The sequence below is a fragment of the Lactuca serriola genome, chromosome 9 (genome assembly GCF_051521515.1).
Source record: "Lactuca serriola cultivar US96UC23 chromosome 9, Lser_US96UC23_V15, whole genome shotgun sequence".
Taxonomy (NCBI): domain Eukaryota; kingdom Viridiplantae; phylum Streptophyta; class Magnoliopsida; order Asterales; family Asteraceae; genus Lactuca; species Lactuca serriola.
In genome coordinates, this window is record NC_136416.1 from 35,350,036 (window position 1) to 35,494,214 (window position 144,179).

Genomic DNA, 144,179 nt, shown 5'->3' on the forward strand with positions numbered 1-144,179 from the left:
CTTTGGTGGTCACTCTAGCCAACTACCAAAGGTGTGTTGGGACTTGGTATGTACGCAGCGCGCCCTCCAGACTAGCCTATATATAGGAGGTTTTCCCTCTTTATTTCTTTCACCATTCTCTCTTGAGAATTTCTCTTTCACCCTCGAGCATTTGGTCCCTCGTGATTCGACTTCTCATTTTGTAGTTTTAGTAATATCAATAGTGAAATGTTGGAGGTTTCGAAAAGATAAAAAGTAAGAGACGAAGTTTTGCTCGCGGATATTTGGAGTATGCCAATTAGGTAAGTTACACTTTCACTTAAGTATAAATGATATGAAGAATATTTGTTGTTGTTATTATGAACATGTGTATTAGATTAATCATTAATCCTAGTTATTATACCGATTGATCTACTTATGGGCGCGATGTATGGGATAGACATGTTGGCAAAGGTTGTTGGATTTCAGAAAAGCTATATGCTAAAATGATCTTGCCTTCCGACCGTCCTGACTGACTAATCCTTATTTGATAGTCATTCAGTGTTATTGGAATTAGTGAAGGATCTAGCTTTTGTTATTTGATTTATATATATATATATATATATATATATATATATATATTAGTTATAATATTATATGTTAATACGTGACTGACGAGCCTGTTCGTCGGTTGGATAGTTGTTAGTCGTCTAAGAAATTGTCTAGCTGAGTTATCTCACTATATTGTATGTTATAATATATATATATCCTATGCATGTTAGGATTTATATATGTTGTAGTATTATGTTAAGCAAGTAGAATAACTTAGTAGATTGTATTCTATCATTAAAGTGTTCGTTTCTTTATTATATCATGTTGTAAGTTGAGGGTGGACCAACTTTGTACTGAAGACCAAGATATTCGAGGCAGACCAAATTTACACTGAAGCCCAAAAAGGCATACCAACTTTATGATGAAGGCCAAATGGGCAGACCAGCCTTAGGTTGAATGCCATTATTTGCATATATGGACTATAATAATCTTATATATAATTGGTTGATTGTTTATATTGTTTGGTTATATGTATATATGAGGAGTTGACGACGAAACAATGATATGATGTAAGTCTAGAGACTTGTGTTGATGACGGAACAACGATATGTCGTGAGTCCAGATACACATGTTATTGGTAGGACGACAAAAGGTCGTGAACCACTGTGTGTATGCATCGTATATGTATTGTGATATATGGTATCTTGAGAACACCACTAAGCTTTGACTTACAGTTGTTGATTAACTGTTTTGCAAATAATTTTCGTATTGTAGGCAGGGCAAGACTTGACTGTACACGTGCATCGGTATCATGTTAAAGATTTCCACATGTTCTATTTATACTATGATTTCAATAGCTTAACTATCTCTATGTTATTTTTCTCGTTTCGAGTGTCATTTTGTTATTTTGTTGTTCCGACCACCCTTGCGTTGTTGTTTTGGTCAGATTATAATCATGTTATTTGTTTCGTTCAGACTATCAATGTGTTATTTTTTCGTTTCGACTATCTCTATGTTTTTTTTCGACTATATATGTGTTATTTTTTCATTTGGACTATCCTAGTGCTATTTTTTTTCATTCAGATTATCCATATGCTATTTTTATTTCTTTCAGACTATCTAGTGTTATTATTTTGTTGTGATTTTAATAACCGTTAAATAAAACTCACACACAAACATACATATAGTTGTTGGTAATTTAAAAAAATAATAATAATAACACATGGTTAGTCCGAACGAAAAAATAACATATGGTTAGTCCGAATGAAAAAATCAACACAATGATAGTCATGAAAAATAACACATGGATAGACGGAACGATAAAATAAAACAAAGATGGTATGAAAAACTATATATAAAAAATGTTTTCAAAATCACAAATAATTAAAAACAAAATGACATAATTAATTAACATTATAATAACAATAATAATAATACTAATAATATTAAAGAAAAACGACACAAGAAACAAAATTAAAAAATAAGAAAAAGACCAAAAAATTCAAATCAAAATAGATAATTTAAGTCAAATTAGGAGAGGTTTAAGGGTGAATTTGATTTACGTAGGCAAAGCAACACCCTTTATAAAACCTTTATAAAATATGAGACCGAAAGAATTATATAATTGTTATATTATGTACTATGGATGAACTCTTAATGATAGTAATAATTGATGAACTTTTTCTCAAATAATGGTGATTTAAATAGAAATAAGAAACAAATCCGTATTTTGTTATCTATTTGTATGCAAGCATCTAATGGGAGTTGTGTGGTCATTATGCATTATGAAGAGATTGTCGAAACCCTGAATTTTTTTTTTCAAAAATATTTATTTTTTAAACCTAAACTAAAGAAAACACTTGTCAATACACAATAGGGATTATTTTTGCAGTTTGATCTGGACATTTTAAAATATTTATTAAATTAATTGTCAAAATATATTTAAAAGCATACTAAATAAATAATAACTTGTCACTTAAATAAGCATTATCGATGATTAACTTACAATTCTATTCTAATAAATGAAAATATTTTTTACAACATGTCATACTCTCATTCAATTTGTCAAATGTTATTTTGTAGTTATTTTGAATTTAATTTATTTTTCACATGCCATTTTATGATTTTTCTATTTTAATAAATTCCATATAATATTTTAATATAATAATTACAATAAATATAATAATAAATAAATATCAATTTTATTAATGCATTTACCTTTTTATTTCAAAATTTCCAAATTAAAGCTCATTAGTTTATTTTCTTTATTTATTTAAATTTAAAAGATAAAAAAGTCAATTTTAATAATTCATTATTTTTATTATTTTTTTATAAATCCAAAGTTCTTAAATATTTAGACCTTTATATTTAATTTTTTTAGTTAACTCATGTAATACATGGGTTTTAGTGTTTTACACCTAACATACTAGATATATAATCAACTTTTTAATTAAATACATTAATAAGAAATACTAAAACACAAATCGTAAAGAAGAACATATTTTGGACACAATTTTATTTTAGATAACTAAATTTAAAACAATCACTAAAAGACTTGGACTTAATTTTTTATCATTTAAAATAAAGGTAAATGTATATTGTATTGTCAAAGTTATTAGTAAATTGATTCGATATGTTGATGTGACTGTGACCCCACAGACTAAGTGTGGACACACGTTATTAACGTTATTGTGTCTCAATGCATTTGTGTGTTGCTTGCTATCATGAATGTTACATTTTCTATTATACATGTTGCAACATTCTTAAGGACCACAAAATACAAAATTGACTTATTTTTAACAAATAACATATTCATTTAAATAGAAAAAACTGAGGAAATATGAAAGCTTGGTCTAAAATGTCTCATTTTACCAAATGTAAACGAAGACAATGGTTTGTTTTCAACAAATAAAATCCTATATGTAGCTTGCCATGCACAAATTTGTATAATAAATGTTACAAAATTTAATTTTAGCGATTTGGTTAATTCACAAGAATGAAAAATACAAAATCAATATTATAAAAACTTACTCTAAAAAAGACTCTCATGGCTTCCACCCAAACCATGAGGTTAGACCCTTAGGCGGCCTTTGGGACAACTTCCCGTCCCCATGCTCCAATTTAGGGCTTTGTTGGATATTCTTCTGTTGTTGCTCCTGGATCTGCAAATCGTCTAGTATTTCAGTTATTTGTTTTTTAATGTTGTACATGACAAGACATGATGCATTATAAAGATATTGATGTCAATGAACAATATTTCACAATAATTGCAATTTTTGCTGGTTAGATCCCTACATATTTATCTCTTTTCAACTAGTTAGTAGTTACTTTCTATTATTTTACATTTATTAATATTGTTTTTACTATTCAAGAAATTATTTCTATGTGTTATTATTAGTCCCTATTTTTCTTACCTGAATTTTATCATATACTATTTTTGTATTTTTTTTACTAATTATCTATACTAGCCTTTAGTCATTGCTCTATACTTATCATTTAATATTTACTAGTTAATATCTAGTATTCATAATTACTAGGTGGATGAGTTTTGGTAAGGTACTTTTAGTTTCAAATATCATGCATCTTTGTATACATGGTAGGTTGAGGCCTTGTTAGTTGGAGGACGAGTGAGTTACAGGTTTGGAGAATACAAGATTAACAAAATGTACCCTAAGTATAAGATCTTTGAGTGTGAATTAGTTGGAACCAACAATGGTTTGAATAAAATGGTCGAAAGAGCAATGACTAAAGGCTAGTCTAATAGGTCGAAAGAGCAATGAACCAACAATTATTTGAATAAAAGAAAGTAGACATCATTTATATTCAGTAGACTAGGTAAAATGGTCGAAAGTTAGCGAGTCTAATAGGTATAAATCATGGTATGCAGGCCCAAGGAATTAAAGAAATGGTGTGTGTGGGCCTTACGGTTATCAAAGCTCAAAGATAATGTAGTAGAAGTTAGAAGATGTCATGATCATAGTGTTCAAATATTTTTTATTTATTTACTAATTAATTATTTCTATAAAATATTTAATGACATTTCATTTATAAAATATAAGATTATATAATATCTTTATTCTTTTTTATAACTATGACCTATTAATTTTTTCGTATTATTTTTCCGAACAATGTATGGTAAGATATTTCTTTTTAAACATTCTAATTATTTGAAATATGATGTATGCTTCAAAAATGACTAATAATTAAATGAGATGTGTATTAAAACATGGGAAACGTAAGGTATATTAAGGATGTTAGTGGTGGAGTTGTGAAAGATGTGGAAATTAAAAGATGTGGTAGTTACTTACAATGATGGGCTCTATATGAAAGATTAAAAGTGAGAAATTGAAGAGGGCTCTATGGAGAGGATAAAGAGGACACCCGATATTATTCAATTAAAATAGTGAGGCCTAATCTCTTCACATCTTGATATGATCAGAAATAATTCATAAGCAGTAGATCTTGAATTAGCTTTGAGTTATACCTGTCTCTCTGGTGTTGATGGCATGACTGCGGATCTATAATCGTATTCTTCTTCCTCATCATCTAAGTGATCACTTACATCAGAAAATGATGATGACGACGAACTTGATTCACTGCTACTTTTCCCTTGATAACCTGGATTCAAAATAAAAGATGTTACACACGTACATTATCAATTTCAGAAAAACTATAAACTCTACTTTTTCATTACCTTTCTCACCCACATCGCTTGTTTTAACCTCGTCATTGTGTACGTACCCCCCTAAAGTTGAAGAACCCACATCAGAACTCTCATGGCGATGGCTGGATTGGTTGTTTGGTTGGAAGGATGAAGAATCCGATTCAAAATTACTTTTTTCTTTTCGTGTCTCACCCCCATTAATACTTGCTTTAAACTCATAAACTCTGCCATCTCTTGTAACATGATGGACCTTCACCATGTCGTCATCATCAGAAGATCGGCTTCTTTGACTGACATTCTCACTTGCCCCAAAAGTATAATAACCCTCGTTTTGCCTGGATCCCCCTCCCTCATGGTTTGGTTGGAAGGATAAAGCATCTGATTGAAAAGTGGGCCCACTTGAGTCGTACGGAAGATCATAAGGGTTTGTTCTTGGCATCATATCCGAGGGAGTGGACTCAACAACAGTTTCATTGAAATCATAAGGAACATCCATTGAATTCCTTCTTGTAGATGCATTGGAGTTCCTTCTTGTTGATGCAATGGGAGTGGAACTATAGGAAATATCAAGATTTATGTTTACCAAATTCTCTTCGGCTTGAATCCTCATGTTTCTTAGTGCTTTTTGCCTAGCGACAAGATTCTCCATGTGCTGGTTTCTCTCTATTTCTGATTTTCCCAAATTTCTTAGATTCTTTTGGTCATCTTCTGTCCATGTACGTGCTTCTTCTTCATCATCATCATCATCATGATCATCTGATTCAACAGAATGATTGGAAGCAGCATATGCGTTAACATTCGACATTTGAGCATGGTGAGGAGCTTCTGCTTCATTTCTATGAACATGCAATGTCTGAGCATGATGATGAAGAACTTCTGGTTCGTTTCTATGAACATGCGACATGTGAGCATGGTGAGGAACTTCTGATTCGCTTCTGTGAGCATGCAATGTCTGAGCATGATGATGAGGAACTTCTGGTTCGCTTCTATGAACATGCAACATGTGATTATTTTGAGGAACTTCTGGTTGCTGAAGATCATGAACCATTGGAAAGGCACCAACCATGGAAGCAGTTGGGAATGAAGTTTCAGCATGCTGAGATCCTGTCTCCCATCGTTTATGATCCTCAGTATTGTTGGCATGTGGAGGCTGAAACTGAGCACAACGATTCACAAACATAGTTTTCTCTCCACCCAAATCGATCTTTTGATTGTGATTGCACACTTCATTCTTTGCTTCTTCTTTTAACTTCTTATAAGCCATTAATACACTGTTATCAATTGAGTTTCTTCGTTTAATAATTTGTACCCTAGGATGATCATCATTAAGATTCACATTACTAACATCAGAATTTTTCTTCCCAATAGCATTTTCTCGCGCTTCACTTCTTGCACCTTTCCCATCAATTCCAGTATCTTCGATAGCCCTAACTCGCAGATTGTGGATCTGATGATGATGATGATGTTGTTGTTTTCCTTCTTTTCGGATTTTGGATGCATTTTGATGACCAAAAAGTAACAGAGTTCCAAGCAGAACAGCAGTGGATACGAGAATAGGAGAAGCATACACCAAAAGAGAAAACAGCAGAGGGAATGATCGATAAAACCAAATCGTAAAAAGAATCAAAACAGCCACCACGGGATGCTTCGAAGCTGATCTATAACAAGCTCTGATTGCAATGATAGCGTACTTTTTGTCCAATTCAACCCCCATTATAACGAGCTGTCCTCCAAAATCGTCCTCGTTTTCCTAATTTTGACCTTAATCATGAGCTGTTTCAGATATCCGTATATCAGATCATTTGAAAAAGGGAAAAGATAGTACCTTTCAGATTTTCTGAAGCCAAGGAAAAGGGAGAATGGAAAGGTGGCGATATATTCTCTGAAATGATTCACTCTGTTTTTTCCTTTTCGTGAAATTCACAGGCATGCATATGCTGCATATCAACGTTTGCAAAGTGAAATTGAAAGAACATCAGGGTGGTGTGAGCCGGTGGCCGGTGGCGGGAACCATTCACGTAATAAAAATTGGCGCCATTCGCAAGTAGTTCCTGATCTATAATGCTGGTAGCTGCTGTGTAAGAATTTGAAATACAGTAAAAATCCAGATACACAGCAGCAATATGAGATTCATAATGAGAGGGTTACAATAAGAAATCCAAATGCAAACAGAAACCAAAATAATCCAAGTCACAATATCAGATTAAAACAAAGTCGATTAACGCAACAGAAATAAGAATAATGGAAGTCACAGCATCAGATTTTTTTTAAACGAACTTAACAGCCAAAGAATGTAGCAGAAATCAGAATAATATAATCCAAGTCACAAAATCATAATAAAAAACAAAATTGAATTTAACAGCTAAAGAAATCAAAATTTGTAGCGAAGTATATGAATTTTTTTTTCTTGAAATTTGTATCTGGTTCAGAACAAAAAGTCGAATTTAACAGTCTAATTGTCTAAAATATCGAATTTCGTATTACAGGGTACAAAAATCGACATTTGCATCAGATTAAAAAAATTGAATTTAACAATAAAGAAGGTTTAAACATACACAGATTCATAAATCAATTGCGTGCTTTGCGTCTTTGAATTCTCAGATTCTCGAACTGATTTCAGAAAGATATATAAATCAGAGGGGTATTTTAGAATCAGAAATAAGAATTGACTGAGGGATATTTCGTTGGATCAGAAATCAGAGGGAAAATCGATCAGGTCTCAACTCTCAATCGGTGCAAGGGTCAAGGGCTCAAGGCGACAAGGTCTCAACAACTAACTCAAGGGCAAAATCAACCAGAGGGGAAAAAGAAATCGTGGGAATTGAGATCAGAAAGCAGAAAAGAAAAAGAAGAATGCAAATCGCATATTTTTTTCTCAACAACTCTCAACCTGAGCGCCAGTATCGGATCTAATAATTTTGTTGTCTTCTCATAAAATCCCGCCAGGATATCATATATCCCAATAGGTTGTTGTGTGTTTCAAAATTCAAACCATAAAATATGAATGGTTTTATATAAAGGAAAAAGAAAAATTGTTGTGAATCCCTTCTACAAAAGGTTAATTGTTTTTTGATTTTTTCGATTTTATTAAAACATTATAATGATTTTTATGAATTATTATTATTACTAGTTGTGAAACCCGTATATTATATGGGTTGAGAAAAACAAAATGTTAAATAGAAACGATTAAATGAGAAATTTATTTGAATTTGAAATTTGAAATAAATAAAAATTATGAGAAAAAAAACATGCAAAAAATAAAATAAATTAAAATTATTGTTTAGTTATTAGACCCGTATACTAAACAGGTTAATTATAACAAAATGTTAAACATAAAGGTTTAAATTGTAAATTTATTTGAAATTGAAATTGAAATTTAAAATTTAAAATTTGAAATTAATATCATTATGGTAGGTTTAATTTATGGAAACTAATTAATAATATATTAGAAATGGAAAATTAAATAAATGATAAGTGGAAAATAAATATATCTCTAAATTATGATAAAATGACATGTGGCAAATTGAATGAGAGAATGACATGTGACAAAATCATTCTTATTTATTATGGTAGATTATACATAGTATTAATTCTCAATGACCTTCTAAATAGTATATTTTATAAATAGTATATTTTCTATTATTTAAAGTTTTATCACAAAAGTTTCAAAAGACTTTTCCATTTTTGGTTTTTTCTTAACTTTTTACCACATTAGTTTGTGGAGTCGATACTTTTGGTTCCCCAGCTTTGATATTCTCTACTGTTGGCCACAAAAGTTTAAAGAGTTGCCACTTTTAGTCACTAACATTTACCAAATCTGACACCTCAAGTTTTTGTCATATTAGTTTGTGGAATAAACTAAATTTTAATTAAACTACTTATTTTTCAAAAAAAAAACTTAAAAGAGTTTTTTTGATAACTTTATGACTTTATTATAGATAATTAACAAATATAGATTAAATTTTATGCATTACTGTATAAAAAATGAAAAGAAAATGATAAGAATTATCGTATATATTTGATAAAAAAACCAACAAATCTTGATTGTAAAGTTATACTTAAACATTGTAATTAGGGATAAAAGAATTTAACACATAACATGAATAAAAATAAACTTTGATTTTAAATGAAAATTTTCAAAGTTTTTATTTTACTTTTTCAATTAAATCAATTAAAAATTGACCATAAATATTTTTCCCAAGAAACATGTTGCATTAAATAATGTTTAATCAAATTTGGCACAAAAAAATATAAGACGATATTATAATTTTTTTTTTCATATCTGTATAAACATAAACAAACATCTCCACCAATTATTATTGTAATTAAATATTTATTTATAAATTTGTCACAAATATCATGATTGTGTTATCGAACTTTTTTTTCTTTGAGTATTATAACTTTTTTTTCAATTTATTTATCATAGATAAAGTTGAAATAAATCAAAATTTAAAAAAAAATAACAACAACATAAGTATGTGTTTTTAGGTTAAAAAATGTCTAAAGAGGTTTGAAAACTCTGGTTCACACCTGCGCCAGGAAGAGGACAAGCGGACCTTTTTAGGTATGCACTCTTCAAAAAAACAAACAATCTGCAAAGTGTAATGTCTGCGCGTAGTCTGCACGGCGCTGACAAAAGAGACTAAGAAGATCAACAAATAAAATACAAACAACACCTAACTAGAACTAAAATAAAAAGCTTCTTTAGGATGTTCGAGCTTAAAGCTTTTAATTCATACAAAGTAGTTTTTTAAGTTTAAAGAGATTTTAACTTTTAGTTTTTATATCTTATGTTATTTTACATCTCTCAAAAGATTACAACTATTTCTTCCGAACTATTTTACGCATAAAAATTCTAACTCCTAATTACCGACTAGTTTTACCAACTATACATATAATACAACTTTACAATTATCTTTATAATAAAGAGTCTCAAACCCATCATAAGTTTGTAGGTTTAAACTTATATGATGTTTTTAACATGGTTGCCTTTTGTAAAAGAAATAAGAAAAATATAAATAAATTTTACGCCACAAAAAAAACGAATGTGTAAAAAAGTTTAATTTATAAAAATAATGGCAAAAAAGGTCCATATTCTTGTTAAAATTATATGGTTTTTGTCCAAAAATGTTTGAGGTTGCTACAGTGGGTCAATTTTGGATACTTTGTTTTGTTTTGGTCCCTACCGTTATATTTTTGTGGTTTTAGTCCGTACCCTGAATAAATGACTAGTATGCCCTTAACTGGTTTTTTTTTTTTAATTTCTTTTAATCAATACCTTATTATTTTATTTAAGAAAACCAAAAAAACCCACCCCGCCCCTCTTAAGTCAACACCCTACTCCCACACCCATGCAAATCACCCGTCTCTCTCTCTCTCTCTCTCTCTCTCTCTCTCTCTTTCTATATATATATATATATATATATATATATATCATGTCGGTAACGACCCACAACCTCCACTATCATGTCACTATCGTCGACTTTCAACCCACTGCCTCCACCACATGTGTCAGTTTCTTCGCCACCATCACCGTCTCTTCATCCTATTCTTTTTAATTTAAGATTTTGGACACCACCACCATTGGACTGTTTCCCTCCTTGTTAAAAATAAGACCGGACTCTAGCTCTGACCACCCCCTCTTACTTTATCTCTCTTTGTCACCATCTATACCCATACACACAATTTCTTTCCCATTTCCCCATTTACATTTACAAATCTTAAGAACCACAAAACCACCAATGAAGCTAAGGTTCCCTTATATCATTATCGCCACTACTAAATCAATTTACACTCCATCATCGACGCTAGTATCCGATCTAGGGGGAGTCGATCTACTATCCATCATCAACAAGAACAATGGTTTGTAGTGATAATGTTGGCGATATTTAGGCTTTCACAATGGGCGGTTTGGGTGGTCCGACGAAAAAAGGAGCTCCTCCGGCTACAACGAGCTCCAAAAACCTAACTCCAATGACAAAACTTGCATTTTGGTGTATGGTAGAAGATCTAATATAGTTGTAACACTCGTTTTGGGTATGTTTCTTTTGAGAATATATCATTTTAGACTCTCAGAATGTGAGATTTTGGTGACTACAGCATGGTGGTGGAGGATCACTACGACGTGGTTACAATAAAAAGGAACACTAATTTTAAATTAACCATGACATGGCAAGGCCATGGCCACAACGTGGTAGCGGCTGGAGTTCAAAACCCTAATTCTCGGGCCTAGAGCCCTATTTAAGGGATGTGATTGCTAGGGTTTGTCCACCCTCAGCCTCCATCACTCCCCTAAGACCAAAAACAACCCTAGCATCCTTGTGTCCATGTTGAAGCTTGTTGTGGTGTTTTTGGATTTGAAGAAGAAAGAAAGGTGCTCTAAGTGAAAGGATTCAACAAACAAATCTCTTCACTACCTTCTTGTGAGTATTTTTGTAAGTCTACAAGCTCTTACCTTTTTGTCCAACCTTTCTAGATCTAGGTCTTAAATCATATTTCTTCATGTTTGTGTTGGTTTGTGTGGATGGGTCCAATAAAGTTGACAAATTTTATGGATCCTTGAGATCCTAATGTGGCTAGAATGGGTTAGTGGAGGCTGGGGGAAGTTAAAAGGAGAGCAAGGAAATCATGGGGGCTTGGGATTAGGCATTTGGTTAGAGGTGACGATAAAGACTCACAAGGAACAGGGAGGAGAAAACATCATCAGATGTCATCAATTACAGCTTCACTAAAGAAATAGTTGATTGAGGGTTCATGAAGAAGAAGATGGAAAACAATGGTGGTGAGACAGATGCAAGATGAGGAAGGTGAGAATCAATATTTAGGTGCTGTTTGGTTTGCAAAATGTTTCTGAATGGATTGCAATTGGAATTAGAAAATGAATCTGGAGTTTAAATCCAATTTCATATCTTGTTTGGTTGGCAAGAAATGGAATTGAAGTCCATGTAAAATAACAGAATTACCCTTTTGTGTTTTGCTTAATTTTACCTTGTGTTCTAACATATATATATATATATATATATATATATATATATATATATATATATATATATAAAGATATATTATATATAAACTATAAAAACAGTAAAATTTCAACGGTGTGGGAGCGGTGGTAACGGGGACAGTTGTAGGTGGCAGCGGCAACGATGGCTGTGGTGGAAGTGTCGGTGTTGGTGGTGGCTGTGGCATTGTTAGTGGTGGTGGCAGCATTGGTAATAGTGGTGGTTGATAGCAAAGGTGGTAGTGGTGGTGGTGGTGACGGCGGTGGTGTTGGTGGGTGGTCTGTGGCGCCGGTGGTGGTGGTGGGTAGTGGTAATGGTTGTGAGTTTTCTGATAAGTTATAATGACATTTTTCCAATATATTACCATCTCCAATAAATCAATCTAAAAGATTTAATGTAGTTCAATTACAATCCAAATCAACCCATCCATTTAACATCCAAACAGTTGATAAAACACTTCACTTAATGCACACAATATATAAATCTTATAAACCATAAACAATTCCCCTGCGATTGACAACACAATACAAGCACAAAACCATTGCCAAAAGCACTGAAAAATAAGTGTCATCAAAAAACGGTAGAAACTTATACAATCTAAAACAATTCAAAAATGAAATCCATAAAAACTTAATCAATTCTGCAGCAACATGCAGAATTAGGCATCATCATAAGTTTGTATATGGGAAGAAAAAGGATCAAATTCTGTTGTGAATCGATCCATAAATGATAATAATTTTCAGAATGCAGTAGAATTTGAGAAAAGTTGCATCAAATTATCCAAAGTTTCAGGATAGAACTTCCTTGCAAATAGGAAGCAAGGCCGCTGCATTCCGTTCCATATGCATGGTGTTTTTAACACGGTCTTCTGCAAAATGCAAGAAATAGCAACATACTTTTTTTTATTTGTTTGACCCAAAAAAAAAGTCAATATGAAAAAGTAATAAAGTCTTACTTACCTTTTCATCACTTGTGAAATGTAGACTTACTTCATAACCCTGCAGTAACAAAATAGTGTTGTTAATTGGTGGCTATACTACTCATGAGAACCCTAAGATGTGTTTGAAAGTGTAATGGAATCTATCAAAGGAATGGAATCTGTCAAAGGAATTGGAATACGAAGGAATCACAATCTTTTATGAGAAAATGAAAATGAAGGAGATTTACTGTAATGTTTCTAAGAAGCTTGGAAGTAATATCTGGAGGTTTATATGATCTTGGATGCCATTTTCTTTCAGACCAATCTACATATGTTACAGACCAATTTGCAATCCCATTAGGATCAACCATCTGAAAAAAAAAATAATGGAGAATCATGTTAGCCACCAAAAATAATAATAATAATAAATCAGAAGAGTTGTAAGTACTAACATGGAGAAGTGTTGGAAAGTAATGTTCATCAGCATAGCAATTCTTCCCCTCCATACCTGGCTGTTAAAATCAAAACAGACACTAAACTGAAAAGCAAAACTAAGGGACTTTAACAGTAAAAAACATTTCTGAGGGGCTAAAATGCATATTTTAGATAGTTGGGTTTTTTTACAACTTTAACCCTTCACACATCAGACTTAGCATTTGACATCTTGTGGCAAGCCAGCATATTGTAAGAACAGAAAACTAAAGTTGAGGGACTTTAACAGTGAAAAACAAATTGTGAGGGACTAAAGTGTACATCTCACATAATTGGATGGTTTTTCACAACAAGAACCCCGATAGTCAAATACCTAAAATACACCTTAAAAAGACAAGTGAGCAAACTTGTGGACCAAAACCATCATCATAATTCATAAATATCATGTTCTGAATATTGATGGGAAAATATAAAATTTTGATAAAAAGGAAGTGTTTATGATATGTGACATGCCAATATAGAATGTGTGAGATATATTTATATATTACTTTGTAATTTATATTGCATATTTCTATTTTTCTAGCTGTTTATTCATAAAAAAAAATGTAATTTAATGTACTTACTCTGCAGTAAAGCCGAAATTTCTTGTAATAAAGACTATCTGCCATAATTAACAAAGCATGCCTTCGGGTCATAGTGAACCACTGCAGATGTAAATTAAACAAAAAAAAATCATTTTTTTTCAGTTATAACTCACACAACATTACAACACAATCACAAGAAAGATAATGTATGAGAACAAAGAATGGAAGTACAAAAGTAAGATGGTTGTAATGACTGCAAAAAATACTTAAGGGGCTAAATTGGTAAAATACTAAGATAGTGAAACTACAAGTGCATAATTACTTTTCTTTTAAATCAAAAAAGGGTTTTGAAAGATACCTGTGAACCCTTACGAAAATCCTTATATTCAACTTCAGGTAACATATGCTCTGAATATCTACCACCTCCATGTGGACCTGGATCATCATAACTACAAACAGCAGCAAAAAGATAAATACAGGAAGAGAGAGAGTTAGAAGCATAAAGTGCATATTAAAGTTTTCCACAAAAGAAATAAAACAGGAAAAGAAAATATATAACATGTCTTTTACAAAAGTATGATTCATCTCACCAGTCAATGAAGCTAACATTTGTGAAGATTAGGTAGTTGTACACAAAATCAAAGTGATGCAAAGGTACACAGCTGCAACAAAACATAATAAAAATGTGTCTTACGTGTTATATCTCACCAAAAGTGAAATACATCAAATTATGTATTTTTACCTGTCAGATAACAAAACAAATTGTTGATTATCTGGATCTTGAAGTGCATTCATTAATAATCTCCTCTCTGCATCAACCATGGATATTTTACCCCAATCAACCTACCAATCACAAAACAAGATCATTTTATATAAGCTCAAAATCATAACTTTTTTCTTATTTGTGTAAATATTTAAAAAAAAAAAAAAAAAAAAGTGTAAGGAGTAGATAGAGACCTTGTCACTTCGTATATTCCGACCAATGAAATGTGGACTAGTATGAGCCGGTTGTTCTCTTGAGGCATGCACATAAACAGTGAATCTACCATCATGCCCCTGCAAATATTTAAAGAAAAAGTCTTTATGAAATAAAGTTGTTTTTTTTATTGAAAATTCACAGAAGCAAAGATGAAGCTCACTTGAAAAAACTTGTCCCAAAGCATTTCAAAGGGTAATCGACCAGGGGTCAAGAACATGAAAGCAACTTTAGGGTTGTTGGAGTTAACAGGAGTTGACTTCAAGATTTCTGTGATCACTACATGGGCTGCATTCTCTTCATCGGTTAATTCTCTAGAAGGAACTGCTGGAGTGTTTTCAGGCTCTGAACAACTACTGGAGAAAAAGATATAGCAGGCTGCAGAGTTTCTAGGTGGGTATAGATAGACTCCAATTAAAGAAATGCTTACTAAACAAACTAATATAATAACCCAATTTGGCCCTTTAAGATGTGGTCTTTGTCGAATACCAGACATCATTAGAAAGTCTTTTATGCCTACACGCCATGCTCTACCAGTCTTCATTTAGGCATCAAAAGTATGGTGATACTATAATGTTTCTGATTCTAATTACAACTTGTGATTGTGAAACCAAAGCATTAAACAGGAAAGATGTTTTTCTTCTAATCATCAACTTTATCCCCATCATGCTCACATCTGAAAGACACAAAGAAAGTATCTCGTCTGGTTAAAACTGTGGCATAGCTCAAACACATGTCAAGCCATGTCGTATGAAACAAGACAACTCAATTTCCAATTCACGTCAGAAAGGGACTTGCGTACTCAAATTAGCATTGGAAAAGTTGTAAATCGGTTGGATTTTGGTAATGTTTCAAGGTGATTTGCACCGATGCATTCCAATTATCCTGCTAAAAAGTTTTTTTCTTTGTTTTTTGAAAGAAAATCTGATCATGTAGGTTTTCTCTAACACAAGGAAAGCACCCCCTTTCATGTCTGAAAGTAATGTAGGAAGGCGATTAGTGTATGAAACAGAGTGATTACGCAACAAGCTTGTAGAAGACGCATTACAAGTGTGTTAGATGTCCCAAGTAACTCTTTTGACAGTCGATTGTTCCCCCTTTTGAGAGAAAGGGTGAATTACCCACTTTGTCTACTAAAAGAACGAAAAGGAAGAGAGATAGCAACAATCTAACTCATCGAAAAAGTGAAAGAGAATATAGAAATCAAAGGGAAGCTACAGAGGACTATAAATTGTCATAGGATCCTCCTACAGCTGAATCGTGGTGGTCAAATCAACAAAAGTGAGGCTTGAATCAAGAGATCTAACAGTAAATAAAGATCAGCATTTCGGATAAATTCAAATATCATCTGATCTATTTCACATCGGGTAATTTGAGATAACAATACTAGTGAGAAGAGTGTGAATGAACATACATTTTCAATGGTGACCGATAGACGGCGGCGGCGACTGTGAATGCGGTGGTCAATGATAGAGTCTCCCTCGTCGACGGAAGCTGCCGAAATCGGCGGCACCGATGCTGTCAAAGTCGAGAGATCAAATGGAATGAGAGTGGGAAATGAGAAATCAGTGATCCCTCTCCTCTCTTCACTGGTAATTTGTGGCGTGGCGTTCTATGACAAATAAAAACCTTAACGTTACTTTACGAAGCAGCCGGAGGACGAAATTGCCTATGTCTCGGATTGCCAACTTTATCCCAGTATTGCTCTAAATTATCATTTCTGCCACATCATTATGAAAAATACACCAAACTAACCCTTAACAGTTTAACCGTTAGATAGTCGGTTTAAAACTTTAAATGCATATTTAGGTACCAGGAATTAGATTCAGATGGGAACAAGAAATATTGTGTCAACGTATAAATGATTTTGAAGCGTCGGATTTCAACGACAATTGTTGTCCATAAATAAATCTCTTACTTTTTTTTTATACAATATTTGTCAATTCTCATATATAAAATTGAAAATTTGATTCGTGATACGACTCACACAACACGAACACGACATGGGTTTTCCATGTATGAGTTTTATAAATTTGTGTTTTGTGTTGATACAAAATTTGAATTTGTGTTTAATGATTTACATATGTCACACACGAATTTACTTGCTTTAACATGTATAACACACTAATTAAATTTGTGTGATACATGATACACAAACATGTATGAACACATAGTTATATAGTTTAGGGATTAAAGTTTCCTGAAAGTTTAAGGACCAACTTGCATGTTTTTCTATCTTAAAAATGGCATTACAAACATGTAAATATATGTTTTCATATAACATTGGTTAAAACGTGTATATTCATGTTGTATCACGTTTCATACGAATTAATTATGTATCGTGTTCGTATTTGATACACGATACGCGTTTTAAAATTCATATCATGTTCATATTTTACAAATTTATGTCATTGTAAATTCATGTCTGACTAATCGAGGTGATTTTACTATCTGCCAAAGATGGGTCCTTTGACCCACCTAGATTTTTAAGTTTTATTATAAATTAGATACCAAAAATATTATAACCTACCTTACAAAATATATATGACCTAACTTATAGTGCTTGACAAAAAAATGAAGGAAAAAATGTATAATTATAGACAATAGAATTACTTTGTTACATGAAAGAGTCTTACTTTGACTCCAATAAAAAAGTGATTGTGGGTTTTTTTCATTATAAATAGATGTTTCATCTTGTATACTTCCATACTAAGAAGATTGTTTAGGCATGGTTCAAACCACATTTACTCCAAATTTAAATCGGTTGTAGTAAAAAAAAAAGAATAACCGGTTTGGACTTGGTTTTCTCACCACCGGTTTTTATATATGTTGAATCGGTTATCTTTTGGTTGAACCCAATTTCCTCTTGAACCAACTCGATTAAACCTGGTTAGTGAACCACGTGATTTTCTATTCTAAACTCATCACTGCTGACTCATATACATGATACGAAGACATGGATTGTGAGGTCTAATCATATAATCCTAATTGTAGGTATCAGGTTAATGTCTAATTTTAAGAAATTTATACACTAATATATTTTTTGATAGGATTTATGCAATCATGGTTTAATTTGTTATGATGATTCCATACATGACAATACCAAACATATTATGGGTTTGGAATAAGAAAAAAATGAAGATCCCAAAAGTAAAAAAAAAAAAAAATAATGACAAAAATCTATTAATTTATAAAAACAATATTACTTCAATGCATAAAAATCACAAAAATATCCCTTATGTTTTCTATACTAAAAATAGTCAAATCATTCAATATTTATTATAACATTGATGACCTTAATTAATTATTTAATAACTTCAAATTTGAAAATTTTCTTTCTACGAACACCACAATGATATGTATAATAAGATTATATATGCAAGAAAAATATTTGGATAGCAATCTGAAATTTTAACAACACACATATTATTATTATGCAAAGTCATTTGCAATAATTTTAATTCAGAAATAAATCATTTGAATCCAAATATGACATGTTAGTCACTAGAAAAGTTAACATTCCATTTTCACAAGCAAAGTTTTTATTTTAAAATAAGGTAAAACATAATTTACATAAAACCTAAGTTATGAAGAATTCATTTGTTCCAAAATATAGTTGTTTGAAAATCAAAGTAATATAAATAAGAGAAAATGACAAAAATAGCCAATTATACTAATAACATTACAAAAATAGCCAAAAAAATCGAAATTGCAAAAATAGCCCTCAATTTCGCAGATGGAATTGCCCCATCTGCGGAATGACCATTCCATCTGCGAATGTACAAGTTGCTAAAGCACAGTTGTGCTTTAGCAGCTTGTACATTTGCAGGTGGTTTTTTTTCTGTATATATATTGAAAATGTAGGGTAAAATCGCAGATGGAATAGCCCCATCTGCGATTTACTCTCATTCCATCTGCAAAATTGTGATTTTTTTTTAGTTTGACTATGAAATCAATTGGTTTGACTACGAAATCATGTTGCTATATAAAAAGTTTTGTAGACACGCACATAAGGTGTCAATACTTATGTTGATCGATTTTTTTCGTGCTACAATGCAACAATGGTGGTTTCAAAGACGTAACTTTGCAGGTATTAATTTCATAGTAAAAAAAAAAAATCACAATTTCGCAGATGGAAGATGGAATGAGAGTAAATCGCAGATGGTTATTCCATTTGCGATTTTATCCTACATTTTCAATATATATACAGAAAAAAAAAACACCTGCGAATGTACAAGCTGCTAAAGCACAACTGTGCTTTAGCTGCTTGTAGCAGCTTGTACATTCGCAGATGGGGCAATTTCATCTGCGAAATTGAGGGTTATTTTTGCAATTTCGATTTTTTTAGCTATTTTTGTAATGTAATTAGTATAATGTGCTATTTTTGTCATTTTCTCTATAAATAATGCGAAATCTCCATTGATATTGATGAGTGTGTACATTTATGTCTTCGTCTTCCCACGATCACCAATGGTACTTGAAAAACATTTAACTTATAACTATAATCCAAAGCTTAGTGAGTTCCCTTAAAATATCATATACCACAATACACATAAAATATATGCATATATGAGCCTTCAGTCTGTCTAACCCGCCTCGCAAGGCCTACATCATGCATGGACTGCTCTCATGAGCCTACAGTCTGACTGGACCGCCTTGCAAGGCCTATTGTACACCTGGATTGATCTCTCTTAGCATACAGTTGATCTACACTTGGCCTATAGCACACCGCTAGCCCGCCCAGGTATCTTGGCCTATAACACAAAGTAGTATCACCTCAACCCACAACCTAATATGTCAACATATTGATAGGTGCATTTTATGCACCTATTTTGCATGTCTATTTCCGTCCTTTCATAGCATTCTACTTCATAATTCTTGCATTTAGTTAATTATTTGGGCAATTGCATATTTCATTAAGAATGCCTGATACTTCACCAGTTTTGATTTATTTTGCAGGCATTATAGAGCATGGAACGTGGAGTTTGGATGCATGGATGCATGGAACTTGGATGCTTGGAGCTTTGGAGCATGAAGAGAAGATGAACCGGTCATTTCATGGCAGAAAACATGAAGACATAACCCAAGTCATGGTTGCATTGTCATCATAGCAAAGGACTACGTTTGAAATACGGTTCTTGTCACACTAACACGGGTCGTGTTTGTCTTTTATCATCTCATATTTGAGCAACATGACTCGTGGTGAAGCTAGATTAAAGATGGAGCCAACATTGAAGACTTATTTGATTTTTAACAAAAATCTTGGGCCATGCCAAAAACACATGGTCAAAACAAATTGTCATGCCAAAAACACATGGGCAAAATGCATGGCCATGCTAAAAACGCATGGCCTTATGACATGCATGTGAACATTAATTAAAAGAGGAGAAGACCTCATTTTTGAGGCAAAGACGGTTTTTGGAGCAGTTTTTGGCGATCTTGGGTGATTTTGGGAGAATTCTTGGAGTTTTTTAGATGACATAATCATTGCAAACACTTTGATTTGTTCTTAGCCTTGTGTGGCTAAAAAACACTAGTTTCTAGTTCTTGTTCAAAACATGTTGATTGTTTGACTTGAAGCATATGATTTGATGTTTGATTTGTGATTCTATTCTAGTGATTATGTTTTTGTTTAAACTAGAACCCTTAAATTTAATTTATGTTTGATTGGACACTTTCATGAATTGAATTTCTGTGCAGTTAATTAACTTTTAGGGCACCTAATCGTTCTATTAAGTTAATGATTGGTAACATGCAATAAGTTTTCTTATTGTAAAACATATATCACATGTTTTCTCACTTCCGAGCGTATGAGAATAAATGAACATTGTTGGGAAGCTTGTACAAAACTTAATGCAGTTTTTCACTACAATCTAAGAGCGTGTTTAGGTTGAATTAATAAAGCTAGGTCTAGTCAAAGAGCATGTTTTGGTTAGATAATTTGGCAAGCGAGAGGTGTTAGAGCGTGTTAATATCTTTCAGTACCAACTTAGAATAGCAATCTTGAATTACATCAAGTCATGATCAAGTTGAACAACAACATTGAGAACAAGAATTGGAAACACTTTTACAACTTGTTCACAAATCTATTTCATTTTGTGCATGTTTTTAAAGTAGATTGTTATTTTATTATTTCACTTTTGCAAACAAATCCCCCTTATTGTGATCAAAGTACCTTGCATAAAGAGGTATATGCTTTTGTCTCGTGTCTCTGTGGTTCGACCCTGCTTGCCTTGTACTACTTTTTAGTGCATTAAAGCAGTGTATTTGGAGTCTATTGTACCCTTTTATTTGTTGGGTTTAACACGCCTAACAAATTGGCACTGTTTCCAGGGACATGGTGTTACTAATTGTTTATGTCAAGATTTTTGTGAGTAGGTACATCTCTATAAAAAAAACAAAAAGTGTGGCTCAAAAATGAACACTCCTTACATTAAAGACCAACTTTCTAAGCTAGCCTAGATAGTTCTGATGATTGGAAATGACCAAAGTGTGCAACCCACACCTATTCCTTGTGATTTTTGCACTCAAAATGGCCTTCATAGCAACATGTGTCCATATTTACAAGGGGAATAGGAGGAAGTGTGGGAAAGGGGAAGCTACTGTTGGCTAAACCAATGGAGTTATGATCAACCTCAACATGGTCAATGGTGGGAAAACAACCAAGCTTGGAGAAATAGCCAATTCCAAAACCCATACCAAGCTTGTGGAAATGACCAATACCAACTAACTCCATAGTTCCAAGAACCATATCTTCCACCTCCCAAACAAACTGAAACTTCAAGCATGTCCTTGGAAGAAATTGTGAAAAGCATTGTCACTACTACCCAAATCTTCCAAGAAACAACTAGAGCTAGCCTCAAAAGCTTAAAGCAACAAATTGTGCAGCTTACTCAATTTGTGAGTATATTGGAATCTCAAGGAAAGTTACCTGCCCAAACTGAGACAAACCCAAGGCATAACGTATGTGCTATCACATTGAGAGGCGGAAAGAGTTATGATGACCCATCAATATCGGTTTGATAAAGAAAAAGAAATAAAGGAGATAATGGTGAAGAATTCGAGTAATAAAGAGGAAAATAAAGAAAAATCCAACAAAAAGAAGCATGCAGCCACCGAAGTCAAATATACTCCAGTCGCTCCATTTCCTAAAAGGTTAGTGAGCACAAAGACATAACGAGAGGAGAGTGATATCATGCAAATGTTTCGGAAAGTTCATGTTAATATCCCACTCCTTGATGCCATCAAACAGGTACCTAGATATGCTAAGTTCCAAAAAGAACTCTGCATATCTAAAAAGAAACTTAAAGGTAATGAAACGATAAAAGTTGGTGAGAACATTTTAGCAGTTTTGCAAAAGAGGGTGCCCCCGAAGTGTAAGCATCATGACGTCTTTACTGTGCCTTGCAAATTGAGGAATCTTCATGTACCTCGAGCTATGCTTGAATTAGTTGCATCTATAAATGTCCTACTATACTCTATTTACAAATCAATTGGTGTAGGAACATTGAGCAAAACCGGTGTAATCATTCAACTTGCTAACCGGTCAATAGTACACCCAAAAGGTGTACTAGAGGACGTGTTAGTTCAAGTCAAGGAACTTGTTTTCCCTGATGCTAGATTTAGTTTAGTGCCACTTTGTGCTTTTTGAGTCCATGGGGTTGATTTTTGAACCTCTTGATTCACTCCAGAAGTGATTGATGGTAGATCTAGGGTCCTTTTGGTCCCTTTGTCCATAAAAATGCAAGATTTATGGTATTTGTGGTCTCATGCATGTGTTAAGTCATTTATTAAGTCCTTTTAAGCTATAGAACCCCATTAAGCCATCCATGCATGTAAATTTGCCAACTTTACATTATAAACCACCTTAAGCAAGTTAAATCTAAGTTTAGGTTGAAGTCTTAATCAATTGAGAGTTGAAAAGTGCAAGTTGGCCAAGTTGGTGGAGTACGATGGGCGTACAAGCAGGTATGTTGCGCGCATAAGCTGTAAAGCGTGTATGTTGAGCGTACGAGCTAAATATGCGAAGCGTGCTCAACAGTGGACTTCAGTATTGTAGGCTACTCGGAAATGGTCCCATGTTGGACCTTAGGAGTCTCGGGCCTTATTGGGCCATCATAATTCTATTGTTGGGTTGTTGATATTTTATTCGACTCTTTGGTTGGAGGCCCATGGATACCCAATTTAGAAAAATTAGCCATATTTGGGCTTTGAGTGATTATTTTGGAATTTGGGCTTTTGGATAATTGGATTGGACCTTTGCCTTGGGGCAAGTTGGTTAAAGGGTAAAAAGGTCTTTTACCCTAGTTTGTAACATCCCGATGTTAAGGTACTTTTAATTTCAACCCATTAATTCATGTATATTGCATTTGGTACAAAAGTCCAAGTGGATGCAAAAGGGCCTTAATGGCATTATGGTAATTTAAGGTTGCGGAGTACATCATGTGTACGTGGTGTATGTTAGGCGTACTTGCTAAATGAAGAAACCCTAATTTTTAAGGTTTGGCTGGTATTTAAGCATCCATATGGCCTCATTTCCCTTCATTTTATCAGCCTCCGCCCTCTCATGTGTTGTAACCCTAAAACCACCTTGTGAAGCCATTTCAAGCCTTAAAGTGTGTGTTTGTGTGCTTAGAAGAAGAAGAAGAAGAAGAAGAAGAAGAAGAAGGGAAGAAGCCAAGCTCATCTTGGAGGAGTAAATCACCTTGGATCTGGAACTTATTCTTCATTTACAACCATTCAAAGGTATAAAGCTTGCAACTTGATCATTCTATCTCATAGATCTAGTTTTGGCTGTTTATGGAGCTTTTGGGGTCCCAAAATGCTAGATCTTGAATATGGCATGTTCTTGATCTTTGAGTTTTCCTTTTTGGCCCTAGGAGGGGTCTTATGTCATAAAAATGAGTTCCAAATGGTTAGTTTTGCTTCATGCATCTTGTAGAATGTCTTAATGGAATAAGACCTTGTGTTGAGAACCTATTGGACATTCTAGGTCATTAAGTTAGAGACTTTATGACTCGTAAGGGTATTTTGGCCATGGATCTGAAGTTCGGACGTAAGAGCTTTAGCCGTTAAGCTCTTAAATAGATCAGTATTTTGGCCATGTATTCTATTGTATTGTAGTGATATGTTAGATCAGTATCCTGATATTTAGGATGTTGCTATGCTTAGTGATCAGTTGATATGTTTGTTGTTCTTTGGCTGACTATATGTTTATCTGTTAAGTATATGTGTACATATTTGGTTGATGGTTGAGGCTTTACTGCTTTGTGCATAAGCCAACAGACCGGAGGCATTCCAACCCGATGATTGAGTGGGCCCGAGGTTATTTCATCCCGATGATGACAGGACCGTTATGTATTGGCATTCCGACCTGATCTTAAAAGGGCCTAGGATATTCCAACCCGATGGTCGACTGTACCAATAGTGTATTGGCATTCCAACCTGATGGTTGAGGGGCCTGGGGTATTCAAACCTAATGGTTTATTGGAGTCGAGGTGTTGTTATTGATGGGTTTTGGTCATAAGACATCCTATGTGCTCATACAAACCCTAATGCTTGGATCTAGGTTTCTCTATTGTACATGCTTTGAATCCAAGACTATAAACCCTAATTCTAACATATGGTAATCGACATTAACATATAATTAGGTTTAGAACATACCTTGATTGTTATGTAGCAATAACAATCCTAATTACTCCTTGTATTGACTTTGGAATGCTTAGAGTCACAAGTGTCACTCCTCTAATGGCTTACAAACACCATAAGCAAATGGAGAAGGTATAAAGAGAGAGGTGAGAGGTTAGAATTCGTATCTAGGACCTCTTGGGAAGGGATACACGAATTCATGACCCTAGGGGTGTTTATATAGGTGTAGAGATAGGGTTTCAGTTATTATCCTTATCTAGTTGATTATCCATTAAGCAACCAATAAGATAATCCTTGAATTCTTATCATACTTGAATTCTAAGGCTTTCCAACCTTAAATTCGTCCACCATATAAATAAGATAATCCTTACCTTATTTTGTAACTATCATATAATTACAAATCAGCCCCTCTAGTTTAATTAATTACATTTGATCACAAAACTAATTCTTAATTAATTATTGACCAATATTAATTAAACAAATATGATTTCTCCTTTAATATATTATTCTTATAACATATTAATAAATCATATTATCCTCTCTCTCTTTATTCATTTCTCCAATCAAGTTGCTTTGGTGAAGGCAACCCAAAAGGACCATGCACCATCGGGTCAAGTACATACCAAAATAGTTATGGACTTAGACACTAATCCAACAGTCTCCCACTTGGATAAGTCTAACAACTATTCTGCGTATGACTTCAGATCCTGATCTGCAATCGTAGCTTTCCAAAGCCGCTGTCAACTCTGATCATATCAGATACGCGTGTCCTTAGATAAGGGATCATATATTCCTCCAATCTAGATATCGTATGAGATATGATTTCTAATCATTCTCTTTGTACTATATCTCGATTTCTGATTTATGACAACAGACTAATTGAACAAATCAAATTAGCACTAGCCCGGCCGAGCATTTACGTATGTCATCACTAAACCATCGAGGGACCCAAAAGATATCACTTTTATCCTTCTTTGGATAAAAGGAACGGATAAACTTTGATACAATGCTCGCTTGCACTCACTCACCGAATTACACACAACAATATGTTTTATAACACCAAGTTACTGGTGCATTTACATATTATCAATGTGCAACCGATCAGCAAGATACAACTCACACATCTCGGTTTCAAGAATATAAGATGTTATCGTCTCACTAATCACTCGAGATAGTGATCCAAGTGAGCGTGGGTTTAAATCCAATGCTCAAATCATATTCATAAGCACTCATGAACATTGCAGCAAACATTTGCTTATGTCTAATACTCTTCTAGACAATCCACACACCAATTCACGACAGTCTTCATTCATATCTACTTCCAACATATGAACGACTGTGGCCCGTTCGAATAATTCGATTATTCTTAATAAACTCAATTATTCTGGAAGTCAAAATATGCAAGGTGAAACACAAAAATAATACTAATCCCATATGGCCTCAAACCTATGAGTATAAACAAAACACGTTTTATTTATCACCATATCGATTACTCATTATTTGTCGTTTCGGGTAATCAACTTTTTACTTGAATTATTACACTTGTCCCATGCTCCTAGCATGCACACAATGTTTACCTATGGTTCTTTTGTGAAATAGACAAATTGAACACATTTCCAATCATTCTCATTTTACAAATCCAAATCCATTTTATTAAGTGTAAGAATATCAAATTCTTGTTACTTATAGAATATACTAGATTCTAACACTTTATGCAACGATCCTTTTGTAATGTCACTGCACCAAAGTCTCAAAGACTATTGCCAATGATATTACAAAGTCCTCTATCGGAGATTGTTACAAGACAATTCCTTAGATATGATGTCTCTCACTCAAAGTACATTCCTTTGAACATCCTTTTGCATAAAAGTTTCTAATCTAGACATAGATTTTCAATATTTACTTCCTAATATGGACACGCTTCCATATTTTCAATATGACAACTAATTTCTTAATAGAATCTTTTCTATTCATCATAATGTCAATATGGTCCATTAATACCATGCTTCCAACTACTCACAAGCAACCAATCCTCGTCGAACTTTGGATTGTTCTTTGACAATTGTTTAATTATTTTAGTCAAAACCGATTCTAGTCCCTTTTCCCTCTAAATGCGCTAGACATTTGGAAAATTTTAGAATGGTCAAACATTAAAGCATTTGCAATCAATCCTATACCCGAAGCGTATGGGACATGATGCACAATGTTTTATTTGCTATGTTCTCAAAATTCGAATTGTGAAGAGGAATGCCGTAATCATAATCGAAATTTTAAGAACACAGTATGTACCTTTGACTAAATTTATTAACATTCCACAACCTAATCCTTTAGATTTGAAATGAAGCATAATATTCTCTCCCTTAATTATAGCAAAACAACCTTTCAACTCTTACAACTTTGCAAAGTATGACTCTTGTTTTCTATAATTAATATTGCCAACTATGCAATACGTGCCTTAATAATCATACAATCATAACATTTATTCTCCCACTATCATGATGATTATTATAAAACATAACACTTATGCTCCCACTAGCTTCGAGATGTATTCATAAACATCTTAACTTCCAGAAAGACAATACCTATTGAATTTCTTAAGTCCATGTTTTTAATACTTAGTGCTTTGATAATCTTTTATCAAGACTTCTTATACACTTTTGCCTTAGATAGTTCATATGTGTGTCTTAACAATTAAGACTAATTGCCAAACCTCACAATTCAAATTATGGAAAGGGATGCCGTAACCATGATCGAATTCGAGAATGCAATTTTACAATCACTATCTTTTAAAATCTTTCTTAGTGAAAGCATTTTCTCACAATCATTTTCATGAAGGAGGAAATCTTATGACACTTAGATTTAAACGGTGTATGTGTTTCTATCCATGTGAATTTGTTAAAACCAAAGTTTTACGATAAATTCAAACTCATATGGATCGAACTTTCTTAATCTTGATTTCTTGCCTTATGGTAGCACAGCTGCCCACCACGTCTTCCAAGTAGTTAAACAGCTCACCTTTTCCTATCAATGTACTTTCCATTGATCAAGGTCCTTGCCTTTTATGCATTCAAATGAGAACTCATAGGACTCACATGCATAATTAACTCGATTGGATTGGCACAGAAACAAAATAATGTCAACACGCTAGGTTGTAAACCTCAACTCGTGTGCTAGTGATAATCGATAAGGTTTATTTGATTTGTTCTTGAAACCTTTCAAGACCATTAAGACTCCCACTGACTCCTTGACATATAAGATTCTTTTGTCAATAAACATTTCTTGACAAACAAATATTCAAGAGTTAGTGTAGTTTTTATCAAAACACTTCACAATTGGTCCTAGTTGGTCTTTTGTCTTATCCAAGACATCACAACTTTCCACATTTGATGAATGTTATAAACCTTTAATACTTTTCACTCAATGTCACAATCTAGACTTTAAGACTTGTTTTGGAACGAAGTATGATTGTCTTCTTGATTTGACCATTTCATCAATCTTTGATTCCTCTTCTTGGACATACAATTGTACCAAGACTCACTTAAAGGATCAATTGAGATATGGTTCTTAATCATTAAGACCTATCATAAAGCATAAAAGCTACTTTCCCTTCTTCTTAGAATGGAGAAACTCTTATCTTTCTGCCTATTTGATTCTTCTTATTCGTTTTGCTATTGATCTAAACCCTTTAATCAATTCAAAATTACACTTAATCTTGTAAGTATAATCATATTTACTAAACCTTTAGTAAATCATGACGAATATCTTTGTTACTCTTATGGTGAACTCGATCAACACACAACTTTGTGTACTCGATCTCCTAGTCCTTCACTTGACACTTTGTCAATGAATTAGTCTAATTTCCAAATATGAAATTTCTCAGTCATCATGCAACCAAGTTGCGTGATTCCAAGTTTCTGTCCAATTGAAACTTGGGCGATGAGAAACTCTCCCTATTTGGTAAATTCTTGACATTTCGATAAATAACATAACTAAGAATCACATCCATTCTTTGTAGAAATATTCAAACATCAATTTTCATAACGATTTCATTGCAAGGAAATAAACAAATAAATAAGTCAAACAAAATTTGTTTTATTTATAAAAAGCAGCGGAAAAACATTTGTCCTTACAATGCAAAATCTATTGAAAACTATGTAAAAGAAAATTTCTAACAACTCTATCATAACTATCTAAGCTCAAAATCCAATCTTCAAGTCCATGCGATCGAGATCCATCTCTTGTGATTAGATTCATCTTGCTCTCTTATCAAGCTTCCTTTCTTTTCACCGATCCTTCAAAACATTCAAATGCAATCTTATTACATCATGTATTAAGAATTAATGAATAGGAACTCAATGGAGTTAGATAGTGGATTCTTACCTAAAGCGTAGTCATACTTTTGACTCTCCCATCTCTTAGATCTCTTAGGTAAATAGGGTAACTTCGTCTCCAATGCCCCTTCTCTTGGCAATAAAAGCAAATTGACTCTTTTGGAACAACACATGGAACTACTTCAGACATCGCCTTTTTCTTATGATCAAACTTTTCGATCATTGCATGTCTTTCATTGCCATTGTCTATATCCATAGAGGTCTTGAAGGTAGATTCACCAATCAACTTTGCTTTTCTATTGCGCCAAACCATTGCTGATTTAGCAGCAATAAGCATATAGGTGAGATCTATAAGGGTCACGTCGTAGCTCATCATATAGTACTCTCTTACGAACTCACTATACGAGTTAGGAAGTGATTGAAGAATCCAATCAACAGCCATCGCTTCACCGACAATAGATCCCATCATTCTTAATCTATCAATGTGTGACTTCATCCCTAAGACGTGTGCACACACCGACTTGCCCTCTTTATGTTTACTTGCCAAAAGGGCTTGAGTGATATTGAACTTTTCAATTTTACAATCTTATGGGTTAGGGAGAATAATTGGAGGAGGAGGAGGAAGTGAAGCATGATTTCTTGTTCCTCGATCGAATCGTGGAATATCATCTTCATGTGGAATGCTTGTTCCACGGGATATGAGAAGACCATAGTTGTCAAACTTTGACATCGGGAGAAAAACGAATTCAAGTTAGTTGATTGATTGAGTCCTTGGTAAATCACCCAAATGAAATTCCAAGGCTAGGACCCAACACAATATCCTACAACTCGGGAGAGGGATGCCGTAACCCAAATTGCAGAACATTTGAAGGTAAGTGAATGACGATTCACTAGTTTCCACCATGAAAAACGAAAAAGAAATTTAAGTTTTAAATCTATGAAAACTCCTAGATCCTTTGACATTCATTGAACATTTCAATGGCATGTTTAAATCTCGATATGCCCCTCTTGTTTGTGACTGGGATGCCGAGGATCACAAAGCGGGTGTGAATAACCATGCAAACTACATGGTGCCCTCACATGTTACAATCACCTATTCGATGTGCCGGTAAACCACACACGCTCCACCGAACTATGACAAACATTGAGTCACCCTTTGCTACCTTTGCTTAGAACCATTTAGTGTGCCGATAAACCACACACGCTCCACTAACGTCTTCGCAAGGGCACAAAGTGTAATTTCATGGAATTGCATCAATTCACTTTTACCTAAGTAACTAAGATTGGGAATTTGAAAAACATTTAGTTACTTTGTATTTCATTATACTTATAATGGAAGGTTTCGTCCTATCCTACCCGTTCGGCTAACGACCTTCCACTAGTCAAGAGTGCGGTGGGTAAGAGTGGATACCCATTCAATCGCCATTTTATAGGCAATTTCCTTAAACACCCCATAGACCAGCTTCGTGAATGAGGCCTACTAACGGTAAGACTGACTTTTACTCATACATATATATAATGTTATACTTTTAATGTTATATATAGTATAGGGTGTATTTTATACTTTTAAAATACTATGTGGTTAACTTTAACAATTACACTTTTAATTCAATTAAAAGGTTAACCTAAACCTTTATGGATTTATTAAATCTCTTTTAATTATACTCCTTAATTAATTAATAAAACCATAAGGGTGTGATTTGAACTTTTCAAAAACATTACTAGGGTTTTAGAATTCAACATTTCTAATTAAACCTTTAATCAACTTTTAAATTCCAAAACTTGAGGGCAAGTTTTGAAACCTTTTTCAAAACATTAGGGTTTTAACTATTTAAATTTTAAAACTCCAAAACTTTTGGGTTCAAATTTAAACTATAAAACCTAAAGGGGAAAATATGAAACCTTTCATAACAACAAGGATCAAATAACAAATAATTTTAAATTAACATTTAATCACATAATTATCCATATTTGATTTATTTAATGATTTCTTGCAAAACAATTTATCAATTTACTCAAAATAATTAATCAATTATCTTATAAGGAAACAATTATCTTGTTAATTGATAATTATCTTTAATTAGATCAAGAATATAGTTATATATATCATAAAATCGGATTTATATTGATCTAACATGATAAGGTAACTATCCATATGCAAAAACAGCAAGAAATCCCGAGATAAGCATTATCTGACGAGTTGACTCGTCGAGTCAGGCATGGACTCGTCGAGTCTGCATGGACTCGGCGAGTTCAGCCATGGACTCGGCAAGTCCAGCCTCCACAATCCAAAAAATCGAATTTTTCAGTTATACAATGCATCAATACAATTGAAACCAAGCTAGGCTCTGATACCACTGATGGGTTTTGGTCATAAGACATCCTATGTGCTCATACAAACCCTAATGCTTGGATCTAGGTTTCTCTATTGTACATGTTTTGAATCCAAGACCATAAACCCTAATTCTAACATATGGTAATCGACATTAACATATAATTAGGTTTAGAACATACCTTGATTGTTATGTAGCAATAACAATCCTAATTCCTCCTTGTATTGACTTTGGAATGCTTAGAGTCACAAGTGTCACTCCTCTAATGGCTTACAAACACCATAAGCAAATGGAGAAGGTATAAAGAGAGAGGTGAGAGGTTAGAATTCGTATCTAGGACCTCTTGGGAAGGGATACACGAATTCATGACCCTAGGGGTGTTTATATAGGTGTAGAGATAGGGTTTCAGTCATTATCCTTATCTAGTTGATTATCCATTAAGCAACCAATAAGATAATCCTTGAATCCTTATCATACTCGAATTCTAAGGCTTTCCAACCTTAAATTCGTCCACCATATAAATAAGATAATCCTTACCTTATTTTGTAACTATCACATAATTACAAATCAGCCCCTCTAGTTTAATTAATTACATTTGATCACAAAACTAATTCTTAATTAATTATTGACCAATATTAATTAAACAAACATGATTTCTCCTTTAATATATTATTCTTATAACATATTAATAAATCATATTATCCTCTCTCTCTTTATTCATTTCTCCAATCAAATTGCTTTGGTGAAGGCAACCCAAAAGGACCATGCACCATCGGGTCAAGTACATACCAAAATAGTTATGGACTTAGACACTAATCCAACAGTTATTGTGTGTGTGTATATATATATATATATATATATATATGTGTGTGTGTGTGTGTGTGTTATTTAGTTATGTATTGGTATTTTGGGGGAACTCACTAAGCATTGGCTTATAGTTTTGGGTTATGTTTCAAGTACTTCAGATGACCGCGGGAAGGCGGAGGCGTGACCGTACACACACACACACACACACACACACACACACACATATATATATATATATATATATATATATATATATATATATATATATAGGTTGTCACTTTGTTATGTCTAATGAAATTGCGGTTTTTTTCTTATTATATATTATCCGGAAAAAAAAATTGGTGCTACCCTGAACTTTGACCATAGCTTCGCCTTTGGACACAATTCATGTATTCTTCTACCGTTCCTCATATGAGTCGAGGGGTCATCCCCTCTATGGTTTGGAGAATGGGATCATCCTCAGATCCTCTTATAACTTCTTGTTGGATTGCCACAATTTGTCCATTTTGTTGATATATACCCATGTAGTGCTACTGATTGTCTTACTATTGGGTCATGATACAAGAGTCCATACAAACCTTGTGTCTTTTGAACTCATGTCCATGCCATTTGTATTTTGAACTCATGTCTATACCTTATGTCTTTTGAACTCGTTGAGTTCAGTATGCCTTTAATCCAATGAGTATCATTGAGAGCCTCTATGATTTTATTTGGTTCCATCATCAATACAAAATTTTACATACAAGCAAAAATACTTGATATATGATTTCTAGTTTGAACCACATAGCTCCAAATTCCCAATTACATGAGTAATATGATGATCGGTAAAAGTCTTTGATTGAAGAGGCTTGATGAACGGAAGGAGAACCATTCATAGATTCATCATCATCATGTTGATCAACTTGGAAGGTCTAAAAAAAACCATGATCATATTTGTTAGCTTGAGGTGATGGTCATCTAAACTCATAGTTGAATAAATTTGTTGATCTACGAAGTACAACCCAAAGAATGTTACTCAATATCATACATGAGGCATCATATACGGAAAATGTTTGAACTTAATTGTTACTTGTATGATTACATATTTTTATATGGAGTATATATGACTCACGCACATGTTTTACTTTCACTACGTTACCCATAAAGTTAATTTAAACATGGCATGCGATCCAGCACCTTACAAAATCCGAAATAACATTAGAAAATGAGTTCATCAAAATTATCGTGTTCCTTTTTACACAACAATCATACAAAAACCAACATGTCTCGGATTGATTTTTCTACAAAAACATAGTATCATCATCTAGTAAACAAGTTGAGGATCCAAGTCTGCAATGTCAACCGATCCTGAATCAATCGGTTTCATTAGGTATGCAGCCAACAACTCTGAAACTAGGGCAGCAATATGTGGGATTCTCTTCAAGTTCTTCACCAATGGAATGTCATCTGTTTCCCCAATTGCAATTATCTTTGAATTGATGTCAGCCATTCTGTCCAATTTCCTCTTGAACTCAGGATTCTCTACATCCAATACAGCTGGGAATATCCTAGCTGTCGTTCGGTTCGTCTGCAGTAACACAATAAGCACCACTTAATGAACTTACTTGGGACATGACTTAATCCAATAAGCTATACATAAGTGACTTTTTACTTGATGTACTAAACAAATTAATCAAAAGTACATTTTGCTATTTCTTGCATTTGAGTCTCAAGAGTCAAGATGACAAACCTCAATGATGACATGCATGTCAAACTCCTTGGTGTTCAGCCCAATGCCTTCATAGAAAGAGGTTCTTTGGGTATCATTAAGATACATGGTAACATACACCTACACACATTGTTAAATTAATAAAAAAAATTCAATAACAAAATCCTTTCTAAATAAATAAACAAATAGAAGAGGAGGGGTATATATATACCGATAAGCAGAAGAATCGAGACCATAGCTTAGCCTTCCAGTCGTTGAGGAACTGTGGCTGCGCCTTCATGAGTGCAGAGAAGAAGTCGCCATGTCTGTTCTCATCTTGGCACCAGTTCTCAAAGTATTTGAAAATCGGGTACACTTGGTACTCAGGGTTTGTCTTTAGATGCCTGTATATTGTTATGTATCTCCAGTACCCGATCTTTTCTGACAGATATGTCGCGTAGAATATGAATTTTGGCTTGAAAAATGTGTACTTTCTTGCTTTTGTCAAGAACCCTAAGTCCAATGCCAAGTTGAAATCGGATAATCCCTTGTTCAGAAATCTGCACAAATCGTTGTTAAAATGCTGTTTCTTTGTTTTAGGTAATCAAACGAGCATACATATTACATATTACATACCCGGCATGGCGTGCTTCATCCCTGGACATGAGGGAAAAGATCTCGGCGACCACTGGGTTCGTTTTCTGCAAAATGTATCGAAATATGGAAGAAAATCAGAAATAGATGAAGAATTCGAACGATTTTGAAGCTGAAAAATCAAAATGAGTACCTTGAGTCGTCGGCCAAGCTCCTTGTAGAGAAGAAATCCAGAGAACTCAGCAGTACAAGACCTCTCCAAGAACTCAACGAAGATCTGCCTCATAGGACCCTGAATTTCATCAGCAGCTTCTTTGAATTCCTTATTCCTAACGAAATGTGTCTGGTTGTAATCCGTTTTGAATTCCTGCAACAACGCTTCGAATTCTGCTTCGTTCAAGTTCTTGTTCATCTCGGTGTTGAATAGCTGCTCCATCTCATCGAAATCAGTCGTGTAGAAGCGTGGCGCCAGCAGGGTTTCCTTGATTCCCTTCTTGTTTTTTCCACCACCGGCTCCTTTTGTGGTGGTGGGGGTGGTGGTGGTGGCTGCTGACATACGAACAATGGTGGAGATTCTCTGTGGCAGGATTGTTCTTGCGGAGGTGATGGTGGTGCTGCCGCAGTATCCGATTTTGGAGATGGGTTTGAGCAATGCCATCTCTGCTGCCATTGTTGGTTGTGGATTTCGTTATTGGTGTCTGGATGGATACTTGAATTTGTATATAAATTTGGGGGAGAGTGATTGCAATCTATAATCTGTAATCTCATCCAATGAAATCCAGGATCATGAATGGAAAATTGACACGTCGGTTGGAGCCGATTTTATTAGGCTTTATTTGGTTCAAATATTTCTGTTATTATATTTTGCGGCTGACAAATACTTATAACTTTGTATATATGGCAACATCAATAATTTCAAACCATACATATTTTAACCAACAATTTCATTATTTATATTTTGGCCAAGGGATAACAATATATTTTGTTATTGTTATCTATATTGTTCATAATGTTCACATATTAATATTTTTAATTGATAATAACAAACTGATTTGAGATATTTTTTATAATTTCGTTTTACATATAGTTATTGTTGATGAGAAATATACATATACTTATATATATATATATATATATATATATATATATATATATATATATATATATATATATATATATATATATATATATATATATATTACTTGTATAAAATCCATTTTTATTTCTTATAATTTCCCTTGACAGTTTTATAGTACTAATTTTATTTTGTTTCTTAATAAGTTATGCTTGGTACAGATTTTTCATTGATATTGTGTATGTTTGGAATAAGTTAGAAATGGATAATATGTCATTTGAAAATCGATTTTAACTATATGAACATATGTTTTCAATGAATATTATTTGTTTTATAAATCATTTGATATAACATAATATCATTATCAATTAAAAATATAAAATACAAAATAAGATATAATAATAAATCAACAAAATCATAGTTTGTATACAATTTTTTCAACCAAAACATGCAGGTACTTGAGGGTTACAAAGAGTCAAAGACGAGACAAAATGGTTTAGACTCATTACAGAGAATATAACAAATAAATTTCAGGATCCTTTTTATACATAACTCAAACCAATAACAAATATAACTTTAGAGTCCCTATCTTTACATAATAAATTTAGGTCATACCAGAAAAGTCAACAAATGATTATAGCAATTTTAGGATGAATCTGACCTAAATTTAGTGACAGGTGATACAATAACAATTCACAATTAACAATTATCAAAGCAGATAAAATAAAATAACACTCCCCGGCCCTAAGCAGATTAACTGCACATTCACAACAAAAGGTACCATGTGATATAATATAATATATACCTACTATCTTCTCAAGTCTCAACATGTTTCCGATTCCGGTTTTCTAACTGGATGTGTTGATTTCCTTTCCGTTTTCATGTAAATGTCTCTTCAACCTTCTTAGCCAAATCTCATAATCCATCGGATACGGCGTTCCACAAAGACTATCAACATAATCAGCAAACGCTTTCAAAACAGCCGATATTTCCCCAAGGTTTTGCTGAATCAATCTTTTCGACCAGAATGTGTCTCTCCATTCCAACGCCCCTTCAACGGAATCCAATTCCGGTAAATCCCCACCAGACGAAAAATAAAGCAAATAAACAAGACTTTCCGCATCAGACGCCGAACATAACTTCCCCTCTTGAAGCGCATACGTAGACGAAAAATGAAGATTCAAAGCCGGCCTATCTCTCTCCTCCAAAATCGCATGCCCCCACCCCACAAGCACAAAATACTGATTCTGCCCACCACCGGAATTCACACAGATTATGTTTTCCGGTCTGATATCGCCATGCCGGATTCCGGCCGTGGCGGCGGTAGACAAAGCTGATAAGCAATCGTGACAACATTTTATCGCCTCGTCCGCCCCGAACTCCCCCGACCGGACCATTTCCGCTACTGTTTTCCCGACCGGAGTCGTCACCAGAATCGGAGTCCCGCACCACGGATTGTCGCAATTCCCGCCGGAATTGGAATTCTGTTTCCGGCATGCTCCGGGATGAACGATTTTCCCGGACATTGTCAGTTGAGGTAAATACTTGCTGGATAAACCATTTTGATTCATAACCGAAAAAACTTTTGTTTGTCTCTGAACTTGATACCATAGCTTCATATCTTCCCATGCGGGCTCCACCTGAGACGGATGTGACCCCACGTATAAAAACAAAGCCTTCCCTGGATCATCAACCGAATTAACAAAATAATACGACATTTCCCCGTCACTCAAAACTTCATTAATCCTATAACTTTTTTGCCAATTTGAATCCTCCACCATCAAAACCGACCCCACTTCTAATGTAACCGATCTTTGAGGCTCGATATTTCCGGATTCTTCCGGAACTTCAACGATCTCCGGGGACACGCTTCTTTGTTGGAGTTTGAACAAACCGTTGTTGTTTCCGTTTATTCCGATTTCGCCCATCCTTCTCTCGTTTCTTCTCGTTTGTAGACGCGAACTGTGATCAGCTGCTAAATCTTCAATCGAGTTTTTGGGTGGGCCCGCGTACTGCACCATTGATTGAAATGTTGCGAAAAGTACCTGTAAAGCACCGATGTCCCCCCAATTCGCGTTCCCGAGCTTATTCCAGATTCTATCGAAAGGAGAAACAGAAACCTGTGAATGATTCTTAATCCATTCAGAAGCACATTCATACACGTTGTTCACATCAAATTCCATTTTTGTCAAATCCCCTTCCAGTTTGACCACACCCCCATATTGACAATCAGCGAGTATAACAAATACCGAATTTAACCCTTTCGATCGGCGGAGACTTCTCGAGAGTAAAACACGTACGCCATAGAACAAGGCTTCACCAAGAATCGATAGGGACGGATACGTAATTTCACTATCGTTTTCAAGGGTCCCGATCCCAGGTCTCAAAAGTGCTAACTCGAGAATATCGTGCCACTTTCCATGTGGGTGTCGAGGGTTGTTGAGCATTACTGAAGTGGCACAGAGACCCGAGAGTTTTCCATTGGCGATTGCTTTTTCTGCTTGATAGAATTTTAAATTTGAGTTGTAAAGAGAGGCCACGTTTAATGGGATGGGTTCGTGTGGGTCCCAGAAGGCCTCCCATAAGCCTTTTATGCTAGCGTGTAGGAAATCTTCAATGGCAAGGAAGGCGATGGGGTCCATGGTGGCGGGTGGTGATGATGTGTAACCACCGCCACTTGGCATGCGGATTAGCTGTTGGAAAGAAACGCCTTCTAATGCATAATCGAATTTTTGGAGATCAATTAATTCAAAAGGAACATCAAAGTCGAATGAGTTTTCAGATAAAGCTTGGAACCAGTCTTCGAGGTTGGAGGTCAAAGTTTGACTGTCGATGAATCTATGGAGGAATTCATCGCGGATTCTACCGCCTGAAGAAATACTTGACTTTTTTGTCCCTGATACTACAGATTCCTGATCTGGTGAACCACCTGTATAAAGATGGTTAGATTTGCTGAGAAAAAATCAATGGTCAACATGCATTGGAGCATAATCTTGATTTAGGAGATGATACTTTTTTGCTAGAGTAGAACTGTTATCAGTTAGTAATGGATCTGGTTTTCTATTCTATGCCTATGGAAAATGGGATATTTTGACAACTCATAGCTGTCTTAGGAACCAATACAGAAATTAAATGTGAGTTTGACTGTTGTAACGCATCTATAAAAGTCTGGTTCTTTTAGCATCACAGACATAATCAAATTCAAATGCAATTTGAGTATCTTACACAAAATAAAAGTTGGTTTGTTTTCTCTTTATCTGATTCATTGGTCCTAAATTCCCATACAATCTCCTCTTTTATCTGGCAATTGCAGCATCTATTTCATGTTACAGCAACAAGCAAATCAAGAGACTGGCCCCTTTACATTACAGAGTAGGATTCAACTCTTTCTAGGCTACTTCAACATATTCCCCCTTTCAGAAAAAGGAATTACAAAGCTAGTGAAACAGCAGTTTGTCTTGCAATCTTTAGGTAAAACAAATAGCAGTTTTCTTATGATTATTGGACAAAATAATGGATATCAAAACTGCAACTTTTTCTAGGGGTAACTTGACCTGTGCCACAACTAAGTCGTCAGCAATAACTTGAGGTGAAATCAGGTCAAGATCAAGATTTTGGTCTTGTGTAGTCGTGTAGATGATTAAGAACCAATTTGCGTTATATTGAACATAAGTGGGGAACTTTAGGGTAAACCTAGTTTATGGCACTTAACCTATGTGAATTCTTATTTCTTCTAATTTAGAAAAATAATGGTAATTTCTCTCCATGATCATTACAAAGAGAAAACAAACAAATAAAAATTCGATTGAAGATCTACTCAATGTATATTCAAAAAGATAGATTCTTCCAGAAATTGAAGAAAGAATACATCACATGAGACAACATTTTATTTATCTCGCATCCCCCTATATATACTGTTAACCCTTCGACACCAAAGAAACACTCAATTTCAGTTAAACGACAATAAACTATAAGCTTATGCGAACATAACATCGTCAATCAATTAAACCACCTGCGAATTCTAAGCCATCACGCCATATGTAAACAAACTAGGTCAGGTAAAATCACTCTAATGTAAATCAATTCAAGGGGGAACAGGCAATTCCGAATGAAACATAAGCAGAAGAATAATTCTAGGGACCCTAGATATGATAGGAAGTGAATCGTGAAGTCGATTGGGTGTAGATGTGTAGCAGAAGACCAAAGAAAGTGGATAATAATTTACCAGGAAAATTGTTTACCTTCCATGACGAAGAAATCGAAAAATCGGTTGAACAGCTGCCAGATCCTGTGTGAAGAAAATGCATCACTTGAAGAAATGTCTAATAAGTAGTCAAGAATCGGTCCACTATCTAGCACGCGAAGACGCACTGCTCCGCTCTAGCGACTAGCGTCTTTGTATATGAGGTAAGAAATCGGGATATAACCAAAATCACCCTTTATTTAAACGGTCCTCTACTTTGATAATATGAAATTGTAGAATTTAAAGGGTGTTTAGGTAAGCTCATGAAAAATCATAAGTATTTTTCAACTTATAGTTTATAAGAGGACAAGTTAAGTAAGTTAAGGGTGTTTAACTTATAAGTCGATAAGCTTAATAATAAGTTATTAAGCTAGTTAAGGGTGTTTAACTTATAAGTCGATAAGCTTAATAAGTTATTAAGCTGATAAGTTAGGGGTGTTTACCTTTTTGATTTTGACTTATTACCAATATGATATTGGTATAAACTATTTGTATTCAAACATCATAACCAAAGGGTGTTTGGGATTACTTTTTGAACTTAAAAAAAAAAATTTGGAAAAAATTCTTTTTGAGTTTAACTTTTGAGGAGATAAAAATCAAAAAGTTGTTTTTAAAAACTGTTTGAGTTGTATTTCTTGACTTTTGAATGTAATTTATCTTTAAGAAGTTAAAAATCACATTTTCTTGACTTTTGAAAATCTATATTTTTCTTCTATACAAAAGTTATTTTGAAAAAAAACTTTTGTATCTCACAAACACCTTTTTAACTTTAAAAAAAAAATAAAAGTTAAAAATCATTTGAAAAGTAATCTCAAAATAAGCTTAGTCAAACACCCCTAATGAGAGTTGTCAAAGTAATTTTTTTTTAAAAGTTGTTCAAAATTTTCAAAAATATAAACAAAATATGTTCAAATCATAACATAATTTATACCAAAACACAATCAACAAAGATTTATCAAAAAAAATTGTTAGGCAATTTAACAAGTCCAAAAAAACAAAAATAAGTTGCAATCACTTTCATACCAACGAATAACCAATTTATTATGAAGAAGGTGATTTCATTGTTACATTCTTAACCCATTTCATAATGTCGGACGATCATATAAAATTCTATCGTGGTAAATCATTTCCACCTAAGATGTCCGATTATATTTTCGAAGCTATAAAATTCATTATGGAAAACCAAAATAGGGATTCATAACGACCTTATGTAATTAATGCACGTAAAGACACACTTATACTTGAGGTTCAAAAACATGAAATGGGTTACTGATATTAAAATAAAAAAGTTGAGGATTAATGGTTTGTTAATGATGATATGTCTTTTCCTAAACTTTTGGAAGAGCAAAACAACCCTTCATTTAAATACAAGTACAAACAACCTATTTTACACAATCTATTTATCAAACAACCTACTTTTCAGTTATTTCTAGTTCCCGACTGAAATTGGTTCCGAAGCAAAGATTGAACAAAATTTTGATCATAATTGGTTCCATACCAAATTTAACCGGTACCATACCTGAAACCGAACCGAAACCAATTCCTTTATAATGGTTAGATCTTCGGTTCTAAGGAAAGTTCATTTCCAATTTTAGATTATTTTGGTTCCAATTCTGATCTGATTAGAACCAGTTCCGAAACCGAACACATCCCTATTCCACGTAGATATAGTCAGCCGAAAAAACCTACAGGCATCTGATTAGAACCAGTTCCGAAACCTTCTCCTCATTCCTTTCGGCGTTTTCTTCCTTCGAGGTTTACTGGTGTGGATGTGATTATGATACTTTTATCCTGATTTCATCTTTTTGATGAATTTATGTTGGTAGCGGACTAGAAGTGGTGAAAATTCTCTAATTTTATGTATGTTGTTTGCTTGATCAATACTACAATCCTGCTTTTTTATGTTTTATGAGAATTATCCGCGTGTTCCTAGGTTTTATATACTTCACATAGTCTTTAATTAATAATTAGTATGTATTCACGAGAGGTCTTAACCACAACTAAAGTGAAATATTATTGATATCACATGATAATTCACGCAACGATTCATTTTTTTCATAAATTCACCATTTTATGAACATGTGATGTTTTCTCTCCATTTGTATGTATTTGTAGTTGTTGTTTCTAGTTAAATTGAATAGTTTAGCATTATAGATACATATATTTCGACATATATGCACTTTTATATTTCATGGATTTTAATGGTTCTTCAAATGCTTACTTTTTTTAACGATTAGATACGTTTTTCATGTACCTGCTATCAACACCTGAATAAAACAAACCAAAATCATTTAGTTTCATTCTTCATTATTTGTAATGAAGAAGAATATACAAAAAGGGGCACTTGCAACAACTGACTTGAAAACCTTAATCCACAATCATGCTCTTTTATTCAACAAGCTAGTCAAATTAGTCCCCGCAAAGTTCTATCATCCGATTGAAGAAGATTCAAAACCTTGGTTCCAAGGCTTGAGAAAATGCAAAAAAGCCTCTCTCAAACAAAAAAAAAAACACGAGAGAACATTAAGAAAATATGTCGTGATCGCCTCAACCCCGAGAAATCACAAACCACAACCCTCCTCAAAAAGAGCATTAGTAAGAATGAAACAAGTAGCAATGATTTTGATGATGAAGAAGATGGTGGAGAAGAAGAAGAAATTGAAATTAAAGTGAAGCCCATTACAAATTTTAATGGCGAAATAAGTAACAAGTATGTTACCTATGAAGAGTTATGCCGAATATTGCATTCGAAGCTTGAAGTGTTTAAAGCTGTTAGATAGACTGTTAGATAAAGAGCTTAGTTTTATTCTTGAAATATTCTTGTAAGAAAAAAAGGTTAATAGTAAACATAATGGTTGAGGCTCAAGTTGGACTTGATTCCCTTAAACAGATTCGCCATCTGCTCCCAAGGTAAAATAACCTTAACAGTGTATACTACCGGATATATCCACTTGCTAGAAAGAATCGTTGGAAGCAGGTGTATAGAGTGAGGAGGAAGAACAGTATTTTCATTTGTGTGTTAAATGAGACCGTGGATGTTTCCTTTTATAGTTGAACATGTAAGGACAACAAATCAATTCATGATATTGAATTGATTGAGGCATTGAATGCCAATAAATGCCATTAAATACGTAATTAATGCATTAGTTACAAAATTCAAACAAGGGACCAAAACGGACAAGTTTAGCAAAAACAAGGGTTGCGCAAGCCCGAGTTTTCGGAGCTATATTCGTGTCCGAAGGTCACGCTCATGCGCAAGTTCGGTGATTTTGGTCTACGAAATCCAAGATTTGCACCCCCTGCACATGGGTAGGTCTTGAAGTAAACCCATAGACACAAGCTTGTAAGACTTTCATGCATTCAATCTTATAAACCTAGTTGAGTTTGGTCTTTCTACAAATGTGGGACTCATTCCCACATTTATCTCTTTTGTTAACTTTATTCTCAAATATCTGTATTTAAGTATTGATGTCTCGTTCACATATACTCCATTTTGGACATATAGTATATCGTTTCGAAGTTATCACGGAGGAGAACACAAACTCACTTAGAGTTAATTATATATACAACATATGTATACATTTATAAATGTCTAAAGTTAGTAAAAAAATATAAATATATATAGTAAATTTTTTTCAAAAACCCCCCACATAAATGGAGATTGATCTCTACACATCAAATTTCCAAACAAAAATTTCAATAGTTGAATCCTGCATAGGATGGGTAGGTATTACCCTTTGAACCTTCATCTAAGAAGTACACTTAATCTCCTAGCAGTTAGTAGATCTTGATGTATTTGAACTGAGCTGCCATTTATGTAGATGACAATATAATTCTCACAGGACTCTCCCTAACAAATTCATATCCGCATAGACGTGTTTGTTTTGGTCATGAACACTAACCTGGTTCTGCAAGAGCTTCAGGAATTGTGCCCCCATAACTCCAATGTTTTAAAACCCAGGTTTTTAGTTGACCCGATGTGATGACCGGTTCACGGGTCAACCGATTCAACCGGTTGAACCGCCGGGTCAACCCGGTTTATGGTCTTTTTCTATTTTTATATATTTTTACTTTCATGCATAATGCATAAACATATAAAACCAATAATTTGATGTTCACAAAGTTCAAACATTAAAAAATATTGAACAAACCGCAAACGGCTCGTTGTTTTGGGGTTCGTTACTTGTATCCAACTATCCAAACCCTATTAAAACGGGTCAACCCGGTTTTAACCGGTTCGACATAAGCGGTCGAACCACGGTTTAAGGAAAACCCGGCCGATTCGATCCGGTTTGTATTTTTACAAAAAACCGGTCTCAATTGACCCGTATTCTATCCCGGGTCACAGTCCAACCGGTTGAACCGGCCGGGTCGACCCGGGTTTTAAAACATTGCATAATTCCCTTCAAAGCAACCATGCTTCTCTCTCACGTACGTGATTCCAAGAATCATTAAGAATCATATGTTTAGTCTAATTTATTCACTATATATAGGAATGGACTAGGAAGTAATGTTACCCCCCCCCCCCCCAAGTGACCTGCATCACTCATACAACTAGGTTGTCCTTTTGAACCTAGATCTTGGGATCTCCAGTCTTTTAGGTAAGGTTTCCTTCGTACAAATTTATTCATTTATGGGCTTTAGTCCCATTCCTCTTGACGACTTATAAACTACATCTCTACTCAAGCCTTTTGTAAGCAGATTCATAATGTTTTCTTTTGAATTCACCCAGTGAATCGTGATAAACCTCGTACAGATTAGTTGTTGTATCATTTTATGTTTACATCTAATGTGCCTTGATTTCCCTCTATACATTGTACTTTGAGCTCTACTAATTTCCGATTGGTTATCACAATGTATACATATGGTTGTTACCGACTTAAGCCATTCGAGAATGTCCTCTACAAACTGACGTAACTCCACCTCTTCAGCACAAATATATAAGGCGATAAATTCATATTTCATCGTAGATCTTGATATAACTGTTTGCTTGGATGATTTCCAGGCTACAGCATCACCTCCAAGTGTAAACACATATCCACTTGTAGATCTGGAATCTTTTATGTCAGATATCCAATTTACATCAGTGTGTCCTTCGATAACTATCGAATGTCTGCCATAATGCAATCCATATTTGCGTGTATCGCACATACCTTAGCAGCCTAGTAATACTCTTCCAGTGTTCAAAATTGGGTTTACTAGTTAATCTACTTAGTCTTCTCACAACATATGCTAAGTCAGGTCTGGTACAACTCATAATATACATCAGACTGCCAATAATTCTTGAATATTCCACTTGATTAACACTACCACCTCTACTTTTACGTAGATGTTGACTATGTCAATTCGAGTTCTAGTTATTCTACTATATCCTTTAGCAAAAATTTTCAAGAATATTATCCACATAGTGTGTTTGACTTAAAATCATACCACTTTGGATTCTTGTGATTTTGACTCCAAGAATCACAACCGTTAAACCCATATCTTTCATGTCGAACCTGGATTTCTATATATCCTTCGTGGATCTTATCATCTTGTCATCACTACCAATGATAAGCATATCATCAACATATAAACACAAGATGACATAACCATGAGTGGTATTTTTCACATAGATACACTTATCACGCTCATTGATTCTAAAGCCACTTTCCATCATGACTTGATCAAACTTTTTATTGCATTGTTTTAATCCATATAGAGACTTAATAAGTTTATAAACCTTGTTCTACTGTCCCGAGACAATGAATCCCTCGGGTTGCTGCATATAAATTTCTTCTTCCAACTCCCAATTTATGAAAGTAGTTTTTACATCCATTTGATGAACTTGCAGGTTTCTAATAGTTGCAATGGCAAGAACTAATCTAATGGGTCTTATTCACGTTACCGAAGAATATGTATCAAAGTAATATAGACCTTCCTTTTGTATATAACCTTTGATTGCTAGTCTTGCCTTGTATTTATTTATCAATACTGCCATCAGGTTTCATTTTTCTCTTAAAAACCCAACGGTAGCCAAGTGGCTTGCCACCTGGAGGTCGATCCACTAGTTCCCACGTATGATTTTGTAAGATATATTCTACCTATTTCTTGATGGCTTCTTTCCATTGAGGTCCCTCAGAAGTAGTAACCACCTCTTGGTAGGTTTTAGGTTCACTTTCCACCACATAGGTGTAAAAATCATCACCAAATGATTTTTCAACTCTAGCCCTCTTACTTCTTCTAAGTTTTATCTCTTCTTCCTCGGATTGAGCTTGTTCTTACTCTCGAGCAACTTCGTTGCTTGGTAAAGATGGGCCCTTTCAACCTCCTTATTCAAACAAGGAAATACATCTTTAATAAATGAAGCATTCATTGATTCCGTTATGGTATTCTTGTGTATTTCAAAATTCTTAGAATCATGCACAAGAAAACGATAAACACTATTACTTTGTGTATACCCAATGAATACACAATCCGCTGTTTTAGGACCTAACTTTTGTACTTTAGGCGGTGGTACAACAACTTTAGCTAAGCACCTCCACACTCGTAAGTACTTGTATAATGGATTTCTTCTCATCTAAAGTTCATACGGTGTTTCATCCTTTTCTTTATGAGGTATCTTATTTAGAATATAGTTAGCCAACAAAATAGCTTCCCCCTACATTGATTGGTTTACACCCGAACTAATTATCATGGTGTTAACCATTTCTTTCAAGGTACGGTTCTTTCTTTCAACAATTCCATTGGATTGAGGTGAATAGGGTGATGTAAATTCATGATGAATTCCATTTTTTGCACAAGAATTCAGCATAAGGAGAAACATATTGTCTGCCCATGTCACTTCTAACTACTTTTATTCTCTTGTTGAGTTGATTCTCAACTTCATTTTTGTACAAGACAAACTTGTCTATTGCTTCATCTTTACTCTTAAGTAAATATATGTAACAATATTATGTGCTATCATTGATGAATGTAATGAAGTATTTGTTCTCACCTTGAGTGAGAATTGACTTTTAACCACACACATAAGTGTGAATTAAATCAAGAGGTTCGATGTTTCTTATGATTGTTTGGAAAGATAATCGAGTCTGTTTGGCTTCAATACATGTGGGAAATTTTTGATTTGAGTCAATATTAAGTTTTGGTATGTAGTTAATATGGGATTCGATACAAAATTTCTTACATGAAAACATGATACTTGATCAGTCTCTTGCTATTATATTTCCATATATAAGATTTCCTATGTTGGATCACTTCAACACGATAATCATATTTGTTGATGACTAACTTCCATTAAATCTAAACTTTTAGATTTGAAATGAAGTATAAGTGTCTTCTCCCGCAAATTCTTTTTATAGCAATACAATTCCCAAACTTTGCAATTTGCAAATTGAAAACTTTGTTTCCTATAAATAGTATTGCCAACTTGCAATACTTACCATATTTTGAGAGTTTCGAGAGTTCAGCAACACGAAGCCTGATGGGTTTTGGTCATAAGACATCCTATGTGCTCATACAAACCCTAATGCTTGGATCTAGGTTTCTCTATTGTACATGCTTTGAATCCAAGACTATAAACCCTAATTCTAGCGTTCAAGTAATCATATTAATATGTAATTAGGTTTAAGATCATACCTTGATTGTTATGTAGCAATAACAATCCCAAATCTCCTTGTAATGACTTTAGAATGCTTATAGTCACAAGTGTCACTCCTCTAATGGCTTACAAACACCAAGAGCAAATGGAGAAGGTATAAAGAGAGATGAGAGAGGTTAGAATTCGTCCTTAGGACTTCTTAGGAAGGGATACACGAATTCATGAGCCAAGGGGTGTTTATATAGGTGTAGAGATAGGGTTTCAGTCATTATCCTTATCTAGTTGCTTATCCACAAAGCAACCCATAAGATAATCCTTGAATCCTTATCATAGTCGAATTCTAAGGCTTTATCACCTGAAATTCGTTCAACCTAATAATAAGATAATCCTTACCTTATTTTGTAACTATCACATAATTACAAATCAGCCCCTCTAGTTTAATTAATTACACTTGATCACAAAATTAATTCATAATTAATTATTGACCAATATTAATTAAACAAATATGATTTCTCCTTTAATATATTATTCTTATAATATATTAATAAATCATAATAACCTTTCTCTCTTTATTTATTTCTCCAATCAAGTTGTTTTGGTGAAGGCAACCCAAAAGGACCATGCACCATCGGGTCAAGTACATACCAAAATAGTTATGGACTTAGACACTAATCCAACAGTCTCCCACTTGGATAAGTCTAATAACTATTATGCGTATGACTTCAGATCCTGATCTGCAATCGTAGCTTTCCAAAGCCGTTGTCAACTCTGATCCTATCAGATACGCGTGTCCTTAGATAAGGGATCATATATTCCTCCATTCTAGATATCGTCTGAGATATGATTTCTAATCATTCTCTTTGTACTATATCTCGATTTCCGATTTATGACGACTGACTAATTGAACAAATCAAATTAGCCCTAGCCCGGCCGAGCATTTACGTTTGTCATCACTAAACCATCGAGGGGCCCAAAGATATCGCTTGTATTCTACTTTGAATAAAAGGAACGGATAAACTTTGATACAATGCTTGTTTGCACTCACCCACCGAATTACACACAACAATATGTTTTATAACACCAAGTTACTGGTACGTTTACATATTATCAATGTGCAACCGATTTGCAAGATACAACTCACACATCTCGGTTTCAAGAATATAAGATGTTATCATCTCACCAATCACTCGTAATACAATTCATGGAGTGATCCAAGTGAGCGTGGGTTTAATCCAATGCTCAATCATATTCCTAAGCACTCATGAACGTTGCAGCAAACATTTGCTTATGTCTAATACTCTTCTAGACAATCTACACACCAATTCACGACAGTCTTCATTCATATCTACTTCCAACATATGAATGATTGTGGCCCGTTCGAATAATTCGATTATTCTTAATAAACTCAATTATTCTGGAAGTCAAAACATGCAAATGTGAAACACAAGAATAATACTAATCCCATATGGCCTCAAACCTTTGAGTATAAATAAAACACCTTTTATTTATCACCATATCGATTACTCATTATTTGTCGTTTCGGGTAATCAACTTCTTACTTGAATTATTACACTTGTCCCATGCTCATAGCATGCACACAATGTTTACCTATGGTTCTTACTTTGTGAAATAGATCACAATGGACACATTTCCAATCATTCTCATTTCACAACTCCAAATCCTTTTTTTCATAAGTGTAAGAATATCAATTCTTGCTACTTATAGAATATGCTAGATTCTAACACTTTATGCAACGATCCTTTCGTAATGTCACTGCACCAAAGTCACAAAAACTATTGCCAATGATATTACAAAGTCTTCTATCGGAGATTGTTGCAAGACAATTCCTTAGATATGATGTCTCTCTCTCAAAGTACGTTCCTTTGAACATCCTTTGGCATAAAAGTTTCTAATCTAGTCATAGATTTTCAATATTTACTTCCTAATATGAACACGCTTCCATATTTTCCATATGACAAGTCATTCTTAATAGAATCTTATCTATTCGTGATGATGTCGATATGGTCCATCCAATATGAGAACATTTCCATATCTTCCAATACTATACTTCCAACTACTCACAAGCGACCAATCCTCTTCGAACTTTGGATTGTCCTTTGATAATTGTTTAATTATTTTAGTCAAAACCAATTCTAGTCCCTTTTCCCTCTAAATGCGCTAGACATTTGGAAAATTTTAGAATGGTCAAATATTAAAGCATTTGCAATCGATCCTATACCCGAAGCGTATGGGACCCGATGCACAATGTTTTATTTGCTATGTTCTCAAAATTCGAATTGTGAAAAGGAATGTCGTAATCATAATCGAAATTTTAAGAACACACTATGTACCTTTGACTAAATTTATTAACATTCCACAACCTAATCCTTTAGATTTGAAATGAAGTATAATATTCTCTCCCTTAATTATAGCAAAACAACTATTCCATCCTTACGACTTTGCAAAGAATGACTCTTGTTTTCTATAATTAATATTGCCAATTTGCAATACTTTCCATAATAATCATACAATCATAACTTTTATGATCCCACTATCATGATGATTACTATAAAACATAACACTTATGCTCCCACTAGCTTCGACATGTATTCAAAACATCTTAACTTCCAGAAAAACAATACTTATTGAATTTCTTAAGTCCATGTTTCTAAGACTTGGTGCTTTGATAATCTTTTATCAAGCCTTTTTGAACTTATACACCTTTGCCTTAGATAGTTTATATGTGCGTCTAAACATTTAAGACTAATTGCCAAACCTCACAATTCAAATCATGGGGAGGGATACCGTAACCATAATCGAATTCGAGAATGCAATTTTACAATTACTATCTTCTTAAAATCTTTCTTAGTGAAAGCATTTCCTCACAATCATTTTCACGAAGGAGGAAATCTTATGACACTTAGATTTAAACGGTGTATGTGTTCCTATCCATGTGAATTTGTTAAATCCAAAGTTTAAGACAAATTCAAACTCATATGGACCGAACTTTCTTAATATTGATTTCTTGCCTTATGGTAGCACAGCTGCCCACCACGTCTTCCAAGTAGTTAAGCAGCTCACCCTTTCCCTATCAATATACCTTTCATTGATTAAGGTGCCTTGCCTTTTATGCGTTCAAAATGAGAACTCATAGGACTCATATGCATAATTAACTCACTTGGAACGGCACAGAAAAAAAATAATGTTAACACGATAGGTTGTAAACCTCAACTCGTGTGCTAGTGATGATTGATAAGGTTTATTTGATTTGTTCTTGAAACTCTTCAAGACCATTAAGACTCCCACTGACTCCTTGACATATAAGATTCTCTTGTCAATGAACATTTCATGACAAACAAATATTCAAGAGTTAGTGTAGTTTTTATCAAAACACTTCATAAATTGGTCCTAGTTGATCTTTGTCTTCTTCAAGACATCACAACTTTCCACATTTGATGAATGTGATAAACCTTTTAATACTTTTCACTCATTGTCACAATCTTAACTTTAAGACTTGTTATTGGAACGAAGTATGATAGACTTCTTGATTTAACCATTTCTTCAATCCTTGATTCCTCTTCTTAAACATACAATTGTACTAAGACTTACTTAGAGGATCAATTGAGACATGGTTCTTAATCATTAAGACCCATTATAAAGCATAAAAGCTACTCTCCCTTCTTCTTAGAATGGAGAAACTTTTATCTTTCTGCCTACTTGATTCTTCTTATTCGTTCTACTATTGATCTAAACCCTTTAATCAATTCAGAATTACACTTAATCTTGTAAGTGTAATCATATTTACTAAGCCATTACTAAGTCATGACAAATATCTTTGTTACTCCTATGGTGAACTTGATCAACACACAACTTTGTGTACTCGATCTCCTAGTCCTTCACTTGACACTTTGTCAACGAATTTGTCTAATTTCCAAATATGAAATTTCTCATTCACCATGCAACCAAGTTGCGTGATTCCAAATTTCAGTCCAATTGAAACTTTGGGCGATGAGAAACTCTCCCTATTTGGTAAATTCTCGACATTTCCATAAATAACATAACTAAGAATCATATCCATTCGTTGTAGAAATATGCAAACATCAATTTTCATAACGATTTCATTGCAAGGAAGTAAACAAATAAATAAATAAGTCAAACAAAATTTATCTTATTTATAAAAGCAATGGAAAAACATTTGTCCTTACAATGCAAAATCTATTGAAAACTACGTAAAAGGAAAATTTCTAACAACTCTATCATAACTTTCTAAGCTCAAAATCCAATCTTCAAGTCCATGTGATCGAGATCCATCTCTTGTGATTAGATTCATCTTGCTCTCTTATCAAGCTTCCTTTGTTTTCACCGATCCTGCAGAACATTCAAATGCAATCTTATCACATCATGTATTTGAATCAATGAATAGGAACTTAACGAAGTTAGATAGTGGATTTTACCTGAAGCGCAGTCATACTCTTTGACTCTCCCATCTTTGGAATTTTCAGGCTCTTGGGGCAGACTTCTATCCAACGCCCTTTCTCTTGGCAGCAAACGCAGGTCGGTTCTCCTAGAACGTCCTCGGAAGCATGGTCGGTTGACTCTCCCAACAAATACGCTCCATTGTTTCGCCAAATCATTTCTGATTCAGCAGCAATGAGCATGTAGGTTAGGTCAATGAGGTTGTCGTCATGATCCATCATATAATACTTTCTTTTGAACTCATTATATGATTCAGGAAGTGACTGCAAAACCCAATTTACAGCCAACTCATTCGGGAATGACACACCCAACATAATCAACCTATCGATGTGTGATTTCATTCCTAGAATGTGGGCACACACGGATTTACCATCTTCATGTTTCATTTCCAATAGGGCCTTAGTGATATTGAACCTTTCAATTCTTTGATCTTGTGGGTTAGGGAGAACAATTGGAGGAGGAGGAGGAAGTGAAGCATGATTTCTTGTTCCTCGATCGAATCGTGGAATATCATCTTCACGTGGAATGCTTGTTCCACGAGATTTGGGAAGACCATGATTGTTGAACTTTGACATCTACAAAACGGGAGAAAACAAATTCAAGTTAGTTGATCGATTGAGTCCTTAGTAAATCACCCAAATGAGATACTAAGGCTAGGACCCAACACAATACGCTACAACCTAGAAAAGGGATGCCGTAATCTAGTTGCAGAATATTTGAAGGTAAGTGAATGACGATTCACTAATTTCCACCATGAAAAACGAAAAAGAAAATTAAGTTTTAAATCTATGAAAACTCCTAGATCCTTTGAGATTCATTGAACTTTCAATGGAATGTTTAAATCTCGATATGCCCCTCTTGTTTGTGACTGGGATGCTGAGGATCACAAAGCGGGTGTGAATAACCATGCAAAATTACATGGTGCCCTCACATGTTACAGTCACCTATTCGATGTGCCGGTAAACCACACACGCTCCACCGAACTATGACAAACATTGAGTCACCCTTTGCTACCTTTGCTTAGAACCATTTAGTGTTCCGGTAAACCACACACGCTCCACTAACGTCTTCGCAAGGGCACAAAGTGTAATTTCATGGAATTGCATCAATTCACTTTTGTCTAAGTAACTAAGATTGGGAATTAGAAAAACATTTAGTTACTTTAGTAATAAATTCATAAAGGTTTCGTGAATGAGGCCTACTAACGGTAAGACTGACTTTTACTTATACATATATATAATGTTAGACTTTTAATGTTATATATAGTATAGGGTGCATTTTACACTTTTAAAATACTATGTGGTTAACTTTAACAATTACACTTTTAATTCAATTAAATGGTTAACCTAAACTTTTATGGATTTATTAAATCTCTTTTAATTATACTCCTTAATTAATTAATAAAACCATAAGGGTGTATTTGAACTTTTCAAAACATTACTAGGGTTTTAGAATTTAACATTCCTAATTAACTTTTAATCAACTTTTAAATTCCAAAACTTGAGGGCAAGTTTTGAAACCTTATTCAAAACATTAGGGTTTTAACTATTTAAATTTTAAAACAACAAAACTTTTGGGTTCAAATTTAAACTATAAAACCTAAAGGGGAAAATATGAAACTTTTCATAACAACAAGGATCAAATAACAAATAATTTTAAACTAACATTTAATCATACAATTATCCATATTTGATTTATTTAATGATTTCTTGCAAAACAATTTATCAATTTACTCAAAATAATTAATCAATTATCTTATAAGGAAACAATTATCTTATTAATTGATAAATATCTTCATTTAGATCAAAAATATAGTCAAATATATCATATAATCGGATTAATATTGATCTAACATGATAAGGTAACTATCCATATGCAAAAACAGCAAGCAATCCCGAGATAAACATTATCTGACGAGTTGACTCGTCAAGTCAAGCCTGGACTCGTTGAGTAACCCTGGACTCGGCGAGTTCAGTTATGGACTCGGCGAGTTCAGTTATGGACTCGGCGAGTCCAGCCTCTAGAACACCAAAAAATCGAATTTTTTAGATATACAATGCATCAATACAATTGAAACCATCCTAGGCTCTGATACCACTGATGGGTTTTGGTCATAAGACATCCTATGTGCTCATACAAACCCTAATGCTTGGATCTAGGTTTCTCTATTGTACATGTTTTGAATCCAAGACTATAAACCCTAATTCTAGCATTCAAGTAATCATATTAATATGTAATTAGGTTTAAGATCATACCTTGATTGTTATGTAGCAATAACAATCCCAAATCTCCTTGTAATGACTTTAGAATGCTTAAAGTCACAAGTGTCACTCCTCTAATGGCTTACAAACACCAAGAGCAAATGGAGAAGGTATAAAGAGAAAGGAGAGAGGTTAGAATTCGTCCTTAGGACTTCTTGGGAAGGGATACACGAATTCATGAGCCAAGGTGTGTTTATATAGGTGTAGAGATAGGGTTTCAGTCATTATCCTTATCTAGTTGCTTATCCACAAAGCAACCCATAAGATAATCCTTGAATCCTTATCATAGTCGAATTCTAAGGCCTTATCACCTGAAATTCGTTCAAACTAATAATAAGATAATCCTTACCTTATTTTGTAACTATCACATAATTACAAATCAGCCCCTCTAGTTTAATTAATTACACTTGATCACAAAATTAATTCATAATTAATTATTGACCAATATTAATTAAACAAATATGATTTCTCCTTTAATATATTATTCTTATAACATATTAATAAATCATAATAACCTGTCTCTCTTTATTTATTTCTCCAATCAAGTTGCTTTGGTGAAGGCAACCCAAAAGGACCATGCACCATCGGGTCAAGTACATACCAAAATAGTTATGGACTTAGACACTAATCCAACAAAGCCACCGGAGTTTGATGGGACCCAGGACTCGATTTATGCCATGAGATGGATCTCTGAAATTGAGGGGTGTTTCTATATGTGTTCATGCCCTAAGTATCTGATAGTTCGGTTTGGATAATATTCAGGTCGATGATTGCCTGAATTATATTGAGCGATCGATCGCAATTTTAGATCGGAAGACATAAACCTTGAGGAGCAAGATTGTGGAGCATGTTATAGTGGAATTGGGTACCCGAGGATGAGATGAAGGAGCACTATCCGGAGTTGTTCGGGATGGCGGATTTCGAGTACGAAGTCTAACTCAAGTGGGGGAGAATTGTAACACCCGATAATTTCCAAGGTAATAATTTAATTTAGATTTATCTAATTGTTATGGTGGGCCCTGAATTATTGGATCTTTTCTTATTGGGCTTAGGGTCTGCAGTATGCGGGGCATATCACCCTATGTATGTTGGGCGTATTGATGTGGAATGATCATTGTTGCCATGCACGTACGCACTGCATAAAAAGAATTATGCGCATCATACGTGTCCAGTCCCTAAACCCCCATAATTTTGGTTTTAAGCACTATTTAAAGAACATTATGACCTAAGGATCTTCTTTCTCAACCTCCCTATTATCCCTAAATAGCCTCCACGAAACCCTAACCCCATTCTTTAGTGTTCTTAAGCTTGGAAGGTATTTTGAGTCCATTTTGGTGTGTTTTGTCTCATTTTCAAGGAAGAGAAGGTTGGAGCAAGGTGGTGGTTCATGGAGATGCTTGTAGATCCGGATTATCTGCTCAATTTCTAGCTTGTGCAAGGTATAAAATCTTGATCTTTAGAAGCTTAGATCTCCATGTTTTAGCTTTTGGACCCTTTTAGGTCCCATAAATGAGCCCTTGTAGATTATTTCCATTTTTGAAGCTTAGAGATGCTACTCTTGGTGATATTTGGGTCCTAGAGTCATAAAGTTGCAACCTTTGAAGCTTTAATCCAACCATGCATGAGTATTGGCCATTTTTATGGAGGTAGATTGTTATATCTCGAGTTTGGGCCATTTGGGGCATGCAAAACCACCAAGTTGTCGCCTTTATAGTTTAATATGTTATATATTATTCATATATGTTTTTGGGATTCTTGGTCTTAAGTAGTTAAGATCTTTTTGGAGAAATGGATTATTAGGTGAGTACGTTGGGCATACAAGCCATGTAATGTGTATGCTTAACGTACAGCTGAGTACGCCCTGTGTACTTAGGCAGTTGGGCTTGGCGTCATTTGGGCCTCGATTTGGGCCATTTTCTTGGACCTTGCTTCTTTGTGCCTTTTAGGCCATCTGGAATGAAATTTTTTGATTAAGGAGCTTTAGTGGGCGTTAGGGCGAGGTACACTTGGAAGTTTGGGCCCAATTTGGAAAATTAGGCCATAAATGGGCCTTTGTAGATCTTTTGGTTTTGGGCCTTAGTTTTGGATCAAGTTAGGCCAGGGGTAAATTGGTTATTTTACCCCAAGTATAGATTATTGATTTTAGTTGGAACCCAAGTATTGATTGGGTGTTATTTTGTACTGATAGCTTGAGGAGCCATCATGGAAGCAACTATGGATTTCTTTCTGTGAGATTCAGCATTTGAGGTAAGTTTCCTCTCTGGGTTTGGAGGGTCTAAAGCACCAATGCCATCCCTTATTGATTATGTTAGGATGCTAGGAGTCCGCGTGACCCTCGCATGTGTTATGTGTTGCTGTGTATACTAGGCGTGGCTTGATGCCAGGCGAGGCCTAAGGACTGGAACATATGCTAGTGTTTATGATCATTATGTGTGTTAGCATAATTATGTGATATTGATTGTATGTGTATAACGGGAGAGGCCCAGTAACAGGCGGGGACCGAGAATAACAGATTTGTGTACTCAACGAGGCTTGATGTTGGGCAAGGCTTAATGCTGGCGAGGCCCGATGCCGGGTGGGGGCCCACTGTATGATTTGGTATGTATGGTATGGGGTAGTTTGGGTAACTCACTGAGCTTTGTGGTTACGGTTTTCAGTTTATGTTTTAGGTACTTCCAGATCCAAGGGGAAGAGCTCGGGTTGATTGCATCACCATTGGGATTTCGCATATGATATTTTACTCTGATTTAATAACATTTGATACATTGGTTTTGTTGAGATGCATGGATGATATTTGAAAATGCTATTTTATCTGTTTTAAAAATGAAATTTTTGGGACCATATTTTGGAATGTTACACATCTTCAAAAATTACATCAAAACTAATTTTCAAATGATTCAAGGTTGCATTTTCTGGGAATTTATTTTTTCCATCTTCAATTAGCATATCTAATTTCCTATACTTAATCATAACCATTTCCTCATAAGCCTACATAATAAATGAATTATTATATATATATATATATATATATATATATATATAATATTAAAAATTTAAGATTTTGACATTTGCTTTTCCCGAAGAGCTTGATTCAATCAACGAGTTGATCAACAAAGCTATGGAATTCATACATGCCTTGTTGGTGGAAACAAGCTTCATTTTTATATCTTGAAGTTGAATCATCTTCTTGACTTCAAACTGGTTTGTCCATTCTTCACAACATTTATCTTCTTTTGTTATGAATAGAAGTTTTCAAATTTGTTTTCTTCCCAAAGGAAATCCAAGAATTTCTTTCACCGATTCTTTGGTGACATCAATCACTCCTCTTTGAAGAACTATCTTCTTTGTCTCTAAGCTAAATTTCTTAAGAACAAAGTAGCCTAATATCCCTGGAACCTCTGTCATCTTCATCCTTAATATCCCCCCAAAACCCATCTGTCTCACACATTCTTTTTGAACTTCATTGAAGCCTTGTATAACTGATAGCAAAGCTCTAGTTGTACACCAATAATCAAATATATCAATTAATGAATTTAATTTATATATTATAATAAGAATTAATGAAGTTATTATACATGTTCGATAATTTAATCGCATGTGTGTTAACTGAAAAGAAATGAAATATGTTTTGAATAATCACAAGTGATTGGTTTTTGAAACATATATGATTTGATAAATTTTTGTATAACCACTTGTGATTGAGTTATTTTGTATATAAAAGATATTAATCACAAGGTGATTGATTTTTGACTCATATAAGATTAATAAAATTATTTAAGAATCAAAAGTGATTGATTTTTGAATCATATATGATTTAATAAATTATCTTTTTTGTATAATCAAATGTGATTGATTTTTTCGTATATAAAAGATATTAATCACATGTGATTTAATAAAATTATTATTAAATCACATACGATTAATAAAATTATTTTTTTTCTATAAAGTTGTTAATTACAAAGTTATACATGTTTCTGGTTGTATCAAAATGCTTGTTTACTATCTTCTTCTTTCTTCTCTTTATCTCTTTTGTTTCAGAATCCGAATCTTCTCATTTTCATTAACTAGTTGACTTTTCTCTTCCTTGACTCGGTTTTTTTCAGATAGTACGACAACTATTATGAAAATAATAATCATATGTTAATACATTTATAATTGAGCAACAAACTTTAATAATGAAGTAATAATTAATAATTATGTATTTTTAAATACATATTATAATCATATGTGATTGAACTATACCTTTGTCGTGTTTTAACTTAGACCTTCATTTTGTTGTGTCTTCTTCACTTGCTCTTTTTCCTTTTCCTTTAGAGAGGCAAATGATAAAAAGAATAAATTATTATAAATCTTTCTCTCTCTCTCTCTCTCTCTCTCTCTCTCTCTCTCTTTCTATATATATATATAATCACATGTGATTGAAATATTGTTATTAATATATGTAAATCACATGTTATTAATAATTTTAATCACATGTGATTAAATATCTTTTGTGTGTATATATAGTGTTCATAACAGATAATAATCAAATGTGATTGAACTTGTTTTGTTACATAAGAGGTAATAATCACATGTGATTAGTAACAAAGTTTTGTTTTTTGTTTTTTTTTTCTATAATCAATTGTGATTGGAATATACCTTTTTCAACTATCTTTCTTGTTGATTTTCTTGTTTTTTTTTCGTATGTTTTTTCTGTGTAGGATTTTCCTTGTTTTGTTTTGAAAAAAAATATACATATATAATTAGAAAAACATATCCGATTATACACATAAAATATATGAATCATAATTGATTATTGAATGATTTAAGTGTTACAATTTTGATTTGGTCTTCTGGCCGTTGCTTTTGTAAAATTTTGAGTACTAGTCTCTTTATTGGTTTTTGAGATGTACAAATACATGTATTATAAGAATAACATATATGATTATTTCAAGTCATGACAAATAAATAATATATTATTTATATAGATTGTGATCACATGTGATTCAATCTTTGTTATATGTATAAATTCATTTTAAGTTCAAATTCATCAGCAAATCATAAATGATTGAACACAATCATTACCATGCAAGATTGTTCATAAAATCTTGTAATCACATACGATTTAATATGTTTTTGATATATATATATATATATATATATATATATATATATATATATATATATATATATATATATATATAAAAGATGATAATCACATGTGATTAAACCATAATATGCTTTTTTTATGACAATAATAACATGTGATTAACGAATAAAACTTGTTTTTCTAATCATATGTGAATTTAGTCATATATTATTAAAACTATTATAAATATAAAATGTGTAAATGACATATGAATTTAATCAAATGAATCCGAGATTGAACATAGTCACTATAAATAGAAATTCATTGATCATATAATTGAATGTAAATCACATATGATTACTATGTTACTAATATAGATATTATCAGAAAGTAATATATGAGTAAACATCAAAAAATCATATATGATTAAAGACCGTCAAATTTATTAATATAACACAATGTTAATCATATGCGATTTAGAACATAATATTGCATGTAATGATTGTTTTTTTTATCACTTTTTTCTTTCTTTTGTACGTTTTTTCATATGCTTTTGGTTTTTCTGCATGTATAAAGCGAGATTATTATTGTCGTAATTAGTAGATAAACAAAATAAATAGCCATTAATAAAAAACAGAGCATAACAATAAAAAAACCCTAGATAACAAATAAAATATACTATTATTCAACTTTATTAGGTTAATAGTTAGTAGATAATCACAAATGATCAATCGATGTCGTCATAATCAATATATAACACTTGTAATTGAAAAATAAAGTATAAAATTCAAAAAAAACCCTACATATAACACTCGATAACATTTAAAATCGAGTGCTATCACCTAAAATATTTCAGTAACTGTTTATATTTTGAAGACAAATAACGACATCTAAAATACTAGTGTAAAGTTTATTCTCTTATTATTGTAAATTCAAAACAAAATCAAGGAAGGCGTCGATTTTTACCTAATGCATTTGTTCTCAGGAAATTAGTCGTTGACGGCATTTTTGATTTTATCAAGATTTTGTTGTTCGATTTTGATGATTATCGGCGAAGATTTAGGGTTCTCTCGAGGTTCTTCTTTTCATAAAAGTAGAGTGCAAAGTTATGGGGAACGAAATGAGGGGGAACGAGAGTAGTTATGTAACGAAGGATTCAGTTTCGTTTTGCATTTACAATATTGCCCCTAGCCCCCACATTTTTAAATTTTTATTTGCTGTGCATCTAGTTTTGAATTAATTGAAAAATTGTCACCTTGTTAAATTAAAAGGTAATTTTTGTTCTCAAATGTTCTCGCAGTAATAAATTTTCTCGATTGAACGCTCCCATATATATATATATATATATATATATATATATATATATATATATATATATATATATATATATATATGACAGTTCGGTTCGAGTATCCGTGAATATCTAAATATCAAAACCAAAACTAACCCGTAAATACTAGGTTTTTTCGGTTTCTATGTCGGTTTTTCCGGTTTCGGATTGGTCAGATCGGCTCCGGGTTTTTTTTTTTTTTTTTTTTTTCCGGATTTTTGCACACCCTTAGTCTTTAGGGTTGCTGATAACCCATAGTTGTTTACATATGCTATGCTATGTGTGGTATTTTGGGGAACTCACTAAGCTTTGTGCTTACGATTTGTGGTTTATATGTTTTTGGTTTTCTTATATTAAAGGAGGGGCACAACTCGATTACATCGCATCAATAGGGGACTTATGCACATGATAAATTTTTATGATACTATGATAAATGTTTTAAGATCATGTGGTTGTGAATTGAATAAATTCTTAAGTTTTAAATTGAAATTTTTTGGGGTTGAAATTTGGGGCATTACAAGCAAAGGGAAAAGAACAATGATTATGAATGAAATGAGGGAACCGGGTGATTTTACAAACAATAAATGAAAAAGGGAAGATCATGATAATGGTGGTAGGGGTAGTGTTAGTGGTGATGGTGGTGAAGATAAGGATGAGGATAAGTTTGAGGGTGATTTTGAATTTGAAAAAGTGAAATGAGAAGATGAAGATAGGAGCAAGAAGATTGTGAAGAAGGGTTCAGAAGTAAAGGAGTAGAAGAAAGAAAAGAAGGAATATGGTGTGGTGGCTACAAAACATTCATTGAATGCTGCAACTGAACAGACTATGGGGGTGAGGGTTCATGATGATCCAAAGACTTTGAAGAAGAGTTTATAGAAGGATAAGAAAAGGCATGAGAAGATTTTAGGGAAATTAAAGGATAGAGTTGAAACACATGAGAAGTTCAGGAGGGAAGAAATAGTCAAAGAGGATATGGAATATTAACAAAGGGATAACCAGAAGAAAGCTAGGAACCTTTCCAAAAAGGAGAAGAAATTAATGAGGTATGGATTTAATAGCCGAAAAGAAGGATATATTGGTGAATAAGGTACCAAAATTTAATCCATTTTTTTGAATGCTTTATGTTGCTTATTATGATTAGGGGTGATCTTTTTTATGTGTACTTTCTGTTAGCCTTGAATTTAACAAAAATTCATCTCATTTCGCAAGGTGTTGATCAATCCAAGGAGATCTTCTTTGATGACACCGATGATCTTCATTCCATCAATCGTGTCGCTTATATCATCGACAAACTGAACGAAGATATCCTTCCACTCAAGGATCTCACCGACGTTAATCTCCATCGATGTAAGCTTGTTTTCTAATATTGCCAAGGCATCTACTGATTGGTCGCTGTTCTTGGGTTTTCATCTGTTTTCCTCGATGAGAGGGGGATGTTGGCTACTTCACTTGCTCGTTCCATGGTTATAGTCTATTACTTGTTCAAACGTGGCTCTGATACCACGTGTCACAAGACGACTCAATCACCATATGCCACTTAATTTATCTTCGACTAAGTCAAACTTACTACACATCCTTGGATGTACTAATGACTTGGAAAGAAAAAGACTAAAGCTTTATAGTTACTACAAACTAAAGAGAATTTATATTAAAAAACTCGAGAGAGTACAAAGCAAGTTCCGATGGTTTGGAGCAAATGAGCTCCTTCCTTATTTATAGTCTCCTTACACCTCATCTCGGGAAGTTTCCAGAGATTATTATTTACATGTCACATTCAAGTTTAATCTAGATCTTTCTACCTAGCTGCATGTATTTTCAAGACTTTATGAAAAGTGGTAGATCATTTTCCGATGTCCTAGAGAAGTTTATGATGTGCTGTGGTCTTCCAAATCATTATTGTAAGTTATAGCGTTTCCTTAAGTGCTCCAACAAATTTTAGAATCTCGATTGTGAAATTAGGGTATAGATTTAAAATCAATTTTTTGAGCATTTTGTATAATCTAAAACAAATTAAAAATCTAGAGTATTTTTAAGTCAAATTCTTCAATGTAAAACTTGAAAGGTAAGCATTCTTCCACCTCCTTGTTATTTAAGCTTCATTGTTTTCCAAATACGAATTCTATGATGAACCTCATGATTCTATCAAGTTTAGTTTTGAATTATAAGTTTATAACACTAATTTCAATGACGAAAGTTTATCTCTATGATAAAAAAAATGTGTTCATGAAGCTTTAGGGGTGGCTTGAAACCCTAACTTCATTAATTCACTAATGGATCTCATAGAATTCAATTTATATGTATTATTTAAGTTTATTGTTGTGTTTTAGATGTAATTTTAGTGGTTTGAAACCCCAACCAACTTATAGTAGTTAAAGTGGGGCAAAATGTATATGACATTACGAAAAATAGTTCAAAACACATTACTTGGTTTTGAAACATATGAAAAATGTACATGTTTTATACATTTGAGCGATTGTTGTGTTTTAGATGTAAGTTTATTGCTGCGTTTTATACGTATTGATTAAGTTTTATTGTTGTGTTTTAGAAGTAATTTCATTTGTCCAAAACCCCAACCAACATATTTTGTATGGAAAAATGTACATATTTTATACATTTGGGCTATTTTCGTTGTATTTGGGGCTATGTTTGCCGTAAGCATTAACCAACGTAGTGTTTAGTCATGGAAGTGCCTTTTGTATGACATTAAAGGTATTAATGGTATGAATGATATCAATAAAATATTTTTTTTTGTAGTCTAGGTTTGAATGTTATTATTTGTGTGTCATGTTTTCTCTATGATAGAAAGATAATAATGATATATCATATATCTAAGTTTTTCCAAGTTTGATATGATGGATTTTGAATAATAGTGTCCTAATATGTGCATGTTTGAAAACTATTACAGAAGTGTCAGCATAATGAGGTAATAATTTTCAAGTTACAGTGCAAAAAACTAAAAGATTTTCTATCCTAATAAACCCATTCCTAAAGTGTTATTATAGTAAGAATATAGTATCATCGTATGTAAATGTTTTCAGGTATGAGTACCGGGTATGTCGAGTCTTAAACCCGAAATCATAAATTTAAATGGCTTTTTTACTTCTTGCAATGTGTCGATTATTGCTAATAGAAAACCTATCTGCCCATGTTTTTACCTTATGCGAACGAGAGAAACTAGACTCCAAGAAACATTCGTTTTTTTCTTTAAGTGAGAATTAGCTCCAAGAAACCTTTGTTAACAAATCGATCATGTAATGGGGTGTTTAATAACCTACAATGAAGAGTAATGGGAAATTGACATTGTAATAACTTAATTAGTTAATTGTAAATTTTTTAATTTGTTGCTTAATTTCATTTGCAAACTATTTCACATTTGGCTAGGTATATGCCATTTAAAATACAAGTAACAAACAATCTTTTTACACATTTTCTACCGAACAACCATTGTTTTTTGTTCCAAACCTGCAACCAGTTCCAATGCAAAGATCCAACAAGTTTTGGTCATAATCGGTTCGGCGGTTCCATACCCGATTAACTCATACCACACTCAAACCAAACTGGAACCGGCTCCCTTCGGTTCGGTCTTTAATCATAGGAAAAGTTCATTTTCTGTTACTTCGATTTCGGTCTAGTTCCAAAATTGAACAAATCCATATTCCATGTGGGGGTTGACCGGAAAAACCTACAACCATTGGTCTAAAATGGTCATTAAGTTGCAAACTCATATTTTGGATCTTATTTAACACAATCTGAACTATTATGACTAAATAAATGGTCCTTCAAAACTCCGATTGTCGATTACAATAACCCTAACATAAATTTAAGTTATCTTGATTCTTGAGAATTTTAATTTCTTTAAAGATGGTATTCTTTCCTTTTAATATAACAAATGGTTTTGATAATTTAATTAAAAACAATCTCATTATTATTTAACATAGAGAAAATTTAAACGGTTTATTAAAAGAAAATAGGCTTGAACTTGGTCCATCGGGCTTTCACTTAAAAGAAACTGACCAAGATACGGCTTAAACCTAATACAAGACACAACAACGCCTCCATTTGTCTGATTCTCTCCATCGCCTACGCCGCAACAGCTACCCCCGGAGACGTAGGTTCGTCTTCATCTATTTTTTTTGTGATAAGCTGCCCATAATATGGTTAATTATGATCTTGTTGTTTTTGAAAGGTGTTGATGCGGTTTTACGTTTACACGCATACATCCTTTTAACGATTAGATACGTTTTTCAGGTTTCGTTTTTTTTTTTCCTTTGCAATGAAGAAGAAGCTGCAAAAGGGGGCACTATCTACAGATGACCTCAAAACCCTAATCCATGATCATGCTCTTTTCTTTGACAAACTAGTTGAATTAATCCCTGCAAAATTCTACCTTCCCGTTGAAGAAGATTCAAAACCCTGGTTCCAAGGCCTGAGCAAAGGCAAAAAAGCCTCTCTCAAACAACAAACACGAGAAAACATCAAGAAATCCCGCCGTGATCGCCTTGACCCTGAGACATCACAAACCACAACACTAGACCTCCTCAAAAAAAGCATCAGCAAGAATGAAAACAGTAACAAGGATTCTGATGATGATGATGATGATGATGATGATGATGAAGAAGAAGAAATCGAAATTAAAGTGAAGCCCATTACAAATTTCGACGGTGAAACAAGTAACAAGTCTGTTACCTATGAAGAGCTACGCCAGAGATTGCATTCTAAGCTTGAAATGCTTAAAGCGAATCGAGGGGAAGGGAAAAGAACAATGATGATGAATGAACGGAGGGAAAGGGGTGATTTTACAGACAAGAAACGAAAGAGGGAAGATCATGATAATGGTGGTAAGGGTAGTGGTAGTGGTGGTGGTGATAAGGATAAGGATAAGTTTGAGGGTGATTTTGAATTTGGGAAAGTGAAATTAGGAGATGAAGATGGGAGTAAGAAGAAGAAGGTGAAGAAGGGTTCAAAAGCACAGGAGTTGGAAAAGGCAAAGAAGTTGAAGGAAGCAAAGAAGGAAGATGTTGTGGTGGCTACAAAGCATTCATGGAAGGCTGCAACTGAAAAGGCGATGGGAGTGAAGGTTCATGATGATCCAAAGCTTTTGAAGAAGAGTTTACAGAAGGATAAGAAGAGGCGTGAGAAGAGTGCAGGGAAATGGAAGGAGAGAGTGGAGACACAGGAGAAGTTGAGTAAGGAGAAACAGTCAAAGAGGAGAGGGAATATTGAAGAGAGGGCTAACCAGAAGAAAGCTAGGAAGATTGCCAAGAGGGAGAAGAAGTTGATGAGGCCTGGATTTGAAGGGAGAAAAGAAGGATATATTGGTGATAAAAGGGATTAAAAGGGTACCAAGTTTAATCCTTTTTTGAATGTTTTATGTTGCTTATTATGATATGATTAGGTGATGTTTTTGTTTCTACTTTGTGTTAGCCTTGAATTTTAACAAAATTTTGATGATGGAAGTTTTGTTGTTAATATCGTGTTGTTTGAACTATGAAGAATTTGCATATATACTCTCGTGAAAGAAATTGCTTTTTTGGTGAGAAGAGGGACTGAAAGGTGCCTATTTTTATAATCCTTCGTTTGGATGTTTCATATAATTGATTCATCTTTCCTCTGCTTGATGTTTCATGTTGTTTTTTGTAATGGGCTAAATGCAAGAAATAGCTATGTATTTCTATTTATTCGTGTATTATACAATCTCTCTGTTCTTATTTTTTTTTGTTACACCCTTGTACCTCAATTCTTTTCTTGTTAAGGCAATCTACTTTGAAAAGTCTATAATTATAACATTGTACTTTCAGTTTTTTTTTTCCTTATCAAACATTATATTTAAAAAAAAAAAATCGATCCAGTTATAGCAGTGATAAAATGCGTTGTATTTAGACAGCATTGAAAGTACATTGTTACTTTTTCATGTTTGATCTTTTATTATTAGTCCATGTTTTTCCTTGTTCAGCAATGACATTTGGATTTCAGTAATGGGTTGTTTATCAGTTGTTATTGATATTGTTTGTATTAATTATTAAAAGGGTGTTTGGGGCTGTTTATATAAAATTACTTTTTTTTTTCTTCACATTTTGGTTATTATTCAGTTTTTACAAATATCTAATTTACATGTTTATAAATATCTTTTCGATGTAAATATGTATAAGTAGTAGAAGAGTTGCAAAATATGGTATCTGGATGTTATTCATATAAACTTTATATTATTATTACTAGATGACTCTGTTGTAACACCAAGTATCACTTATAAAAAAAGCTATTTTAAATAAGCAATCCCAAACTCCCCTAAATTTGGTTGTAAAATTGTGATTTACTGAGATTGTCCCTGAACTCTCAAAAAAAGAACAAACAAACAAAATTGGAAGAGTGTAATTATTTTAAAGAAAGTCCGAGTAACTTGAATAGAACTACTATAGAACTTTGTTACTATTTAGGGGGTGTTTGGCTAAGTTTATTAGCTTATTAGGGGTTCCACATAGCTATAAACTAAAAAAAAGTTTGATAAACCATTTTTTCATAAGTTATCTCACACTTACTTATTAACTTATAAGCTAATAAGCAATAAACTATAAACTATTTTGCTTTTTAACACACAAATGACAAAACCGGATTTGCAATCGAATATAACAGAATTCATGTTAACGAAACAAGATTGAAATTTGAGTTGAATCATTATAAACAACATGTCTACATTTAGATACCTGTGCTAAAAAGAAAGACATGTTTCACCAAAAAGCCCATAATACATGGTCTAAAGTAGTTACACAGAAGAACAATTAATTTACAAGCAAGATGTGATGTGCTCCTTCTGAAAACACAAACACAATCAACTTCAAAATTCAAATGCAAATCAACTTCAATTAATCTTCTTCTGTTTGTCTTGTTTCGAGTCCGAGGGACATACAAGATGCCTAAATGTCCATGCTGCTAATAGGGTTGCTACCATAGGGGCAAACCAGTAAACAACTAAATGCTCTTTTGTTATATGATCACCACGCGCATAAGCCCACCCCATTACCTGAAAAACCATCCAAATCCAATCCATCGAGTTATAAATCTCAAAAATACCCTTAAACTTTTTTACCAATTTCCACCGTTTAAACAAAATTGGGAAAAAAAAAAAAGTGAAACACCATTGAATAAACAAGCATTCAACCATACAATAAAATACTTGAGCATGAATAATGGAAGTAGTACTTACAGAAGCTGGGTTCATAGCACCACCAGTTAAATCTGATCCGAGTATATGAAGAGCAAGTTTTGAGACACTACTAATCCATGTTTTCCTCAAGAAACTTCCGGGTAATTTGGTAGAAACTCCATGTGAAATGAGGACAATTGTGAATGTCAACAACCCTTCAGTCAATGCACCTTCAAATAGACTAACATTCAGTCGGGGCCCACGCCCTATTTCCGGAAAGATACTGAGGATAAGCCTCACCCCACTTATCGCTCCCAACACCTAAAAATCACAACCACCATTAGTTTATAATAGCATCCTACTTTCATTTCTTTCTATTAAAACCAAACCCTAATTTGTATCTGGCTAGATAAAACAAAATTAGGGATTGATGATCTTCCAAAGTGCAATGCAACCCAAATCAGAAAACATACAGAACAAGAATTGTTATGATAATCAATTGGTCAACGGACTTGATTGATGCAATCCCAATCGCAGTTCATATCTAAACCAGTCAAAGATTTTGAGAAGAGAATATAATAGGTAACCTGAAAGGGGATTCTTGAACCAACAGTGAAGAGGAAGGTTGCGAAATTTCCAGAGATGGCGGAGGACAAGACAGTGAGGGGATTATAGGCTCCGCCATTGGTGAGCTTAGCAAGATAAGCAAAGAAGAACATGTTGAGAACGGAAAGCGAAGACCTAAACACTTCAACAGGGAAGCCATGATGGCCAAACCCCAAAACCTTGTGGACAAATAGCTTGATTATGACGCTTGACCACACCCACATGAACGACATGATTATATCAGATATGAGCAGCCGCACGATTCCCGCCATTTTGGGGGATTTCTTTCTGGAGGGTGTGTACGTGATTTTTGACTCTTGGCTCTTGCTGAAACCGATGTCAATGATTAGTGATATATGGTAATCTCGGGGGATCAATGGCAGAACTGCATTGAACAAGGAAGCGAATTGACGTTGACCCGTGTTAAAGAATCTTTTCTATCGTGTTTCAGAATCTCTGCTCTTTCCTCTTTATTTCCTCTTTCTTTTCCCCGTCTCCTCCCTTTCTTTTCCAACCTGCTGTATGGTTGGAGTGTTTGGTGAGTGGTGACTAGACATGCCAAGTTATTGATATTCTTTTTGTTAAAAAAAACATCATGTAACTTACATAAATTGAATTCTTAATGTAATAAATAAGCACCCACTATTTAAAGGATAATGACTTGAAAGGATAACGAACTTTCGATTTTGTTCACAATCACTAAACTTTTTTTCGTTATCTATTTGTCATTGAACTATTGAAACTGTTCACATTTTACCCTTATTACCGACTGTTACCGGTCATAAGGGTAAAATGTGAACAGTTTCAATAGTTTAGTGACAAATAGATAACGAAAAAAACTATGAAATAAAAAAACAAAATGTAACATCCGGATTTCCAAGTATTATCATTTAAGTATTTTTCTTTTGAGTTAAGAAGAGAGACTTGACGAGTTGACGCCTCAACTCATCGAGTAAGGTCGCGACTAATAACTCAGATTAATGAATGGACTCAACGAGTCGGTGAGACGACTCGACGAGTCCGCACTGTTGGCAGAAACCCTAAATCTTTGGGCCTGAGATTGCGACTACCTTTCCCGTAAGTGAGAACCCTAGCTAGCTTGAGTGTGTAGAGTGAGAGGAAGAGTTGCCCCTTTTTTACCATTAGCAAGAACTTGTTTCAGTTGCATATCATATCTTGAGCTTTTTGGTGTGATTTTGCAAGAAAGGAGAAGAGTTCCAGCAAAAGGGACCAAGGAAGGCAATGTAGTCATCTACTACAGTATAGATGGCGACCACGAGCTATTATAGACAACCATGTGGAAACACCAACATGCCCATGACTTGTAGGTGATGAATTACGAGTTCAGACGATGTTGTAACTACGTATTCATGCGATGATACTCTAGCCCCTTACTATGAATTACGAGTTCAGACGATGTTGTAACTACGTATTCATGGGATATCACAAATTCCGCATGCCAAACCAATGGTCATAATTCACATTAGTGAGAATGGTTCATTTTTTTGTAAAACCAAAATCAGATTGGAAATTTTGATTTTTTATTTTGGAACATGTCAAACCATTGGTTTTTTTATTTCGGTTTCGGTTTTTTGTTTTTTTTTTGAAATATATTTTCAGGGTTTTTTTTTTTTTTTTTTCATAGATTTATTCATCAACAAATGTTGATACAATTTAATAAAAATAAATAATTTGTTAAAACATAATACAAGAGTAAGTTTGTTCACATTTAGTCATTGAACTTTTTAGAGGGAAACGAACTTTCGATTTTGTTCACATTTAGTCACTTAACTTTTTTTCGTTATCTATTTGTCATTGAACTATTGAAACAGTCGGTCATAAGGGTAAAATATGAACAGTTTCAATAGTTCAATGGCAAATAGATAACGAAAAAAAGTTTAGTGACTAAATGTGAAAAAAATCGAAAGTTCGTTACATTTTCAAGTCATTATCCCCTATTTAAAATGTTCAAAACCACCTCGTTCACCACCATCAAAACTGAAAATTACTCCGTATCAAAAAAATCGTATTTTTAACTTGGATGGACATAACTGACTGGGTCGATCAACACTTTTTAGCTGATTTTGTCAGCTTATTTGAGAAGGCCCAATGTTGGTAGACTCATCAATCACTATATCTCATGACTCGGTCCCTACTTGAAATGTGGGTGACCCCAAAAAAAAGTCTTTGCCCTGAGAAAAAAAACACTTGTTGTTTCGCTATGTTCCTCTTGTCCACTTTGAAGGCGCCACTCCTCCTTCCTGCCTCTCCATCGTCGTCGCCTGACGTAGAGCATCGACCTCCATCCAAACAACCAGAAATTTCGTCTTACTCCTTTTTTTCCCCTGAAATCAGTTGAAAAACTAATGTTGGTGTTAATGGATGAAATATGAATTTTACTCCTCCCTCTTGTCGAGGTGAATTTCTCTATATATGAAATAAGTTGAAAACTGATTTATACACTATATATGTATGAATCAGTTGAATAAGAATTTATGCTATTTATATATGTATAAAATTTAAATTTTGCTCTACATTTATGCAATCAATTTATGCTCTACATTTATCAAATCAATGGAAAAGTAAAATTGACAAATTTTGTCATTAGATACGTTTTTCTGAAGTTGCTTGATTTTCTTTTGCAATTATCAGTTTTGGGATCTTATGTTTTTTAGATCAGGTGCAAATCGTATTCTTAAGTTGAGTATGTTGGAAGGGCATCCCCAACACTAAAACAAACTATTGGTTATCATGGTAATTTCAAATACCATTGTAGGACATAAGATGAAGTGTTTTAATAGCAAAGTACTTTACTTTTTACTTGTAATCCAATAGCAATGTATGATTTTGGCACCTATTAAAATGTTTTATATGACATGACAATTATCGTAGGTTCTTATAATTTGATTCAACAACTAAAAAACATGAGTGAAACCATGAAGAAAAATGTTATCTATTTCATGTGCTTTGAAAAAAATTTACTTTGAATTTTTTCACCTCAAGTGCAGTTGTGAGAATTGTTTTTGTATTAAACAACATTGCTATAACTAAATAGATTCATGTTATGTTGCAAACATAACAAAAAGGTAAAATGGTCATTATGATTATTCAACACAGCCAATCAAATGCATAATCAAACAACATGGTTTCAATTAGATGTAGATTCAGTCAGAATTTCTAATCCACTTAGCTATAACCCAATCAGTAACTACTAAACAACCCTAAGGTAGTTTCACTTTAATAAGACTAGTTGCCAAAAACATTAAGATATGTCACATTTTATTAAAAAAATATAGATAGATCAAGTGACCTACCACCTAAGGCACATATGGACTCGCCCTTACGGACATGACTCATCGGCTTCTTCAACTACTTGAATGAAGATGGTTTAAAATTAAACTTAAGACACAATTTTTGATTATGTTGATGATGATAAACTATGAGAATCTCAATAAAAGACCATTGGATTCAAAAATAGGAAAAAGGATATCGAAAGAAAAAATAAAACGAGAGACCAAACATGGATAAAATCTATCACCAAATATTTTAATAATTAAATTCTTCGTATCCCTCACAAGATTTTTTTGAAGATTTCTTCAGCTCTCTCAACGGTGTTGAAGATTTGTGTTAAAGATTCTGCGTTTCACTTGATAATGTTGAAGATTTTTGTTAAAAAAGTATTGAAATACAAATGAATAAGATAACCGAGTGTTGCATTGAAGAATGCAAATAAACACTAAATGATTAAAGAAGAAAATTACTTTATTGGGTTCGATTTTGGTGGTAGTGAACAGTGATGTGTGGTGGTAGTGGTGGTAAACGGTGATGGGTGGTGGTGCATGGTGTTTGAAGTGGTCGTGGGTCTTTTTTGACTAGTTTACATAGTTATTATTCATTATGACATTAAACCATTAATTTACATATTAAACAAACTATGTGAGGGTCATCATATGATGTATTAATCGTTATGAATTGCTTTAAATTACAATGTATTAACCGTTTTTTAAAGTAGATATAAAATATATTATATTATAATAAGATTAGCAACCAACTTATATTTTTAACGTAAGACAATTTGCAACCTCAAACCTAGAAAAGAAATGATATGACACAAATTCTTCATGCATTTTACCTAAATGTCGATTTCCAAACGTTTTTACCATTTAAAGTTGCAAATGATAACACATCAATACTTGGATCATAATTGTTGCCATTAATGATAGATGTGAATCATAATTCCCTCCAATGTTTTTACCTTCCGACCACAATATATCTTTAAGGTTTAAATGGTACGTTCATTTTGACTATTAGTTCGAAGATGATATGGTGTGCTTAAGTTTATTCTTGGCCTTTTTCTTTCTAAAAGCTAGGGGTGTTCGTTTGGATGGATCTATTTGATCCGGTCCAATCAAGTGAATCCGAATATATTTCGATTTTCAAAACATTGATCCGAATAGTCCAAACTAAATTTAAATCTGATCCGATCCAACCAAATTACATTCCATTGGATCGGTTTTTACAATTCAATTTTCAAGAGGCAAGACATTTTGAAAAATATATAATTTGAATATTAGCAAAATCTATAAAGAAACTATTATTTTTATAAATTATAATTTAATAATTTATAAACAAATACTAAGAAAATATATTATAATTAATATTTTATTGATAAAAAACTTTTGATAAGAAGTAATTTTAAAGTATTAAATTGGATGAAAATTTCTAATAACTAAAAATAATAATTTAGTGAATTTATAGTAGATAATAAGTTGTTATTTGGTTTTTTTTGGACTATTCGGTCCTTAGTTTATAAACCAAAACCAATCCGAAATCTAAAATAATAATTCGGTTTTGCTGAAATCAATCCAAAAATCCGAATATCCGGACCAAATAGTCCGATCCAAATTGTTTAATTGGACAATTCAGTTTTATCCATATATTAAACATCCCTACTAAAAGCTCTCCGACTCCCAATATATTAATGTAAAACAACTATCACAATCGAAAACAACTATCACAATCGAATATTAAAGATAATTACATTCCATGCCTTGAAATCAATCCATCCACATATACTTTAGCAAATTTCTCCACAAAATCATTCACATCACCAAGAAGTAGCACTCTTAGTCAACATATCTATAATCACCAAAACTATATCGCACACCTTCAACATCACTATTAATTTTGTCACAAATCAATCGTAATGTGATTCCTTCAACTATAGATTATGTTTCAAGTATAGAATACATTATATAACTTGCATTGACTTGCAATTTCATAAATCATCTAATGCATAATCGTAAGTCCATGCCATGGAATGGGTCGTTACAAGACAGTCAAGTTATACATTGCCAACTCAAGAGCCCCTTTTCATTTTAAAGCCTTATAAGTTCAAGTTAGATGGTTTTATCTACAATTCAGCATAAAGAATTTAAAACTTTTTTTAAGTTAGTTTAAAACTCGTCGTGGTGATCTTCTACAAGAAGGCATGCAATCACGAAATTCAAACGTAAATATATAAGCAATATATCAACCAAAAGAATGAAGATAAGCAAAACCATGTACAAAACAATAAGGATTATACACCTATCCAAACTCTTAAGTCATGTGAATGGCACTTTTCATACAAGAATTGAAAATTTATGTAAATACAGATTCTCATTTATGTAAATTACTCCAACGAGTGTTGAAACATAGATTGTTGATTAAGTTGTTAAAAAACCAAAGTAACCCAAGATAACTACTCAATAAAGCTGTTAAAAAAAAGATTTTTTGAAGTACAACCTTAAAAGATGGTAAAATGTTTGTGGATAGTGCTAAACAACCCCTTTTAGGAATTAAAACTTTTTTTGGTAATCAAATTTTTACCTCAAGTAAATTATAGTAATTAAATACTATTAACTTTTTTTTTTTATGAAAAAATATATTTTTGTTTTTAATAAAATATTTATTAATTTAATATCAACTATAAATTAATTAAAATATAGAACCCAGATATCTATTTTTTATCTACTAACATTTTTTTTTGAAATTCTACTGTATAAACCTTTTACTTTATTGTTATTATTACTATGTATCACTTTAGGATATTAGCGTTATAACTTTTTTTTTTTGGTTTAAAACAAATATTAGGGATATTATATTTGTTTATACGAAGAATTGATGCATGATGAAAATATATTAACTAAGATAAAAAGGGAATCTGGAAATTATATTTAAATGAGAAATCTAGTACAGAAATTTGGTGCTTAAATTATCACCAAAATACACACATTTTTTAAATTATAATTGCATAATTCTAAAATTATACAGTAATTACTCAAAACTGAAATTATAATTCCGTCACTCCAAACAACCACTTAGACAAAGTTGCTCAAACGTGTTTAAATTTGTTGATCCACGAGTTTTATGCTACAAGGATGAAGGAACCTACTATATCTCCACTCACTCTCACTTATTCTAGAAAGGGTAAAAAAGGAATTACAAGCAGCATCTTCTATTGGAAGGGCATTATTGGTATTTTCTCTTTAAATTCTGTTAGGGTTTTTGGTCGATAGATAGTGGAGAGAATAAGGGGTTGGCATCCTTTTTGTGAAATCTGGAATTTATTCATTTGGCAGAGTGGCTTCTAGAATTCACCAAATTATCTTTAGTTCTTACACCCTTTATGAGAAGCATTTAAAAGTAATTAGGAATTTAATTTAACAGAGAAACTCATATGGAACAAACCAATCCACACACAAAAGGTAAGAAAGCATAAAAACTTCAAATTTCATAGAATTCTCTTAAATCCTTCAAGACTAATTGCAAGAACACATGAGTTTGAGAAAGATTATAATTCTTAAAGATAAGACGGATGATGAAACATAAAATGGGTGCCATGCTTTGGATCATATCAATATCAAGTATAAACACTAAATAGATAAATTAAATCTTGCATCTATGATCCTTTCTAAGTTTATGATTTGTATAAAACCAAAGGTCACTCAAGTTCTAAGCTAAAAAAACAACCAAAACATAATCATGTTTTCAGTAGCCACCAACTTTCTTTGAGATAGCAATCACACTAAAGTTCATGGAGTCAGGATTTTTTGCAATCATTCTTTTTATCACTTTAGCAGCATCCTGCAAAACATATAAACAAATTCTTTATTCTGAAAACATGTGAAAATGGTGAAGTGGTCCATATATAGCTATCAAAAGTTTACCTGCAATACAGTATTTGGTGAAGAAGGTCCATGTGAAACTGGTGCACTTCTCCTTCCATCAAGCTCATACAATTTTCCTATAAAATATTATTTGCCAAAAAAAAAGAGTGAAATAAATGTCTTATGTTATTAAAATCTGAAGTTAACTTGATTGCTTACCATTAACACATGCAAAACAGATAAAATGATCATTCACATTGTCAGAAGCCTACACAAAGAAATGTGAATTTTGAGTAAATGTACATGTTTACAAATTAAACATTTTATATATATATATATATATATATATATATATATATATATATATATATATCTTTTAATCATTTCAATAAATTAGTTTAAAGAAAACATTTAACTCACCTCAGTCTCACCAGCAGCTACTGCTTCTGAATGTGCAACTTCCATTTCTGTATCTTTCTCAAGGTATCGAGCACGCTACATACGTATATCAAATCCATGTCATTCAAAAAACACAATATTTAAACCATCAAAAATATATTTTAAAAAACATAATACCTCCATTGGATCCATGCTTGCAGTAGATTTATAAAACTTATCCAAGAATGAACCCTCATCTAAAAGAAAACATCAGTTTAATAAATGTTGACCACTTTCTTGAATCGGTTCAAAACTAAATAAAAATTAAACCAAATAGAAATGTGAGAAATCATAAAAAGAGAAGTACCAAGTTTTATCTCTGAGGTGATATTGCCTATAGCATGAAGAAGTCCAATGGTTCCACATGCATTTCCTACTGTTTGTCTCATAAAGTAAACCCCATCATAAGGATCCTACACCCACAAATACAATAAAACAAATCCTTAAAGATATGGTTAATGAAGTGACTAGTGAGTATGTTATTTATACATTCACTAGCTAAAGTTAAATATTGTTTGATGGTAAATATCACCTGTTTAATACTGTTCTGCTCTAATCTTTCTTTTTCGCTCTGAAACATAAGTAAGATGAAAACATTCATTTAATCAAACATATACATACATTTCCATAGAAGAAGAAAAAACCTGTTTGGGATAACAAGATAACAAACCTCTGGTGTAATAGGGTAAAGAAACAACACAGCTAGAACTGGCTTTGGGACCATTTCCAACAGTTCTTCATCCAATCCATATACATCATTGCATTCAGCCTCACCAGGAGGAACACCAAGGCGCCAAAGAAACTATCCAGATACAAAAACCATAATCAAAAAATCAAACACATGAGTGATCTATAGAAACTGATACAAATTTGCAGATTTTGATCTAAACTAATGTCATAACACATCTCAAGGATCACTTTTCAAAGGCATGATTAAAATATTCCTACAACTTAGTTACTTGAATTTTCACCATTAGTGTATGCCTTTGTTCTATATCCCTAGCTTAAAAAAAAAAAAACTCTATCTTGGTCTATCTACAGAGAATCTCCCGAGTAAGTCAAGCTCTTTAGGAGTTCGAGGCTTTTCGTTTTTGTGAACTGATTAATTCCTTAAGATACATTTGAATTAGGTACAAAGCGTGGGACCTTACAATGGTAGATCAAATTAGTTTAGTTCATGCATGAGTCTTTATAGAAGATATCAAGCCAAGTGAACCCTAATTTCTCTAAGCATCAGCTACAGATTTGGTCAATAACAAAATTACTAAATCGTTAAAAGTAATGCCTGTTGGTAACTATTGGCGAGTTAATAGATTTAACAGAAACACAAAACAAGGGACGATTGAAAACATAATACATATAGTGATATAGAGAAAGAACCTGGTTCATAACATCGGGGTTTGCTTCGAGAGGAAGCCATCTCTTGGCAGAAGAAGCACTTTCAGCCATTCTTGATCGATCGATACTTCTTTCTGCTACTTTAGGGTGAAGAGAGAATATATGAGTAGCGTGTATTCGGAACGTCCCTTCTGAGGATACCGGAGTCGTGTAAATTGGGAAAAAAACACCTTGATGCATATGTGGATTTATATACTCAGAATAATCGAGAAAAAATCATTAATTTTATTTATTTATTTTTCGGTTTAAATCAAAATTTTATTTTATCAATTGCCGGTCCATAGCTATTTCATATTATATTTGTACCGAACCTAAATACCCAAAGATTTATAAAACAAAATAGCAATATATTTTTTTTCGGTAAAAAATCGATATACAAACTAAAACTTACGAATACGAAGCATAAATATAACAAATAGAAAAGAAATATGAAGTTGGATTGGTGAACTGACGTGCAAAAAAAATGCATATTGTGCCTTTTGTTGGTTTATTTCATATCTGCGAAAAAACCATTAAAATGCTCTAATAAACATTTAAATGCTCATTTACTATTAACAATAAGAAAAAGAGGTAAGGTATTAGTAAAAGGATTTGCAAATAATCATTCTAAACTCCAACAAGCAACACAATTAAATACTCTAATTCTATTAAAAAAAATACAAAGAGCCAAAGCGGCAAAATTGATTTAAAAATAATAATATAAACAAAAACAAAAACAAAAAACTTTAACGTCGAATATTGTAAACCTATTAACAATTACAAAAAATCAAAGGCAAAGTATTAGCTTATTGATTTGCAAAAACCCAAATACCCAATAGACAGCCTCCTCTTTTACTTGGATCAATAAGCAAAATACAAAAAATAAAAATATAAATCATACCTAATAAATAAAGGATTTTTGCGACGTTTCATCACCTAATTCAATATATCATATGTCATTTAAAAAAAACAATTTCATTTAAATCCATTTGGCAAATTGTGGTTTTTCGGCTTTTTATTCAATTATAAAAAAATCTAATCTAAAAATATAATAAAAAAAATAAGGAAACTTAAATGTCTCTATAAATTCTCACGCAATTTATCAATTAATGTATTAAATTCAATTTAAATTTAAATCAATCTTCCTAATTGAAAAACATAACTTTCAGTCAATCTCTTTTGAATTTACGATAATTTGTAGAAACCTTACAAAAATTGGTTCATTCACAGTTAATATTAATATTTTTCCAAATTCAATTTTGTAAATTATTAAACATTTAATGCTTATTAAAATATATTACTTTAAAAAAAACTCGTGTATTCACACCTTGTAAATAAATAAATACCCCATTCGCCCATTTTAGTGATGACATGAGCTTTGGCCCAATAGTATAACTATAGTATAACTAATAAGTATTTTGGATAACTTTAAATTTTCTTATTAAAGTAGAAGTTGCTTCCCGCATCAATGCATGTTCATCAATTATCGATAAAGGTTTGGTTTACTATTTTTTTTTTCTAGGTGAAATGTGTACACGCATTTCATCAATATTCACATTCAAGTTGTACAAACCCTTTTCAAGAGTACATAGTGGTGCTAAATTTAGCCATTTTAAAGGTAGTATCTTTCATTTCATAATTAAAATAACAAGCGACTTACTTTTAGTATAGCATCCTACTATATTATAACATCCTTCATGCATTAAAATGTAATAATCTGTATCATTACCCACATAAATGGCAATTTGAGTTTAAAAAATCATATTATAGCATTGTACTTTGAAAGTACATTGCTATAGTTGTGTCCTCATCTACCCAATAGTCACTGTTTTCGCTAACATCACTACCATCACTACTCTAAATACCATCACTATTCTCTCTTTCTTCTTAGTCACTATTTTATTGATCATTGTACTCTTGTTGTTCCATAACAAGTTCTTATGTAGGGATTTTTCTTTCTTGTTTAGGAATCTCTGTCTCTTCTTCATCCATGCAATTAGTCTGTACCATATCCTTATGATCCAATACATTTTGATCCATAAGAAAATCTTTTTTACTCATGAAATCCAACAAATTCTCTTGATCATCAAGAAAATCTGTGTGATCATCTACTTATCATATAATGATTCCGTGTCTACTCTACGCTTTTGAGGTCGGAATTGCCACATTTTGAAGCTCGTGTACAAAAAAGACGATGAAGCGGTTATAGTTGATTAGGGTTTTACAGAGTCAACGGATCAAACTCTTTCAATGAGGGTAACGAGGGGACAACTGATAGTTAGAGATTAATAATGCAAAGGGAAACATATTAGTAATAGAAGTAAAGAATATGAAATGGTGAAAATACCCATCACGTGTGTCACACATGGAGAGAGTTAATGTGAGTTGTGGAAGGTTGTTCAATGGAGGGACCAATTCTGCACAGTAGTTTCAGTTTTAGACAACGCGTGTGTGAAAAAAAAATGGTCCAAAACTACACTTTTTAGTAAAACCATATCGATCGATTTTTCAATTTACTCTTCTTTTTTTTTTTTTTAATGAATTTATGTGATAATGTTTTTTAACAGTTTATGCAACCGCATTTCAATCATTAAACTTAAAATATTTACTTTTATGTTCCTAAACTTAAACATCGTTGCACCTAAATATTGCCACACTTGACACTTATGTGCATTTAATCCTTTATTAAACACTTATATATGGTTTTCATCGTAAACAAATATTTATTCTTCTTAAAATAAAATACAGTTTAAAAAAGGTGCGGTTTGGACAAAATTACAAAAATACAGTCTGCATTTGGATCATTTAAAGGGAATTGAATTAATGTTGTGGCAGCACGTTTATACATGGAACAACCCATTATTTATTTGGTTGTTGGTGACAGATTTGCCATTATTAATATTTAAATACCCATACATGATACATTAATGAAACTGAATTATAAAAAAAACATCCTTTTGTGTAAAGTTATACTTTGTTATAAAATAGTAAAATACATCTTAGCTCGTAATCGACAAAATCATTTATTGTTATAAAATATTATTCAACTTGTGGCATGTATACCTTCAAACTTATCGCAAACTTGTACTTTTTTTTTTAATTATTATTTCAGGAACATAATGTACATTATTGCTCATGTCTTTGTTATAAATATAAGGTAACATAAACAAGATTATGGTTTTATTATTAATTCAAATATATCTATTTTAATTAATGATTGAGAATATACGTTTCTTTTTCTAGTTGTTAATTGAAGTCATATATTAAATTGTTTTTTAATAACTCATCTTAAGGGTGAAACTTATGGACTTCAAAATTATATATTTTATTTAATTTATCATTTTTAAGTACATCAGTCACCAAATTTACCATTCCCTTTCCCCAAATTTACCATACCTTAACTAAGATCCAAACTATTGTTATGATGATGATTCCAACTTTTCAGTCATAATGTAAGCCAAAAAAATGATTTAAAAAACTGTTTTTTTATAATCGGTGTAACCAACATCCAGTAATAATGACTTATTAGTAAATTAATAAAGTTTATAAATTTATTTTATTTTTATAACATAATTCTATTTTCTAGAAAAGCAAAGGGTGATAGATAATATTGAGTCATAATGTAAGCCCAAAAAATGATTTAAAAAACTGTTTTTCATAATGGGTGTAACCAACATCCAGTAATAATGACTTATTAGTAAATTAATAAAGTTTATAAATTTATTTTATTTTTCTAACATAATTCTATTTTATAGAAAAGCAAAAGGTAATAGATAATATTGGATTATTTTTTTAAAGAAGGTCTTGATCTTAGGTAATAGATAATATTGGTTGGTACACTTTGTGCCCTCACGATCGGATGCTTCTTTTCGCTCAATGTGGAATTAAAAAGACAATGAATATACTATTTTTTAAAATAAATAAATAAAAGAACAAGGTACAAGTTTAGTCCTTGGATTATTTATTAACTTGCAGCTTTAATCTACAACATTAATTCTTTCGTTATAGCTGCCTACAAATCGCCTTGTTCTATATAAAAATTAAAATTTTTACCTACTAATTAAAAAGAAAAAGAGAATATCCAAGCATCGATATCTATGAATCTTAAAAACATGTTCACAACCATTTACGTTAACTCAATGTTTTGATTGAAAAAATCATTATGTGGACATTCTAAATGTATGGATATCAATCGACAAAATCTCACGATAGCCCATATGCAAATTCTCTATGTTTTGCAAGTATCAACCAAATTCTATGCATATGTGTGGACCTGATTCTGTGGACACTACCTCGATTTGTACATAATAATGTATGTTCCTTTCTTTTTCTACAATTGTAAATTAGTTCTTAGAATTGACATCTTTAATCCTCAATTTGACTCTTTACATAAAAGCCTTTTTCCTGTTATATGTTCACATGAGGACTTTTGAGTTGTACCAAAATACCAACTTAACAACTTTTCAACATATTTGATCTTATTTATAAGATAAAACCTTATATACTAATTAAAGAAGATATATGAAACACAAATGAACGTAGGCAATCACTTGTTTTCTTCGTTAATACTAGTTTGAAAACAAAATTTTAAAACAAGGATAATTGATAAATAAAGCACTCTAAAAACTAATCAACACACATGGAATAGGTTATTGCACTACTTGATAGAAAATTTATATAGAATCAAAGTTACTAGATATTCCTGATAAAAATTAACAAGTTGCATGTATGTTTGCAAAATACAAGAAGGAAAATGAAAGAAATATACAAAATTCATCATGAACTCACAAACAAAAATCAAACAAGATAGAAAATAAAGTTAAGTTTGAGATGATGAATAAAGTTAAAAAACTATAATGTGATTAAATTATATTGCTGAAGGACTAAAGTTGCAGTTTGATCTATAATCCAAGGAGTAAATTAGGCAGAACAAAAGATCAAGAAAGCCTGAAAAGGCTACCGCGGGAATGTCGCTACAAAGTTGGAACATCCGCCGAATTAGCTTTGTTCGCCAGAGACAGAGAGAAAGAGAAAGGGATATGAAGCTGTTGCTTCCTATAGCTGTAAAATCAACACAAACAAGGCGAAGCAGCTAATTTCTGAAAGGCTTTTTCACTTCCCAATCACACATCTCCAAGAATTGATTGAATATATAACTATCAAAGCGATAAAAAATCATTCGAATTGTTGAATTTTTTCCACATGACATGGGTTTTGAGTTGATCGGAAGAGGAAGCAAGGAGTTCCGAAGCTTTTGTATACTCTAATCCAGATCACAGCTCCGATGTCGATAGCAGAGGGGAATGAAAAGCCAAAAAGACTATATCAGGTCTGGAGAGGAAGCAATGTAAGTTGTTAATCTTCTTCATCTATTCATTCGTACTAGAGTTTGTTAAAGTTTTAGCTAGGTTTAATATTCCTGCTGATGATCGATGAATTGAATTGGGGTGTTTCCGTTTCAGAGATTCTTTTGTGGGGGACGATTGATCTTTGGTCCAGATGTGGCTTCCTTGATTTTGACCATACTCCTAGTTGCAGGCCCTGCTGTATCCTTCTGTTTTAAAGTCTACCACACCATTAACGTCAACAAGAAAGATGGAAAAGACGTTGGATACTGGTACATCATTCTGCTTGTAGCAGCCATTCTCACTTTTCTGGTAAGCTGTTTGACTTGGTTAACACAGAAAGAAAGAAGGAAGGACTTGTAACAAATCTGATGATAAATTAAATGTGTATATCTTTTAGGATATATTGTTTCTTTTATTGACTTCGAGTAAAGATCCGGGAATAATCCCACGAAACTCAACCCCACCGGAATGTGATGAAGCCTTTGATATGAACACCCCTTCGATGGAATGGCTGAATGACAGAACTCCTCATCTGAGATTACCCAAAACGAAAGAAGTTGTGGTGAATGGTCATTCGGTTAAAGTCAAATACTGTGACACGTGTATGCTGTATCGTCCTCCACGTGCCTCACATTGCTCCATCTGCAACAACTGTGTTCAGAAATTTGATCATCATTGTCCATGGGTTGGTCAATGCATCGGACTAGTAAGTTGATTTTTCTTAATTTTGATTCTGATTTCCGAAAAATAAATAAATAATGGATTTGGGTTTGGGTTTCCTTTATCATTTATTGCAGAGAAACTATCGATTCTTCTACATGTTTATATCAACCTCAACAATCTTGTGTGTATACGTGTTTGCCTTTTCATGGGTCCACCTCGCCCAAAAGGGCAACGTTTTGAAGGCCATGTCAAAGGATATTTTGTCTGATGTCCTCATCGTTTACTGCTTCATCACCATGTGGTTTGTTGGTGGGCTTTCTGTTTTCCATTTTTATCTTATTTGCTCAAACCAGGTGATCTTCATTCTTCTCTTTAAAACCTTCAAAGTTTAGAGTTTTTTTTTTTTTTTTTTTTTGACACTTATGGAACTTGGATCTTGATGATTGATGCAGACAACATATGAAAACTTCCGGTATAGATATGATAAGAAGGAGAATCCGTATCATGAAGGAACAACAAGGAATCTTTTACAAGTTTTTCTATGGAAGATTCCTCCTTCATTGAATGATTTTAGGGCGATTGTGCATGAAGATGAAAATATGGTGATTGGGGAGACAAGTTCGGATCTTATACAAACATCAAAGGAAAAGATTGACATTGAAATGGGGAATAAGTTTTCAGAATCGAGTGGGATTTCACTTCCTGAAATTCTACAGAATCTGCAGTATGATGAGTTTGAAAGTGACTCAAAACGAAAGGAAGGGAGTCTAGACTTGGATCTTCACCCGTCTCCTTTTCTTTTTGATATGAAAGAAGATTGCATTAGTGAACGTGAGAAATGTGATGAACAAATAAACACACATGAAACCCAAACTGTTCATCAACTATAAAAAAAAAGTGATAATGGTAAACCGCATTTTATAGATGTAAATTTGGAGTATGATTGTTTTCTGTTTTCCAAGTGTTTGTCATATGTGAGCAAAGATATTGAATACAACTTATTTCCTTTTGTTTTCGGGCTATTTTATTCTGTTGTATTTTATTAACTACAACAAATTTTATGTGGATGTTAAAGTAAGCTCATTATCGTTATTTGAAGAGTTCACATTCATATTCAAATATTGTTGTAAATGAGATGCATCAACAAAACTAAGAAGCAAGAACAAACATTTAATGTACACAAGACCTAAGCAACAAATTTAAAAAAGAAAAAGGTAAAAGGCTACCCCTAATGACCCCACCAACATGTCTTCAGATAAAGGAAAAGGAAGATGATTAATTGCTAGAAAGGAGCTGAGGTTGTTCTTCGGAGTTGATACTTGGGTTGTTGGGGAGGTGGTACACATGGCAAAACCTTCTCCACCTCCTGCAAATATGCACATGCACATACACATACAATAAGCTTTATACCTTATAAAACATCATCACATTTCACCCTTTTGCCAAATTATGCAACAAAACTGTTTTCCAGATGAAATATACAACCAATTGAAACGTAGTTGCAAAATTCGTGTCAGTTGCATAAATTGGTAAATAGTGAAACATTGTTGCATAAATAAGCAAGCATTTAACCAGTAACACTACATACAAGTAACATTCCCTGTAAGGAAGAGACTGGACAACATGAAAAAGAGTGAAGGAACTATGAGAAACAGATATGCATACCTTCTGCCTCCTGAGTCTTTCATTTTCCTCTTCCAAACGTGAGATTTTGTTCTCCAGCTCATGTGTGTAAGCCTGTTAAACAATACAGCATTTTTTCATCACACATTTACAAGAGGTAAAATGAGAAAAGAAGACAGGAGTTTAGTATTATACCTGTTTTCTTGCTCGAGAGCGTGCAGCAGACTCCCTATTTTTAATCATTCTCTTTTGCCTCCTTTCCACAGTCTTCTCTATCACATCTCCAGAAGCAACTCGTTTCCTTCCAAACTCAGATACACTCCCCATCAAAGGGGTGGGAGACATTGTCATACGTGTCTCCAGATAACCAGTGTCTATTACATTCAGAGGGAGGGGTTGTGGAACTTGATAATGGCCTGACATAACCACATGTTGCTGTGGAATCTGAGCAATTTGGTAGTTCATCCACTGTGCTTCTGGTGGATCAAGATTCTGCTCATGGTTTTTCTTACCAGGAGAAGAAGATTCAGACACGATCCCTGCCTTGACTAAAAAGTCCTCCAGTGTCATCTCACCAAGAGTAGCTTGTCTTTTACAACTACTAGTATTGTCAATGTTGCTATCACTACCATTTGTCTTCTTTTTATTCTGATCTTGTTGGATATCTTGCCAGACCTCATCGACTGTCTTCTTGGTTAAATCCTTGGTGAATGTAAGGCTCAATTGTCTAGGCAAAGATGAAGCAGAAGCAAGTTGGGTGAGTTCGGAGTAATCAGGGGAGGAGCCATTGTTGATTCCTTGATTAGCTTCAGCACTCCAAACATTCTTCAGAAACTCATCAAGGTTCATACTACTGAAAGGTTTCCCTAAATCGCCTAATTGCTGCTGAACCTCATCTAAAGTTAGGTTATACAGAGATCCTTGCCTTGACAATCCATCGAACACAGGCTTTTGTGTTCCACCGTTCGATCCCATTGTTTGAGTCCCCATACACGGATCGCCTCACTATCTTACTAATCTCACAAATCAAACTCCAAATACCAAGAATCAAAGTAGCAATTCGTAAACGCCTTTTTGTAATTAATAAAAAAAAACCCTATATGAACTCCTAATCTGAAATGTTACGGAAAAAACCCTCAATTCAGACGAATCGGAAACGGAATACTAATCAGAGTTGCATCATGTCGAGTACCAATCTTTAGATTAACAGAAATAGGGGAAAATGCGAAAATCGGCGCACAATCACAGAAAAGCGGTGTGGTCGAAGAAAGAGACGAACTCACTCGAACGCAAAACCAAGAAAAAGAGAACGAAATACCGCAGATTTAGGCACTTCTTCTTCCATGCAGCAGCAGCAGGAGCAGCAATGTCCAACAAGAAGAAAACAAATCTTTCATTCTAAACTTCCAAGTGAATCAGAACATCTGATATTAAATTTGGTTAATCCGAGCATTTACAATCAACCAAAAATTTGTTTCATTTAGGAATAATGTCATACGAATATAAGAATATATTCAACTATTCACGCGATAAACCAAAAATTCCTTTAAAATATTAATTTTGTAAAGATAAAAAAACCTTATAAAACCCAACATATTTTAGTCTTTTATATATATATATATATATATATATATATATATATATATATATATATATATATATATATATATATATATATATATTAAGAAAAAACCCTTATATTTTTTAAAATGCATCATTTAAGGCATTGAGCTTGGTAAATCTTAGATAACCGAAAATGCTATGTAATTGATTCTCAACGTTTGGTTTGTTACAATTCATTAGATTAAAAATTTTCAAAAAAATATTAAGGTTTAAATGCATTAAAAGGTATTATAATGGTTTTTTAATCCTTTCATGAAAATAGATTAGGTTTTTCTAAAATCATAAAACCTTAAATAAGAACTTCAAAAAATATAAGGGTTTTAGTACACCAAAAAAAATATAATGGTTTTTTTAAGCATATGATGAATATACATTGGGTTTTTATGAGGTTTTTCCATAAAAATAAAATAATGATATTGACATAAAAGTTCTTAAGTTTGATAAATTTTGTCGACTTTGTGGTTATGTGTATGTGATTATTTTTGGTGCACTAATAATGTCTAATATTTAGGAAGATTTTAATATTTGCCCCTTTACCTTCTAAGTAGATCATCCACATATGTGGGTTGACTATGACGTGTAGCTGACGTGGCTGCTAGGTCACCGTCTTATGTTAATGAGAAAAATCAATGAGTTTGTTAACCCCACTTTACCACCAATGTTTTCGAGTATGTGTTTATGAGTAATTATATATAATATCTATAAAAGTATAAAACTGATTTAATACAAGGAAAATGGAGCTTGCAAGCATCGAACCTTCGACCTCACCTACAAATAGCCAGTGCCTCTATAAAAGTCGATACAAACACGAAAACCTCATATTATGCAACACGTCCCATTACCTTATATGATGTGTTCTACTAGAAAACAAATTCTATAAATAGAGCATCTCCTCAACCTTAGAAGATATACCAACTTGTAGAACAAGTTTAAGACGATTTTTGAAGACCACAACCCTTTTGGAAGCTGAAGAACAATGTTGAAGCAAACGTTTGAAGATCTTGAGTTTGAATCATTAGGTACGTCAATTTAGTTTGCTTTAATATCAAGTTTAGCACTTTCATATTGATTTCTTTATGCATTTCATTCGTGATTAAGGGTAATTCTCTTTTACATCTGCTTAGATTTAGATAAACCTCTTGAGATTATGGTTTGATTATTAGATTTGATTTACACATTGTTTAATTTATTCTTTATGCTTGTTTGAAGATCTTTATCAGTTAAAGTTCTTGTTTTTATTCATTTGTTGTTGATTTTATATAATCTAAATGACCGATTTGAATATATATATATATATATATATATATATATATATATATATATATATATATATATATATATATATATATATAGAGAGAGAGAGAGAAAGAGAGAGATTTAAATTTTTCTAGCAACTATTATGTTTTTAAATGCACCAATGAGAATTCAAGAAATGATAAATAATTATATAAATCATTTAAGATTATTTTGGACCTTTTATACTTTTAATTAATGGGTCATTTAATTGAATTCCTACAATTTAAAAAATAAAATAAATATATTTGATCTAGTCTCTCTCTTATATCCTCTCTTATATCATACGACGCTTATTCTTTTTCACATACAGGTAGGTCGACAAAAGGACTCAAGTGAGTCGGAGATGTAGTTTGTTTCTGACGTAAGCACATAATTGATCGGAAGAAGGTCTAATGTTCCTAGTTTTTCACAGAGACCAAGTAATCTTCGAGTCTTCACTTTCCCCGAACTCAAATCGGCCACCAATGGCTTCAACCGATCAACAAAGATCGGCGAATGTGGTTTCGGATGTGTCTACATCAGCGCCATTAAATCCGATCAAGACCCGACTAAAAATGTTTGTGTCGCCGTTAAACAGCTCGGCCGACGAGGGTTACATGTAAGCTTTTAAGAACTTCCGATCGAGTTTCTTTATGTGATTTTGGTATTTGATTTTGGTTTCGAATTTGGGATTTTGATTTGACAGGAGCATAAGGAGTGAGTCACAGAGGTGAATGTTCTTGGGATTTGTGAAATTAATCGGGTATTTGTAACGACCCGAAATTTAAGACCAAAAATTTCTTTTAATAAATCATTACTTAAAGTAAAGTTATCATTCCAAAACATAATATGAGTATAAGTTTTCAAAACACATGTTCATTATCAGAGTAAACATTCACATGCTGTCTAATCTATGGTGTGTGCCATGCGATCACCCCGAGCTCTTCCCTCCGCTACCGGAAGTACCTGAAACCAAAACTGAAAATCGTAAGCACGAAGCTTAGTGAGTTTCCCACCCTACCACATACCATGCATAACCACATATTGCACATACTGGGCCACACCCGCTACCTTGGGCCTCGCCCGCTACAACGGCCCCGCCGCTCCAGGCCCCGCCTGGCTTCGAGCCCCGCTCGGATACAGATCTGTTTTACTTAGGCCCCGCCTGTTACAGGGCCTTGCCCGCCAACAATTAATATCACATAAACATATCACAACACATAACTAACCACATACAACTGGTTCTATCCTAAGGCCTCGCCTATCCTAGGCCTCGCCCATGTACTGCTACCGATGAGTCATGGAACCCTATCCACGCTACTAGTGGTAGTGAGATACGGGCCCAGCCCACCCTCAATCCTTCCCTAACTTGGGCCTTGCCCCTGTTATGCGACTATTGAGATGTGGAACCCCATCCACACTCTGCTATTGGTGAGATACGGGACCTCGCCCACACTCACCTCCCTACCAGGCACATACATGTATCACACAGACAACAAGTATAAACTATCATATAAACAAATCTTTGGGCACCCGCCCGCTATTACTGGACCTCGTCCTGAAAATCATACTAGCATACTGTGCCTAGGGCTAACCCCCGGGTCCTCTACTCATAACTACATGGGCCAACGTTGTGGCCTTAAACCCATTCACACAAAGGAAAAACTCACATGCACTGGCTGAACTTGCTGATGATCTCACTAGTTGCTGCCCGACAAGTCACGGAACTCCTGCTCCCCTTGCTCCCCGAACTACCAATATCAATGCAACACTGAGTCTAACTGATCCCCGAAAGACAACCAAGTCAACCCTGGTCAAGGTCAAAGTCCAGGTCAAAGCCAACCTTCCAGGTCAACCCTACTCGCCGAGTTCAAAATGATCAGATTCCTTCCATTCGCGACTCGACTCGCCGAGTCTGCCGATTTCTGAGTCCTGACCTGTCCAACTCACCGAGTCTCCACCCGACTCACTGATTCGAGTCTCAACTCGAAGGGTTTGGGGTTTCGCGACCTGACTCGTCGAGTCCAAGAACAGACTCGCCGAGTACAAGGCAATCTTCATATGACTCAACGAGTTGTTCATCCCACTCGTCGAGTTTCTCCACAACTTCATGCTACTCGCCGAGTCCCTTCAGTTCTCCTTACATGCAGAGGACTTTTGAGTCATGCATGGACTCCAAACTGTAGATCTACCCTTCCCAAGCCTATTCCTCACGTAAAGTTTCAAACTTTACGTGTAAAGAAGGAGATCTAGGCAAAATATGCCATAAACTAGGGTTTAAGGCCAAGGGGCTTCAAAATCGACTCAATGGCTGATACTTTATGCTTCTCCAGACCATAACACACTTGGATCTGAAGTAGCAACTCCATATCCGGCTTCTAACCCATAAGGGTGGCTAATCATGGCTTAAAAGCCCCAAAACTCACAACCAAAATTGATCTAAGGGAAGGAAATGACTTAATACCTTCAATACTTCAGAAAGGTTCCACAAACTCCAGATCTGAAGCAAATCCTTGAAGCTTCACTGATTCCCCTCCTTCTTCTTCCTTCAAATCACCCAAAAATGGCTTGGAAGCTTGAATGCACAACAATGGAGGCTCTAAGGAACCCTAATGGAGAGAATAAGGAGCTTAAATAGCACCCAAAGTCCCAGACTTAAGGTTTTCCTCGCACAGACCAGACTCGTCGAGTCACCTTGGCCGACTCGCCGAGTCGGTCGCTTACTCCTCGACCCGGATCCCGCTCGGACTCGCCGAGTCCCTCCTTGGACTCGTCGAGTCAACCCTTAAAATCAGGGCTTTCTTTCCTTTCATGGCCTTTAAAACTTTGGGTGTTATAGTATTGTGCAGAAGATGATGAAGGAGGTATTCAAAGGCTTCTGGTTTACGAATATATGCCGAATGGAAGTGTCGAGGATCATTTATGTGCTAAGAATGAAGCAACTCTTTCATGGAGTATGAGACTTAAAGTAGCTCAAGATGCTGCTTGTGGGTTGACTTGTTTACACGAGGAAATGGGCTTTCAGGTATTTTTACCATTTCTATCTTCTTTCATATGAAGGGTAGTTTCTTTTTTACCTAATGTGTATACGAGGAAATGGGCTTTTAGATATTTTCTAGTGCTTCTTAAGTGTTTTTTCTCATGTAATACCATTTTGACAAAATATGATATCAAGAACACATATTTTATGTAATACTTATATTCTCACGTAATGGACAAGTTCATTCTAATACTTTTTATGATTAACAAATCAATGCTCACCATTTTGCTTGTTTTATGGTAATGACTAACAAGTGTTTGTTGAAATGCTAAAAAAATCAAAGAATCTAACCATGTGGTATGAATTCTGTCAAAATTTCTAGAAACACATGTTTATTTTATATTTACATTCTCATAGAATGAACAAGTTTTTGTATTATAATATGGAAAAGAAAGTAATCATGGCGAACGGTAGTGTAATCTAGCATAATGTATTTTATGTATAAACATTCTAAAGCATAGACTGCATAAATTCATAGAATGTCTTTAAGAATGTATGTGAACAACAAGAATATTTGTTTAACTGGTAATCAGCTAGAATAAATTAAAAGTCTTTAATGTCTAACACATTCTATTAGAATTTATAGTTTTATTATTTTAGAATATACTAAAAGTTTTAATATTTTTTTAAAGTTGATTATGTTTTCTTTGTGGATATAGATTTTGACGAGGCTGAGATTGATGTGGAAAAAGAAGAAAACATAGAGAACAAGAGTATTCTAGCAGAATGTATTTAGCAGAATGTATTCAGTGAGAATGTATAAAGTGTTTTTGTTAGATTTTTGATGTTTTTATTTTTATTTTTATTTTTTATCCATTCTTAGTTTTAATCTTTAAGAATAAATGTAATTTTTAAACCATTATTAATCATTTTTTTTTTCAGAATGAATGTAATAATTGTGTAGTCTTATTCTTTACGAATTAATGTAATTAGTGATTCTTAAAAAATAAAATCTGTATTCTTTATAAAATATTATTCTTGATAATATGTTGTATAATTCTTTAAGCATGTAAATTATAAAAAATATATTGAATGAACCATATTCTGGAAGAATAAAATCGAAAATATATTTACTAGTTTATTTGACTCTCTGTCATTCCGACATAATAAATTTGGTTAGTAATAGAAATTATAATAGAATTAAATTTGAATTAATTTACAAAATTTAGATTTAGAAAAGGAAATTAATTATCCCTTAAAATCCGGAAAATTTCTTTTTTAATGTAGGTTAATTTACCAAAACACATTTCTGTTGAAATTTGTGTGATTATATGGCACATGTTACCCTATTGTAATATCATAAACCCTCAGATGACCATTAATTTTATTCATCCATTGGTCCAGAATTATACTTACGGGTACACAATAGATGTAAGAAACAAAATAAACAAAATAACACTACTTTATGATCAGGATTGATAGGAAAATCCTAGGTTTAGATGATAATTAATGAATTTTAATGTGTAAGATTGCATTAGATGAGCATTAATTAATAATCATTATCATTGATATAAATTAATTAAACAAGACTCTCATAATACGAACTTAACACTAATTGTTTAGATAGTTAACTACATGATCATTGTGTTAATAATTATTAGGATTAATTAATCGGACCGAAATAACTAATTATGATAGGAATCAGTAAATAACAAACTTAATCTATTGCACTTTTAAGACAATCAGCCATAATCCAGAGAAGGAATTAGAAATCTAAGTGAGAGCATTTTAAATATGTTGATTTCATCTAGTTTTTAATTTTTTTTATTGCAAATCATACCATATTTCATAGTGTTCGATACATGGTCTTACCTCAGTTATAATATTACATGATTAAATATACTAGCTAGTGTATATAACTATCCGGTTGTGACAAAATCATTTTATAAATTTAAAATCTTATTATTTTATACATAGTAAATCACACATCAATATGTCAAGCCATATTAGTTGCAAACATCGGTTTTGATACCATGTAAGATATATGTGGAATCTTATATTAACTCTTCAAAAGAGTTCTTATGGAGAGAAGGAAAACTCCAATATATATAGAGATATATATGGCTTTATCAAACCAATATGAGATACATATAGTAGTAGTCTAGTAGATTGGATTTTATTCAATAGTTTAGATAAATATATCTAAACCTTTATTTCGGATGTTGAATAACCAACTTTAAGTTTTTGAAACTCCAACTTGTTTGGTAGCTTTTTGGTTATTTAAGTGTCTTTTCTACCAAATACTATTAAACTATTTTTTCTACCAATTACATTGATAAACTTCTGTCAGATCCTTTCATAAATTTGATACAGAAAGTCGTCTCTCTTAATTTTGGATGTGAGACACTCTCTCTGATTTAATTTTGTCCTGTAATGTTAAAATCACTGATAGCATACTCCAGGGCTACATAGGGGACCATGCCACCCTTTATCACATAGAGGCACTTATTTCCCCTATTTACCTTAATTCCAATCCCACAACTGTTCAAGTATTTGAACTTTGTTAAGGATTCTAACTTTATAAACAATTTAAATCTTGGAGGCCTTTCTTTGATTTTACCACCACACAGTGGATTTCATTGTTCTGGTGGGCTTGGCTCATCAAACCATCTTGGAGGATCAAATCCTGATCCACCTAAAAAAAATTTAAAAAAAAAATAATAAGAAGAAGAAAAAGTATGCATTTGATAAATCATCCAGAAATAGATACAAAACAAAAAGATAAATACCTAGGGGATTGCAGCGACAGAGGCGCCAGGCTGTCAAGATGGAGCCTTTAGCAACACCATACTTCTTGTAAGCAATCATGGAGTACTCACTACAAGTTGGAACGTATCGACAGCTCTTTGGCATTAATGGTGAAATTTCCCCTGAGATAACCACAAAACATGTTACTAATACTAACATGACATGACACATCATCTTGGACTGTGTTTTGTGTGCATTGGAGACTCACTTTTGTAAAACCTTAGCATAGACAATGCCACTTTGACTCCTAAGTCTTCACTGTTGTCACCTATAATATAAGAACTCACAAAGTCAATATTATTTTCGCAACATAGGAAGTTAGGAACAAACTGAAGCTGATTAGTATTTAGTGAAACTGTTTCAATTAGTGAGCAACATCAACAAGATATACAAAGATTCGTAAAAATAGATAAAAGAAATACAAAATTTCACAACAATGGAACAGATATGAAAGTTGAGTGGTTAAACTTTATTAGAGTGCATGACTACAAGTCAAATGTCTAAAAGACAATTCACCAATCACAGCATAGATAAAACGTAAAAGCCAATATCATCAATAATTCACAAGATAACAAGTAAATGGGCAACTTTCACATCAAAGTTTCAAACAGGGAAAAAGGTCAAAATCAGTTTGGATCACCCAAAATGGAAATTGTTGAGCTTTTAGTAGATTAGTTTCCAGTTTGGTGGACTTGGTACAAATTTATTACATCTCTATCTTTGTAGCGTTTGTCATAAGCTTTGATTGATCACAAACTTTTCATTACGGGATAATGTACAAAAAGATCTCACCTTGCTTACTGCTCTCGTCGGATTCTTTTCCCAATTCATTAACAATTGGAACATGCAAGCAGCAGCTACGAGATCTCTTCAATATGCGAAATATATGAGTGAATATGAGTCACAAATACAATATGGAATTTCGGTGATAAAATTTGGGGGAATGTAAGGCAGCCAAAGTACCCTCCTTATAAATCGTAATTTTAATCAATAAAGTGTAAAATTTTCCGAATAATTCATCCTTTTTTTTTTTGTTTGTTTATGAATTCTGGACTTATCCATGATGAACCCCCAAATATGAATCACCAAATTTCCGCAACTAGAAAAGATGAATACAGAAAATTGAAGAGGCGGTGATATTGGTAGGCATGGTACCGAAGGGGAACGGATTGAGAACCAGGGTGGAGAACGTCGCGCTATATGGTGGATGGGGAATTTGTGACGGACTGTGTAATTAGGGTTTACGGTGGGAGTGGAAGAGGAAAGAACGTTAGGGGACCAAACGAGCGCCATTTTTTACTACTACGAAAGTACGAAGTCTTGATGCTCACTAGTCACACCACTCATAGGTAAGAAGAGTAAGTTACGTATATCGTCCTTTTCGATCCTCTTATTTTTCCACTCAGACCATTTTTTACACCTTTTCAAGATTTCATTGATTTAAGGGGTTGAATGAAATGGAAGGATGTAAAACGATAGATAAGGTTAAATGTGTTCTTTGACTTCTTTTTTTTTTTCAAAAAAAAAATAAATTAAGAGACATTAGAGAATGGAAAGGAGGGAAAGCAAAATAGATAGTCTGTTTCATGTCTTTTAGCAAATTGGGAAAAAGGCTTAAACTGTTTATGTTTTTTTCTAAATTAAAAACACAATTAATTATTTAATTATTTATATTTATCTTTCATTTTCTTGGATTCCATTCTATTTATTCTCCTTCCATCCCTTATATTCATTAAAAAAAAAAAAAAAAAAAAAAAACTCAAGAACAAGGCCTTAGGCCAAAGGTTCTACTCCCCTCACTCTTCTTGTTTTAACCTGTAAAACTAATGTCATGTGTGAGAAATATTATAATATACAAATGTCAAAACAATGGAAAGAAAGAAGAAGAAAAAAGAAAATGTTAGTTTGCGTTTAGTTACGGAAAAACAATTTTTATTTTCCGTTTTTTGTTTTCCCTTTTCAATTTTTGTTTTCCGTTTTCATTTTTCATTGAAAAATTTAGTAAACGCATTTAGTTAAACTTATTCATTTTTCATTTTCAGTTTTAGAAAATTAGAAAACGTGTTTAGATGTGTATTTTTCTATCGGTTTTCATTTTTAAAAAACGGTAGCGGTGGTAGGGAGTGGGTGGTGGTGGTGACGGTAGCGGGTCGGCGGCGCCTCGGCGGTAGTGGTAATGACAGGCGATGGTGGTGGCGGCGACAATTGTGTCAGTGATAGTGATGGTGATGGTGGTGGCAGCGGTGGTGGTGGTGGTGATGGTAGGTCGGTGATTATCGTGGTGGTGTTGGGTGGGTGGGGGTGCGAGTGTGTGTTTGTGGGGGTAGGTGTAGGTTTGTGTGTGTGTGGGTGTGTGTGTGTCTGTAAGGATGGGGGTAGGGGTAGGTGTGGGTTTGTGTGTGTGTATGGGTGGGTATGTATGTGTGGGTTTGTGTGTGTATGGGTGGGTATGTATGTGTGGGTTGGTGTGTGTGTGTGTGTTTGTGGGTTGGTGTGTGTGTGCGGGTGGGTGGGTGTGGGGTGGGTATGTATGTGTGTGTGTTTGTGGAGGTGTGTGTGTGTGTAGATGGGTATGCGTATGTATGTGTGTGGGGGGGGGGGGTGTGGTGTGTGTGGGGGGGAGGGGGGTTTGTGTGTGTGTGTGTGCGGGTGGGTGGGTGTGTGTGCGAGTGGGTATGTATGTGTGTGTGTTTGTAGGTGGGTGTGTATGTGTGGGTGGGTATGTATATGTATGTGTGTGGGTTGGTGCATGTGTGCGGGTGTGTGTGTGTGGGGGTGGGTATGTATGTGTGTGTTTGTGGGTGGGTATGTATGTGTATGTGTGTGGGTTAGTGTGTGTGTGTGTGTGGGTCGGTGTATTCGTGTGTGTGTGTGTATGTGGGTGGGTGTGGGTGGGTGGGTGTGGGTGGGTGGGTATGTATGTGTGTGTGGGTTGGGGTGTGTGTTTGTGTGTGAGTGGGTATGTATGTATGTGTGTGTGTGCGGGTGTGTGTGTGTGGGGGTGGGTATGTATGTGTGTGTGTAGGTGGGGGTAGATAGAGGTAGATGGGGTGGAGTGAATATATGTTTATAGAAAAATTTTGGACAAAATTACATAAATGGTCCTCATGGTTGATGTAACGCCCGGGTTTCAGGGCTAAACATTTTTGTCAATGTAATAGTCTCGGTCAACCATTGTAATTCTTTTTGAAGTAATAAAGATGAAATATTTGAGTATTTTGTGAATTATGTGAATTTATATGCTTATTATTTAATTATAAAGATATAATTAATAAAGAATAAAAATAAACGTCAAAATTAAATTGCGATATAAGCCTGATATATTTACATAAAGTTGTAGAGTACGTTCCCGCCTACGCGTGGATATAAAGAACGTCGAAAATGGAGTTTGTAACACCCCAAAGTTTGGAAAGCCAAGAAAAGAAAGAAAACCTCAAGTTTAGGGGAGACTCGGCAAGTCCATGGAGGGACTCGGCGAGTCCGAGCGGGATCCGGGTTGTGGTGAAAGCGACCGACTCGGCGAGTCGGCCAGGGAGACTCGGCGAGTTGGGTCTGAACGGGGAAAACCCTAAACCCGGGAACTTGGAGCCTATTTAAGTGTCTCATTCTCCTTCCTAGGGTTCATTTATTGCCTCTCTACCCCAGAACATCAAACCCTAGCCGCCATTTCCGTTTTTGGAGCTAGATCTTGCCTTGTAGAATGCATTACGCTTGGAGGAGGAAGAAAGACCTTGGAGGTGCAAGAAGGGATTGTAGATCTGGATTGTGGAGTCATTTCAGACCAAGTGGAGGTAATAAGTTGTTGCTTGGACTCTCTTTTTCATCTAGATCTACTCTTATGTGTGGGTTTTGGCCATTGTTGGTATGATATGTAACCAATTCGAGTTGGAGGTTCAGATCTGAGGTTGCTACCTCAGATCCATGTTGGTTTTGGTCTAGAATCCCCTAAAGTATCAGCCTTTGATATGTTGAAGAAGCATGTTTGCCATAAACCCGAATTTAGTGTGTTTTGAGCTTAGATCTCTCAATCTACACGTAAAGTTTGCCACTTTACGTGGGGAATAGGCCCTAGAAGTATGGATCTAGGAGTTGGAAGTTCAGTTTGGCTCGAAAAGCCACTGCATGGATTGAGGAATGGATAGACTCGGCGAGTCCTTCGAGTGGACTCGGCGAGTAGCTTGAAGGTGAAGAGGAACTCGACGAGTAGGATGAACAACTCGTCGAGTCGGATGAAGATAGGCATGGCCTCGGCGAGTTAGATGAACAAATCGACGAGTTGGTTGAAGATTGTCTAGGACTCGGCGAGTCTGTTCTTGGACTCGGCGAGTCAGATCGCGAAACCCTAAACCCTTCGAGTCAAGACCCGAATCAGTGAGTCGGGTGGTGACTCAGCGAGTTGGACAGAACAGGACTTGGACCTAGTTGGACTCGGCGAGTCATGGATTGACTCGGCGAGTCGAGTCGCGAACAAGAAAGACTCAGGGCATATGAACCCGGCGAGTCAGTAGATAGACTCGGCGAGTAGGGTTGACCCGGAAGGTTGACTTTGACCAGGATTTTGACCTTGACCAGATTTGACCTAGTAACCTTTGGAGGTCAGTTGGACTAAGTGTCATATTGATATTGGTAGCTTGAGGAGCTAGTGGAGCAGAAGTCGAAGTCAGAAGTCAGGTAGCAGTCAAGGATTAGCAGCAGCAGTTCAGCAGCATCAGGTGAGTTTCCTTCCAGTAGGGACGGGTCTAAGGCCACAATGCCGGCCCGTTCAGTTAGCAGTAGTTTCCGGACTTTGGTCCGATGCAGTAGCTAGTATGTTTGATGCCTTCGTGGCTCAGACAGGATTTGTATGCTATGTTTTATGTGTTAAGTGTTATGTGTTCCGGGCTACGGCCCGATGTAGTATGCAGTATATGTGTTCATGCTAGATGATGTGTTATGCTATGCCATGTTCAGTCAGTCAGTTCCGGACTTCGGTCCGATGCAGGGGACAAGGTCCCAGTAGGTTCCGGACTTCGGTCCGATGCAGTTAGTTCCGGACTTCGGTCCGATGCAGATAGTTCCGGACTTCGGTCCGATGCAGTTAGTTCCGGACTTCGGTCCGATGCAGTTAGTTCCGGACTTGGGTCCGATGCAGTTAGTTCCGGACTTCGGTTCGATGCAGTTAGTTCCGGACTTCGGTCCGATGCAGGGGACAAGGTCCCAGTCAGTTCCGGACTTCGGTCCGATGCAGTTTCCGGGTTTCGGCCCGATGCAGTGGGCCAGGCCCAATATGTGTTTATATGATACTGTATGGTATGTGGTAGTTTGGGGGAGCTCACTAAGCTTCGTGCTTACAGTTTCAGTTTTGGTTTCAGGTACTTCTGCAAGCAAAGGGAAGAGCTCGGGGTGATAGCATCGCACACACCACAGCTTAGCTTTTATCCTGGGGATGGTTTTAGTTGTCTTGATTTGATATAGTATGATACAGTTTTTCCGCACAGTATTTTATTATGATTTGGGATACATCGCGTATGTTTTTATGTTATGATACTCAGTTTATGGTTTTGATTACATTGAAAAACAAAATTTTTGGGTCGTTTCATCGTGATTTTTGGGTCGTTACAGAGTTCGTATGCAAAAGATACGACAGTTTTAAGAAAATCAAACAGTAAAACACTGCTTTTCTTTAATCGCGTAAAACCGAATCGATCCTTTGAGGTACTTATGCTTTGCCGACAGGATTTCCAACAAAGTTTTTGGACTCAGGATATAGTCTAGTATTTGATTTCATACTCGAAATATTTTTAACGAAGATATTTACAAAAGTCGCGAAAACGGACACCGCGACCCGTTTAGACGCAAAACTTTAAGTGCGATTTCCCGGAGTTCCATAACTCCAAAAATTAATCTGTTTGAGTTTCTGGAATCCTTGAATTACTCTCTTCCATAAGAAATTTTTGAAAATGCAATCCAACATCGGGATCTCGATTCATCAATTTATAAGTGTTTTAGACAAGTTAAAGGATTAAACTACCTTGTGGGACCCACTAATTATGAGCACCTATTTCCAGCTCATTCTTTGCCCACGTGACAACAACCCTCTCCATTCCTTTCTTTTTTATCTTGAGTGCAAGCTTCCCCAATCAAGTACAAGCATGGTGAATGAAGCACGGGGCTTCTCTTCCATTAGTGTATACCCTTACACTATAAATAGAGCTTCATATCATTTCCAAAAATCACACCTCAATCTTTAGCTTCTCTCCTGTCACTCGTGATCTCTATCTCCCTCTATATCACCTTGAGGATCATCACCATAAAACCACCATTCCACCGGTGTTGCTGTATGCCCGCTGCCATCCTTTTTTCCCCATCGTAAGTCCTCTCCAAAACACCCTCTATTCGTTTGTGTGTTTACAGTGTCGATCTATCATAAGCCACAAAGATTATTTATTTATTTATTTCCATGGTGCTACGTTGAAGAACAGGAGGCAATATGCCTCCTGCAACGTAAATCAGTTATGATGAAAGCAAAAAATCAAACTTTGATTCCAAATAATTGATTTTAACCCCCAACTTCAAAGTACTTTACAAAATTAGTTTAAAGCCTTTAAACTTCCATTAAAAATGTTCAAAACCTACCTTGTAAATCTATTACAAAAACAAGTCACAAGTCTCAAACTTTGTCTATTTTGTTTATTTTAACCCTTCCGTAGAGATTTATTTGCAAAATAAATCATAAACTCGAACCTAGAATTTAAATACACAATTTTAGTCCCTTATTTGGAAATTATCAACAACTTTAGTCTATTTAATATATTTAAATTCGTGAATAGGCCCCATACCTTGGTTAATTACCAATATACCCTCCAAATATTAATTATATTAATATTTCCTTAGGATACTAAATTTTCTCGGAGATTCATATTCACGGAAATACTACCTGACCTTCTCGCATCCATTCCAGAACACTAATCGTCTATCGAACGTTAAGGTGAGTGCATAGTTACTTTCAGCTTACACATAGATATGAAATATTTAATATAAATTACGTGCTATGTGTGCATATTATCTTAATACTTGTTATCTATGCTGGATGAACGTTTTATACATGTTTTCAAAGATTTAACTGTATATGTATTTTATATCTACAAAATGTATTGGGTAAAACATGGGTAGATGTAATAGTTGTTGTGTGACAAAATAAAATAATGAGAGGCCTCGTTATAGATGTTATTGATGATCCAGTCATCTAGCGGAGTATAGATGACGACCACGGACTATTCTAGACAGTCTTGTGGAACACTAGCAGGCTCGCAACCTGTAGATGTTTATTTGAACTGTGTGTTTATTTGAACTATGTGCTCACCAGATGTACTCCATCCCCCACATGGTTGCCTATTAGGATATTTATTGCTGAGGAATCCCCTTAGCAGCAGTGTCCGTCCTGATGATGATCCTTAGGCTAGGTCCCTTATGATAGGTGTTTAGGGACGTAAAGTGAGGATAACGGGAACGGGTAATCGGGTTATTGTTGATTGATGAAATTAATAAACTTATTTATTGTGGGTTGAAAACCCTATGTGCTCACCAGGCTCCCAAGCATGACCCACTCAGTTTTTATGTATTACAGGTAGTGGCGCATGAGCATAGGTGTGATGTTTTGGACGAGGGATTACGGATATAGGCCTGTAGATATTAAATAATGTAGTAAAGCTTATACTGTACTGTTTATACTTTTGATCTGTACGAACATGACATCCCGAGTCTTTTAATGAAATACATTTCTATGGAAATGCTTTTGATAAATCTTTATCATATTATTTTTTTGGGACAAATTCCGCAACCCTTTTATTAAAAGATAACTCTGATTTTGAAATAAAGTATAAACTAAACCGGTCTTTTCTGGCCGTGATTTTGGGGATGTCACAGTTGACAAAATCGACCAATTATGGTCCTTATGACGAATTCTTTACACAGATGATCCTTGTGGTTTCAAAATCTTGCAAAGACGGTCCTTTTGACTAACGGCGTTAACTTTTTCAGTTAAGTCGTATGTGAAATGACTTATTTGCCCTTCATGCATAAGGATGCTTTATGTAATATGTTTCTACCACAGGGACCATTTATGTAATTTTCTCTATTATTTATTATTTTTTTTTATCTTTTTTAATTATATATTTAAGTATTTAGATTTTTTAAATTTATTGTTTAATATATATATATATATATATATATATATATATATATATATATATATATATAAATAACATTTTTTAACGTTTTGCTCAAATTATTTTTTCTAATCTTTTTGATATTTTCTTCAAGTAAATTTATTAATGTTTTCTATTTTGACGTTTTATTCGAATATTATTTATTTATTTATTTATTTATTTATTTATTTGACTTTATGTTCGAATACATTTTTCAACATATAGTATGTTTATATTTGTTAAAGGATTTCACGGCTATTGTAATTATAATTCGTAACTTAATTCACTTTCAATTATGTTTTCATTTTTTTCTTTTATCAGGTTATATAATTATTACTTTTTAATTCAAATATTTAACTATATAAGGTTGCATAATTATTATTTTTGTAAACTAATTTATTAACATTTTTTATAAAAAAGTGTAAAATGTTTGTTAAACGTGAATATGATTAATATAGATTAGGTAGACATAGGCTACGTTGAGACCGCCTCATAACGTAGTGTTGTAAAAAATTACAATTAGGTCTGTTTAAACTCAGATTAATCCCTAAACGCTACCTGACCAATTAGAAACCCTTGCGTTGTGATTTTTTACAACACTGCTAAAAACAAAACAAAAAAAATAACTCGAAATAATTACATTTAAATCTAATGTGAAATGACCTGGTCGTTTTCGGCAAGTTGTGAGGCGGTCTCAGCTTAGCCTATGTCTACCTAATATATATTAATCATATTCACGTTTAACATACATTTTACACTTTTTTATAAAAAAATGTTAATAAATTAGTTTACAAAAATAATAATTATACAACGTTATATAGTTGAAAAATGTATTCGAACATAACATCAAAAAAATAAATAAATAATATTCGAATGAAACGTCAAAATAAAAAACATTAATAAATTTACTTGAAGAAAATATCAAAAAGATTAGAAAAAATAATTTGAGCAAAACGTTAAAAAATGTTAGCATATATATATATATATATATATATATATATATATATATATATATATATTAAACAATAAATTTAAACAAATCTAAATCCTTAAATATATAATTAAAATAAATAAAAAAATAATAAATAATAGAGAAAATTACATAAATGGTCCCTATGGTAGAAACACATTACATAAAGCGTCCTTATGCATGAAGGGCAAATATGTCATTTCACATAAAACTTAACTGAAAAAGTTAACGCTGTTAGTCAAAAAGACCGTCTTTGTAAGATTTTGAAACCACAGGGACCATCTGTGTAAAGAATTCGTCATAAGAACCATAATTGGTCGATTTTGTCAACCATGAGGACCATTTATGTAATTTTGTCAAAATTTTGGAATTAGAAAAATATGGAAAACAATGATTATCAGTTTTCCAAAATTTTCCAACTTCTTTGTAATTTTAGAAAACGGAAAATTTAAAAAAATAGACGAACTAAATGCGTTTTCAAAATTCTCATTTTTCTTGGAAATTTTTTCCAGAAAACGGTCCATTTTTCCGTAACTAAACGCACCTTATTGTTTTGGTTTCAATTCTCGCAGAAGAGGTTCCTGGATTCATTAAACTGGATGGTGTGATGTTGTCCTACTTCCCCGCAATGCCACATTATCCCACCGTAGGGAGGAGCATGGGTGCTCCTTAATATTCTTGTTACTATTTTCCTCTATATGAAGTGTAAAATGATTGTTATTTTTAACTATGTAATTGTTGTTTTTATTTTTTATAATAATATTAATGAAATAGCTTCACCCCACATCCTACTCCTTTATCCCTTTTCCCATGTTAGGCCAACTTCAACCATAATATTAAAAAAAACACTAAACTTGTGTAATTCTAATACTAAATATTTTTTCTCTTCCAACCACTCACTAAAAACTCTTGCTAAAACATATATTTAATGTTTTTATCAATAAAATAACAATTTCATTTTTATTTAATTATGAAATATTTGTTATTTTTGTTTTTCTACAAACCCACCTCATCTCGTCGTTTCTTGAAACCATATACTACATCCATGGTTTACTTGAAACTATCAAACTCTACATTTTAATTGTTTCACCTTTCCAATTCCCATTCCATACTTCATCGTGTTCACCTCAATAACCAATATGTTTCTTGAAATCCATTTTGAACTCCATATTTTCAGACAAACAGTATGTATAGGAGGCAAAACAAAAAACACGATTGGGAGAATTAAAAAAAACAAAAAAAACGAAACAACTAGTAGTTAGGGTCGCCGGATATAAAAAGAAAGATGGACACGATGAAGGAGGCAAGAAAACACACACGCCATCATCTTAATTTCCCCATGATAGAACAGATCGAAAACGAAGAGTGGAAGTCTTGAAACCATTCTTTTTTGTTTCTAAATGAGTTATATATGTATAAAATAAATATTATATTAAATATTTACATTTGGAGGTCGTGAACAATATCTCACCATTTTTGTGTGTTACTGTGCAATCTCACCATTTTTGTGTTGAAGATACTGGTCGGTTGAACTATTTTTGGCCGGAAAAACACGTATCTGCCGGTCAGTTGGAGATGGTCTTACCCTTACCCCCAAGTTCTCTTCTTGGAAAACTTCTATTGACAACTTAAAAGTCCTGCAAGTCCATCGACATCCTATTTGGGTAAGGAAGACCAACCTGCACAAAAACATAAACAAAATTTGGACGAGGAATAAATACATATTGTTGGTGACTTAGTGTCATCGTATCATTTTAGTATAATGAAATTTACAAGATTACCAATGGAGTTCAAGTCTTGATTCTAGACTAGGGATAGAGCAGTTAGTACCATATCCCGATCTCGTACATGAACCGGTACAAAACCGTGCCGAATTTAAATATATGGGATAGTACTCGGTACTCTAGAATCACGAAATACGAGATTCGGTATTGTTTGTACTGGTGCTAGTACTGAAAACCGGTACCGATATCGGTAATGTTAATTCGGTTCGGTACTCGGGATTAAATTTAGATCAAATTCAGTTTTCAAAAAATGCTTCAAATGAAAATGAGAAACAAACGACATAGAGATGTTAGAATCGGATGCCAAGCAATGCTTTAAATTACAAAACAAAAAAAAAAAAAATGAGAAATGGTTGGTGGACTCGTTTAATGAGACCCACAATCACAACTTGAGCATGACACCAACGAAGGTGATGAAGCATCGATCTCATAGCAAATTCCACCGTTCAATGGAATGTAAATCTCTTATGGTGGAACTTAGACAAGCAGGGTTGAAACCTAGTCAAATTAAAAAGGCTATAAAAAACGAACATATGATGCTAATATGGGATGAAAACGAAAGTATGATGTTAATATGGGATAAAAACGAAAGTGTGAAAGTTGGATGTTGTTATGTGTTAAAAATGAAAGTAGTATGGTATTATGTGTTAAAAATGAATTTAGGATTTGTTATGGGTTAATAGTGAAAGTTGGATGTTGTTATGGTTAAAACTGAAAGTTGGATGTTTTTACTGGTTGGAAATGACAAGTATGTTCCTACATTGCTTAAAAGTGCTAATTTTATAAAAAAATAATAAGTACAGTGCTATTTTGGATAAAAAATGAAAAGTGGATTGCTATTTTTGCTCATAAATCTAAGTAAGTCGTTGGTTATGTTGCAAATGACAAGTATGGTCATACATCTATTAAAAGAATAAGTAGATTGCTCATTATGATTTAAAAAAAAAGTATGGTCACATTCTTATTTTGGATAAATATGAAAAGTGGCTTGCTATTAAAGCTCAATGCCTCAATCCACAAAAAACAATATTGTTGTACTATACACTTTCTATCAACATATACATGGTTTAGTTACTATACAACAACCCAAACTTATCCTAGAGTTCCTGCAACTTTTCAAACTTTCTTCTAGGCATTACCATGAACTCCTGAAAAAGATGTCCATTTTACCCTCACATGTTCATATAAGCCTTACTACATAAAACAACTTCAAGAAATTAGTACCAAATGTTAAGTGTTCATAACTGAAAACATGTTCAAACCTCACACAAAACAGGCAAAAAGTTAGTACCAAATGGTAAGTGTTCAGAACCCATAACCTTAAAATTATAAAAAGAGTTTGGATCACTAATGTTCTTACCTGATGGGGGCCTATCCTATCCAAAACTAAAATTATAATGCACCAACTTGATTTAAGATATGTGAATTAAGTAGTAAAATTCTGAAGCTTAAAGCAGTCTCTATTAGTAGTATGCAAGAGAAAAAACAAAACATGAAAAATAACAATAAATTTGTATTTTCTACGTGGTAAATACTTCATATCATTATGTGGCAGCATTTCATTACATACAAAACACTACCTGAAATGCATGATATCAAGTTTAACGAAGAAAAAAAAAGGTATATATATCCAACAAACCAAAAATGAGGTTACAGAATCTTTACACAAGATTGAGTTTCAAAGTGTCATAGATCTTGTATTCACATAAAACCAATTATATTTTTGAAATGGTACATACGATCTACAGTTATGCAGCTACTCTACTTTAGTCTGATCCTGGGTAACATCGGTTGATGTTGTTTCTTCTGAGACTAGCTGCCCAACCTTCACATACTTCTCCTCAAACTTAGCTTCCCAATCTTCCAGAACTTCAAGCTCAGATGCACTCAGACCCTCAATGTTCCCAGTAAGATCAGATGCCTCAAATGACATGAGAGCTAAAGCTCGGCTAGCATCCCTACCAGCAAACAAAGCGTATGGTCCTCCAGGACCATAGAACATCCTGCAACATTAATTTGATTAAAATATCAATCTTTCTTCTTCTTATCTTAAATCTCATAGTATGCACAAATCAATGAAAAAGATGAAGAGAGGTTGTAGAAGAAGATAAAAAAATGTCCCTAATAAGCCCTGTTGTTGATAAAGATAATGATGACTTCGAAGCTAAATCACATTTAGGAAAATCCCCAATGTTTTCCTGTTTGATAATTACGAAGTTATTACCTATTTGGTTAGCATCACCATTACAAAATTATTGATGCTAGGATTCATTCCGATCTATTGCCCCGCAATAAAACATTTTATCCAAGTAAGTGAACCGAATCAAACTTAAAATTCTATGGCATATGACTATATGAGTACGAATTTGTAACCTAAAAACCTGAGGAAAGGAGGAGTAAAACGTATAGAATTGCGTTAGGAAGGTTCGTTGTCACCTGGAGCGAGAAACATCGTAGATCTTTCCTTTAATGGCCATCAATAAGGGTTTACTAGGATCAGAACCGTTGTAAGGTCTCAATTCGTCCTCCGTGATGTTTCCTACTTGGACTGGTTCACGCTGTACGTATTCCTGTTCACGTTTAACAGCCATGTAGTCATCCGCCGCCACAAACATGCCGGAGACAACTTTATACACCACCACCATCATCGCCGATATGGTGAAAAACGCCGCCGGTGATAGTCCAGTGTACTGGGTGATGGCATCCGTTATCATTGTATACATCGCCATACGATTTGCACTAGAGAAAATACTTTGATTTTTGTTGTAAAAGCCCTTTCGGCTAATCTACCTAGTGATACAAAATATAACAACAAATCACAGACCTGCCAACTCCACCTAACTCCCTTGAAGATGTCACCTTACCTATGACAATATCCGATTTTATTGACATAAACTGCATAACAAAGCTTATTTTATTTTTCCATATTAACAGAAATAATTGAGTAAATTATACTTTTTATCCTTAGATTAAAAATTTTCAGTTTTGTTTCTAAAAAGTAAAACTGTTAGATTTACGCTTTGCTTAAAATTTTGGTATTTTAATAATGATTTTGTTATGTATTATAAGTAAAATGACAATAAAACATGGGTAAATGGCACAAAAAAACATTATTTTTACATAGAAATTCGATTTTGACACCGTGTTATTTTTTATATCAATTTACACACTGCGTTTTCCAATTTGTTACAATTCTGACCACTTGACCGGTTGACCAGGTTATATGCTGACGTTATATGATGACGTGTCAAAATTGAATTTTTTCTCACAAAAAACACTAAATTTACATTTTTTTCGATTTTGACACTAAGTTTAATTTTTCATTCAACTTTGACACTATGTTTTTTTGTTCCAAATCAAACATCATTTTTTTTCAATTTTGTTCAATGTTGACAATTTTCTATTTGAAACCGTATAAATATTTTTTAATACATTTAAACCGTATAAAAATGTTTTTTTTTTCATTTAAAAACCATAGTTTTGTATAAATACATTTTTTTACACTCAAACCATATTTATATATATATATATATATGTTATATAAAAATTGTATTTTATATTAAATATGCAATTTTAAAATGTGTTTGAAGGTTTGGAGGCGTGTAGTCGATCAAAACTCAGATATCAAGTTTGCAACCCATCAAATTTTTACATCTTATTAGAAGCTTATGTTTAGTTTGATTTCTCATGATATAACTAATGCTTTGAATGTAAGAAAAAAAAACATTTTGTATTTAAATAAAAATGTGTTTTAAACGAAAAAAATTTGTTTATACGGTTTAAAATGTAATAAAAAATATATTTATACGGTTTCAGATAGAAAATAGACAAAATTAAACAAAATATGATAAATGATGTTCGATTGGAACAAAAAAAAAATATAATGTCAAAATTGAAATAAAAAATTAAACTTAGTGTCAAAATCGAAAAAAAGTAAAAACTTAGTGTTTTTTGTGGAAAAAAAAATCAATTTTGACACGTCAGCATATCATGTCAGCATGTCACGTCATCAAAACTGACACGTCATCATGCCACGTCAGCATATAACTTGGTTAACCGGTCAAGTGGTCAGAATTGTAACAAATTGGAAAACACAGTGTCAAAATTGACACAAAAAATAACACGGTGTCAAAATCGAATTTCTGTGTAAAAAGAATGTTTTTTGTGTCATTTACCCATAAAAGATTACATAATTTTTAATGAGTATTTGTTATATATTTAACATTTTAATCATTAATAATTTATGTTTGGTCTCCACCCTTTTTCATCCCACACCACCCATCCTCTTCCATCATCTTGTCATTCTCTGTCTCTAAGTTGTTGACATATAAACCATTATTAATATTTTAACATGTTACGATTTGAACTATAAACAACTTTTGTAGACTTATACACACAAATCACAAGACTCCGATCGCAGTGAAAAATCTAATTAAAATAGACTAGTATAATAAACAATCCAATACAAGTATGTAGCTATTATGTAAAACATGAAAAAAAAATCCCTTAAATGTCCGAGCTTTTTAGCTCGAGGGTAGCCCAAAAAAATCTGGTGGGCCTTAATGGGTTAGTTTATAAAAAGGCATGCGGACTGGGCCTTCCCATACATGGTTGATTAGAATTTGACATGGGCAAGGTTGGCTAAGATGCCCACTTGTACACCTCGAAGGCTCTCTTTTATCACAATTAGACGTATTATTGCGCGTTGCACGTTAATGCAATTATGCAGTTGAAATAGTTAATAGTGTATGTTTAAATCAACAACGAAGCTATGCATATAGTCGAAATCGAAAATAACTACTTACACAAAGTTGTTTAATGTGTAGTTTTTACTTTCCTGAAGTATAATATAAACAAAATTTTCAATTAAATCCGGCGAGTTTCGATTGTATTAAAACAATTGATTATATCATTATAAAAAAATCTATAGAAACCTATATTTCTCAATGAGAATGACCAAAAATTAGTTTAACTTATTTTTAAACCGATTATATTTTGTATAGTAGGTTTAATCTTATTTGAAGAATGGTGTATTATATTTATGTTACACTAAAGATCATAATATTACTTACTTTTAGAGAGGATATATATATATATATATATATATATATATATATATATATATATATATATATATATATATATATATATATATATATATGTGTGTGTGTGTGTGCGTGTGTGTAAATGCTATGCTTATGTGAGATTGCGATAAAAACTTACATCATGATGTAGAAAAAAATTATATTGTCACTATAGTATATTCTAATTTATGGGCAAGTTTTGTGTATTGAAGTTATAAAAGAAAAATGTACTAAATTGTTCATATCATACAATATAGTTATGAAACTCAAACCAAAAAGCAAAACAACAAAAAAAAAAAAAATCAAAACAAACGGTTGATTTTGCTGCCTTCTTGTTGAGTTTGTTTATACTTCTTTCAGTAAGGACTAATTTCATTCATGTAGGGGTTGTTGGAAAATCAATTTTATTAACATCCAAAAAAAATGGAGTTTTCCTATGTCTGAGCACGAATTTCGAACTCCAAATGCAATCAAATGGACAAATGATTATATGTTTCTGTTTTCCATCGTGATGCCTTCATTTTGATATAACACACATAAAAAATGGATTAATAATGAATGAGAAATTATTTGTATAAAGTGAGGTAGTTGAAAGAGTTTAACAAAGGAGTTAATTGAGTTTTATTTCATCACACATGGATGGGAGAAAGATAAGAAGATGTGTATATAACTACAATGACTCTAACTCTTGTAAGACTTATAGAACCAAATGTTATCTCTTGCACGCACATGCAAACGTGAGCCTGTTTTGCTTCAGTTCACTGAACTTGTGAGCAAATGTGCGTCTTGTGGGTGCGAATGCACCACTAGTCAACCAAGAAATCCAAGGACTTTTTTGCAGTTATTATTATTTTTTTTTTAATAGTGACAAACCCGAATTAAAGGCTATTAATAACATATTCTAGTTTTGATCAATGGATTAATGATTCTCTTTAGTTGAGTGTTATGTTTTGATGTTTAATAACACTAGTTACTATTTATAGTATAAATCGAACATATCCTTGACTGTTTAGATAACACCGAATAAATCAAAATCAGTCTTCTCTTTATCTCTTATGTTTTTTTTATTATTCTTCCATCTCCTGCTGCAACCAAGGTGTACACCGGTCAAGTGAGGTTCGGACAATCTAGAAGATTTTTTTTTCTACTGTTGTACATTAGGAAACAAAAAACCATATAAGGCGAATTTGTTTTAAAGAAATTGTGTTAAACACATGTCTCAGTAATCAAGTTTTTGTTCTTGTTCTTTCCTGTAATTTTGGGTTATATTTTCCTAACAGTCTTAAAACAAATCGTTTGTGCGAAACGAGCAATTGGAAAGATGTTTGAACATCCATTTGATGTAGATTTATTCTTCTAAATCCTTGTTTAGAAAAGTTGTTTTAACATTCATTTGATGTACTTCAAGATTTCTTATAGAAACGATTGCAAGTACCAATCTAATGGATGTAATATGTGTAACAGTTTCCTTGAAACTTCTTCTTGAAAATTCCACTTCTGGCTCCCAAGTTTCCACCCTTATTTTTCTTTTGTAATTGACCCTTTGCAGACTTGTTCTTCCCAAAACTTTGACCATGCTCTGCCACATTAGCTTTTTCAAAGGTAGGGTTGGAGGTACTTTTTTGAGCTACCTTATTGTCCTCTCCAATTTGAAGGCAAACAATTAGGTCCTCAATTGACATCTCATTTCTCTTATGTTTCAAGTAATTCTCAAAATCAACCAAACTAGGGGTAGCTTCTCATTCATGTAAGCAACATAAAAAATGCTCATTAAACCCCATACCCTCGACATTCATGTAATGTAGGAGGACTTGTAGTTCTTGGACTTAGGACATAATAGTTTTCCCATCTACCATTTTATAGTCTAGAAACCGAGCAACCACACACTTCTGGGTTCCGACATCTTTAGTTTTGTACTTTTTGTCCATTGAGTCTTATAGTTCTTTGACCGTTTTTGTTACACAATAGACATTATACAATGAATCAAAAAGACCATTAAGAACATTGTTCCTACACAAGAAATCTGAATGTTTCCAAGCTTCAATAACACTTAAAGCTTGCACATCTCCTTCTCCTTCTGGTATCCTCGGAGCTTCTTCAATTAAGAATCTATTGAGATTCAATGTGGTAAGATAGAGGAGAATCTTTTGCTGCCACCTCTTAAAGTGTGGTCCATAAAACATTTCTAGTTTTTCTACATAATTGATTGGCATGGTTATCATTGGATCTCCTTGAGCGTTAGGAGTATTATAAAGTTTTGGTTGTTGGAACTTTCAGTAGTCATGCTTTAGAGAGAAACAACAAATCAGTTATACTAATATAAAACAATTTAAAGATCAGTACACACTAATAATAACTAAAATCGTTAAGGGGGTGTCTTTTTCCAGAAAACTATGAAGATGCAACGAATCTAAAAACTATTTTAGAAAACAATTTCTATAAATTGTCAGTGTTGCAAAAATCGGCCTTTGCGGCCAATTAATCGGCGATTAATCGTTTGACGGTTTTGAATCGATTACAATTAGGATGTTTGGTGGAGATTGGTCAAAATTGGACAAACTCGGGTTTGACGGTCCTCGACGGTAATAGGTTGGAAATATTTAAAAAATTCAAAATTTTTACTTTTCAAATATTACACCAAAATACTAAATTTTCAAAATTTTAAAATATTATACTAAAATTTTCAAAATTTCATATTTTTAAATTTTTAAAATTTCAAAAACTTAATTTTTTTTAGATAATTTTTTTTATAATTTAAGGTCCCCGATTAATCCCCGGCTAGTCCGATTAATCGATTATCGTCAGTTGACCGCCGAATGATTTTTACAACCTTGTAAACACTAATAGATTATAGATGAGTAAACATAAATTGATTAATAGTTAGGCCCCGTTTGATACGCATCTTTCCAGGTCCAAACAGATATTTCTGGCTAAATGGATCGGAAAGACTGTTTGATTTGTACAAAAGAATAGGTGTTTCCTGGTAAGATATGTCTTTCCGAGAAAGCCCTAAAATCATATCTTTCTGGTTGAATGGGCTGGAAAGACAATTATACACCAAACCATGCTTCTTTCTTTCTTTATTGGATTATTAATTTTTTTAAATAATTTTTTTTATTGAAATATTACTTTTTTCATCATTCAGCATAGTCAATCAGATGTACAATCAAACAACATGATTTCTTTACCAGTCAGAAAACTTTCCCATACAGAAACTATCAAACGTGACGTTAATCTATTCTAAACAAAAATGCAGAAAGTGTTTTAAAAAACAGTGTCCGAAAGTGTGAGGGGAAAAATTGCATTTTCCAGTAAATAATACTTTTAAATTTTTACTTTTTAACGTTTGTTATGCCTTTTTAAATAAATATAATAATAAAAGGTAGTTGTACTGTAGGCTGTTTTCCATTAATTAATTGAATTGTATCAATATATTTGCATATGAAATAATTTAGAATTAATATTTTTTGTATAAAGTTGAAAATCATAAAAAAAAATGATTAAACAATAATAAAAATAATAAATTATACTGTTAATAACTAGTTATCTAAAAAAATACAAAATGCAAACTAAAATAATTTGTTATCCATATAGCACTTTACCAAATTACGACATAAAAATATCGCAGAACATTTATAACTGTATTTAAAAAAAATGTTACCTGATACAAGTTAAACCAAATCTAAATTGAGAGAGAGAGAATAAAAAATAAAAAGTTTTTTAAATGGAAAACAATTCAGCAGAATCCTATTTGTAATTTTTCAGCGATCACTCATGGTCTGAACTCCTTTACAGGAAAACAAACCTCCAAAAGAATTAAGGGAAAATTTCCCCACATGTGGCACTTAAAGATGTATTACATGATTATGGATAATTACGATAAATATAACTAGAGGTGTGCCCTCGCTTCGCTACGGGTCGGGGAAAGTCGAGCAATGTAATTTGTCAGCAAATTGAACCTCAGATTTGAGGGAAAATAAAGTATGTTGCCCGTATTGTTAAAAATAGTAAAGTAATCATATTAAGAAATGTTTCATTTTCTCAAGGATACACATTAGGCTATAGATAACAACCTACTTTTTAGCAATGTCAAAAAAAACATATTTGCTTGCAGATAAAAGTAGCATATCAAAACTTTACGTCAACTAAAACCACAATCACTTATAAGAAAATGAAAAGAATTTCCCATATTAAGAATATCTTCCCATATTAAGAAAAATACCCAATTAATCTTGGTAATAAATAAAATCAAAAATACATCGAACAAAAGAGAATTACAAAGAGCCAAAAACATTCTAGAAAGGCTTACACACCATGAGCTTCAAAAATTCCTAACCTTAGAAGCACATTCTTGAAAAAAAAGTATCAAATCATTTTTGTTTGTCTCTTCAATTAAAATGAGGTGTATAAAAGTCAAAAACATCTTTTTTCATATGGATGAATAAAAAACACAGCTGGAAATATGAAATATCTCAACCCTACTTAAAAAAGGTAAGAGAGTGATTTGCTTTTGATTTCTTGTTTGTGCAAATGACGAAAATGCCCATCTAGTCATAGAAAATAATATATAAATTAAGGAAACATGCACGAATTTTGGAATAAGAACGTGAAATTTTGGATCATTGGTTGCATAGTCGTGGAAGTTATGTAGCATGGAGTCATAAATAGGAGGTAATACATCTGCAAATGAAAAAAAAAGATTATATAATGAAAAATTAAAAGTAATTAATTGGAGAAGTAGAGAGGATTCGATCGGAACCTGGATTCAACGGAAGTTGGAGATGCCGGTGGATGTAACAAATCATTCATCACATTCAAACGATACAATGTATGTTGGTTCTCCATTATGTACAAATTTCTCCTTGTGTGGTTGAGCATTCTGAATCTAGCTGTTGTAATAACATATTAAAATTAGAGTTTTAAGATTTGTGGGAATCATACGTAATAATAGTGTAACATCCCAAAAATACGATCCAAAATTTTTTGTTTAAATGGTAATAGAAATCATATACTGTTTGTCATATCATAAAGACCACAAATCGTAGCCTAGCTGCTAAAAGGACTGCTCCGGAATCTGTCTGTTGCATCTCCGCTTTCACCCCGGCTACAATATCCATGAGCACCATTAATCAAATACTGATAATAATAATACTGAGGGTAAAATGACTCTCCTACCCCTAGTCCAAGTCAACATTCAGTTGACCAGACTCGTCGAGTTGGGCCGCCAACTCGTCGAGTCCTTACTCTTACTTCCTTGATTCCACTCACTACTACTCGTCAAGTTTTGGCGCAAACTCGATGAGTTCCTCTTCGCTACTAACACTCTGACAATCTGCATTCGACTCGCCGAGTTGTATGAACAACTCGTCGAGTTCTCCTTCCTCAGATGATCATTCTAGCTGTAACTCGCCGAGTTGTATGAACAACTCGTCGACTCTATTCTTGAAGTATGAAGATGGCCTTGGACTCACCGAGTCAGGGCATTGACTCGCCGAGTTCTTCCACGAATGAGTCTAACCCTCTAGCTCACCGAGTCCACTTCTCTCTCACTGATTCCACTTGGCATAACTCGAAAAAGGAAACACAGGGGACTCGCGACTCGACTCGCCGAGTCGTATGCATGCAAATACTATACACTCGATTCTGCTTGAAACTAATCCATGCCATTAATAGAGCTGGGTTCCTGGGACTTGATTTACACGTAAAGTTCCCAACTTTACGTGTAAATAACATCAAATGAAGGTTTTAAGGTTAAAAGCACACTATAATAGGAGATCTAGAGCTTTCATGTAAAATGGATCCATAAAGGTTCTAGATCTAAGCTTCTGGAAATCAAATCTAGCTAGATCTGAAGGTTTAATCAACTCCATGAGTCCTCTATGCTACTATTAAGCTAAGAAATGGTTCTAGAATGGCTTCACAAAGGAGATTTAACCATAGAAACAGAAAAGGGCCAAGATATACCTTACATTCTTCTGAAATTCCTCAAGGATCTAGAATATCCTTCTTCTCTTCTTGATCTACCTTCCTTTATCTCTCAAAATCTTCAAAGAACACACCAAAATCACACAAAAATGCAAAGAGGGCTCTAGGGTTCGAGAATGAAGCTCTGAGGGGTGATGGGGGCTGACTTGAGGCCCCCAAAAGTTGTTTATATAGGGTGCAAACCCTTGAAATTAGGGTTTCATCTAGACTGGCGGACTCGCCGAGTCCGGCTACTGACTCGTCGAGTTCCCTTTAACACTTGAAGAAATATAACAATAAATAATAATATAACTATCATACCAGAATTGGGGTGTTACAAATCACTTTCATTCTCCCAATTACAACATTATACTTTGAGAATATACCCAATCATAGCAATGTAATCCAAAATGTGAAACACTTTTAACTTCTATAACTGGATACATCTTTTCACAAATTAAAACTACAATACTGTATTTTTTGAATCTTTTTAAAATACAATGATTAATAAGAAAATAATTGAAACTGGGATGTTGTAAATTGTAATACACAAATAAATGAAAGCATATTGCTATTTCATGCATTTATTCCTTAAAAACAACATTTCAATAGCTAAATGGATAAAATTGTTATAAAAATCTATAATAAGATATGGAGTATTCTACTTGCCTATGATACAGTTGCCCTAGAATCATTGTGATGAGAATTTGCAGCATTTTTTTCTTGGTTTGCCACCATTAAACGCAAAGTGGCTCTATCCTGCAATGAAATGGACAAATTTTATAAATTGTTGATGAATTTATAATTTTATAAAATTGAATATTAAGTGATTATAATCAACATTTTTTCTTACATCTTCCTCCATACGTGTCATAATATCTTGAATTTTCTTAACAGTAACTACTAACATCCCGACTTCAGAATGCAAGGCTTGATAAAATATAAATCAAGGAAATAAAAACACACAAATTTTGAAAAAAATATTGTGTGAAATACTGAGTAAATACCTTGTTTTCTAATATTAATGTCTCTATTATCCCTTCCTTCATTTGTATAGTTTCTTGAAGGTGAGACAAACCATATCCAGGATGGGTAGTGCTGAGTTAATTCCGAAAAATGTAACCGAATAGAAACTTAGCGGTTCCGTGGAACCTATGGTGAGACAAAAATAGAACATATTTAGTAAAACAAAGGCAAAACTTTTCCAAATAACAACAATGTTTTGGATTACATATGCGGTATTCATTCGAATCTTTCTGCTAGATATATTGAAGTTAACATCTTTGCAGTTGAAAGATGTACAAAAGAGGAAATAAGCTCCATTTCTACCTATAAAAAAACAACAAATAATAAGCCAAGAAAATTCACTAACAAAAAAATATAATATATTGGAAGTGTGCTTTGATCATTTCAAACGAATCAAACCTGATCATTTGAGACAAAGGAGTAATGATAAACCCAAAAGAATTAGGATCCAAAGACATTTTACATCTATTGTATCCAAATAAAATTAGAAGAAAAAACATAAAACTTGAAGTTGAAAAGCATTCTTCAACTAAAGCACAAACATTTTGTCCCCAGTAAGAGTCTACTTTGGTGTGCCTGCTCAAATGGCTTGATATAATTTGGAAGTGAAAGATGAATGTGTCATTTACGCCTGTTACTTGATATGAACTAAAATTGTACATATATACATATATCGTGGAAAAGAAAGCCATTAAAGAAAGAGTTCCCATTCTTTTAACTCCATTAACCATAACAACCTTTTCCTCATGGTCATTGAGTCTGCCATTTCCATAACACATAGCAAGATTTAAATCAATAATTCACATTCAGGAATACATCAACATAATGATTTTATGATAATATGTCAAATTTGTGAAAAGGGCATAATTGTCAAAATTATCTTAAATATATTATTTTGACAAAATCGTCAAAAGGCCATAATTTTCATTTTTAGAATTTCCATTTAGGAGCACATGATGGATAGAAAGCAAAGAATGAGAATTTGAAAACTTCATCTTGTAATGTTATAACTAATTCCGATACCCCCTTTTGAAGTGGAAGTACTCTTTTTGAAATCATCAGAATATTGAATCTATATAACAATTTGTATTATCGTTTTCCATGTTTCACTTTTTATCATTTGTTCAATTTGTAACCTTTTTTCATCAAAGATTCAAGTTAGTTTAGTTACTATGCAAGGTTGGGGTTAGGAAGGGTATTTTACCTTTCTTTATATAGGAAAAGAATCATCATATTCAACTTCATGAGAAAGCCTCGATAACCATTTCAATCCATCGACAGTAGGACAACTTGTTGTAGAAAACCTAAAAACATTGAGTAAAGATTAGATAAAGGATGTGCATTCAATAAAAGTCAGAAATTACTCTGAGATTTTAAGAAATTTGGTTCGAATTGAAGTAATCAGAAGATTCATTTCATCAATCTTAGTCTTCATGAAATCTTTGGGGGCACAATCGATTGAACCTAAACCACACTTTAAAAAATTGACTTCCAATTTAAGTGTATCATATGTAGAAAAATTGAAATGGTTGGAGGATCTTCCCACATACCTGATGCGTTGCTTCCCCACCTGACTCGAACTCATATGCCGAAGGAGTTCCACAGATTGAGTTGTTGTCTTCGAAAGAATTTGGAGGATCTGTGGAAGACGTAACATCGAGGAAAATCGAGTTTGGAACATAGATAACATTAGAAACAATCAAATCATACCTATAGGTACAATTAGGGGATGTAGCAGGAACAGGAAGCGACAAAGAGAGCAGCGAGGGTACCTCATTGGTTGATAATGTCCAATCTCTCATCTTGGGTGTTCTTTTCCGGTCGTTCAAATTACAGACAATCTTGAAGAACAAAATTACCCAATTTGAGGCGGTCACCTAAAAACACAATTACATAAAACGTCTCATTCGTTCTTTCTTAATCAAATGGGCCAATAAGGTATTGTAGAAGAGGGGAGAGGTGGCAACATGGCCACCAATGTTACAGACAGGGACATCTCCTCCGCTTCACTACTTCCTCGGCCAGCTAACAATAGACAATTTTAATCTATAGTATAATTATATAAAAAATTGATTTAAAGATAATTAAATATAATTACAATAAATATGATTAAAAATAATTAAATAAAAAATTAATATAGAGAATTACAAATCAATAACATGACTAAAGATAATTAAATAAAAAAAATTGATTTGAAGTTACAATAAATATGACTACAGATAATTAAATAAAAATTTGAAAAGTTAGAGAACTACAAATCAATATAATTAAAGATAGAAAATATTTAATCCGTATTGATTTAAATGGTTTTTTTTATAAAACTTATGCAGAGAATGTAGATATACTTTTATATTTAAAGCATTCACTGGTGCTAAAAGGATACAACTTACCCTTTTCTATGTGGTGATAATGACTTAGGAGGGTAATTAGGTTTTCAGTTTGTCCGTATTAAATCACTAAGGTTTTTTGTGCGTATTGGACCAATATGGTTGTTATTACCGTTTAGAAATAGTCATTTTTACCGGTTTCTTCCTTGTTAACCGTTAAAAATGATTATTTCTAAACGGTAATAACAACTATATTGGTCTAATACGCACAAAAAAAACCTTAGTGGCCTAATACAGACAAACTGGAAACCTAATTACCCTCCTAAGTCATTAACCCTAGTTATTTAGAAAACATGTTTACTAATCAATGTGACTGACTTGTTTGACTGAAAATAGTTGCTTCCATTTAAACTTATCACACAACCATTCCAGAATTTCCAAGTCCAAAAACTTATATGATTGATGATCTTCATTACATAAATATGCAACATTTTATCAATAGCTTTTTTTTGTCATTTAAATGTTACATGAACACATCTATATGTACAAAAACAATCTCACTTTGATACCTCCCATCAATGTCTACATTTGATAACGAATGGAAATGTAAAACCAACATGGACTTGCAAATGATGTTTATTGTCAATTATTTTATAAACAACAAAACCACAACATGAACTAAGAAACTGAAGTTGCAAAATAAATAAAAAACCAGCCCATAAACAAACACATACAAACTATATACAACACATAAACGAAAGTTTATAAAGCATGAAACTTAATGACTGGAAAAGTAAAAAAACTTAAAGGGGACTTTATAGATATAAAGATTACCCTTGCTTGCCACAAATGGTTAAAGACATCAACAAGAAGATCAATCTGACCATGGAATCCACATATTGTCTCATCATGACTTCGGTAGTTCGTCTACTGAAACGTAAGAATTACAATTGAACTCTATTAGCATTTGAAAAGGGAATTAGGGTTTCAGAGAAGACGGCGAAAGGGTTTAATATTTTTTTACCATTTCTCGATTTGTGCGTGTCATCCATGCGCAGGGGCCATGCTAATCTTCTATGTATCATTCCAATTTTATCGGATGTCCCCGAAGGGACTATAGATGAAGAGTTTCGCCATATAGAGGAGTAGTAGGTTCTTCTTCTAGTCGATATGGGACGACGCGAGTTCTAAACAAACTAGTTTACTGATGATGGTCATATATTCTCAATGTCTTTAAAATTAGGGTTAATGACTTAGAAGGATAATTAGGTTTCCATTTTGTCTGTATCAGGTCACTAAGGTTTTTTTTTTGTGCGTATTAGACCAATATGGTTGTTATTACCGTTTAGAAATAATCATTTTTACTGGTTAAACAGGAAGAAACCGGTAAAAATAACTATTTCTAAACGATAATAACAAACATATTGGTTTAATACGCACAAAAAAAAACCCTTAATGACCTAATATCACTGACGGAGCTATATGGGGTGTTGGGGTACTACAGTACCCCTAAATAATTGTTATATATATATATATATATATATATATATATATATATATATATATATATATATATATATGAATATAATCATGTTTCTTGTTATTTTACCCAAAACTAAAGAGATTATAACATGTTTTTTTAATATCCGATATTGAATAACTACATATATAATATATTGATAATGTTTGTACCTCATAAAGAAATTCATGATTCCGCCACCACCTAATACGAACAAACCTAATTACCCTCCTAAGTGATTATCCCTTCAATGTGAGTGTCAAAGATATATAAAAGTTTTATCTTCGTAATAAGAATCTGCCCGTTAAGTGCAAAATTCTATAAAAAGATGTTCTAGGTTCAAGTTTTACGTGTCCCAGATATTACTTGATAAAAGATGCGCCTAATATTTAATGTTAGTACGTAAGATGGATAAAAGTTTAATAAAAAAAATTTAATTGCAACCAATAAAAATGTATATCATAATAGAAAAACGAAATATATATTTGAAAAAATCAATATAATAAATTAATAATGATGTTTTTATTTTGACCAATAAAAAATACATATCAAGGAAATATATATATATATATATATATATATATATATATATATATATATATATATATATATAGAGAGAGAGAGAGAGAGGGAGAGAGAGAGAGGTTCAGGTTCATTTGAAACCATTCTAATTTTCTGAGACCGTGAGATAAAATCTAAAAATAATTTTAAAATGCAAAATAAATGGAAAAATCCAAAAATTCTTTTTTTAAATATTATTTTCGGAACTTGAATTAACTAAAAATATATATAAAAAAATTAAAAAAATTCCGTTTTTTTTTTTTTTGAAAAATACGTGAAATATTCTAAATAAAATATTACACTGACATATTCTAAAAAATAATTTTAAAATGCAAAATAAATGGAAAAATCTAAAAATTCTTTTTTCTAAATATTATTTTCGGAACGTGAATTAACTAAAAAAAATAAATAAATAAAATTCTTTTTTTTAAATACGTGAAATATTCTAAATAGAATATTACACTGTACATATTCTAAAAATAATTTTAAAATGCAAAATAAATGGAAAAATCAAAAAATTCTTTTTTTAAATATTATTTTCGGAACATGAATTAACTAAAAAAATAAAATAAAATAAAATAAAAAAATGCGTTTCACGGTCTCACAAAATATAGGTGGTCTCAAATTAACCTAACCCTATATATATATATATATATATATATATATATATATATATATATATATATATATATATATATATATATGGAAAAGAGAATATACATTTCAGCCACACCTAAGCTTAGGTACTAAACCTCTTTATAATACATTATTTTACTATATAAAGATTACGGTTAATGGATTCACGATTAATATTTCAAGATGTAAATTCAAGATCGACACAATAGGGTTTAGGGTTTAGGGTTCAGATTTAGGGTTTAGGGTTTAGGGTTTAGGTTTAGGTTTAGGGTTTAGGGTTTAAATATAGGGTTTAGGGCTTAAGTTTAGGGTTTAATAATGTTCACTTGGGTGAAGAAATAAACGATAATTGAGGAAAGAAAACATGGATGGTAAAATGATAATGAAAGAAAGAAATGTTGTGGAGAATGATATATTTACCCAGTAAAATCAAACAGGGTATATCTAGTATGTTAAAACGATATATTTTAGAAGTTTAGTAACTAAGTTTAGGTGGGGCTGTAATGTATATTCCATATCCATATATATATATATATATATATATATATATATATATATATATATATATAGGGCTAGGTTATTTTGTTTTTACTAAGTATTGTGTGCCAGAATGCACAGATCTGGACCAACGGATGAAATTGATCAATTGACATAATTTGAGAGTGTATGATATTACAATGGGGTAACATGTACCATATAATCACACAATTTTTAGCAAAAGGGGATTTTGGACAATTAACTACATTTATAAAAGGAAATTTTCGAAATTTTAGGGATGATTACTTCTCCTAATTTAAAAAAATCTGAAATTTTTAATAAATTCAATTTCAATTTTTAACGATTTTATTCTATCAGAATATTTTTTGTTAGAATGATACTCTTTCAGAATTTTATTCTAATATAATATTATTGAAGAAAAACAAAATTCTTGAATAAGATGTTGAAAAATAACCAACGTTCTAATATATTCTTATACATCCGAATTTAAATACAAATTCATACATATTCTTACAGACTAAAAATCTTATACATTTTAAATATAGTTATAAATATTCTAAAAAGAATATCAACAAAAATGAATAACATTCTTAAAAAATAACAACATTCTGCTAGAATACTTTCGTTCTCCATGTTTTCTTCTTGAATTCTGAAAGAATATTGTTGTTTTTGGACGTTGAATCCTGAAATTCTAAAAGAATTTAATGTATTCAATAGTCACCATGTAGAACACTGCCCTGGTCAACGACATTCTGCTAGAATACTCTCGTTCTCCATGTTTTCTTCTTGAATTCTGAAAGAATATTGTTGTTTTTGGATGTTGAATGCTGAAATTCTAAAATTCTGCTAGATATTATCTGATCAAATCTTAGATAATAGAATATTGTTGTTTTTGGATGTTGAATGCTGAAATTCTAAAATTCTGCTAGAATACAAAGAATATTCTGAAATTCTGCTAGATATTATCTGATCAAATCTTAGATAATAGAATATTGTAATCAATAAAGAAAATAAGTTACCAAGAACACCAAATAAAAGAAAAGATAATCAATTTTCAAAAATTAAACAATTCAAGGCATTATAATAGAATACATGAATAAATATTCTTACAGAATAAACTAATCTTGCAGAATGGTTTTGAATATTCTTAAAAAATAAAGTATTCTTGCATAATGGTTTTGAATAAACTAAGTCATGATGTATTCAAATCCAGAAGAAACTTAAAATGCTAGTAATCTAAGCCCTAAAACTGATGAATTTTATATGGATTTAACTATGTAGTTGAACTAAATGAGATCCATTAACTGAAGTTACTAAATTGCAGTAGATGGTTGAAAACTAATAAGATGCTTCAAGAATTTAAACACACACCATCGGCATCGCGGGGAGGTCCAGAAGCGCCTGAGATCTTGCCTTGTGTTCCAGATGGGGGAAAGGTTTGGAGAGTTGAATCTGCAACAACCAACAACCAAATTACTTAATGCTTACAATATAAACCAGCTACCAATGAATAAATTAGGGTTCAGATCTAGTATCGAAGTGATGAAAACGCAATTGAAGAAGAGGAGAAGAAGTTTTACAGGAACAGATCCATAAACATTCTGGTTGTCAATGGCTGTGTAATTTCCGGACATCATCTTGAATTCCCCTGTATCAAAAGTATGGTACCGATCCGGAGAGTATTTCTTCTTTGTTTATGGATCTCTTATCGGGTCTGAGCTCCCATACCCTAACCCTAACCCGTCTTCTCTCTAGCCGCCACCATCCATTCGGAGTTTACCCAGCCGCCATCTTCACCCCTCTTACTTCCTCCACTGCTGTCAGCCTTTTGCCTCCACCACCGGTGTTGCGAAGCTGCTGTCAGCCTTTTGCCTTCAAGATCGGAATAGCCTTCTCCGGCGCCACCAATGCTAAGAAAACGAGAGGGAGGATAGATCGATGTATACGTGATCGGCTAGGGTTTTTTTCAACAGATTTTGACTACATTCCATATTTAAAGGAATAATAAAGAACCTATTAATTATCTACCATATTTAAATATGTCAAGATTACTATAATACCCTTAAATGATTTATTTAATAATTAATTATTTCCTGAATTCTTATTGGTGCACACAGTCACACAATAGTTATCAAAAACATTTGAACCTATCTCTCTCTCTCTCTCTCTCTCTCTCTCTCTCTATATATATATATATATATATATATATATATATATATATATATATATATATATATATATAACATAATTTTGGCCAAAGAAAATGACTCGCTCAACTCGTTAGGCCTTCAAAACAAAAACGATTATGTTCATGCTTCACATAAAAATATAAATATAATGTTGTATATAACGAATAATTATAAACATAAACTTTTTAAATAATTATATTTGACCATCTTTTTTTGGTCTTTGATAAATGATCCATGAGTTTATTTCGGACTCACTGTGAATATATTATGTGTTTTTTTCTCATTTGCAAAAAAAAAAAAAAAAAAAAAAAAAAAAAAAAAAAGGAAAAAAATGGTTTTTAAAGAGTTCCAACAATGTTCATTTTGAATTGTAATGGGTTCTCTTTATATCTTTTTTTTTTAATTTTTTTTAAACGGTCATTTAGTTGTTAGATGTTAAATTCACCAAGTTAGTAATTCATCTATACCTGAGATTGAACCCAAGATTTCCTGTCTAAGAGGCATCCATCTCTACCAAGTGGGTTAGTCCCACATTGACGGTTTTCTTTATATCAAATCTCACATTTTAAACCATTATTTATAATTCACTTTTTATTTGTTATATTTCTTTAACTTAAAAAAAATCAATATATCTTTTTTTTCCAAAATTCATGATATGTTTATTGGATAATGTATAACATTTCGGTAAAAATTAATGATATTTCAGTAAAAAAGAATAATATTTCAACAAAAAATAAAGATATTTTAGTAAAAAATAATGATATTTCATCAAGAAATTATCATTAGTGAATATAAAAAAAATGAAAAATAAATTCAATAAGAATAAACGAAAAAAAAAAACGGAAAAAAAAATGTGAAATAAAATTTTAATAACATATAATCAAAATTTCAGCAATAAAAGAAGAAGATGTTGGAAGAGGTTAGAAGAGGCAGTACAAGTGCTGCGCGAAACAGAGTCTGCGCAGAGGTTTTTGACTCAGAAGACTTCTAAAAAACAAACAGCTGCGATATGAAAAGTGTTGCGAATGTGCTGCGCCGCGCATCAGTAAGAGGTTTGAAGAGGTTTTTTTCAAAAAAACAAACAGCACCTAAATCTCTCAATCCTATAATTATTTTTATATCCAAAAGTTCGTTATTGTTTCAAAATTTGTATTTGACATCACAATTTAATAAAATACCATTTTAAGTTATATATATATATATATATATATATATATATATATATATATATATATATATATATATATAAAAGAATAATAGTAGAAATATGTATACTATTATTTACTATATACAAATTTATCGTCTAGATCACGACTTATAAACAACATGACTTGTCAGACTCATAAAAGCTTGAAACGTTACTCATAAATCGTGTCTACCATTATTTAGAAACTTGGGTACTAAGAATCTATCACTATTATATTTTGATTTTTATAGAATAATTTTACGAAAAACTTTCTATATCTTATTTTTGCCCTACTAAAAATAATATTATACTTTTATTAAAGAACAATCGAGACTTTCCATATAAGCCAAAGCCAGTTTGAAGTTCTTTTTTAACTTTCTTTATTCTCCATGAAAATTATCTCGGGTTAGCCAACTCTTCATACAAAGTCATCGAATATTCATTAGCTTTTCATAAAAGTTTACATGAAAATCAATTGAAATTTGTTAATTTAAAAAACAAACATAATATTTAAATCCAAAGCGTCTTTCAAGGATTAGTGGTTGGATTCTTTTCTTTATAAAACTGGTTTCCTTTAGGGAAAAAGTAAAAGATAAAGACTTATACCATATTTACATATTCCTTTCGTTAAACATGAATAGGAACTTTGATTCTTTAATTCATTTTCACCGTTTGTTCTTCCAAATGTTTTGATATTTATATATTTTGATCTTGCTCCAAAAAATCCATATATTATTTTAAGGTGGGTTTACTAAACGAACTTCAGTTATCTGGATTTTGTCACTTGAACAAAACATTCCAATATTCGTAATTTTTTATTCAAATTGCACACAAGTGTTGCGTATTTTGATTTCTTAACAAAGAAAACAAAATAATATTTAACCAAATATCATTGCTAAAAGTAATACATACATATATGTAGATAAAATATAAAACCTCAAAGCAATTTAAGCAAAGCAACAACACGATAATGGGACACAATACATAAAAGTAGAAGGGAACATATTATAATAGGACATTATTACTCAGTGCTTGTGGAATGTCTCTGGGTCCTTCACGATTGTCACAGCACAAGTTGCAGCTGTCAACACGTAATTTGTCACGCTTCCGAGTATTATCCTGCAAATCACGATCCACATAATTCAAGTTACCAAACCAAGTCACGCTTTAAGATTACTTATGAGATGATTGATTATCAAATTAAAGAATTTCTGTCAGGTCATGAATGATGAAACATTATTCAAATCATATCGATCGAGAGGAAGGAATGGATACCTCTGGATGGTGGTGAGGCCTCTGCTACCCATCACCAAAGAATCCAGTTTCAGATCTTCAACGGCTTCCACCAGTTTCTCTCTTGCATCTCCCCAATACAGTTTTGTTACCACATGTATCTATCAACCATAAAAATTCATATGAAATTGATCAAATACAAATACAAATACTGTTTAACAAGATAAGATAATGAAATCTATATACGAGAGATTTAAAACCTCTTTTTGTCGAGCTCCTGTATCAAGCGTGTCCAGAACTTCAATATCCATCTTCACATCGTATTTCGCCATCACTTCCGGTTCCCGGAACTCCACAAGTGGAATCAAAGCTAAACAATAACAACGAAAAAGGATGAAAAACGTTAAATACTAAAGTACAGTGATCGATCGGAAGGATGGATCATGGATAGACGATCTGATCAAGGGTAACTTACGAGAACCGGAGGCGACCCACAGTTGATTTCGAGATTCAGCGGTGGAATGAGGTTTGACATGGATGATGTAGAACGTGTCGCCTTTATCAGCCAAGTTGTCGATTGCCCATTTCAAAGCTGTTTTACTGCTGTTTGAGAAATCCATCGCTATGCCAACCTTCCGATCCTTCACCATGTTTGCGAAACTCCGACGATCTATTATACTGTACGTGATCCAGAAGCAGATCTACAAGACTTTGATTCGGTTTCTTTGGAATAGATTTGGTCTGTTGCTCTGGTCTCTGGAGGGAGGAGTTGGAGATGGAGTTGGGTAGTTTTAAAGGGGAGCAAGGAACCAGATGCCGAGTCGAAACACGGTTTTGTGGCGGGGCGTGAAAGATCCGACCGGGTTACGCATGCACGATCCTTATCCATTTCTGTGTACCGATAAAACCAACACCTGACTCCCACTCTTTGTAAATGATTTGCCAAAAAAAAATCCATATCTTTCTCAACTGATTCAATCCATTCAGCTAAAGAAATACAAAACAACTAAGATATAAATAAGTTTAAAAATAGATGGTACAAGAGAAAATAAGAAAAAGAAACTAAAGAGAGAGGATGAAATCGGTTAGCGAAACCAATTAAAAAACTCGCTGAAGATAAGTGATATCGACGATAACTCTATTGCTAATTAAGATTTTACATTGATTGTTTTGTATTTTCTTTAATAGAATGGGTTGAAAAAGATAGAGTTTTCGTGTGTTGTGGATTGGGAAAAATGAAAAATAAAAGAGAAAAACTGATGTGACAGTGGGTTCAGTGAGTTGGGAGGAAATAACCCCCTCATCAGTCATCCCATATGACAAAATTTTATAACTGATCCCTGATGTTTATAAAATATTACAAGTTAAGGACTTTTATGAAAAATGTAACGTCGTTGCCGAGAGCCAGGCGACAGAGATGCTGATGGATACGTGACGAGGCTATGGGTGGGGGTTGCGCAACAAGACCGTTGCCGAGAGCCAGGCAACAGAGATGCTTCGGGATAAGCGACAATACTATAGGTTGGGGACGCGCAACGAGACTATTGTTGAGAGCCAGGCAACAGAGATGCTGAGGGATACACAATGAGTCTATTGGTAGGGGTTGCGCAACAAGACCATTGTTGAGGGCCAGGCGAAGAAGATGCTGAAAGGTTGTAGGTAGCAAGGATGTTGTTGTGATTGCGTTTTTGCTGGAGAGTAACTTCACAGTAGTTGGATGTAATGTGGAAAACACTTTATCGATCGTTTGAGCACAAGAAAATCATGATGATTTTGGGAGAAGACACCAAGAGCATGGTGCTAGGAATGGTATAAACGTATGGTGCGTAACTTAGGGTACGCAACGATACACCACTTATGTTACGCGGCTTAGAGGAATAGCTTGGGCTTAGCAACCAACATTCATGGAGATGTCACGCGAGAGAGCATCACGTGGAATCATATAGGCAAAGGTTGCGAGCCTTTGAACCTTGTTGGCGGGGAATGCCATTGATGGAGTCGGACTAAGAAGCCAAGTGACTCAAGATAAGGGTGTTGAACCTTACATGCAGAGCTTTCTGAGAAGCCATACGAATCAAGGCAAGGGTGTTGAACCTTGCAGCGGAGCTTGTCGCCATAATGGAGTCGAAAAGTGAAGCCAGACGACTAGGGTGATGATGTGACATCCCCAATTTCACGGCAAAAAGCCATGATGGAGTCGAAAAGTGAAGCCAACCGAGAGCCAGGCAACAGAGAAGCCATACGAATCAAGCCTACTGCTGGCCTCGGGCGTAGTACCACCATTCTGAAATACAAAGAAATAACAACTGTTAGCGATATTGATAACCCTGGAAGGATCCCACCCACTACAAGTTCCCTGGTCTTATCTTAGCCTTCCTCGGTTCGGGTACGGATCCTCTGCTTTCAGTAGTACGGGCCCATACTACCTTCCACATCTATTTGTACCTTCCCCAAAGACCGCCTCGACTCAACCAGGTCCCTTCCACTACCGCTGATCACTGCTACTCTTTATCCTAGGCTTACCCTAGGAAACCTCTGACTCCACCCAACCTAGTCCTCAGCTGCTGAAGGCCTCTTGGTGATGCCAATTAACTATTACCTTAATACAATCACATGTGATGAGGCTCGGATAATCCTTCGAGTAAGGGACTCATCTCTACAACGGTTAGGACTCAAACAAGAGCTACGCAATAAAGTCAAATCCAACACTCTGAGATTATTCAACCCTGATCACATGTGACTTTAACGTATTCACCTAACAGTTAACTCCCATCACTTCAAAGCCCACATAGCACAAAGCAAACAACATTTGGACATAAGGAAAACAATCTCAAGCGACTCTATCCTCGTAGAGAAAACTGAACTAGCATACAATGCTAAACTCGTACTATCAGGAATAACCTAAACATGTTACCCTACTGCTGTCTACTCAACTCTGGCATGTAACTCTTTCATATATTGAAGCACATAAAGCAAGCACATAAGGCATCACTCCTAGATCCTTAGTCCTATTCTAACATGTTGTTCTACAGAAACTGATAACATAAATAAACTTGTATGGGTACATTGGAGAATACTTACTTGAGCTCGGCCGGTCGCGCACATCACACGCTTTGTTCTTTCGTAAAACCCTTTACTTAGCCTTTTAGCAAACATTTTCTCTTTCCAAAATCCTTTAATCCCTCGATTTTAGTTCAAACACCCCCGAAGGTGTGTCCGAATCCCTCAAACCAGGGCTCTGATACCAACTTGTAACGACCAAATTTTCACGTCCAGAAATTTCGTTTTTAAAACTTTACTTAGAAAACACTAATAATTAAAACATTGTTTAATTAAACTATTTCACATCGAAAACCCAAATTTGAAATCCAAAACATGTAAACAACCAAAACATCAGAGTATCAATCCCAGAATAAACTCATAACTGCAGAAATAAAAGTGTGTGTGATATGCTGCTACCGCGCCGGCTCCTTTCCCTTAGCTGAAGAGGTACCTGAAACCAAAACTGAAAACTGTAAGCACAAAGCTTAGTGAGTTCCCCCACTGTACCACATATCACATAATCACATAACATACATAAATTGTCAGGCATATCTGGGTGCCCGACCTACCCCTTCGGTCCTCTCGACCGGATACTGCCTAGCATATCTGGGTGCTGGCCTCCCCTTCGGTCCTCTCGACTGGATACTGCCTAGCATATTTGGGTGCTGGCCTCCCCTTCGGTCCTCTCGACCGGATATTGGGGAAACCATTTCTCCCCTCTACTACTACCACATAACATGTATCACAATATCATAATCTATCTAACATGGTTGGGTATGACTACCCCTTCGGCCCTACCGACCAGATATCTTGGGGACTATCTTCCCCTACTGTCACTAGCACATAAATACAACACAAGTAGTGGTAATCCCTTAGATTAATATCACAGAGACAATCATCTACATACAACTCCTACTGGTGGGTCGGCATTGTGGCCGTAGACCCACCGTTACTGGAAGGTAACTCACCTCAAAGTAGCTGCTGATCTGATCGGAAACTGACTGTCTACTGCTGTTGCTGCGGACGCCCTCCGGCTATAATTCCCACAAAATGATCAGTCAAACATTGCTAGATGTACTTAGGGTAAAATGACCCTTTTACCCTTGACCAAGTCAAAATCCAAGTCAAAGTCAACTTCCAGTTGACTGGACTCGCCGAGTCCGCGAGCAACTCGTCGAGTCCTTCCCTAACTAATCCGGTCCTACTCGCCAAGTACCTTTCCCCACTCACTGAGTCACCTTTGACTCACCACTTGGGACTATGGGGCCGATTTGAGTACCGACTCGCCGAGTCCTCGAGCAACTCGTCGAGTTTGAAGAACAACTCGGCGAGCTCCAGGCAATCTTCATAGGACTCGCCGAGTTGTTCATCCAACTCGTCGAGTCTAAGACCATCTTCATATAACTCGCCGAGTTCCACTTTGGGACTCGCCGAGTTCCTCGACCCATTTCCCAAGTAGGCCAGATCTGAGACATGCAATGCTTCAAAACCACAGATCTATGGTCCTAGGGCATGTTTACCACGTAAAGTTGCAAACTTTACGTGCATGCACGGCCCAATGGGCTCAAACATGCAATTCCAAGCTCTTTAAGAGGTCTTACACTCAATAGGGACCTCAATCACCTCAACCACAGAGACTTTATGCTACTAGGATGTCCTAAAGGTCCAAATCTAAAGTCCTTGCAGAACTTTAACCATAAACACATAGAGATTTAGGTTCTTAGGGCTTAAAACCTCTTTTTAGGGACAAGAAGGGGGTTCAATGAACTAAAGATCAAGGTAGGAACTTTTCTACCTAAATAAAAGCCCCTCACAGAGTAGATTCCGGATCTTCTTCTCTTCTTGCACTCCTCAACCTTCTCCTTCTTCTCCCAAGCTCCAAAACCACCTTCACAATGCTAAAAATATCACCCACAAGGACACAAAGGGCTAGGTTTGCGTTCTACAGACCTATGGGAGTGCTAGGGGAAATGGAGGCTGGGTTAGATCGTTTAAATAGGGTGCAAACACTCGGGTTAGGGTTTTAGTCCAGACAGGGTCTACTCGCCGAGTCCCACGGGCCTACTCGCCGAGTAGACATAGCTGATCCCGTGTCTATTCCTGCTTCTACTCGACGAGTTAGTCCTTCAACTCGTCGAGTCCAAGATTAAAATGCAATACATAAGGAGAGTTAATAATCAAGAATACATACCAGGAACCAGGTGCTACAAATCTCCCCCACTTATTTTAGACTTCTTCCTCGAAGTCTGCTGCTCGATCCTGAAATAGCTCGGGGTAATGCTCCATCATTTCTTCCACCAGCTCCCAAGTCCACTCGGACCCCTTTCGGTGCTGCCACTGCACCTTCACTAAATCCACCCTCTTGTTCCTCAGATCCTTCGACTTCCGGTCGAGGATTGTGACTGGGCGCTCAATGTAATTTAGGCTGTCATCAACCTGTATATCCTCTAATGGTACCACCGCTGAATCATCCACTAGACACTTCCGCAGCTGGGAGACATGGAAGGTGTTGTGGATCTGGCTGAGCTCGGCTGGCAGATCCAACCTATATGCCACCTTGCCCACCCGGGGTACAACCCTGAACGGACCAATGTATCTCGGGCCCAACTTGCCCCGCTTCCTGAATCGAATGACGCCTTTCCAAGGCGACACCTTCAGGAGAACCATATCCCCGACCTGGAACTCTTGGTCTGATCGACGCTTGTCGGCGTAACTTTTCTACCGACTCTGCGCAGTCTGAAGCCTGCTCCGAACCTGCTGAATCCTCTTGGTAGTCTTGAGCACCACTTCGGTGCTCCCCATAACTCTCTCACCAACCTCTCCCAAGCAAATCGGGGTCCTGCACCTCCGTCCGTACAACATCTCGAATGGAGGGCGGTCGATACTCACGTGGTAGCTGTTGTTGTACGAGAACTCAGCCAAGGGAAGATAAGTATCCCAACTACCACTAAAGTCTAGCACGCCCGCCCGCAACATATCCTCCAGAGTCTGGATGGTCCGCTCGCTCTGACCATTTGTCTGTGGGTGAAAGGCGGTGCTAAAATGCAAACGAGTACCCAACTCGTCATGAAACCTCTTCTAAAACCTGGAAGTAAAACGCACATCCCTGACCGAGATAACAGATATTGGCACCCCGTGCTGCGCCACAATCTCCCTAATATAGATATCGGCCAATTTCTCGGCCGAAATGCTCTCCTCAATCGGAATAAAACGAGCACTCTTGGTCAATCAATCGACGATGACCCAAATCGAATCTACTCCACGCGCGGTCCTGCGAAGCTTCGTGATAAAATCCATCGTGATATCTTCCCATTTCCACAGCGGGATGTCCAACGGCTGCATCTTTCCATGCAGCCTCTGATGTTCGGCCTTGATCTTCTTGCAGGTCAAGCACCACTCGACGTACCATGCCACATCCCGCTTCATGCAGGGCCACCAATAGTCTAGGCGAAGATCCCGATACATCTTCGTCGCCCCTGGGTGAATATAGAATCGGGATTTATGCGCCTCTTCCATCAAGATCCGGTGCACGCCTCCATGATACGGGACCAATACCCTACGGTGTAGTGTCAATAACCCCCAACTATCATAATCGAAAGAGGTGACTTGACCCACTATTCGCTCACTCTTCCGATGCTCCTCCTTCATAGCCTCCCGTTGGGCCTCTCGAATCTGCTCCAACAGAGGAGTCACCACGGTCATCCTCATGCAAACATCCCTAATCGGCGCCGCCTTGCGGCTAAGCGCATCGGCCACCACATTGGCCTTCCCCGGGTGGTAAACGATCTCGCAATCATAATCCTTTACCACGTCCAACCACCGACGCTGCCTCATGTTCAGATTCGGCTGATCCATGAGGTACCTCAAACTCTTGTGGTCCGTGTAGATGGTACAACGAACCCCGTAGAGGTAATGCCGCCAAATCTTGAGAGCGAAAACCACCGCCCCAACTCCAAATCATGCGTCGGGTAGTTCGCCTCGTGAGGCTTCAGCTGCTTCGACGCATAAGCAATGACATGCCCCCTCTGTATCAATACTGCGCCCAGGCCTGAGATCGACGCATCACAATATACCACAAAATCCTCTACGCCCTCGGGCAGGGCTAATATTGGTGCCTCGCACAATCTCTGTCTCATAGTCTCAAACGCAGCCTGCTGCTCGGGTCCCCACCGAAAGACCACATCTTTCTTCGTCAGCCGCGTCAGGGGTACGGCTATCTTGGAGAAATCCTGAATGAATCTCCGATAGTAGCCTACTAATCCTAGGAAACTTCGAATCTCGGATGGAGACTTAGGAACCTCCCATCTCATCAAGGCCTCGACCTTGGCCAGGTCGACTAGAATCCCGTTCTGGTTGACAAGGTGTCCGAGAAATTGCACCTCGCGCAACCAAAACTCACACTTGGAGAACTTGGCATACAAGCTCTCCCTCCTCAGGGTCTCCAAAACCTCTCTCAGATGCTCCTCATGCTCCTCCTGTGTCTTGGAATAAACCAAGATGTCGTCAATGAAAACTATCCTAGACCGGTCCATCATCGGTCTGCATACGCGGTTCATGAGGCCCATGAACGCGGCAGGAGCATTGGTGAGCCCAAATGGCATCACCACGAACTCATAATGGCCATAGCGCTTCCGAAACGCGGTCTTCTGTGCATCCTCCTCTCTGACCCTCATCTGATGATAACCCGAATGCAAATCGAGCTTGGAAAACCAAGACGCTGCCTGAAACTGGTCAAAGAGATCATCAATCCTCGAGAGTGGGTATCGGTTCTTCACCGTTACCTTATTCAGCTCTCGGTAATCTATACGCATCCGATGCGACTCGTCCTTCTTTTTCACGAACAGAATCGGGGCTCCTCAAGGTGTACTGCTCGGTCGAATAAATCCCTTGTCTAACAGCTCCTGTAGCTGCGTAGACAACTCCTACATCTCAGGAGGAGCTAACCGATACGGTGCCTTGGATATTGGAGCCGCACCAGGAACGAGGTCAATCCTGAACTCCACCTGTCGCTCCGGAGGTATCTCAGGAAGCTACTATGGAAAAACATTTGCGAAATCTCGCACCACCGGAACCTCACTCACCATCAGCTTACCCGCCTCCCGGGTATCCATCAAATACGCGACATAACCTGTGCTTCCCTGCTGAAGGTATCGTCTAGCCCTCGCTGCTGAACAGACTGAGAGTCCACACTGTGGCCTCTCGCCATGAATCACTAACTCTCCCCCACTTGGGGTCCTGACCCGCACTAGTTGCTGTGTGCAATCTATCACCGCCCCATTGGGGCTCAACCAATCCATTCCTATCTTCACCTTGTTCCCACGCAACTGAATGGGAACCAAGTCCACCAGATAACGCTCCTCAAATAACCTCAAAACACAATCCTTGAACACTGTTGATGCTCGCATCGATTGATCATCGGCAATCTCTACGTCTAAAGGACAATCCAACATACCCGAAGACTCAGTGAACTTCTTGCTAAGCGTAAGGGAAACAAACGATCAAGTAGCACCCGAGTCAAACAACACCTGGACTGGGATACTGTTCACATGGAACGATCCTAACACACACACACACACACATATATATATATATATATATATATACATATATATATATATATATATATATATATATATATATATATATATAAACCGAGCACATATCAATATCATAACATCATAAAAATGAATGAGAAGGAACGAATCATACCCGTCACCACATCGGGTGCAGCGCGTGCCTCCTCAGCGGTCAGCTGAAATGCCCGACTCCTCACCACTGGAGTCTCCGCCTTGCCCTGCCGGCCATCCGTGATCCGCAGGGTCGCTGGAGTTGGCGCCTTTACCGGCGCTGGAACTGTCAACAGGGGCAATTGGCCTTCTTGTGGCCCCTCTGGTTGCAGTGGAAGCACAACAACTCAGACGTCTGAATAACTGCTGCCGGAGCAGTGCAATCTCTGCTAAAGTGCCCAGGCTTGCCGCACTTATAGCAGCCTGATGATCCCGACCTGCACACCCCCTCATGCGTCTTGCCACATTTCCTGCCGCGGCCCCATCCCTGTTTGTCTTTCGGCCCCACATCTGATCCCTTGGGCTTCTTCCCCGAAGCCCCTCCTGACTGTTCCTCTTCCGCCTTCCGTTTCCGGATGTGCTCCAAATCTATCTCCCTTTCCCTCCCCCTGGCAATCATGAAGTCCAAGGTAGGGCAAGCTGAAAAACTAACGTGCTCCCAGATATCTGCCCGGAGCATATCATGATAGCGGGTCCTACTCATGTCCTCGTCACCCGCGTACTGGGGCACCAGCAGTGTCCTCTCCCGGAACTTGGCGGTGATCTCCGCCACAATCTCCGTTGTCTGTCTCATGTCCAAAAACTCTCTGGCCAGCTGCTGAAGCTCGACAACCGGCGCAAACTCTGCCCTGAATCTGGTCACAAAATCTGACCAAGTCATAGCCTCGATCGCTGAGGCTCCTGATATGTGCATATTTAGTGTGTTTTAAGTGTAGTATTTATTCATATATTAGCTAAATTGTTGCATATTATGGACAAAAGGTACTTAAAAGTGTTAAATTATGTTTTTCAGTCCAAAGATGAAGCTCGGAAGCGAAAGGAAGCAAGAGAAGCGGTTAGGAGCTCAAGAGTGGAAAGAAGAAAGAAAACACCCATAAAAGGCTTCTACTCGTCGAGTTGCCCCTTGACTCGACGAGTCCGGTCGCGGAATCAGGAAGATAAGCATTCGGAAGTCAAGATAGTTATCGGATTACGACTTTTGTGAGAGGGACTCGACGAGTCACCATATGACTCGACGAGTCGGAACGCATATATAAAGATAACTCTACAATGCGAGAAGGGAGAATTCTGGGAAGTTTCAGAAGTGCTTAGCTGCGAATAAGAAGCCAGAAGAACCCTAGAAGTCGACCAAAGAGGCTAGAATCCAATTCCGGGAGTAATTAAGGCGTAATTTCACCATTCTACTTAATTCTTTTGTTTTGTCAACATGATTAAGCAACTTGAACTTATGTGTTTGCTGTTATTTACCTTAGTTATGAACTAATTTCTTTATACTTCTGTTTGGGAATACAAAGTTGATAATATGGTTTGATTGATTGGTAGGATTAATTCTAATTTGGTGATTAATTGTTATTTTAGCTTGCTAAAGAACCTTGTGTATGAATGATAATTTATTTCCTGTTAATAGGAAGATAATTGACTAGCATGAACATCTATTGATTATCAACCTCATATGATATGTGACTACTATATCATATGTCTAGGATTAATGAATATGAAACTAGGATTAATAAGGAAATTGAGTAAACTCATGTGCAAGCTTGTAAGATGACCTTCGAACAAGAGGTTAATTAAGAATAACGAATTAATTAGCTATTGCAAGTCTAACTTAACCCGAATAATTAATCTAGTAAATATAATTAAATTAAGCAATTGGCCACTGTTTGAATTAGTTTATTTGCTAAGGATTAGGGTAGTGAACACAACTTAATCACTTGAATCGGTAACCAACGAAAGAATTAATCCATTGCACTATTACCTTAAAATCAACCATAAAGTCAACCGAGTTGAACTAAACAGAAGTTTCTTTTCCATTATTGAATCTAGTTAATTTGTTCTTTTCTAGTCTTGCATTAGTTTTAGTTAGTAAGTTTCTAGTCTTGTAAAACTAGAAAAAAAACCCTTATTTGCTTAATCAACTTAGATAGAATTAGTTTTTAATTTAATTTGCCGTTCCCTGTGTTCGATACCCTACTTATTTAGCTATACCACAATTGATAGGTTCACTGCCTTTTGTGTGTTATTTGATAATTAAAGTAGGATTAAAACTAAGTGAGTTTTACACACATCAAGTTTTTGGCGCCGTTGCCGGGGAACGGTTCTAAAATTAGCATTAAAATTCTAATTCAATCGATCCTTTGTGTAAGATTCATCTTACACAAAGTTAATTTCTGTTTCATTTTTTCTGTTTAAGTTTTAGTTAAAAAAAAAAAAAAAAAAAAAAAGTAATCGCTGATTTTAACTTGAACTCGCCGAGTGCATTCGCCCCGACTCGGCGAGTCTGACGCTGAATCAGATTTAATTTTTGTTCTTTTTTACGCGTTTTGTTTTGCTTTAGTTTGCAGTTGGTTCATGACTCGAGGATCTGCTACGCCTCTAGTTCCCCCTCTTGAAGATCCGGAAACCACGTTAAGAAGAAACAAGGGCAAAACCGTTGGAGAAACCGCTTCTTTAAAGAACTCACCACTCAAAAACCTCAAATCCGTTTTTAGCAAGAAGAGGAGCAGCAAAGCAGGAGCATCCAGTGCGTCGTTGACAACCGAAGATCCGATCCCAAAAGACACCGATTACGAGACCGAAGAAGAAAGCGAGCACACATCCGAGTTTGAAGACGACTTAGCCACCGCTATGGCTAATATTGACGAAATCCCCATGGGGGAGTGGAAGAAAAGGATGCGTGATGACACCGGCCCGGGACTTGTGCAACCCGCAATCCCCGCTACCGCTACGTTTGAACTAAAGGGCCATATTCTCGCTCAACTCAAGGAGATACCATTTCACGGGAGAGATCATGAAGATGCCTATAAGCACTTAGATGAAGTAAATGACGTGGCGGATTACTTCAATGTACCTAATGTGCCCCGCGAGATCCAGCTACTACGCATGCTTCCTGTTACATTCAAAGGAACTGCAAAGGATTGGTTGAAGTCACTCCCTCCCGGATCCGTTACCACATGGGCCAAACTGAAAGAAGAATTCATAGATCACTTCTGCCCACCTTCCAAGATAGCCAAGCTAAAGAAAGCCATTGCTAACTTCGAGCAACAACCAGGTGAATCCCTTTATGAAGCTTGGGAACTATCTCCCCCTACTGTCACTAGCACATAAATACAACACAGGTAGTGGTAATCCCTTAGATTAATATCACAGAGACAATCATCTACATACAACTCCTACTGGTGGGCCGGCATTGTGGCCGTAGACCCACCGCTACTGGAAGGTAACTCACCTCAAAGTAGCTGCTGATCTGATCAGAAACTGACTGTCTACTGCTGTTGCTGCGGACGCCCTCCGGCTATAATTCCCACAAAACGATCAGTCAAACACTGCTAGATGTACTTAGGGTAAAATGACCCTTTTACCCTTGACCAAGTCGAAATCCAAGTCAAAGTCAACTTCCAGTTGACTGGACTCGTCGAGTCCGCGAGCAACTCGCTGAGTCCTTCCCTTACTAATCCGGTCCTACTCGCCAAGTACCTCTCCCCACTCACTGAGTCACCCTTGACTCACCACTTGGGACTATGGGGCCGACTCGAGTACCAAAAGGATGATGTCTCGCTCACACCCAAAACCAGAAACACTAGAATGAGGAGGAGAGAGGATATATGAGGAAATTTTTGTTCATATGCCTTTAAGTAATGTCATAAACGAAATTTGCAACTAAATGGTCATATTTATAGCTAGAGGATCACAAGGATAAGCCTTGATTTGAATTTTTAAAATAATAATATTTTAACATATTCAAATCCTTATCCCTATTAGCAATCAGAAATATTCCAGAAACCCTAAAAGGCTCCAAGAAATCGTCCAACCCTAGGAACAATTCAAAATTGTCTTTATTGTTCAACTATTTAACAATTACAATTCAGCCTTCGTACTTTTAATTAATTCCAATTAATCTCGAATTAATTCAAGTTTAATTTTGATTGATAATAATATAAATTAACAAATCAATTATTTAACAACTGATCTCATATTAATTTCTTAATCACATAATAAATTAACAAATAACTATCTATGTTCAATTAATATATTAATCATACAATATATTAACAAATCATTTCCCCATAATTCCAATTAGTTTATTAATCATATAATAATCTAATAAATTATCATTCTGTCTTTTAGTATCATTTGTAGCTATTCCTAGTTATGAGAGCAACCCCAAAAGAGACTTTGCTTATAATTACAAGAAAATATCAATTTAGTTATGAGCTTAGACACCTTAGTCTAACAAAAATATGATAGATCTCTAGGTTGCATATCCCTATAAATACTTTTATGATCCCACTGCATAGATTTAGTGTTTTTGTAACCTAAAAAACCCATCAGGTTTCGTGTTTTATCTTATTACTTCCTAACAAAGACATTATGTTTATTAAGAACTTCAATCTTTTAGCTTTAACATACTAAATGAATTTATGCAATTTTATTTTGACACCGGTATGTTTGATATTTATCAATGTTCTGAATAAAATAGGGCGTGACATGACTGCAATGTCAAGCCTTAAGTCATGACGAGCTTTGCGAGCAATAGCGTTTTTCAAAACTTGACAATTTTATATTCATTAAAAAGGATAAATCACATAATTATTGACATATATAAAATATATCAAGTTTTTAGAAGTGTTATACCAACACTTAATATGAAAATTTTAACAAAAATTCATTGTTTTGTGTTAGATAAGAAAAAAATTGCACCATAACGCGATAAGGCAACACCTTGATGCATTATTTGAGTGTCACGCTTAACAAACCTACATTGAACGATTTTGAAACCGCTATACCACCATTCGCATCATGGAACGTCTTGGCCTGTAGCGTATCATGCCTTTTAGAAACATCATATTTAAGGAAACGTTAATAGCATTAACGGGGGGCTATTCATACATGTTTTATCAAATTTCGTTAGCATTTATTGCATAAGAGATAATGGTAATTTTTCTTTTATTAATTTTCTTTAGCATTTAATGCATAAGAGTTAATGGTAGTTTTTCTTTTAGATTTTTAAAAAGGCGAACTAACTAACATACTCCTAAATACAACATTTGTCTTTTAAGATGCTTGAGCCTATGAACTCTTATTTGAAATAGTCACTCCCTACCCCTAGACCAAAATCATGTTATTTAAAGTATAATTACATGTTTTGTCTAGTCGATTAGCCTTTCAAAATTGCCCGATAACTGACTGTAAATATAGGACAATTAGAACCATACACATTTTATCTTTTAAAACTTTTATTCATATTTCAGTTTGGGGTTGGAATGAGACCTACAAAAAAGAACCGGTCTCGGACTGCACCCGAAAAAGATCGAGACTGGACCGGTCTAAAACTGGACTGGACTGGAAATAAACTGGTCCTAAAAAAGATTGGACCGAAAAAAGACCGGTTCGAGACTGTCCAAGACGGGTCCGAGAAAGACCAGACCGTTCCGAGACGGACACAAGACCAGTCCGACACCGATCCAACACCGGTCTGAGACTGATCTAAAAAAAACACCGCTAACCGAACTTTATAAATATATCATTTTTGTGTTAATTATACAATTTTTATTCTCATGCTATCTAACTTCATTTCTTTTTTTTCTTTTATTTAACTCTAATGTATCATTTTTAATAAAATTTAATCTATTATTTTTTTGTTGATCACACATTTGTTAAAGGAAAAACTTTAAATTAAAACTAAAAAAACCAACAAATACCAAAATCGAGCCGAAAAAACCCAAAAACCGAACCGAAAATGATGCTCGAAAAGACCGTGAGACCGGATCGAAAAAGACCGAGACTGGTCCCAAAAAAGATCGGACCGAAAGAGACCGGTCTGAAAAAAGATTGGACCAAAATAAGAACGCTCCAAGATCGGACGAAAGCGGTCCGAAGAAAGACTAGACCGCTCCGAGACCGACCACAAAAAGACCGGACTGTTTCTAGACCGACCCGATATCAGTTCGGAACAGCAAATGTGCAGGTCTGGTTGGAATGATAGATGAATCAAAGTTTTTTTTGTTAAACCCAATAAGGTTTAGGACATCGGGTTTGGGACTTTGGGTTATTACGTATTTTGGTCTTCATTAATGGGCTATTGTCCACACCAAACCAAAAGAAAAATTATGTTTAAGACACTTTAACAAACCACGTGGATTTATGCAATTCACTATTAACTTTAAGACTTGTATGTTCGATATTTATGCAAACCCAAGCGCTACTGGCCAACTAGTTATACTGATTATGTAGTTAAAATATTCATCCACTTTTCCTTTCATACGATATATATATATATATATATATATATATATATATATATATATATATATATATATATATATATATATATATATATATATATATATATACATACTAGCCGTTTACCCGCGCAAAGCGGCGGGCGACAAATAGTCCATTAATAAAATTGATATTCATTTATTATTACATTTAATGTAATTAGTACATTAAAGTATTAGGTGAAAAAAAAAAAAAAACTCAAAAAATGACATATGGAAAAAGAATTAATTTAAAGTAACCACAAAATAACATTTAGCAAATTGAATGAGAATGTGACAAGTGGCAAAAAAAAAAACTTTCATTTATTAGAGTAGATATTATGATAACTAAGTGTGATACTCGTGTATTATACGAGTTTATTAAAAATAAAAATTTAATATCAATATATAAACATGATATATTTTATAAAGTAATATTTTACATTACAACATGTAATCTTTTGAAACATTTGCAAAAAAAATTAAATCGTTTGAACTATTTATGAGTATTTATTATCAAATTAATTGGTTGATTTTATTTCCTTATAGAATCCATTACAATTTTATAGAAATTTATTTTAAGAAAAATGGAAATCCTTAAAAAATGACAGGTTGAAAATAAAAATTCTAAAACTCTTAAAAAGTGACAGGTGTCAAAATAAAAGATAAAATGATACGTGGCAAAAAAAAATCTTCATTTATTAGAGAGGATTACCATTTTAATAGGAAATCGCAATATATTAAAATATAAATCCAATTATGTTAAATAAATTTGAGAATTTATAAAACTAAAAGCTCCAAATAAGTAAAACCGTAAAATTACCTTCTTCAATTGGTTGAAGTGGTTCACAATCTTCCAAGACATTTGTAGGGTTGTTAAAAATGTCTAACATTAATAAATTTGAGTTTTATAATTTTAATTTTAATGAAATTATTGTTTTATTTTTTATCGGAATTAATATTTATAAAGTAGGATGTATAATACATACGACATAATGATGAAAACAATATGTGTACACAATACCATCCGGTATGGTCGAGTAATCCATGCGTGAAGGCCGACATGGCAAAGTTGGCTACCCGTGAACACCGCCATTGGTGTGCCTAGGTGCCTTGTGGTGTGGTTTCTGCTATGGACGAAGACGAGGAAATTGATTGATTAATGCCCCGTTTGATTGTTTATTTTTTCTTTGTGAATGTCGGAGGATTTATAGAAAAAAAAAATACTTTTTTTTTTATAAGTGAAGGAAATGGTATAAAATGATGAAGATGATACTTGTAGATTACAAATGGAGAAAAAGAGCTCCACGGTAGCTGCCATATGTAGAGGAGGAAGAAAACAACAAAATGAAGACTTCACACTTTTGGTCTGTGGATTTCCCACCCTAAATCAAAAATCTTAAACTTAAATTATTTTCGGAAATTACAGATCTAACACTTAACTTATATATTCCAATTATCTTTTTTCCAATTTTTAACGTACCATTAAATACTTGTTGAATTTTAAAATTATGTTTTTATATTTTATTTAATGTATTTTCTAATTATCTTTTTTCAATTTTTAACGTACCATTAAATACTTGTTGAATTTTAAAATTATGTTTTTATATTTTATTTAATGTATTTTCTATTACTATAATATTTATTTATGTTTAATAATTGTGTTTTTTATTTAATATAATGTTAAAAAAACATAAATAATATCAAGTGATAATCATTTCCAGTAGTACATGTAGTTGAGTTGTCAACATTTTTCTAATAGGTTGATGTTGACCTAGCCTAAAGTGCAATTAATCCAACGAATCATTCCATTTTGAAATTTATAAGGATTGAAGATTAATTAAAACATTGGTCAAAGTTGGTGATTTAGGGGCTCTTTCTTTTTCTTTTGTGCATATATTTGCAACCACTTTTGTCTGCGTCGCGCAGACAACATGCAGACATATCTCATTGCAGAGTGTTTGTTTTTTGGAAGTGCGCATATCAAAAAATATATGCGCGAGGTCTTACCGACGCAAACATTGGCCACTATTTTCAAAAGGTCTTTACGCCTCATTTTAACCTAAACCACCCCCCCCCCCCAAAAAAAAAAAAAAAAAAAAAAAAAAAAAAAAAAAAAAAAAAACGTCTCCTATCTTTTTTTTCCTTTTCCGCCGCCTATCTTTTTTTAATGTTTATGACATGAAATTAAGATTTAAAAATTAGTTTATTTCAGTACATGCAGACGTTAACAAGCAAACAAATTTCTTATTACAGACTGCAGATATTTGATCCACCACTTCTACTACAGAAGCTTGTAAATATGGTACGCAGATTGTACACATTTTGGCTTCAGAATAATAAACAACACCTAAATGTGTAATATTTAATGTGAAAAC

At 34.1% G+C, this 144,179-nt stretch overlaps 12 protein-coding genes, 1 long non-coding RNA gene, 1 other non-coding gene and 1 pseudogene across 28 annotated transcripts; 3 read left to right on the forward strand and 12 right to left on the reverse strand.

Moving 5' to 3' along the window:
- Nucleotides 1-3,367: 3,367 nt before the first annotated feature.
- Nucleotides 3,368-8,132, reverse strand: LOC145076680 (uncharacterized). Its single transcript, XM_079022492.1, has 5 exons — nucleotides 7,729-8,132; nucleotides 6,999-7,244; nucleotides 5,204-6,923; nucleotides 4,994-5,127; nucleotides 3,368-3,671 (listed from the first exon to the last, which is right to left on the reverse strand). Exons 3-5 carry the CDS (start codon nucleotides 6,885-6,887, stop codon nucleotides 3,555-3,557), a joined length of 1,935 nt encoding a protein of 644 aa, XP_078878618.1. The 5' UTR covers nucleotides 6,888-6,923; nucleotides 6,999-7,244; nucleotides 7,729-8,132; the 3' UTR covers nucleotides 3,368-3,554.
- Nucleotides 8,133-12,631: 4,499 nt separating this feature from the next.
- Nucleotides 12,632-16,750, reverse strand: LOC145073023 (glycosyltransferase BC10-like). The gene is made up of 11 exons (XM_079019569.1): nucleotides 16,500-16,750; nucleotides 15,249-15,761; nucleotides 15,067-15,165; nucleotides 14,852-14,952; nucleotides 14,700-14,771; nucleotides 14,468-14,558; nucleotides 14,149-14,229; nucleotides 13,546-13,605; nucleotides 13,342-13,464; nucleotides 13,134-13,172; nucleotides 12,632-13,042 (listed from the first exon to the last, which is right to left on the reverse strand). Exons 2-11 carry the CDS (start codon nucleotides 15,627-15,629, stop codon nucleotides 12,914-12,916), a joined length of 1,176 nt encoding a protein of 391 aa, XP_078875695.1. The 5' UTR covers nucleotides 15,630-15,761; nucleotides 16,500-16,750; the 3' UTR covers nucleotides 12,632-12,913.
- A 16,631-nt stretch (nucleotides 16,751-33,381) lies between these two features.
- CRD1 (dicarboxylate diiron protein, putative (Crd1)) lies at nucleotides 33,382-35,201 on the reverse strand. Its single transcript, XM_079018544.1, has 5 exons — nucleotides 34,679-35,201; nucleotides 34,528-34,592; nucleotides 34,124-34,451; nucleotides 33,934-34,032; nucleotides 33,382-33,771 (listed from the first exon to the last, which is right to left on the reverse strand). The coding sequence occupies exons 1-5, from the start codon at nucleotides 35,153-35,155 to the stop codon at nucleotides 33,508-33,510; spliced, it is 1,233 nt and encodes a 410-aa protein (XP_078874670.1). The 5' UTR covers nucleotides 35,156-35,201; the 3' UTR covers nucleotides 33,382-33,507.
- An 876-nt stretch (nucleotides 35,202-36,077) lies between these two features.
- Nucleotides 36,078-39,965, reverse strand: LOC145072725 (Protein kinase superfamily protein). The gene is made up of 2 exons (XM_079019188.1): nucleotides 39,802-39,965; nucleotides 36,078-38,489 (listed from the first exon to the last, which is right to left on the reverse strand). The coding sequence occupies exons 1-2, from the start codon at nucleotides 39,806-39,808 to the stop codon at nucleotides 36,409-36,411; spliced, it is 2,088 nt and encodes a 695-aa protein (XP_078875314.1). The 5' UTR covers nucleotides 39,809-39,965; the 3' UTR covers nucleotides 36,078-36,408.
- Nucleotides 39,966-42,119: 2,154 nt separating this feature from the next.
- On the forward strand, nucleotides 42,120-61,603 carry LOC145075536 (uncharacterized; annotated as a pseudogene).
- Nucleotides 61,604-64,509: 2,906 nt separating this feature from the next.
- Nucleotides 64,510-65,986, forward strand: LOC145074056 (uncharacterized). Its single transcript, XM_079020495.1, has 2 exons — nucleotides 64,510-64,629; nucleotides 64,766-65,986. The coding sequence occupies exon 2, from the start codon at nucleotides 64,791-64,793 to the stop codon at nucleotides 65,850-65,852; it is 1,062 nt and encodes a 353-aa protein (XP_078876621.1). The 5' UTR covers nucleotides 64,510-64,629; nucleotides 64,766-64,790; the 3' UTR covers nucleotides 65,853-65,986.
- Nucleotides 65,987-67,155: 1,169 nt separating this feature from the next.
- On the reverse strand, nucleotides 67,156-68,796 carry SIP2;1 (small and basic intrinsic protein 2;1). Its single transcript, XM_079021237.1, has 3 exons — nucleotides 68,246-68,796; nucleotides 67,719-67,979; nucleotides 67,156-67,535 (listed from the first exon to the last, which is right to left on the reverse strand). Exons 1-3 carry the CDS (start codon nucleotides 68,534-68,536, stop codon nucleotides 67,374-67,376), a joined length of 714 nt encoding a protein of 237 aa, XP_078877363.1. The 5' UTR covers nucleotides 68,537-68,796; the 3' UTR covers nucleotides 67,156-67,373.
- Nucleotides 68,797-75,127: 6,331 nt separating this feature from the next.
- Nucleotides 75,128-77,412, reverse strand: UCH3 (ubiquitin C-terminal hydrolase 3). The gene is made up of 9 exons (XM_079022620.1): nucleotides 77,234-77,412; nucleotides 76,524-76,655; nucleotides 76,386-76,424; nucleotides 76,161-76,266; nucleotides 75,992-76,050; nucleotides 75,836-75,910; nucleotides 75,635-75,683; nucleotides 75,476-75,552; nucleotides 75,128-75,392 (listed from the first exon to the last, which is right to left on the reverse strand). The coding sequence occupies exons 1-9, from the start codon at nucleotides 77,300-77,302 to the stop codon at nucleotides 75,297-75,299; spliced, it is 702 nt and encodes a 233-aa protein (XP_078878746.1). The 5' UTR covers nucleotides 77,303-77,412; the 3' UTR covers nucleotides 75,128-75,296.
- A 4,792-nt stretch (nucleotides 77,413-82,204) lies between these two features.
- LOC145072195 (putative protein S-acyltransferase 4) lies at nucleotides 82,205-84,263 on the forward strand. The gene is made up of 5 exons (XM_079018576.1): nucleotides 82,205-82,577; nucleotides 82,693-82,887; nucleotides 82,976-83,284; nucleotides 83,376-83,594; nucleotides 83,694-84,263. Exons 1-5 carry the CDS (start codon nucleotides 82,515-82,517, stop codon nucleotides 84,129-84,131), a joined length of 1,224 nt encoding a protein of 407 aa, XP_078874702.1. The 5' UTR covers nucleotides 82,205-82,514; the 3' UTR covers nucleotides 84,132-84,263.
- Nucleotides 84,264-84,330: 67 nt separating this feature from the next.
- Nucleotides 84,331-86,336, reverse strand: LOC145072197 (ABSCISIC ACID-INSENSITIVE 5-like protein 2). Its single transcript, XM_079018577.1, has 3 exons — nucleotides 85,060-86,336; nucleotides 84,907-84,978; nucleotides 84,331-84,607 (listed from the first exon to the last, which is right to left on the reverse strand). Exons 1-3 carry the CDS (start codon nucleotides 85,852-85,854, stop codon nucleotides 84,524-84,526), a joined length of 951 nt encoding a protein of 316 aa, XP_078874703.1. The 5' UTR covers nucleotides 85,855-86,336; the 3' UTR covers nucleotides 84,331-84,523.
- A 6,712-nt stretch (nucleotides 86,337-93,048) lies between these two features.
- On the reverse strand, nucleotides 93,049-94,912 carry LOC145077202 (membrane protein insertion efficiency factor). The gene is made up of 5 exons (XM_079022965.1): nucleotides 94,706-94,912; nucleotides 94,343-94,418; nucleotides 93,759-93,818; nucleotides 93,532-93,672; nucleotides 93,049-93,437 (listed from the first exon to the last, which is right to left on the reverse strand). Exons 1-5 carry the CDS (start codon nucleotides 94,841-94,843, stop codon nucleotides 93,379-93,381), a joined length of 474 nt encoding a protein of 157 aa, XP_078879091.1. The 5' UTR covers nucleotides 94,844-94,912; the 3' UTR covers nucleotides 93,049-93,378.
- Nucleotides 94,913-106,090: 11,178 nt separating this feature from the next.
- Nucleotides 106,091-107,353, reverse strand: LOC145076616 (membrane steroid-binding protein 2-like). Its single transcript, XM_079022430.1, has 2 exons — nucleotides 106,927-107,353; nucleotides 106,091-106,493 (listed from the first exon to the last, which is right to left on the reverse strand). Exons 1-2 carry the CDS (start codon nucleotides 107,217-107,219, stop codon nucleotides 106,247-106,249), a joined length of 540 nt encoding a protein of 179 aa, XP_078878556.1. The 5' UTR covers nucleotides 107,220-107,353; the 3' UTR covers nucleotides 106,091-106,246.
- A 6,703-nt stretch (nucleotides 107,354-114,056) lies between these two features.
- On the reverse strand, nucleotides 114,057-118,575 carry LOC145074750 (uncharacterized). Of its 15 annotated transcripts, none has more exons than XR_013692088.1 (11): nucleotides 118,337-118,575; nucleotides 118,115-118,203; nucleotides 117,769-117,868; nucleotides 116,770-116,863; nucleotides 116,546-116,690; nucleotides 116,392-116,468; nucleotides 116,208-116,297; nucleotides 115,539-115,618; nucleotides 114,587-114,678; nucleotides 114,334-114,463; nucleotides 114,057-114,254 (listed from the first exon to the last, which is right to left on the reverse strand). It is a non-coding gene; the product is annotated as an uncharacterized LOC145074750 (long non-coding RNA). The 15 variants fall into 15 exon arrangements; XR_013692086.1 differs by having other exon boundaries at nucleotides 116,770-116,867; XR_013692085.1 differs by having other exon boundaries at nucleotides 116,770-117,323.
- Nucleotides 118,576-119,903: 1,328 nt separating this feature from the next.
- Nucleotides 119,904-120,006, reverse strand: LOC145077417 (U6 spliceosomal RNA). The gene has a single exon (XR_013693163.1). It is a non-coding gene; the product is annotated as a U6 spliceosomal RNA (small nuclear RNA).
- Nucleotides 120,007-126,352: 6,346 nt separating this feature from the next.
- On the reverse strand, nucleotides 126,353-127,499 carry LOC145074623 (universal stress protein PHOS32-like). The gene is made up of 4 exons (XM_079020972.1): nucleotides 127,189-127,499; nucleotides 126,974-127,083; nucleotides 126,756-126,874; nucleotides 126,353-126,599 (listed from the first exon to the last, which is right to left on the reverse strand). The coding sequence occupies exons 1-4, from the start codon at nucleotides 127,361-127,363 to the stop codon at nucleotides 126,506-126,508; spliced, it is 498 nt and encodes a 165-aa protein (XP_078877098.1). The 5' UTR covers nucleotides 127,364-127,499; the 3' UTR covers nucleotides 126,353-126,505.
- Nucleotides 127,500-144,179: the final 16,680 nt, after the last annotated feature.

Excerpts from the sequence above, each read along its gene's own strand:
- LOC145076680 (XM_079022492.1), bottom strand. The coding sequence starts at position 6,887 with ATGGGGGTTGAATTGGACAAAAAGTACGCTATCATTGCAATCAGAGCT. Across the intron at positions 5,128-5,203 it reads AAGCGATGTGGGTGAGAAAG|GTTATCAAGGGAAAAGTAGC; the intron begins GTAATGAAAAAG and ends TTTTGAATCCAG. Across the intron at positions 3,672-4,993 it reads CATCAACACCAGAGAGACAG|ATCCAGGAGCAACAACAGAA; the intron begins GTATAACTCAAA and ends GACGATTTGCAG.
- LOC145073023 (XM_079019569.1), bottom strand. The coding sequence starts at position 15,629 with ATGAAGACTGGTAGAGCATGGCGTGTAGGCATAAAAGACTTTCTAATG. Across the intron at positions 14,772-14,851 it reads TTTGTTTTGTTATCTGACAG|CTGTGTACCTTTGCATCACT; the intron begins GTAAAAATACAT and ends GTTTTGTTGCAG. Across the intron at positions 14,559-14,699 it reads AATGTTAGCTTCATTGACTG|TTATGATGATCCAGGTCCAC; the intron begins GTGAGATGAATC and ends TGCTGTTTGTAG.
- CRD1 (XM_079018544.1), bottom strand. The coding sequence starts at position 35,155 with ATGGCAGCAGAGATGGCATTGCTCAAACCCATCTCCAAAATCGGATAC. Across the intron at positions 34,452-34,527 it reads GATGAAGCACGCCATGCCGG|ATTTCTGAACAAGGGATTAT; the intron begins GTATGTAATATG and ends CGATTTGTGCAG. Across the intron at positions 33,772-33,933 it reads ACATGCATGTCATCATTGAG|ACGAACCGAACGACAGCTAG; the intron begins GTTTGTCATCTT and ends GTGTTACTGCAG.
- LOC145074056 (XM_079020495.1), top strand. The coding sequence starts at position 64,791 with ATGAAGAAGAAGCTGCAAAAGGGGGCACTATCTACAGATGACCTCAAA.
- UCH3 (XM_079022620.1), bottom strand. The coding sequence starts at position 77,302 with ATGGCTGAAAGTGCTTCTTCTGCCAAGAGATGGCTTCCTCTCGAAGCA. Across the intron at positions 76,425-76,523 it reads TTTACCCTATTACACCAGAG|AGCGAAAAAGAAAGATTAGA; the intron begins GTTTGTTATCTT and ends CTTATGTTTCAG. Across the intron at positions 75,553-75,634 it reads CTGTTTTGCATGTGTTAATG|GAAAATTGTATGAGCTTGAT; the intron begins GTAAGCAATCAA and ends AATATTTTATAG.
- LOC145072195 (XM_079018576.1), top strand. The coding sequence starts at position 82,515 with ATGTCGATAGCAGAGGGGAATGAAAAGCCAAAAAGACTATATCAGGTC. Across the intron at positions 82,578-82,692 it reads AGGTCTGGAGAGGAAGCAAT|AGATTCTTTTGTGGGGGACG; the intron begins GTAAGTTGTTAA and ends TTTCCGTTTCAG. Across the intron at positions 83,595-83,693 it reads ATCTTATTTGCTCAAACCAG|ACAACATATGAAAACTTCCG; the intron begins GTGATCTTCATT and ends TGATTGATGCAG.
- LOC145072197 (XM_079018577.1), bottom strand. The coding sequence starts at position 85,854 with ATGGGGACTCAAACAATGGGATCGAACGGTGGAACACAAAAGCCTGTG. Across the intron at positions 84,979-85,059 it reads GCTCTCGAGCAAGAAAACAG|GCTTACACACATGAGCTGGA; the intron begins GTATAATACTAA and ends ATTGTTTAACAG. Across the intron at positions 84,608-84,906 it reads AAAGACTCAGGAGGCAGAAG|GAGGTGGAGAAGGTTTTGCC; the intron begins GTATGCATATCT and ends GCATATTTGCAG.
- LOC145077202 (XM_079022965.1), bottom strand. The coding sequence starts at position 94,843 with ATGGCGCTCGTTTGGTCCCCTAACGTTCTTTCCTCTTCCACTCCCACC. Across the intron at positions 93,819-94,342 it reads CGACGAGAGCAGTAAGCAAG|GTGACAACAGTGAAGACTTA; the intron begins GTGAGATCTTTT and ends CTTATATTATAG. Across the intron at positions 93,673-93,758 it reads TATGCTAAGGTTTTACAAAA|GGGAAATTTCACCATTAATG; the intron begins GTGAGTCTCCAA and ends TGGTTATCTCAG.
- LOC145076616 (XM_079022430.1), bottom strand. The coding sequence starts at position 107,219 with ATGGCGATGTATACAATGATAACGGATGCCATCACCCAGTACACTGGA. Across the intron at positions 106,494-106,926 it reads TACGATGTTTCTCGCTCCAG|GATGTTCTATGGTCCTGGAG; the intron begins GTGACAACGAAC and ends TTAATGTTGCAG.
- LOC145074623 (XM_079020972.1), bottom strand. The coding sequence starts at position 127,363 with ATGGTGAAGGATCGGAAGGTTGGCATAGCGATGGATTTCTCAAACAGC. Across the intron at positions 127,084-127,188 it reads GTGGGTCGCCTCCGGTTCTC|CTTTGATTCCACTTGTGGAG; the intron begins GTAAGTTACCCT and ends GTTATTGTTTAG. Across the intron at positions 126,875-126,973 it reads CAGGAGCTCGACAAAAAGAG|ATACATGTGGTAACAAAACT; the intron begins GTTTTAAATCTC and ends TATGGTTGATAG.